The 144179-nt window shown below is 38.4% G+C and overlaps 3 protein-coding genes across 3 annotated transcripts; 1 reads left to right on the top strand and 2 right to left on the bottom strand.

The window, feature by feature from the left end:
• Positions 1 to 13988: 13988 nt before the first annotated feature.
• NPTX2 (neuronal pentraxin 2) lies at positions 13989 to 25145 on the bottom strand. The gene is made up of 5 exons (XM_049791645.1): positions 24593 to 25145; positions 22870 to 23086; positions 19128 to 19372; positions 17522 to 17701; positions 13989 to 15618 (listed from the first exon to the last, which is right to left on the bottom strand). The coding sequence occupies exons 1-5, from the start codon at positions 25043 to 25045 to the stop codon at positions 15391 to 15393; spliced, it is 1323 nt and encodes a 440-aa protein (XP_049647602.1). The 5' UTR covers positions 25046 to 25145; the 3' UTR covers positions 13989 to 15390.
• Positions 25146 to 83317: 58172 nt separating this feature from the next.
• BAIAP2L1 (BAR/IMD domain containing adaptor protein 2 like 1) lies at positions 83318 to 126478 on the top strand. Its single transcript, XM_049791140.1, has 14 exons — positions 83318 to 83623; positions 93082 to 93157; positions 96865 to 96951; positions 114899 to 114960; positions 115057 to 115128; positions 115455 to 115592; positions 116971 to 117123; positions 117566 to 117733; positions 118501 to 118651; positions 119853 to 120060; positions 120367 to 120444; positions 120786 to 120951; positions 124989 to 125029; positions 125612 to 126478. The coding sequence occupies exons 1-14, from the start codon at positions 83573 to 83575 to the stop codon at positions 125685 to 125687; spliced, it is 1527 nt and encodes a 508-aa protein (XP_049647097.1). The 5' UTR covers positions 83318 to 83572; the 3' UTR covers positions 125688 to 126478.
• Positions 126479 to 127656: 1178 nt separating this feature from the next.
• BRI3 (brain protein I3) lies at positions 127657 to 142908 on the bottom strand. Its single transcript, XM_049791141.1, has 3 exons — positions 142567 to 142908; positions 140689 to 140803; positions 127657 to 128045 (listed from the first exon to the last, which is right to left on the bottom strand). The coding sequence occupies exons 1-3, from the start codon at positions 142730 to 142732 to the stop codon at positions 127913 to 127915; spliced, it is 414 nt and encodes a 137-aa protein (XP_049647098.1). The 5' UTR covers positions 142733 to 142908; the 3' UTR covers positions 127657 to 127912.
• Between the last annotated feature and the right edge of the window lie 1271 nt (positions 142909 to 144179).

The following is a 144179-nucleotide window of genomic DNA, read 5'->3' as shown; positions in this document are numbered from 1 at the left end:
TCCTTCCATATGAGGATGCATTAAGCCCTTCTCACCCTGCAGCACTCACTGGATAACATCTACATGTGTCCAATAGCTCACTGGCTCTGACCACGCTCCCAGTTCTCACAATTGGAGTCTGTGCTACAGCTCCATCATTTCCAAACAGGGTAGGCAGCACTGAGCCATGGTGAGATACATTTTCAGCCAGCTGCACTTGAATATTAGCCCAGGTGTCAATGCGAAACATTATTTCTACTAAAAAAATCTTTATTAGCAAACACAAGCATACTAAATATTTAAGGCACGGTTACATGATCTATTGCTTAATGTAAAGTGCAAGGAGAAAGCAGTACACTAATCTGTTGAATATATGACTTGGTTCAGCTTAAAGGATCATTGAGTAACAATCAAGATACAGCAGTGCTGGCACTGGTTATTCCACAGCACAGCAGAGATCATATTTAACAATAATGAAACAACAAGGAAGCCCATCATTTTTGTGGCTTCAATTTTATTGTCTTCAATAGCTATTTACAGGGTAGTGGTGGTGAGAACAGGGTTCAAATATACTTGAAAGAAGTTGTGCAAAGCGTGGTTTAGGAAAGATTAAATCTCATTGTAATCTCCCCAGCCTAGCCAGGTGCAACTCCACTGAAGCCTTTATAGCTGTGTAGCATAAAACTAGCACAGAGATCAGCAGTAAGGACCACATTTAGAAATTATGATGGAAAGAGGAGGTAAGAAAAACATCATCCATCTCTTCTGAAGAGTCTGTTTGTAAAATCGGGTAATTTTTACACTGTAAACCAAGTGGTTATCAACTCAAAATGCTATATTTAAAATTCAGTGTTATTTTAGACATATTTTGTTTTTGAAGTTGGTGGGGATGGAATAAGAAAGGAGAAATTCTTGAATCTGTACCTCCCCCAGACATTTGAGTGCCCAAAATATACACTACTTTCTGTTATTTGATTCCATGGCAGCAACTGTTCCTTTTCCACAGCTACTGTGTTCACGGGCAGCAAAATCCCTTGATTCCCTCCAAGCATCCAGCCCCCACCCTTGTACCACTGATCCCCAGAAAATAAACCTACTTCATTGTGCCCATATTGATTTTGTAGAGCTAGAACATCTTCGGGAAACAGAGTCTACAACTCAAATAAAGATGATCTGATTAACTCTGCAATTGTACTTATTGCTACTAGACCCCTTTTTTCTTCTTAACAGGATTATTGATTTAGAGTTTATAGCAACTTAAATGTAACAACAAGACATGCTGTGCACAGAGATAAAGCAAAGAAAGACACACTTTTAACAAGGAGGACAAAATAGTACTTCTCTGAGCATATAAATGAAGATAGCACCGCTGTTAAAATAATCGGTTTGTCAACTATCTTCTTGTAAAACCCAGGGATGTATATACTTGGTGGTGGTCCAAGGGATAGACAGTAGCTTTCACCTGATACAGCAGCTCCTCCCGCCCTGAAGATACTTCTCTCTTCCCCAAGCTGGGTGGCTAGTCCTGGTTAGATGCAGCGATGGAGAGATGGCTGGCAGAAAGGAAGGATGCAAGAACTGCCTGTGGGCTAAGGGTGAGGGCCTTAGTTTCAACAGCAGAGTCCCCGCTGATTTACACCAGCACAGGGAACACAGGCCACTCACCTTCCCTATGCCATAAATGAGATTTGTAGAAAATCTGAGACTTAAATAAATGCATATGTAAGAAAAACATACACATATTTAGCAGTCAACATTATTACTATTGACCCCTGAATTTTTATTTTTTAAATAAATACACATAATAGCACTTTAATACAACTGCCTCTGGAGTAAGGGACAACAACCAGATAGTACACATTGTGGAGGTACGAAATGCAGCAGAAAACCACAAGCCGTCCTCCTCAGTGGAGATAATCTGCAGAATAGTTACTCTACATAGAGCTTGCATTGTTTTGCAGAGCAAAAGTCCAGGCTGGTCCTTCAAAAAAAAACCCAACAAAACAAAACCCAAACCTACACTGGACTTGATTCACTTTCTTCTCCCCTTCATCCTGCAGCAATGGGGGGGAGGGGGGGGATGGGGGACAATGACACCAAAAAAAAAAACCCTAACCACCACACCACAAACTTGGAAATTATGCATTTACCCTAACAAAATACCAGTCTCCAGTGCAATTCTACAGTTAAGGACATGCTGAAGTGTTTCCCTGAATTAGGCTAGGGCTTTTTACTAGAGATGCAAAGTAATCCTTCCATTTCAACTCCCATGAAAGATACAGTTAACATACACATCACGAGAGTTTAAAAAAATTGATAGAAAAGTTCAGAGACATATCAAAAAGGAATTCAATGCTAAAACCTGAGCTTGCGGCAGAAGTCTCAACAGAATGTTAATGTCAAGAGCTACCTATTGGTAGGGAAACAGTATACAGTCTATTGAACAGCAAGAGATCCAACCCCTAAATAAAAAGCGGGGGGGGGGGGGGGGGGGAGGGGGGAGAAAGTAAAAGTGAACAGGTATTGACCAGCTCTAGGGGAAGTGCTGGGAGGAAAGAACACACGCAGAAAATTAGCCAGCTGAAGACTACTGGGATTTCAATTTTAAGATATTTATTGTACCACTTTGTAGTTTCAATTAAAGTCCATGTTAAATGAATTAAGAGTGAGAGAAGTGACAGATCTCCAAAAGTATATGTCTACAGGGAAGTATCAGCAAATGACTGTATGTTCCACATGGATTCATACCAGGCCTGGCATACTCAGCACAGTCATTTATGATATTGAAATAAATATATATTCTACTAGCAGTGAACTTACAGACTACACAAAGGACAACACAGTAGTAAATAAGGATGGAAAGAGGCCAATAGAGTGGCCTGGATAGCTTAATAGATTGGGCTCTTTCCAACAAAATAGGTTTCAATAGAGCCAAGACACACACAAAGCTATATGTCTAGGAACAACAAGCATTCAGCATGAGAAACTGCATCCTAGAAAGCAGACCAAATAAAGGATTTGGACAACATAAAGAACAAGCAATTTGTTAGGCATTCCCAGGGGAAAAGCTTATCTAATTTCATGCCTGAATATATGAATCCAAGAACACCGTCTGGGAGCAGAGATGATATTTGACTTCTCTAGAGGGCATTGGCAATAACCAGTTCCTGCTTCAGATGTGATGTTGAAGAAAGACTCGTGATAGCAGAGAAAAAAAGCCACAAAAGTGCTAAGGGCTGCAAGAAATACCCAGAATTGTTCTTAGTTGTTTATGCAACGGGCAGAAGATGGCCACTTGCAAGGAAGGAAGGTGCTAAGAGGTAAGCATGACAAGGACCAGCAAGTGAAACCTGAAGGCAGACAAAATCAAATTAGGAAAAAAGGCATACTGTCTTAACCCTGAGAGAATTGACTGGAACACACTGCAAAGGGAAACGTGGATTCAGTGCCTGCTGACATCTTCAGGCCACTTTCCAGGGAATCTGTTTTATAGAGTGGATTACAGGCTCAGTAGAGAAATGACTGGGACCTGTGGGGGTCTACAGAGCTTGTTACTTGCAACATGTTTAAAACTCAAAATTGCAATTTATCTTTCTTTGGTAACTGTTGGGAATAAGGAGTTCTTAGATTCCTGTGCTACAGTTTTCAGGAGTACACAGTGTGCAATAAGGAACGTCGCCCTTCAAACCCCTTCCTCTGCCCGTAATGGCTCAAATCCAGTCCACCTCATGTTAGGCACCTTCTATATGGCCAAAGTTAAGGACATACTCAGAATTGCCAGTCTCAGGAAAAGAAAGTCTCTTCCAAATAACAGCTCAAATCTTAAAGGCATCTTCAGCACATCTCTCTCTTCTACCCGTTAAGGAGCGTTTCTATGATGACTACTTTATTAGATCCCTTAAGAAGAACTGCTTCTAATGCTGCAGGGGACTAAAAGGATGCTTCACCGTGTCCCAGGCCACTGGGCCACACTTGGACCAGGCTGGTGACCTCAGTTAAGATTTTTGTAGCTGCAACTTTCTTCTAAACCTTTTTTAAGTGAAGTCAAATCCTTCCATTTCATTTTTAACCTTTGTGTAATGACATTTTTTCCTCCATAATGCACCCCTCTGCATTATTAATTGCAACACAAGACAGTGCTTGCTATTAAAAATTTCACAATAAATATTGTTGCCAAGTGCTGATGAGCAGATGTTAAGCAGCATTTAAAGACTACAGGACCAAGGTAGGTCAAGTTATTTTAGTTCTCCCTGGGATCTAGAAAGCTCTTTTAAGCTGATTTTATGACAAACCCGATTGCCTGCTTTCATTACTAGAAATTCACCATATCTAATCCCCTTGTTTCATGTATCAGAGCATGCTGAGTGACACATGAGTGTTACTCTTCATTCAGTTTAATCAACCAGCTGCAGTTGCATTCAATCACCTTTACTGGAGAATGAGCCTTCACTCACTATGGCTTCATCTAGAGAATAAATCGGTATGCACAAGGAGACCAGGACTGCCAACAATTGTACTGCAATGTTGATTCAGACCTATAATAATAGTCTGTTTGCATCAGTGATCCATGATCCACGTAAACAGTTTGTGTAAGTCCAAAAATAATGGGCAATAATGCAAACTAATTCAGCTTGAAGCTGAACGGAGCAGTACACTATCTGAACGCCAGTTTTTTTTGGTGGAGCATTTGATTAAAGCTAGTAAGAGCGCACTTTAGCTTTATGAACCTGTTTGTCCTGTCAGTTGTCAGAGGGCAGAGAGGGGTCACCCTCCAAAGGACGACTGAGCAAAGCAGCCAGCAAACTCACTGGATACAGCTCTCCGGAGGATGCCCAAAACACACATCCTTCCTGTTTGGAAGTTAACTTTTGTGACCTGTGCCAAAAATCTCGGTTTCAGGGTGGATTGCATGTCCATGTCTTGAGCACGTCCTGCTCAAGGACTCTTCCTGACTCCCTCCTTACTACTGTTAGTCTGTGTGCAGCGTCCTCCTAGTTCAAGTTCTTACCACCTGCTGTGGTTAAAGAGTATAATGACACAGCTAGCTTAAATAGGGAGGGAAGGAAAAAGCAGAAACAGGTACCACTATCATGATTTTTGTACCAGTAGGAAGTATGGGGGTAACAAAGTCTTTCAGGAGGCACAAAACCTTTGGACAGACAAATCCAAAGGAGCTGTTACACTGAGATTTGCAAACCTCACCCACTTGCTCTAATGGAAGCAATCAATAGTCACAATGAAGTTTCCTTTCTCCCATCCTCTACGTGTTTTAGAGGAAGACAGACATCAAACCCAAACTGTGTGCATTAAAGTACAACCTCTGCAACAATTATGACGGCAAAATATAGAGCAAACTAGAGCTTAACGGCTTTATTCAAGTATTTTTTATCTTTTAAGAGGCTGTTTCAGAAACACAGCTGAACTCAGAGGCATGGGTTTTGATTTCTTTCCCTCACCCTTCCAAATCAGAAAATAATTTACATTCCACGAGTGCTAAATTGACCTTGCATTCTCCTCTGCTTGCCTGCTAATTAGAGTTTAACAAGTGGTCCTTCCAGCCCCACATAGCACATCCAGAACAGAAAATGATGCAAATGTGAACTGATAGGATCAGAGAGCTTTACCCCACCATCAATTTCTACATAAATCCAGATGGGACATCAACAGGAATTTTGCAGACAGGGGATGGCCCAAAGCCAAGATGAAAGCAGCACTAATAAATCTTACTGTGGTCATGTTGTTCTGTTACACTTCCATCCTTTTTGAGGTTTAAAATATTACAGCAATTCCCATCTGGGGCAAGACCCAGAATGTATTTTCATTCTCTTCTAATGCTTTCAGCTGACAAGACTGTCAACAGGCAAGTTTCAGTTAGTGAAACCAACTTAGCTTCAGTGAGCCAGGAACACTTACATCTTCAGAGATAAACTACACATTAGCAAATACAATATACCTTAGCATAGCTCTTAATTAAACCAACTTGCAGTTGTCACTTAGGCATTGATAATGCAACATAGGAAGCACTTTCTTCTTCTAGGAAGAAAGCAAGGCGCTCTAAAAATCTCACACCAGTCTTGATTTTCTGCTCCAGCTGGATTTTCAAAGTCCTATTTGGAATTCACCTTCCTTATTATACAATATCCATGTAGACTGTTCTTAGAAGTATAATTTAACAAAGATTTATGGGCTTTTGTTTCAAATTTGTATTTTTCAAAGCCAAAAAGCATACAGAAGTGTTTTAATATCATCTGAAATGCTGCTCAGAATACAGTCAAATAACAAAGAGCTCACATAACTAGATTTGTGCCATGCATTATTATAACAGCATTGCTAATCCAAGAAGATGCAGAGGTATCAAAGTGATGCTGAGGAAGCGCCATAGCAATGTTTCAGAGTCAAGTAGTGTCTGTCAGCTCTTCAAGACACACAATTTATATATAATTGCCACCAACAGCCTTTTATCCTTCAGAGGCAAAGTAGAAGGCAGTGCTGTAGAACGGTTTTCTGGGAGTTTTTCCCCCACATCAACAAGCCCTTATTGTAAACTTGAAAAAACTGGGATGCAATATGATGCATATTGCATAGATGCCAGTGAACAGGGGTGCTATATCCAAAGTCCACCAAAGCTGACGGATGGTTCCCAAAGCTTTAGCAGATTCCTGATCAGCCCATCATACAGTCAGTTCCCTGACTTTCTGAACTGTAGCATACACCTTCTGTTAGTTCCAGCTGGTTTTTAATACTGAAGAATCATTTATCAATACCACTAAAAAAATAAAAATAGCTGAATAGTCTTTATTGCTAACATAGCCCCAGAAGCGCACAAGAACCATTTGCAAGTCTGACATGGGTTTCTACAGCAACCCATTTTCACCTTGGCATTTAATTCAGACTGCTCTAGAACACTCCTGTCTGCATCTGGAAAAAGAAATGATTGTATTTCTGTTAATGAAAAGGGATTTGATACACACAGCCCCCACAGGACAATGGGATGAAAATGAGCATGTCTGAAACCAGCTGATACAGTCCAGCCTCCCAAAATACAAACTTGACTTTTAGGCAAAGTCTGAGGGGAAGACGGTTCTTCCCATATCTACAGTGATCACAACAAACAGACATTATTTCTGACTTCAACTGCTGAACTCGGAGACAACTTTCCCCTTACCACACATATTGAGATGGTCACAGTTTCCTGACACTTCTCCCCTGAAGTGGTTTATGCTGGCTTCACCCTCCTCCCTGTCCTCTTTCAAGTGCAAGAAGTCTGCTACAATGAACGGGGAAAAATAACTACATAAAGATAACTGCCACTTCTTAACTCAACGAATGCCATTAAAATTTGCATCCTTCAACTGAAAAACAAGCATATGAATGGCCTTTGAATTCAAGCATTGAATGGAAAACCAGGACCCAGTGCAAGAGATGTTAGTAAGATTCTGCTATTAGTTATTACAATGAAGGTAGATTATTTTTATTTTTAGTCTCTACCTTCAGCTGCAGAGAACTTGCCCCCAAGGGCTGGTGCAGGGTGGGGAGAGAACAAGGAGACAAAGAAACCCACACACAACCCACCCACCAAAGAGGTTGCCCCAAGATTTACTAAGCAAATGCCAAGCATCATCCAGTTTCCCACAGAAACAGACAAGGAAGAAAGCAAAGTTAATATTTTAATTAAAACAATAAATCAACCACCTTCTCTTGTTTTCTGAATCGGCTTGATATAAACTCTCATCTACAATATTTTTGCCGTATCAGAAAAGGGACCTGCTCATTTGGCAGTGATATTTATTGTGCTCAGCAAATGCTAGCCCATTCCCCCCCTTTAACATACCTAACCCATCTCTAAAGACTTGTTTTCTCACTGTGTGCTCAAAATTACTAAGTGGAAATAAAAATATAAAATAAGTACATAACAGACTCCAGTGATTCAGAGTAACCCACTCCAGCCTGTGTTTTCAAAAATAGCTTTAAAGTCACGCCAGATTTTTTTGTTTCATTTTTACCAGCATACTCAGACTTGTCTCAAACAGTTTCTTGTTCTTCTCCCATTCAAGTCTATGGAAATTTTGCCTTCAGTGTGATCAGAAGAGGAAATTCAGTCATATTCATTTCTCCAGGGCAAAGTAACCAGAAAGGCATTAAAGGGCATAGCCTAGTGTGGGCAACACTACTCGTCTGCAAAGTCACTTTACAGTGATCCTTTTTCAAACTCTGCCCATGGTGCAGTACAGAACAGATCTCACTAAATTTCTGGGACCTAAACAACACCACGTGCCAATTCAGCTCACAGATTCAATCAGGATCAGAAGATCAAAATCATGGCTACAGCCCTCAACAGGTCATCCTTGCAGCAGCCTGTATCTTTATCAGGCCGAAAATCCCAGCCTCAGTCTCCGGAAGCGAGCAGCTAACACCTTACCCCTGAACCATCGGGTGGCAACCTGAGGTCTAAGAATCATGTATCAGCCCTTCCACTTCCCAAGGGCCGTAAAGTGTCATGCTGTGGTGGAGATCTGCAGTCAGCCCCACTCACATCAACGCAGCTACGCTTGATTTGCACTGACACAGCTGAGGAAGCCTGTACTCTTCAATAGGTTGCTCTGTTTTGTACATCCTACTTCCACTTGTGCGCACAAAGCCCTGCCAGCCTTCAGGCAATTCCCAGAACAAATAGACTGGTTTCTATTTTCAGCAGCAGCCACTGTCATTGCTTGGACTTATGTCAAGGCAATATTTTTCTTATGTTTTTTCCAAATCCCAAGCGTAGGGAAAAAAAGAAAGACATTATCCTCTATGTAATTTGTTTGAGCTGATGTGCCAGGTCTTCAATTAACAAGCGACAGCTCCATTCTGTCCCAAATACTTCGTTTAAAGCCCTTCCAAGCTGACCTGTGCAGTCAGCGGTGCCTGAGTAACCATAGCAGCACATTTGAACAATGCCAAATACTTGTGAACAGACACACAAAAATTCAAGAAGTGGAACGCACAAAGCGTGGATCTCAGTAAAAAGCAGAACAGCCACTAGAAAAAGCACTAGAGCTGCTGACGAACATGAGAGCGGAGCTAGATCCGCTGTTTACCGAGACCAAAATGAGAGTCATGATGGGTGAGAGTGCTAGTACAGCCTCAGAATTAAGATGACAGCACAGATATATACAAGTGAAACTGGTGACCAAACCAGCTTTGGAAGCCCCCTTAACTGTCTGGATATCTGTGGCCACCACAGTTACCCAACTAGCAAGTTCTGATCACTCCCTTGCAAAAGCCTTGTAGGTGCTAATTTTGCACTTGACAAGAGCCCCCAACAGGCCAGAAGTCCAAAGCACATGCTGACAGTTGTTTTCCAGTGACATTAAATTATACTTGATGCAGAGAGGTATTTACCTACTGCAATTATACCTAGAGCTGGAAGTATCTCCAAGACCTTAGAAGCCTTGAAAAAGCTAATTAATGAACTGCTATAAATAATTTCATCTCTTAGGAGGATACGTACTCTCTACACAGTAAGTAACAGCTTTCGTTAATGGAAAAAAGGATGATTTGCCCATGCGTATCTGTATTTTATTACAGGTGTTTATCAACCATTTACAATTTGCCATAAAGAAAGCAGAAAAGTTAAAAAGAGAAACCCTACCCTAAAACACAGCACATTCCTGTGAGCTACACCATCCCTGGAAAGTAAATCTAGGCCTGTCCTGTTTTGTCAGACACAAATATCTCCCACAGGGAAATCTCACATGAAATTAAGAGACAGCGCAGATAATTTCTCCCAGACCCTTTTGCAGTTGCGGAGATAGACGAAGGCTGCACAGGACCATCTCTTCCCAGCTCTGCACCAGAGAGGAAGCAACTGCCTGCTCTGAAATGGGAGGAAAAACAATTGCTTCCTGTTGCATTAAAAATAGACAAGTTTAGGACCACAGCACGATGGCATGGCAGGGTTCCCCTGCGAATCAGAAAGTATGATAGAAAACCAGGAAAGTTATAAATCACCTGCTTAGCTAGTGTTGTTACCCAGAAGGTTTTAGCATACTCTTTTTAACACATGAGATTGCCCTTTAAAATAGGTTTCCTTTTGTTTGGTGAGGTCAGGAAAGCAATCTTCTGTTGTGGAGATAAGCCTAGGTGACCAACTCTGTTGCAGTAGCATAAGAATTTTAAGCTACTCGCAAGCTGGTTTAAGTGTTTTGAAAGAGACAAAGTAAAAGAGCATTACCTTTCTGAATACTTATTCTTAATAAGCACTTCAGAACCTCTGGTGGGAACAGCTTAGTGATCTAAAAACCAGGGCAAACCTCTTGCAAACATCTTTTAGTACAGAAGAAAAGCACACACCATACCACAGATGCTCAAGACCACCCTTTGCAAGGTAAGCTCTGCTCCCTGTGATTCAGTACAAGCTGACCGGCAGCGAGAGAAAAAGTTGATACCGCGAAGACGACTACTCGGAATCTTTACATGGCAGGAGCACCTGGGAACAGCACCGCTAGGAGCTAAACTGCTTGGACAAACATGTGCTGGGAGCCACCTCAGGTGAAACGCCAAAGCATCTTTAATAAATAAAACAATTTCTCTTGGTGGCATCAAGCCATCAGGGAGCTTCTGTATTTGAAGCTTTGCCAAAACATCAGCCCATCTCTCCTGTGGAGAAAGAAATGGACTCCTTGTGCAAATTTATACTTTTCCAAGTGCAGCCTTTTAGAAATGGCTATAGCCAGGGGTGCAATTAATTAAATTCTTTCCAGAAGATTTTTAGCTCTGTAAAACTCATATATTATTTAAGCCTCACAGCTAAACCATGAACATTATCAAGGTCCAGCTTTTATTTTGTGGGAGGGGAAAAAAAAAAAAAAAGACATTTTGGTAAAATATCTCTGGAAAAATCCCGCAACACCTCCAAAACCCCCATATTCCATGGCTACCAATACAAACCTTTCATTTCTGCAGTGAGTTCGATGGTACCTGACTCTCTTCATCAGCAGATCTCTGTTTCAGCGGGGTCCTTGCTGTGCCTAGCCTCAGATTTCTACAGTGGCATCAAGGGATCATCTGTAATAAAAGCCTCAGCCAGGCCACTTTTCTCCTGTATCTGCACATCTAGCAAGAATCGGGTCCCCCCCAAGGATGATGCAATAGAAGGTGGCTGATCTTCCCTCCCAACCTGGATAACTGAAGTCAGCTGGATGAAGAATCCTTATACATTAGCAAACAAGAAATAAGTCTACTTTGTAGTTATATAAACATTTTTTTAGAACAAAATATCTTGATTGAGAAAGTGCCAGCTTTAAACACCTAATACAAAGCATTAGCTTTGCTACTGACCTGCATTTCACCTTTAGGAAAGGCCTGAGAGAAACAGCTCTCTGGAGCAAAATAGAATCAGCTTCTCCCTGGCAGTCATGTATTCGAACACTGGGGAAGTGTGTGTAAAAATTAGGGTAGAACTTTACTGGCAAGAATTTCTGCAGTCTTCCTTGCATTTCTGAGACCTAAACTAACAGTTTAATGAGCAAGCATCACCCAGCAGAAAGTCGTCTGCACGAGGGAGTCAGTCTCCCATTCACAATGGGATCCCAGAGGCACAGAGCTGGTCCTCCTCCCCTCAGCAACATTCAGTTCTAGTTAGACAGCAAGTATGTAGCTAAAGCCTTCAAGCAAATACCAAACATATGATATGATCTACATTTTCTAACGGCCAGTCAGTCAAAAAGACTTGTCTCTGAAGAAATATAACCTGGATTTAAACATACCAAACGCTAGAGCCTTTGTTGCTCAACAGCCATTAAATGCATCAAGTATATACAAACAGAACAGTGCAATACAGAAACTGACTGAACAGCATTCACACCCAAGAAGTCATCTGGAGACCTAGCCAGGTCACAGCTCGCAAGACATTGACTTGTTAGGATCAATGATACCGCTTTTAGGAGTCCTAGCTCTGTCTGTTTTTAAACAGAAACAGATTTTCCAGAAATCTGCATTACTGCACATTCCAAGTGCTGTAGCTGTCAGTCAGCTTTCCCTAAGTTATTACTTCTGTGTATTCAGAGCAGTTTGGGAACTGAAGGTTGTCTTGTCACTTCCACGCTCCATAAACAGTATAGATGCTGGAATATGGTAATATTTACTCCTGTTTTGCCATCTGCTTATATATGCACATAAACCATGTGACTCCCAGAATGTGGAGCAGCAGAATAACAGCTGTAGCTTTTCATCGCAAGATAAAGGTACAAAAATCAATACACATATTTTCTTTTTGATGAAAAGGGTACTATTGCACAAAAAAAAATGTATATAGTAAGGAAATAATAATAAAACCCTTTTCAATGGAATATATACTCCTTAGCTTTGGCTTTTACTAAAGAGTTGGTGTCTAAAAAAAATAAACCCAAAACCCTCCCCCCAAAACCCTATCATCTTGGCTACATAATCAGTAAAAAACAAGCCAACCCAAACCCAGAGGACTAAGTCTTTAGAAGAAAAGATCCATCCCAGCTCTAGGTCAGGTTGCAACAGGATGAATGTCCCCAAACACCCTCTCACCTGTACACCCTAACATACCTTAGCAGAAAAACAACTTTGAGCATCAATTTCCACACTGAATAGAAGTTCTGTTATGTTCCTCCTTCACACAGCCTGAGCAGAACCCAAGAAAGCAAACAGCCAGCCACTCAGCAGCACCAGCCTAACAACAGCCCCCAGACCAGGCGTTCTCACTATGCACAAAAAAATTACACCCCCCACTCACAAACACCTCCCCATGAAGATGGGGCTTCCTACTCAGGTGTTTATTATTAAAGCCAGTGCTAAAGACAGACCTAAGATTAGCAGTGTGCTTAAATAACTCTAAATAAAGACCAACATGGCCAATTGAAGCGTAAAGACCATCTACTTCCCTAAACCAACAAATTAATCCGAACACTGAATTAGTGTTTAAAATGATAGACCACATCCATGCACAGGCTCCTAGCCATACAGGAAAGTGCCTGAGACAATTGTACCTTTTAAGAAGAGTGAAATATGCAAAAGCTATTTCCTGAAAGGGCAGACCTCAGCACAAAGAACTCTAGACTTCAGTTCCTTCAGTCCATTTTGAAAAAAAGCTGATAAAGAAAGGTGGATTGACTGGAGGGGCTGATGCCTCTGCTGGTCTTCAGCCCACGTGAGACGAGAATTTTGTACTGGCCCTGATCTTAGGACGCAGATTCTTTGGATATTGAGGGGTTTTTTGTTTTTTTCTTAGGGCAGGGAAAGTACTGTTGTAAGTCTGGGGGCAGGGGTGGTGGTGGCTGTTTTAAGGCCCATCAGGATTAGAACATTTGAAATCAAGTTGTGTAAGGTTTCATAGAAACCTCAAACGCTCCATGGCCAGAGAAGGATGTCAGAGCTGGATAAACATTTCTGCCCCAGCTGGTTGTTCTCTTACAGAGAACACTATCAACTTGTTAGTTTACCAAGCAGAGCTTTGGTTTACTACCAGACCCCATGGACACTGCACTTTACAACTTGCACCAGTATAGTGCCTCGGCTGTTGCATTTCAACAAGTCAGCTCATCGTTGAACAGTTCTTTTCACAGTGGTTTGTCTACAACCAGTACTTTCACCCAGAAGGGGTCATACTTTCAGCTTCTCACAACTGTAAAAATAAATATGAATATATATTCTGGGTTCCATCCCACTCCAATGAAACTGCTGTATCCCAGGCCACGCCACAGACTAGCATCTATGAGTGGTAGGAGGCAGGTCTGAGCCTAAGCTTCAGACACTCCACCGCATCCAAACGTGGAGACGCTCTCCCCAGTGGTGGTTTCATGCACATACACATCCACCTAAGCAATTTTTAGTTGAAGACTGTGATTTCAGACACTTAGGGAATAAAGATAACTCTTACAGGACTGTACTTCTATCAGTCTTGAGAGACAGTGGCTGAACTCATAGCAGCTATGAAGAAGAACATTTAGTGTCTTGTGTGACTATAAAGGAATTAAAAGACTCATTTTACAGTGCATTTTAATTAAAAGTTCATTATAAGAATTTTCTTTTAAGAACAGCATACTACATATTAATGGAAATATGTAACTTTATCCTACAAATGGGACTGTCACCATATTATTCTTACAATTCAAACATATGAAAAATAAAATATGATATTTAGCTTTATAAATTTCCCCTCCCCCCCTTTAAATCCTTTTTCTTTTAAATAACAAAAGAATTAACTCTTTCCCGGTACAGTGCATTTGCTATCTGCGAGCCACAAACCAAGTAGTCACATCAATGCCAAGGAAACAGCAACATTGTTTGGAAAATATTGAGAGAAAATGATAAAAAAAATATATTAGTCAGCTCAGTGCTTACAGAAGAGACAGTCAACAAGAATTGAAAAAACAGCACATTTTCATATTACATAGGACCATTATAATAACATAGAAAACAGTGCAGAAGACTTAATGCTGGAAAAATATAGAGCGATTCTCAGCAAGCAGAAACTGAACTTTGGCACTTGCTCATAAAAAGGCCTTTCAAAAGCAAAACAAAACAGAAATTCACTTAATCACAGCTTGTATATTTAAAAAAATAAAGACATTGACTAAAGCAAGAGAAACAATAGAGAAAAGTTTACAAGCCAGGTCACTATGAATTCAGTACATTCAGCCTACAGAAAATACAAATACAATCTTTCATCCATCCATCTACGCTGGGATCCTGGCTAGCAAGACAGGCTTTGGGACAGAACCTTTACCTGAAGCATCTCTATTTCAACAGAGCTATGCTGATTACACAGCCCATTTCTTCAAATTGAACTAGAATAGCATGTCTCAAATACATTGCCTCCTTATCGTAAAATAAGGATTTCTAATCTGCAAATTAAAAAGCAAGACCCTTGCACTCAGACAGTGGCTGTTCTGCTCTACCCATAGTTGCACCATAACCACTGTAGTGTAAGGATTAAGTGATTTCTTTAAAAAGGGCTAAAAAAGAATGGCTTCAATTCAAAGGGGAGACGATAGACTGGAAGCAAGGATTCACATGTAGCCTGTTAGTCTTAGCGCTTTGTCAGCACTGCACATTGTTAAAAGGAGGACTGTAGTTAACATGTGCATGGCTGTTCCCCTTCCCTGCCAGGACTGATGAACTAAACTCAGGCCCAACCAAAACACTGCTGCAGGCCAAAGCAAATTTTTGGATCAGGCCATAAGAAAGCAAGGGCTGCTCTAGCCAAGAAGTGCTTCTTTCATTGTCAGGCTCAATGCCCCACACTAGCAGCTATCTTTGCACTGAGGCAGTTTACTCAATTTTTTTTATTCTTTTGAGGAGTTAAGATTGGAGAAGGGTAGAGAGAAAAATAAGTGCTTTAGATTCCACAGAACATTGTCCTACTAAAGGGGGCACTTGAATGGGAAACAATTGCAGCTATAAATCTAGCAGGCGCTCTTCACATGTCTCCACAGGCCATTTAGTAGCACCTCCAAACACATCAACGTTGTTGTCAACCCAGGGTATGATGTTGCCAGGCATGTTGGTAGAGCAGTTAGCAATATTCATGATGTCTTCAGCTTTTAAGACCCTGTCCCATATATTGAACTGGCTCATCTCCCCAACGAAGGCTTGAGTTGCATCAAATCTTCCTCCTACTGTGTCCTTTAGGCACACAAGAGTTAGGATTAGATGAGAAGGTTATTTCAGCATTTTCTTCTTCAAACTTGAAGACCCTCCCCCCCAGCCACACTGCTAGAAGGAGGTGCAGAGGTCACAGAGACTAACAACTTCAAGTTTCTAGAAGGGCTACTTTGAACAAGTTATTCTATGGAACAGTTAAAAGCTCCAATCTGAAATGCACCAAAACAATACAAACCAAACAGTAGTGACACTATACCATCACACAAAGGCTATACATAACTAACCCTGCCCCCAAGCAGTAGAGCAGGAAGGCAGCTTTAAATATTGAGGCTAATTTAGGAGCCATTTTGCAAGCTTGGCACAGGACAATTTCAGCAAGAACTGCGTAGATGTGTAAGATTACTCCAAAAGCTTTACGGCTATAGATTAAACTGAAACTGCAGCCCTTGACAGTTGTCTGCAGGGCCTGTAAGATGTGATCTTTGGATCTAAATACACAGGCTTCTTCTGGTTGTACCAAATGACTAATTCAAACCGGTGCATAAGACTAAAAGTGTTTGCTTGCTCCATCCGCTACTCAAGGACAGAAATCACACATTTTGTGTGATCACACTAACACGAAACTGATAGCATAGGATAGAACCAAGCATAGTACAGGCAAATGACATGAGAGTTACATAAAAGCTGCCAGCCACTTAATAGTGAGCTGGAGCATCTGCTATGCAGAGTGTATTAGGATTCTGAATTTACCATTCTGTCACTTATGTCATGGGTAAGTATCTACTAAAATCAGTATCAGGACAAAACTAATTTTTCATTGCCCTGTTGTGAGCCTGGGAGTCCCAGAGAAAGGCTATTTCCTGCTACTCATTACAGTATTCTTTTTAGTATATGTATAATCATGCAAAGAACAGGTAGAAAAAACCGTGAAGATAAGAGCCACACAATTCATAGGCAATAGCTTAATGAGATGTTAATCAGAAATGCAAGATTCAAAATCCTTTGGGGTTTTTTTTCCAGTATTCAAAAAGGACTTATCCTTAACCTCATGAATGCTTTCTGTTGGCAGTACTAATAATCAAACTTTATTAGCATTTGCATTAGGAAAGTTATTTATCTACATCTTTAATGAGAAACCAAATGTCTGATTTAGAGTTTGTCCCTTTGACTTCAGACTTGTCTTTAAAGTAGACATCAAATTCTGAATGAGTGACAGACTCTGCTACTCTAAAAATGTGTTACATACTGAAAAGCTGCAGAATTCAGTCTGGACAGAGTTCTCCATAGCAGGCCAAATTATAGAAGAACCTGATATACACACAAGCACTCCAGTGCCCATAGTTGTTGGTCCCCTCACCCCAATACACACACTTTTCTTGGTCTGTTCCAGGGCTTGAGGACTAACATTCTTACTATTCTGGGGATAAAGAGGAAAGGAAGGGGGAAACCCAGTAAACTGCTAAGGGGGACAGTCAATTTGGCTTCAATTAAAAAAAAATTTAAACAAATCAAAGCAATTATACTTGGTCGACTTTCAGCAAGCTCCTTTTTGACTGCTCCTAAAACAGTGCTAGCCGATTCTGTCCTTTTCTGTAACTTCAGTGGCCACATTGCTAGTTACCAGCAATCTAGCTCAAAGGATTTAATTTAAGGCATTATTCAGATCACTGATGAAGTTGCACACTGTAGCATTAAGAGTGGGAATAGGAATAGCTGCAACATGACTATTCTGAATATTTAGTAAATGAAACGAAACATACCAATGTATGATTGCATTAAGCATTTGTTGCTTTGTTTTAATCTTTCTGTCTATACAAAAGGACCAAGTGTTTAACAAAGAAATTTTCCCACAGCTGCTGTTCGTTTGGGGAGCTTTAATTTAACTTTTTTTTTTAAACCCTGGAACATGCTGTCATTCACTCACCTGTTCCTGACCCAGGATCAGGACACCTCCAGGTTTAATTGGGTGCCAAGGAGCAAGATTCTCCCCAGTGCCAAGTTTCTCTCCATCCTGAAAAGCCTCCCACATTCCATCTCTGGTTGTCCATGTTATACAGATATGATGCCATTTTCCATCACTAATGAAGAGAGGGAGCTGGGCAACCTACAAAAACCAAAGAACAATGCATGTTGCAAACAAAGTCTACCAGTTCAAGCACAACATTTAAAAAGATACAGTATTTACTCTGTCCTCAGAAGCAAAAATTTCAGAGGCCAAAGTTAGGCCACATCTTTCTACGTTGTCCCAGCTCTCCTGTAGTCAGGAATACAGCCATGCTTTTTATTCTAGATGCGAGCCTTTGTTTCACCTAGAATCAAGTGAAACAAGTACCAGAGTCTAAGCTGCTATCAGTCCACTGATCCTGCATACTGTGCCATTTGTTGCTTAAATCTCAGTGCTTAGTCCTACCTTTCCATCCAGTGCTCATGTTGAGTTTCTTTTAAAATCTCAGGTTTGCCTGCACCATTTGCAGTAACAACTCTGACAAACGGATCTGCCTGCTTCCAGTAAAACTTGTGGAAACTGTTATGCAGGGCTCCAGATAAGAAGGAATTATGATCCTTTAGGAATTTGATCTGAAAACTTGCAACTCAACATAAGACAAGTGCAGTGGGCTATGGAGTAGCTGTGATGTAGGAGAAAAAGCCTCACAGAACATTAATAGTACTGACATAATATCAAAGATAAAAAGTTACTGCTAAAGATAAGCAGACTCAAGTTTCCTTCTCTTCCACAGGCAATTAAAAATAATCAGCTTTTCACTTTTACTGATTTGGGAGGATGCTAGGACTGTTAAAGTCCTTAACTAGCCACATGACTGAGCCACCTGTGTCATGTTGTAGATCTGTAAACACCTGATCCCTCAGAGAGCAGGGAGTTACTAGGAAACCTAACTGAAGGTGGAGAGAAAGGAAGTATTTATAATCTGTTTTAATGCCAGGTTTTAGTGGGTCTTGCTTTCCTCAAGCCTCATTCTGAAGCTTGCCAGAAACCATCAGTGGTATGTAGTAGCGTGAGACAAGTGTTCCTTTTTGTATCTGAAGTCTGAAAAAATTGTATTTAAACTGATGTTCTGTCACTAAGCGTAACAAAATCAGCCACAATTACATGCCTTTTGCTCTCTGTCTTCTGCAAAATTAATTTTAACATATCTGAACTTCTAGGATTAGAGAGACAGAAATATTGCAGCTGGCTTCGATCTCACAGGTTTTACAGTAGCGTGGCTTCAAATACTGCTTCTGTTTCATAAAAAACCCAAGAAGCCAAGATCTGCTTGTAAATTCAGAGGACATGCATAAGTGTGTACAGATCTAAATGTCATGCTGCTTTGTCTCAACACTTTGTTTTGAGTACTGTTATCAACTTGCAACAAACAGATGGACAACAACAGACAAGTAGATGCTACCATCTCAAAGGCCCAGAGCTGGCTTCTCTCAAGAGAGAATGAAAGAGTTACTAGAGAGGTACCAAGGGTTCAGGCCTTATTCTGATTATTGTAGACAATAAAGAAGAGTTAGTCAATTCTCACCTTATCATTAATTAGCAGTTCAATTGGATTATTCCCCCATTCTATGAGGACAATTTCATTAGCCTGCCCAGGAACAGCATATGAGAATGGAGTGCCAATTCCAGGAGAAGCACTTGATCTCAACCACAAGCATACAGTAAAAGCATACAGCTCTGGCAGAGTCTTCTTGATCTTCCCATATAAGTAGTTTGTGCGAAGAGGAAGGGAGACTTTGAATTCATCAGGTGACTTAAATGCACTGTTACCTAGAATTACATTGGGGAAGAAAAACCTTTAACACTAAACAAAACAATGTATTTGTAATTCAGGTTAAGAAACGAAATAATTGATATTGAGAGTCTTTGGAATTTTAAACACTTTAGAGAGGTAAATGCACAAAAAAATTTAAGTAGTATTACTGAATGTTGATTTTGCAGCACAGGAAAATAGGGTTTATACACATCATGCTAATTACTTAGTTTATTTTTCCTGCTCATTTAGAGCAAAAGAATAGATGGCAGAGAACTAAGGAGAGACTGTTAAATACTTTCTTCCTTCGTTGTTTAGTTCATGGCTGGAGGCCTGCCTATTTCAAACAATTCAAACTGTTTTAAAAGATATTTACTGTTACTGAACCTGGATTCTCTGGTATGCTCATTATTAAAGCATCATAGCACTTCAAAAACAGTATTTCTTTTCCTACTACTGCTACACAGGGAGCTAACAGCAGCATCCCCATTTTACAGATAGCAGGCTGAGAAACAGGTTGATACTCTCATTTTGGATGGCCAATTTGAAATAGGAAAAAGCTGATATATTCCAGAAAGCAGAGTTAAATTCAGTAGAACATATTTCTGTCCCATAGATGAATCAGGAGGTGATCTGAACAAAAACATAAAGCTGAAGTTCAAAGTGACCCAAAGAAAAATGCAATATAAAGTTATGAACTATGAAGACATTAGACGTTTGTTTTAATATAAAAGCAGAAAATAGTTTTTTCTAAAAGATGTGATAAAAACCAGCGAGATATTCCAGTTTTTTGTGAAACTGAGAACCCTTAAGACCAAAACGTTCTGAAGTTGCAATACTGTGTATTATATAGTTTGTGTATATTTCTGATTTAGTTGCTTACAAGTAATTTTCTAAAATTAAATATTAAGAAGAGAGAAATCCCACATTGTGCCACAGAATAAAATCCCACAGTTCTGTAGTAGAGTGTCACCCTCAACCTTTTAGCAACCTGTTCTGAGTCCCACTCATTTCCTTTACTCACATTCCTGAAACAAATTCAATCCCCTTGCCAAACTTCACACTTCAATCCAAATGAAGAGCTGTTATCACAAAAGGTTGCCACAATTCTCATATGGAATTTTTAAACCATTGGCATTCTCTCAGTTCCCATTCTCAGAAGCAACTGAAGTGTTTTGACTGCATTTTTCACAGAACGAGGGGGTGGAAGAAGAAAAAGCTTGTCTGATGCTTGCATCTGTCTTGAGGAACTTCCAGACCAAAAAATGAAATATTCTAAATTCTAAGCAAAAAAACCCTAGGGTCTTAGGGCTAATGTGGAGCAACCTCCACTAGGCTGGTACAACCAATCTCACATATAAAAAACCCCAAATATACTCCATTAAGAGCATTAGTCACTCTGTGAAAGAGCTTAAGAAAGCAATAATGGTTTGGAAAAGAACAAACAATATTCATCTTTTTTATATTTTTCAGTTTGTTCTCATGACTTGAAAATATCCACAACTCCAAATGATAACAAGATCCTCCTGTTCTGGGCAATGGGCACATGCACGAGATAACACAATCCTTTTCCTAAAGAATCTGAATTATTTTGGGACAAGATGGGCAAGAAATATTGTTATTCCCTTTTCAGATGAAGAAAATATATTTAGACATAGCAAGTGACCTGTTCATGTCTCCAGCAAAGCTAGGAATCACATTTAAGCCCACACACTTAAATGTTGCAGGATTATTCCTCCACCCAGTCCTGCTTTTTAATGCATCATCTATCTACTGCTGTCAGTGGAGACAACCGTTGAAGGAATTACCAGAAGACTTTGGGAATCACAGCAGTTGTACAAACTTCAAACTCTTCTGCCCCACTGGTAACTAAAGACAGCTGTCACAACTACAGATTAAAAAAATCCAAAGTTCATAATGTTACCTTATAAAGTTAGGGGGTTTCCTCCATTTATTTAGCCTCAGGACAATGGGGAGCTTATGACACTCTAGTTAGTTGCTAGGAAGAGATGCTAAACAATGTGGCATTTAAAATAAAAGCACAATACAAATACTATTTTCAAAAGAGGTCAGTTCACTTCAAATATTATCTGCATTTTATCTACAAAATCATTAAATTTTTAGATTATTACCCTCACTTTGATTTGACAGAGGAAACAAAGGCACAGAACAGCTAAACTCCACTGTAATAGACAGCAAATTACACAACTAAAAGAAAGCCTGTGTCTTGGTTCCTGGCCCAAATTCTTCACTTCCCTGGAGACTTAAGACAGCCCTTTCTCCCCGCACAAAAAAAATAAAGGTGGGAACAGGCTGTTTTTAACCTAACTAAATTACACATTCTTGTTCTCCTACCACTCCCCTTCTCTTTCTGATGACTTGCTGATATGAGTCACATCTTTCAGAGACAAGGACTAGCAATACTTGCCACATAAGACATTAACAGGCCACTAATTCTCCAGAACTTTAGTTACAGTTTAGGCTTTATCTTGCTCTCAGAAAACACTAAGTGACAGAGCCAATAGAGGATCTCTTCTGCCTCCTTCCCCTTTCCCCTCCTTCACACTTTTTAAATGAAAAAAATAGATACAATATTACACAAATGGATCCATTAGGTTGCATTTTAAAATTCATGCAATATGTACGTTTGCACCATTTTGAAAGCATGTCCATTAAGCTGCTTTTAAGCAGAGAGCCTATTCACCTTGGAAAATCATTTAAGGATTGGGCAGTGATATTTACTGGTACTCTAGTCCTATACAGTCCACTCTGTAGGTGTATATAGTGAATACAGAAAGATAGTTCTGCTCTTTGGCTCATTTCCATGGGCATTTGTAATTCAAATAAACAGACTCTACTCAAGCATAGAGATCTCAGTAATAATTAATCTAAGTATCTGAATAAATGACTAGGATTAAGAGAGTGTCCCCCAGTGGCACCATGTGTAATCTACTGTAAACTCTAAAGGCTGTATGCTTGGGATAGGACACAATTCAAGTATCTGCAGTTATCCAAAGTCATAACCAGCAACAAAAGGAAAGCCCACCAGCAATACTTCCAAAGCAGCAGGAAATGGTTCTGGTATAAAATGCCATTCATTACATCAAAGGCAGTTGTGCTAATTACATTTAGCCCATATGATTTTCAGTCCAAATAAAGGCAGGCAGTTTTACTTAGACATTATCTAGCTATTTACCTGACACCAGTATCATACTTCTTCCTATTTCCACTTACCTCCTTATAGATCTTTTCATCCCACAAATACTCAGAGTTTCATCTTAACCACCCACATATGCCAAATTAAGAGACAGAAATCCAAAGCCATACAGAGACCTGTCAAGAAGGAAGCCTGTGACAAAAGGAAAAAGGGAATCCAAGTATTTGCACTGTCACCTACTACTTAGTCCAGTGCCTTAACTCTCCCTCAAGGCCCACATTTAGACTACTGCACTAGAAGGAGGGAGTAAACAAAATTAATCAGCATGGGGAAGCGTTTAGATTCTGTGCAGATTACCTTTTTCTAATTCAGACACTCTTTCTAGCAATGCGTTCAAGGCGGTCTCTGTCTTCTGCCGATGGGCTGACGTCTCATTATGAAGCAAAGACTTTTCATCCTCAAGCTCAGCCACTTTGCTCAGGAGTTGGCGTTCCAGGTCTCCAAGCCGCCGCTGAAGCATCTCTCGGAGGTCATTAGGCAGTGCTGCATATGACACATTGGCTCGGAGTTGGTGCTTTAGGGGAAATGAAAAGAAAAAGAAAATTGTCATTTCTAAAACAGAAACTGTGAAATGCAGATATGCTCCTGATTCAAAAGGAAGAAAGCAAGATCACCGAGTTCTCCACCAAGTACAAAGGAAGCATTGCTTTTTAGCACTTGTCATGTTTAGTGCTTTTATCAGCACTGTAGCTAAACAGGTCCTGAAACAAAAGGGCACTTCTGTTAGAGGCTTCCAACATTTCATATGAAGGAGTCTTCATACATTTTAAGTTCAGTAAAATCAATGTAGGGAGCCAGGTCTGATGCACTTCCATTAGTATGGGTACACGTGGCACACTAGCCAATTTTTGCTTTACTTACTGCAAGCGACACTGCCAACGTAAGTAAACAGAAAAACTATTTCTTTTTAAATAAAAAATTAAGCTACTTTGAAAGCAAATTTACCAAATGAAAGTTTCCTCAGTTTTGATTTGCAGAGTAAGGAAGTCAGATCCTCTTTCTATCAACTGTAAGTCTTAGTCAGTGAAAGTATTTTTATTTAAATTGAAAAAAAAGAAGAAAAAAAAAAGAAAGCCCCACACTCTTTCAGATAACACTGATATCTTTAAGGATACTACAAAACCAACACTTCCACCTACCATTTTATTCTAGTGGAGTTTCTCTTCTACAACCCTAAAAAAAATGCCTCAGAAAGACAGCAACAGTAATAAAAGGATGTTACGCTACCAGATCATTCAAACTGTAATTGAAAACCAGCCCAGAGCGTTTAGACCTCTCAGAATATTAGGAAGCTACTCGCCATCCTCACATCACCACTGACTGTTTGGAGGACAGCAGGAGGACACGCATGTAGCTCTCAGGGTGTGGAAAGCAAAACAACGTCCAGCACGATTCCTGTGGGAATACTCTCTATAAAATATTTCCATGAGTGCCACTCAACCACAGGCACTGTCCAAAGCCTCATGGAAATCACTTATCGGTGGGCTTAGACCAAATTCCCTTTCTATTCACAGGCATACAGAATCAGGTTCTTTTTATTCTGTATCAGCTCTAAATACATGATCTTATCTTCACAATCTGCCCAACACAAGCTCCTCATTACCACTGGTCTGTTCAGCACCATATGCCAAGGTCTTACTGCCCAAGACGTCAGCTTTATACCTCAAACCCTACAAAGTCACATTCCCAGAAAGAGAGATTTAGACATATTAATACAGAAACTAAGCTGGTGACAAGCAGGAAAACCATAATCTCCCCCCACGCAGCGGGAGAACACATTCACAGGGGAGCCCTTCAGGTCTTTCACCATTAAAGCGAGGAGATAAGTAATCAAGAAAACCAGACAAGCCAACGAAGCAACTCGCTCCCGGGGCTTGGCCGGTTCGGATTTACCTCCGTCAAGATTAAGCGCACTAGCTGTGTTCACCCAGCGGTCCAAAGCCACTGTTACACGTTAAGTCGTTCCAAGTTTCTAAGCGGGCGGGCAGGGAGGCTGGCCCACCCCGCGCCCCGGCCCTACCTCCAGGCTCTCCAGCCGGTCCTTCAGAGTCTGCATGGTGCGGCTCAGCTGGTCGATGACCTGCGCCGGGTCCCGCGGCAGGTCGCCCATCGTGTCCTTGCCCTTGCCCAGCTCCTTCTTCCACGATCCCGTGGCGGACTTGCCGTCGGCGCTCTCGCAGCGGCTCAGCTTACCGGTGAGCTCCCGGATGGCCTCCCGCTGGCTCCCGATGGTCTCCTTCTGCTGCAGGACGGTCTCCCGCAGCTGCAGCACCGTGGCTTTCAGCTCCTCCTCGGGGGGCAGCGCGCCGCCCTGCATGGGCACCGGGGGCAGCGGGCAACCCGCGCCGGCGGCGTCCAGCGGCAGCGAGGTGCACACGAAGCGGCTCCCCGGCGGGCTCTCCTGGTCCCCCGCCGCCGACCCCCGGCCGCCCGCGGCTAGGGCGAGCAGGAGCCCGGCGACCACAGCCAACATCCCGGCTGGCGGGGGGGGGGGTGGGGGGGGCGACGGCTCGAAGGGGACACCGCGGGGCGGGGGGTCCGAGCCGGCCGCCGCGGCTGACGGGAGGCCGGTCCCGCCGTCGCCACCCCGTCCCGTCAGACTCCTCACACCGCTCCCGCCTTCGCTGCCGGCCCGCGGCTTATATAGGCAGGGCGGGAGCGTGGCGGGAGGGGGGGGGGAGGAAGGGGGGGCGCCGGGCTCGCGCCGCGCGCGCTGGTTGGCCGCAACCGGCGCTGACGCCGCGCGGTCCCGGGGGCCGAGGCGGCGCGGGGGGAACCGGCCGGCCCGACCGGGGCTGGGGGGGGGGGGGGGGGGGGGGGCGGTGATCCGGGCTGGAGGGCAGCCCGGTGGGTCTCCAGGCCGGCCTGCGGCTCGGAAGCGGCGTCGGAGCGGGCGGCTGAGGGCTTAGGTCCGCTCGGGTCCTGGAAACCGGCGAGGATGCGAGCGGCGCAGCCTCCCTCCCCCCCCCCCCCCCCCGCCCCGGCAGCCTGTGCCTCCGGCCCAGCGTCCCCACGGGGAAGAAGCTTCACCCTGTGGCCGGTGCGAACCTCTCCCGCTCCGACCTGGAGACCCGCTGTCCCTCGTCCTCCCACCGCACGCCCCAGTGAAGGGCCTGGCTCCGTCCCGATGATCTCCTCTGCCGAATTCGCTCCAGCCGGTCCGTGTCTGTCTTGTTTTGGGGGGGTGGGGGGTGTCAAAACTGGAATACCCCGTATCTGGACGTGATCCGACCCGTGCCAAGCAAAGGGGATCATCGCTTCCCCTCGACCGACGGGCTACGCTCCTGCTAACGCAGCCTGGGATACCGCTGGCCCGGGCCAACTAGCTATTTGAGCTAAAAGATAATGTCACAAAACCAAGATACAGTTCCAGTTATAGATCAGTATTCAAACTGGTGATGGAGGGGGAAGGGACAGGGACATTTTGAGAAGGAGCTTCAGAAATTAGTTTTCTGGAGTACCACAAGACTCTCGTTGGACCCCAAGACCATTCTGGTTTTAGCTATATTGATCATGGTATCCAGTATTTTTAACGCTGATCACAATTACTTTATAATCCGTGAAGGCTTGTGCATTTTTCCAAGTGCCATGAAAACATCAACCGAACAGTTCTTGCAAACTTCTTACGCATATGCAATGAAAACTGTTACCTCTACTGGAAAAAATAGAGAAACAATTTCCTTATGCATCAGCAGAGGCTGCTCTTAGGACTCTAAAACCTTTGAGTAGAATTTTAGATTTTTAGAAAGGTTATCTATGGAAATTAAAGACATTTCACCATAGGGGGAGTAGGTCTTACTATAAAATACATAACTTTTTTAATAATAAATAAAAATAAGGAATAAAGAATATGTAATTGAAAAGACTTTTTTAGCTCTTTTTCAGTCAACGTGAACTGCTTTGTTACAGAATGAGTTAGCAAGTTTCAAGGATTGTGTATTACAGCGATAGTTAATTCTGATTGTTTCGTGAAGTCCAGTTTGTTTGTTCAACTCCTCCAGCAATGTCCTGTTTGAAAGTCATGTTAGTCAAAGCCAACTGCAGACGCTGTTAAGCCACGCCAAGTGAGAGATGCAGCTCATATTGCTTATTCAAGGGGAGAGAACACAGAGGACGGACAGAGTTCAATAAGCGACCAGAAGCTCCGATTTCTGTCTGAGCTCCTTTTGTCTGGAGAGCAGGTCTCAAGAGACTGTACTGCTTCCTGGTTGAATGAAAAAGACGTACCCACTCCAGTACAGAGGCTCTGACTAATTCCTGGTTAGACATTTAACTCCCATTGAAATCAACAAGATATCATTGCTTAATCATTTTGCTGATTAAAATTCTGGATGCTGCAGCGAGGAGGACCATGCACATACACTAGGAACAACTCGTCTGTCAACACAGTGTCTTTCCAGTCCACGCAAGTCCAAGAAATGTCAAAGCCTACATGCAATAACATACCAAAATTTTTGCTCTACATGTAATATGATTCAGTCACATTATAGCTCATTTCTCCTGAATGCCATGTGAAGCAGTATGAAAAAACTTAATAAAATACTTGTAAAATGCTGGGTTTGCCTGTCCTTAAGGCCTGTCACCCTGCGGTAGGGCAACAGTAGTCTTATTGCTATTATACAGCTTGATTTCATCCTCTATAATATGAATTGTGATGGTACCCTATGAAAATTACTTAAACTTCAAAATCCTGATCCCGATTTTAAAACCCACTTTACAATTCAGAGCTATTCCCAAACAGATTTTGACTCAACGCATGACAGTGAGAAAGGCATTGCTTCTTTTTAAATTCAAGCAATGTATAGTTTGAAGGTTTTGCTTAATTATATATGGATTTTTGTCATAATCTCTTATTCAGGCAAGCTGAGAAGTAATACAAGCAGCAGCAAGTAATAAACATCTGACTTCCAAAGTTCTGTAAGGTAGATGGTGGCAAATTGCTCATGACAACAAAAGTATTGTCCTTTATTGGTATACTGTTTATTTTTGACAGGGGAGGTCAGTAAAGCAGGAAAAAATCCCAACAAAGACACTTAGAAATGTCAGTTACCACACAACGGGGGCATAAACGTGGAGGAAGGTCAGATGGACATGGAGAAAGGCAGGTATTATCCATCATCCTTAACATCCTTAGTATTCTTCTATGGTACTTCAGTGCTTTCAAAAAGGAAAAAAAACCCCAAACAACACAAATTACCCCACTTTACCCCACTTCCAGATTCTGAGACCTAAATTTAATGCATGCAATAATTTCTTGAAACACTGATTGTGACTGTAGCCAGTGTTTTTTCTTGTGGAAGGCCATATCAGTCTTCTTTCTGAATGACTAGCATGCAGCAGTACATTATCATAAATATAAATCATTAAAAAATTGAGAAAATCTATAATTGTTACACCAATATATTACATGTTAAGGCATAAGCAAACTGAATACTTGATAATTTGAGATGTTTAAAAAAGGAGGGTTTTTTTCCCTTATGACCAGTTCATAGGCACATTGACTATATTCCACTGTAGCATAAAAGTTGATTGGGGTAGAGCGGGAAGCACAGCAAGGACAAATAACTTACTATTACATTTGAGAGGTTTTTAAAACTTTCTGGCTCTGTGGCTGTCAGGCAGCCTAGTATCTCTGCAGCCCACAGAACGCATTTTTAATTTTTAATTTAACTTCGACAGTTTCTACTGCCTTCAAAAGGGCTTTATTCTCTTTGGAAACAGCATTTGCATGCTAGCTGCTATCTGTCTTTATCTTTGATGCGCAACTGTAATTTCTAATACTGGAACTTCAATATGTATGTAAAATGCATTTGGATTCTCAATAATATAAAGTTTTTGTGGTTAAGATGAAGGTCTGGGATTCAGGAGATCTGACATAAAACTTTGCTAACACACTTCTGTCTGGCCCCTATCACTAACACAATCTTGCAAAAAATTCTAGATAAATTAGGAGACTGTGCCTAATTTTTAAAGTGTAGCTTAATCACATGAAAGGCAGTGTGCAAGTGACTTTAGATGAAAGACCAGCTTCTTATTCTTTTTGATACTTTGGGTTTGTTCCACTCATTATTGTCCAGACGTTCAGTGAAATATTGGCCTAATTATTTGAAAGGCTCAGCTTAGCCTAGACCTACAGATCCAGGTTTAGATCCTTTTTAGAAGTGATTTAGAAATTTGGGTCTTACTGTAATGGAAGTTAAGCATTTAACTGCCTAGTGAAATTTTCAAAAGTGCTAACTGTCCAACTTTGGCAGTAAGTACATAAATTTTACAGCCTGGCCCTAGGGACATCTGAAAAAATTATCTTTCATTTCTCTACCCCTCATTTCTCAGTTTATAAAATGAACATACTATTCCCTTTCCTCTCTAGCCTTCCTCAGATTATAAACTCTCACCAGGCAGAAATTGCCTATTCCTGTATTGCGCATCACAATGGGACATAGTCTCACCTGATGCTTATTATTTGTATCAGAGTAGTGTTTATATTAGCTAGGTTATACTAGTTTATGTAACCCATTTGCTTCTAAGAAAATGCTACTTGGTCTGCCATTTACAACTCCCAGAAGTTAAAAAAAAAAAAATATTAATTTGAGTAATGCATCACTTTATCAAAAAAGACCAATTTCACTTGTATCATAACAAGTCTAGCAGAACTATAGAGCTTTTCACCAGCAGTGAAGCCTGAAATAATGAACTTCGTTCAGTATCCTTCTTAACATATTTGCTGAAGTAATCAGATACGAACACACTCTTTACTTAATCTTTAATACCAAGTCTACTTCTGACAGCATAAGAGTCTCCTGGCTACTGATTAAAGATGTGCCACAAAACTGAACTCCAAAATTTTTAAGCATGTTTCAAGAAACTTGGTATCTGGCAAGTGTTAGTATCAGGAAACTTAGGGGGGAAGAGAGCCAATTAACCAGTTACAGGAAAAGAAATATCAAACTTGGGTTTGCCTACAGAAGTTAAAAGTCACAGCATCCAGGGATATTGCAGCATGAGGATTTTGTTCAGCGTACTTTAGATGTTCTTATTATTCTTATCTATAGCTTTTATGGATAAAGTACAGATAGAATATTAGAAGAAACTAATCATTAAGAGATTCAATCATTTGAAATTATTGAAATCTTTCAATAATTTCTTTCCATATCCTAGGCTGTTCTATGATAATCATAAATGAAAAATATATTCCCTTTTAAGTCAACAGGATTTTTGCCATTGATCTCAATATAAATTCAGAATTTCTCTAGATCATCTATATGATACATTACTTTTCTGACAATTGCTAATTAGGATGATCTTCCTTCTAGGAGATGGAAAACAGAAATTACTGTAGAGGTACTCACTGTAAAAACTTAATGTTGTCAGAGAGATTCACTGCAGGAACTTTCAAAGAACATCAGATACTTGAAAGAGAATTTACTGCCTCCAGCATTCCCATATGCTGCTGGTGACTAAAGGACAGGAATAGGAGACTTTTCCAGGAATACACACAAGCTGCCTATCACCCTGATACTAATCATCAACCACTAAAACAGCCACTGCGGGACCTATTATGTTCTGGTACTCTACAGATATTTAGCCCAAAATGCCAGGCTTAGAAATACCTTCCAGAAGTGAAATAGGTTTGTTGCATGGAAGAAACCCTGAGACCTTCATCTTCCTTACTCAATTCTTATTAATGCATATCTCCCTCAAGTTTGAAGAATTTTGCCCAATTCCAAGTGCAATACAAACCCCAGAATTTGGCTAGAGATATGCAAAATACATGTCAATATATTTTAAAGTCTGCATATATATAAAATATACTGCAATGCATAAAATGATTTTACATGTTCAGAACTGGGTATTTATTGCTCAAGTTTCTTTTCAAAACTCTTAGTCCACTTAGATTTGGTGTTTTTGCAAAATAAGATGCTACTGTGTAAAGACCTAATATTGCACTTCTTTCTGTAGCAAGTGAGATGCATTTCCTCTCTACTACTCCATTAGCACCACTTCCCACATGGACTATAGCTTTCAGTGCAGTAGCTGTGATACACAGTTATTAAACTCCATTTAAGATGTCTCAGTGCTTTGCACAAGAGCAGGATGAATTACCGCCTGTTACACCTCCAAATACTGCAGTATGGATAATTACTACAGTCCACATTTGGGCCTGCTTTGGTGGGTTTCTAGAGTCAATAAGCTTACATGAGTCCCATGAAATCATTTTAGTCTTACAAACTTTAAAGTCCAGTAGCAGGTGAATAGTTTTCCTGTTGCTGGCTGGGAGATTGTGTCCTTTGACCAGATGGTTCACTGTTATTATGGTATTGGAAAGTTCTGTTTTCTTTCTACGATACCATTACATAAACCACAAATACATGTTTATATCAGTCATTTATATTACCGCATGTGTGTACTAGATGCACACATGCATTCGCATACATATGTTAAATTAAATATATTTTTGCAGTCACCAAGCCAGAAATAATACACACTTAGATTTAGAGCTAGAATTCACAGAATAGAATGTAATGTACCCACCTTGTGACAAAGAAAGAAAGAAAAGAATACATGAGAGATTAGAAATCCAGGACAAAAGGCAGAACAACTTTCAGTGCCTTTCCATTAGAGAACATTACTATAGAAGAAGCTCAGACTTTCATGTCGGTGAGTTATTTTTTCAATTCTGTCAGAAGTGGAGTGATAACCTTGAGTTCTCCCTACAGGGATTTCCCTCCTCCTCTCACTATTTTTGTGTCTCATTCTGTGGCTGACAATTAGAAATGCTATTATGTCTTGACCCATACGACATGTGAAATGCCAAAGTACCTGCTGTTCTGAGATGATGTTAAGTCACCTCAATAGGTTTCATCTCAAGTTCTAATGAGTGTGACAAAGTAATGATCCATGGAGAGGCTCCATAGAGTTCTGGTAGGCCAAGAAAAGAAAAAAAGTCATTGTCCGTGGAGATAGGTTTTTTGCAAGAAACTAGAATGCGAACAGATGGAAGAAGATTGACACAAGAAAATTACAAAATAAAGGGTTATGTAATTTTCGCTAAGGATTCTGCACCAAGTATGTTTCAGACAAAACACCTGGGGCCAGGCTGTAGGTTTGATAGTGGATCTGAAGATTCGTTTATTTACACCAGCAGTTAGATTGTGAAGTATTTTGGCTTTACTGTAATCAACAGCAGCTCCACTATTGACCTGTGTAGGGTATTTCATCCCGTGGCGCTGGTAAGGTTATTTGCACTGAGAGGTACTTGTGCGTGAGAAGAGTTAACCAGCCCAAATCTTTTCAGAGTATAGTTGCCAAAAAATGCATTTACTTGTCATTGTACTAACTCTATTTGGCCAGGCTTCAATCATATTTTCAGAGGGGCAGATCTAAATAAACTTGTTTGATTTTAAAGCTCATAACAGATTTACCTTACCCTTCCTGCCACTTGCCCAGTTCCATTTTGGTTTAACCTGTAATCTTTTCATCATTTAACATTACAAGATTTTTGGGGAAGTGACTGTCCATTTTCTATATGTTTTATAGTACCCAGCTAACTCCCCACTAACATAAAATACAAATACTCAGAATTGTAATGGTATTATTCATTTGTGAAACAGATGCCACTTCAATGTTTTCGTTCTATAATGCATGTCAAAAATTTGCAGTTGCAAATTACAGAGATTTCATTTTCAAATAGAAAGGAAAATATTTTGCCCATAAATCCTTAATCTTCAGCCTGTGAAAAATATCCCGGACTATGAAAAAGCATGTTCTACATCCTTGCTGTGCCTCAGCCAGTCTGAACAAAGGTCTAATGAGTTTGTGAATAGTGTGAAAAAATCACTGATTTTCTGACTAGCTGACTGTAGGGCAGGAAGAAATCCTATTCGGCTAGGTTTGATTGAAACTTGAGTTAACTGTCAGTGCCCACACAAACCGGAAAAATAGGATTAAAGGCCAAAGAGATATTAACAGTAGACATGTTGTACATCTGCTTTGACAGATGATTTTCACACTTCACAGGTTTAACTAAAGATCACTTTCGCAGCAGTTCTTATGAAGCTAAACCCCTTCTAAATGAAATTATTAAAAAACAACTGAGGATTAAACATCAAACTCTAAGCTCTCATAAAACTATCCAAAATGTTGATAGTAATGATAAACAAAGATAAAGTAGAGCACTTACATACAAAATTTCAAAATAATTAGATGTCTATACATCAAAATCCAATCAACCTGCCTTTATAATGCTAAGAGCTTTAATCATCTGTTTATTTCACTGACTGTGAATCTTTAAGCATACATCAAACTAATTTTTATCTGTGATTATGTAAGTACAATATGATTTCATAGCCTGTTAAAATTGTAAGGATGAGACTGAAAGAATCACTTCAGCTTCTTTCTGCTTGTAAAATGACTGCAACCAGATACCTTCCAAAAATTATGAAGTTATCCAGCACATGCAAGCTTATGTATGATGCTGGTTTAGTCTGGATCAATGGCAATAATTCAATGCAGAGCCATTGAGCTACCACAGTCAAGTAAGTCAAGGGATTTCTTTTCTGTTGTTTGATCTGATAAAGGGCTTAGTGTCAGAGCTGCTCAAGGAAATGCTACAAAACCAAAACTGTAACTTCAAATCCTGATTCTGGGTTGTGTGCCAAAGACCACACTCAGTCAGAGCAGTGGCCAAAGAGTACTTAGCTGTTTGAGGTGGGAAGTCAAAGGTACCAGGCACGGTAGTGTGCCACAAGTTACAGATGTGCCTAGCTTGATGTGCCATCACCATGCTGTGAAGAGATGAGTTAAATTCTTAAAAGCAGGAGGAGATTTTGGAATCTCTTGCCTACTATATGAAGAAATGGGAAATATTTCTTTTTCTGCAAGAATATTTTCAACCTTTTTGTAAGTGCCACAAATATTAGGCTGCGATAATATTTACTAATTTGCATCCACATTTAATTTTTAGTGTCATCCTGTCATACTTACATAAAATATTGTTTATGAATGAAAGCCCCTAAAGGGAATATTCTAAACATAAAGGGAAAGTAAAGGGAATGTTCTTAAAATCTTGTCTGACTTACTTGCCACTGCATTACAACTCAAGAGTTGTACTTTATAACATACTGCATTGGGCTCAATCACCAAGCTTGTTCCTCCATTTTCCAAGCTAAAAGATAGAGTTAATGCAGCAATGATGAAACTAATTCCTGGCAAAAGTAAACATCTTCTTTTCTGATGATTAAGGAACCCTTGCTAGAGGTTGTAATATTTCTGCTTAGTCAGAAAGATAGTTCAAGTGTGGAATTAGTTATTGGTAACTGGTTTTTTTACTTTTTTCTCCTAGATAGATTTGATACAAGTTCTTAATGTTTAGCACATACAAAGATAAAGTAAAACAGAATAACAAGTGTAAGCGCTGCTCCAGAGCAAGGCAGAGGGAGGGAGCTCTTGTGAATGAGGTTCATTACAAAATCAGATTTGCTTCACAGTTTCCCTCCAATTGCTGTAAAGGTGAGATTTGTATATCATTGGTGAATGGAGCACTGGGACTCTTGAATAAATGGCTTGATCTTTATCACAAGTGTAACTTCGATAAAAAAAGGATTGCTGAGCAGCAACCAGAGTGCTCCAGATTATGACAAATAGATTATTCCAGTAAGAACCACTTAAAAAGCAACTGCCATCAAGACTTTTTATCTACAGCACAGTTCGTTGTGGCTGCTAAGAAGGTTGGGCAATATTTATGAGGTATTTAGTAACATAGAGGAAATATCACAGCTCAAAATTCAGAGTCTTAACAGGTATATACTCTCACTTTAACATTATTCTCCTGTGCCATTGTTTTCATTATTGCAGATGTTTATTTTTAATTTGATCAAAAATCATGAGTACTGCCAAATGGGATAATAATGTCCAGAGCAACCATGTAAAAATGGGAGGTGTGTTTATCTCTGAACTGTACTCATTCAAACTCAGTGAATACTCACATGAGTACGAGCCCCTGAGTTAGCATGCCGTAAGTCACCACCCCACAGGATAGGGCTGCCTAGTCTAAGGTCAGCTCACCAGTTCTTGTACCTAAGCTGAAATCATAGCTTAGATCATTTAATAAGATACATTGTTTTATAATATGGTTTATTTACCTAGTGCTCTTCATTCAGAAGCAGTCCAGTCTTCTAAAAATAACTCAGTATATTTTATATATTTCTTAACAGATGTTGAATGAACCTAAACACACATCATAAGAAAAGCAGGGTAGCTTCAAGCTCAGCTGGGCAAGAGAAAGAGTCCCTAATTTGTCTGAAGCTAGCCTGGAGTATCTGGAAGCATTTGTTGAGTGAGGTTTAAAAATTCAAGTACTATTTAAAAATCACACATGAGAAAATTATTTTGGAATAATCTGTTTCACAGGATACAAGCTGATGTATCGTAGGTGCATTACTGAACTGTCAGAAAGTACTGAGCGTACTGCAGTGGCAGCCTCTAATTAATCCATTGAGTACCATTAATCCAACTGCCGATGTGTGTGTATTGCTTGCATAACAAATACTTTGGAAACAGCACCTTGCATTTGAGCATAATGATGTGTCCTGGTTTTGGCCAGGACAGAATTAATTTTCTTCCTAGTAGCTGGTTGGTTGTGTTTTGGATTTAGTATGAGAATAATGTTGATAACACACTGATACTTTCAGTTGCTGCTAAGTAGTGTTTATACCAAGTCAAGGATTTTTCACCTTCTCATGCCCAGCCAGTGAGGAGGCTGGAGGGGCACAAGAATTTGGGAGGGGACACAGCCAGGACAGCTGACCCAAACTGGCCAAAGGGGTATCCCATACCATGTGACATCATGCCCAGTATATAAACTGGGGGGAAGGCTGGCCAGGAGCCACTGCTCAGGAACTAACTGGACATCGATCGGTGAGTGGTGAGCAACTGCATTGTGCATCACTTGTTTTGTATATTCGCATTCTTTTATTATTGTCATATTGTTATCATTATTATTATTTTCTTCTCTTCCGTCCTATTAAACAGTCTTTATCTCAGCCCACAAGTTTTACTTTTTTCCAATACTCTTCCCCATCCCACTGGGTGGGGGGAGTGAGCAAGCACCTGTGTGGCACTTAGTTGCCAGCTGGGGTTAAACCACAACATGATGTGACTGCATGTGATACCTGGTATAATTTTAATAGGGCGTGTTTGTATTTGAAAGCCAATAAATATCATATTAAGGGGGCATATATTTTGCACATTAGCTTTCTGGAGAACAATTTTCCATATTTAATTGAAACCCCTTTACACTTCTGTTAATTTGTTGACTCTTCTATGCACAAGTCTTATCTGGAATTCATGCTCTACTTGTGATTTCTTTCTTCCTGACCATTCACTGGTGTCATGCAGTATCATTTATCTGTCAACTCTCCTCATCCCCACTAACTTATTCATGGGTCATTTTTAGAATTTTCTTCCAAATTTTTAGCATCATAAATTTTACTCATCTGACTTAGTTCTTCAAAGATATGTTTTCTTTTTCTTGTTGACAGGATGAAATTTATAAAATCAAATCTTCCCTGTGGATGCTGTATCTTACAGAGACTACTGTTGTGCTTACAAAGGTTATGCTGTGATTTTTTTGGTGAACATTCCCACTCATAAATCCTGTTGTCTAGAATATTTCTAGAAAGCAAATGCAAGAGGCACCAACATGGCTAAAATAAATTCAGCTCAACATTCAAACAGTCACAAAACACATTTGTTTACAGTCTACTTAGCTGCATGTGAGACTTCTGAAGCATGTTAAATTTCTTTATAGCAAAGTCTCTACACTTCATTGTTTAAATCACTTTTAAGTTTTCATTATTTCCCTCATTAAACCTGTATTTCAATAATCTAACCAGTCCAAGTATGTCCCTGGTTAAAGCTGTATCAATAACACCTCTGTGTGCTATGTTTGAATAATCTGTAAGCATATCATGACATTATTTTATGTGGCATTTGAAATGTATTACGCACATAGATGAAAGTGGCAAAGGTTTTAGCCTCATCAATGAAGCCTCAAAGGAGCAGTTATGGTATAACTACATGGTCTCAACCAGATGTAATTCTTTGGGCTAAAAGACAAAAAAAACCACAATGTATTCTGAGTATTAACTCTCAAGTCTATTGCTGTAGGGTTCGAGTGCATCCAGGAAATCATTTCCTGAACCAGCAGTAAAGAGCCACAAATAAGATCTATCAAGGAGTCCTTGTTTTGATGCAAAAATACATTTTATCCTTCAATTTCAATTAAAATTATTCCCTCAAGAACCCCAGTTTAAGAAGGAGATTCAGGGTACTTGTTGCTTAAAAAAAAATCAGTTTTACAAGTGAAGAAAATGAAATGTTTGAAAAGTAAGCTTGAACAAAAAGGAATGTATGTAATTTATGGGAGACCAGATCCTTTTATCATTTACACTTTTGTCAAGATGAGAAATTCTACTTTGTCACCAGCTTTATATCAGTTCTGAAAAAACCCAAAGTGAAATTAAATATAACATGCTAAATTTCAGTATGAAAATATAACCCTCTTTGCCTAGAACACTGTTGTGATTCCACATCATTTGCAGGATTTTGCAGTTGGATGAATTCAACTACATAATAACTCTTGACATAAGAAAGCATTTTGACTTACTGCTTTGGTCTTCGCTAAGTATAGCTTCATTGACTTAATTTTCAGTAATCAGTTCACTAACTTTCCTCTGTAAAATGAATGGATGGATTTATTTGGGTTGGTTTGGTCTGCAGAGCTAAATAATCAGTTTCTTATACCCCCCTGGATAAAATCAAAGTCCTCTCTACTCAACGAGAAGGTGATTAGGGCTTTGAGCATACAGATAAGCTTATTAAAGCAGACATGGAATCTGTTCCCAGTAACAGTTGTAGAATTTGCTCATGCACTTGTAACACTTGATAGGTGTTCATCTAATCTGCTGCTAGGGACTGAAGCCAAATACAGATCAGACATTTTCCTATTATTTAAAACTTTAAGTACATATTAGTAATGTAATTACTATCTACTTAATGACACTGGGACAGCCTATTAGTCTATGCAAAAGGTGTCTGTATAGAAGAAAATCTAGCAGTTTTCCATTAAAAATATTTAAAGAAATTAAATTGTTCAATTGCCAAACATGGCTGATCTCCAAAGGTCAGTAAGAATCCTGGTTCTGCCTCTGGCTCTGCACTACCAATGTGTTCTTGCAGCTCTGTCCTAGATCCTAGGAAGGCTGCTCAGTAGTTATCCTTCTGCAGACTTGCTTTGATAGCTTTCAAAAACATTTACATTTTTATGTATTTAATAAAAATAATTTTCAAAATATCTGAGTGGAGACAGACAAAAGAAAATGTGCATGAAAACTCCCCTTGATGGCACCTTTCTTTCAAAGACTGAAGAACGTGTACAATTTTAATTCCATGTGGAGCTACAGAAAGCGAGTGACTGAGACTCATCAGACTGTATTTTAAAAGTACCCAGAGTGTGAAGAAAAACCAAAAAGGGAAAGGACAAAAAATCTGGGAATGAACTATCTAGCATACAAGCACATCTCAGAAAGCAGTCAAGTAACATCTACTTTTGAATGGTCAAATGCTAGGAATTCACAGAGTCATCAAGTAATTCAGTTACCTGGAGAAGTAGTCTTAATGTAGAGATGTACATGCTATCCTGGAGGAGAACTGGGAGGTGACTCGGCTACGCTTCTCTACTATTAGTTTTTCATTCTCTAACTGCAGGAAAGATGATTAAAAACTATGATGTCCAGATTACTGTCCTTACCAAAAAAGAACATCCATGTAGTAGCAGCAAAAGAGAGTAGTATATTCTCCAATCCCCACCAATTTTCTAGCTGCTTGGGCTGTGCATGCTAGCCTGTTACACATGCCCTGTACAGTCACTGTATGACTAAACAGTATCTGTCTTAACACCCCCATTTTTAAGCTAAATTCCCACAACTATAAGCACTCAGTCACTTGTATATTGTACTGATATAAAACAAGATTTATGGGTCTTACTTTCCATTTCCAAATATGCCTCTGAGATATCCTCATAGCATTTAAAAGGTGTTTTTTCACTGTATACATATTAGCATATTATGAAAGAAATAATTAGCATATCAAATGCTGGAGATCAATTAGCTGCCAATGCACCAGTCTAGACACAAGCGAGCGCCTGACACTTGTAATAAAATCAAACCTAAGCTGGCCAAATGCTGCTTCTAACTCAGTATGGCTTCTCAGAACAGAAGCAGTAAATGTTCATTCATTACCCTCTGCACCAACAGTGCTGAAGCTGATTATCATCTGCTTCCATTTACTGCTATTGTTGAGCCACATCCCAAATGAGTTCACAGATTCAGTGACTATTCTTTTATTGTCTATGACTACTGACTGTGTGTTTTTACTCCACAATTGCCACTTGGTTCCAGTAACTCCTGCACTTACTCTTGAGCTCTCTTCAGATATGGCTCAGGAGCTGTCTACTTCTCCAGACCTTTCCACACTGGGAAACAGAAAGCTGCTGTAGAGAGCAAGGGATGCACTCCTGGTGCACAATACAGTTCAGCCACAAAAGTTCTGCTGTGTCAAGACTCTTTGAGGTTTTGAAGGAGTCTGAAGAGGATTTAACTGATGATGATGAAACAGGGCCAGAACACTGCACTGCACAAAGTAAAGATCAAATACATTGGCCCTCAAAAGAAGCATAAGAAATCGTGAAAGCTGCAATGCCTTGGTGAGCTGAGAATGAATAGCCTGAGGCAATACATGTCCAGAGAACAGCAAATACAGCAAAGCAGCAGCTAAGCACCTCATTCTGCAGTCTTAAGTATGACCAATTCCTCATGAGATTTTCCTATATCTAAAAAAGAGAGAAGGCAGCCTTTTCTTTCAAAGGAAATTTAATCAAATCAGAGATCAAATCTCTGCTCTGAATTCACCGTACAGTTGTATATCAAATGCCTTCTGACATCTTCATTCATCACTGAAGCTTTGCCTTCTTTGAAAAACTTGCACTTTTGCCTTAATCACACTTCCAGTGATACAGATAGCTCAAATACCCATTTACTTCCATGGGACAATAATCTTTAATGTACCATTATCAAATTTCTATCTACAGATACTATTTAATACAGAGTCATACTTCAGGAAATGAAGGCAACTGACTGGAATTTCATCCATGTATTAAAGCAGAGACAATTCAGGAAAGAAACTGCAAACAGTGGTTTAACAATAGATTTATTCACATTAAAAAGGGAAAACCATGCAAAAGCTGAAGCTTGGTATGACTTGGTTACTTTATGACTCCCACAAAATAGTCTCTAACACACAGCATTTTTCTCTCACCTCTTTTCACTTCTTCCAAAGAATAAACAGCAGTTCAGCACAGAAACTTATCATTGGTTTTATATGCTTTGTTTTGAACTATATCTCAACAGGATGCTGACAGACAATAAACACTAGTTTCTGGTCCTCAACTGGAACTTCCTTCTGAAAAGCTTAGTCATACAAGTTGACTACTTTGGGAAAATAATTCTGTTTTCACCCTTTATTAAAATGTGTAACAACCATGTTTTTGTTTTTATATGCTGCAGACCCACCATACCATCTTATCCGAATGCCCTGTATATATATTCAGAGTTATGTACTGATACCACTACTAGGAAATATGCAGATGAGTTACTTCCGCTGTTGACCAACTCCCAGATCTATGCAAAGAAAGTATACTATAACAGTTGCCCAGAAAAACTAAGGTTAACTCAATCTTTGGTCCTAAGATTTCACTTTGTTGGTTTCTGATAGGCATTACCTTTTTCAGTATTAGAAAAGTCAGTGTTTGTCTCTTAAGTGAAAGCTGGAACATTTTAAGGATTCATACTGTGATTTTCAAAGGAATTTATGAAGGATAGCTAATTTATACTTTTGTCTTGTGCCTAAGATATACTAACATGAATGTTATACATTAAGGAAACCAAACTGGAGGGGATAAAGGACTCCTAAAGGAATGGAAGTCAGTGCCACAACACATCTTCAATTATTTGTATGGTTAGAAATGTTGGGGGGTGGAGGGTGGAGCGAAGGGATGCATTTTGATTTCACTTACTGTTGTCATTAGCGTGGATTTAATGTAATAATTATAACTCAGGTAAGATAAATTCACAAACATTATCCTAGTAAGAAAACACATAAATATATTCAGAATTGAGACATTTTGAACAAAATCAGCTATTACTTGTCAAGAACTGAGAAACTCCTAAACATCTGCACTGAGCTCATGCAAAATACTACAAATTGCTAAGAATTCCCTGAATATTCATTTCATTTGTTCGGTTTAATTTGCAGCATATGATATTTTATGCTAGTAATTATATAAAATCAACAGTTATGAACACAGATAAAGACCTTCAGAGAGTCTAGCAAAAAGCGTTAGTACTATGTAACAATGTAATCCATTTAAAGCAAAAAAACCCAAACAAACAAACAAAAAAAAACCCCAACCTGGCATAATTTCAAAAACGTAAATCGCTCTGTACAGCTGGAAGAAGCATTTATTATTTATACTCTGGAGGCTTTTCATTCACATCTACCAACATGTTTACCATTTGGAATGAAGATGAACTAGCAAGGCAACAGCCAAATATGATTTCTTTTTCTCCAATAAACTTCAAATCTAGTAATATTCAGGCTAGCCATTCACAATCTTCCTCTCTAGTGACTGACAGAGATGTGAGAGGCTTATTAAGATACGTTTGGATCAAAGTGGTACATGCAATGTCACACTATAATTTCTGGATTTGGATTTAGATATATATCTGAGGTTAAATGCTAGAAATACTTTTAAGCTTGCCAAGGCAGGTTGGTGTCATGAATAATGTATTGCATTCTACAAGAGAGAAGCCACCATAAAGCTTTTACTTCTATCCATTTAACTGCTGGTCCAACATACAGAGCATGGATTTTTCCCACAGAAACCTATCTGGGGTTTTTGGCTGTGGAAACATGGCAAGTGACTGTTGAGAGCACCATTCTGTCTAAGTCAACAGTATAAAAAGTTATCAAACTTGCAGAAAACCACACAGTTGTTTTAAAATCTGCCCGCATAATTGGTATTGTTATACTTTTCTCAGACACAGCAATAAAATACAGGCACTGCAACTATTGATGTACTCAGATACACAGAAAATAACATTTCAACAAATTGTTGGGAACCATTCAACTACCTCTCAGTGGAGATTATGGCTGCTGAAAGGCACTTGTCATCGAAACTAGTTAGTCTTCACCTTATTTCACACTGTAAAACACACATTCTCCTGTGACCCTTAAGACAGTACTGGAACACCCCAACTTCTACAAAATAAGTTTATACTATATGGAACAATTTCTGCATATACATCTCAAACTACAACCAGAACAGCCTTGCCACAGTTGCCTCCCAACCACTGATGAGCCTCTGCTTCCCAGGCACTTTACTTTTGACCTTAAAGCTCCCTGAACACTTAGTTTCTCCTCTGTGCATAGCTCGAATTACCCACTCTGAGCAGTTCTAAAATCTAGTTTGCTGACGGGTCTAATCTCAAGGTATGTTCAAGACATCCTATGGCCAGGATAATACAGAGTTGGTAAATTTTTCTTCTAAGGTACAGGTGCTTATGTTGATATGTGTATTTTAATAATAGCCTGGAGATCAGAAAACTCTTCCAAGTAGTGGGAGACTTAGATTCAATTTCCTCATTAGCCTGAAAGGCTGCAAACCACACCTCCCACCATCCCAGGAAAAGCTTCCAGGCTATGACTGTCCTGCAGAGCAGGCAGTCCCCTCTTTCCTGTACAGCAATTGCTCTGCTGCACAGAAAGGATGCAGGATTCACAGATGAAAGTGAAAAAGCAAACGTAATGCTTTATTCATATAAATCATTGAATACAAATCTAAAACTATTTTACCATTGGCTTTTCTTGTGCACAGGCAAACTATGTGCCACTTATTATCAGCTGGAGGAACAAGCAACTATCTCACAACTAATAACATTGCCAGAGCCAATACTCAGTCCCAGCTTCAGCTAACCCTATATAGTCAATATCGTTCCTGTCAATATCATTCCTGTCAATAGATACTAATGAAGAGATCCTACTAATGGTGTTGAAGCTTCTAACTTGAGAGCAATCTACCTCCACAAAACCAAAATGCATATACAAAACATGCTGAGTGTGTATGAGAAAGTATGTTTACCGATTACTACTGAATAAATTAAAAAAAAAATAATTGCCCTGTCATGTTCAAGTTTAGATGTACTTCAGAAAAAAAATTTTCAACCTTCAGGCAGGGGAAACCCCCCCAACTTAATAAGGTATGGTTTCCCCGAATCTGATAAACACAATCCCAAATCATCTCTTAAAGAAGTCAGAGCCTGTACTTTACAGATATCTATGCTCCTGGCAAAATACCAAATTATACTTAGCTGGAAAGCAAAATCTACACTGGGCATGAGGGACTAACTTAAAATGTAACTGAAATACTTTCTTAGGGGAAAACAAAAAAAGGAAAGATGCATTATAAAGAAAGAACACTCTGTGTTTGGCTTCATTAGTGCTCAGAAACAATTACCCCTCCATCGCATGAACAGTGGATGAATAAGACTGCCTCCAAACATAATATGCTATCAGTCTGTAGCTCACATTGTCCATCTAAAAGGGCTCAAGTTGCAGGAAAAGGGAGCTCTTTCCAGTCATTACTCCCTCACTGATGCAGACAAGGAGGAAACAGCCCAGGAGAAGAGAGCTGGTAGACCACGATCCCATCAGCAGCACACCATTACCAGCAGACAAGCTACAATGATGGAGTAACCTGTATCAACGAATAACCCCATGCAGATTGGTTTGCTCTGCAGAAAACGGTGAGCTAGCAAAGAACTGCAACTGAGAAACAGGCTTGCATCTTCAGCCTGCTTCTGGCATAGAAAATCTGTGTGTAGCACCATGCCTCAGAGCTGACCAGGCCAGCTGGCGTTTGGAATGGTCTCTCTTGGTGTACTGATCATACTCCCCTCCATGCACACAGCCTTCCTTCCTCACACACTATGTATATACAAACACAGATTTTCATTCACTAGAACAGAAAAGCTACTCTAAACAGATGTGATGCACTTCAGATAAAAACAGTTCAGTCCAGTTAATTGGAAAAAGAGGCTCATCGTCATTCTGTTCACAGTTCACACCATCCCAAGGTTCACAATGGGGCTTTATGTACTTAATCCAAGCTAATAGTAAACTGTCACTAACAAGGTGGTCCTGTGCTGCCCTTGCCCCATGCACAATCACGCCCAGATGCTGTACAGTCATCTCCTGTAAGGGATGCAAGAGCAATGCACAGATAAAGACGGAAAATGGGGGAGAATGGTTTGGGAGCAGCTTGCAGTTACATCACGTTAAATCTAACACTGAGCTGTGCTCCTAAAACCCTGATGAACCCTTGGATATATATTTTACAGATTTTTTTAGCATTTGCTTTATTAATACATACTAATAAAAAAACCAAAGCATTTTAAAATGAGAATTGTAATAGATGTGACTTCCTTCCAAATTGCTTATAAGTACTGGCCTTAAAACCAGAAGGATCAACTCAGTAAGAATCACACAGAGTATGACTTACAATCTCACAAACTACACAGGACCATCCTTGAAAAGTTCATAGATGTGTAGAAGACCACAGAAGAAAAAAAATCACAGGTGTAAGAACTGGCTGTATCAATGAAGTATTGCACATCGAATTCAAGTCATTTTAAATAGCACAGCACCTTTCACCAGACCAGAAATGAACAAACGGTGTTATGCTCATGATCTTGAGGCAGTTCTTAGGTGAGTTATTAGGGGAAAGCACATGGACATGGACCTACGTATGTGTGTATGTGTGAAGACAGGCTTGTTTGAATTTGGTTCCCTAGTCTCTAGGCCAGCAAGTGTAAAGACAAAGCATTGAATATTCTGGACATCCTCGAGTATAAAAGAAAGGTGTATATTCACATTAGGATGGATGTAAGCATTTTCACAGATACTGAGTGATTAATACACATCAATATACAGCTGGGTCCCAAGGGTGGAGGTAAGGAGACAGCATCTGGTTGGCTAACTGTGGGGCTGTTAGGAGTTAACTTCTAACCTGGGGAAAAAGTTATGAGCCAAAGTTTTCTAAAATACAGACAATGGAGGGAAGTACCCCGGTTAGAAGACTAAAGACAAGTTAAAGTAAAAATGTGTAAAATTGGAAATAACTATATAAAAACAGGACAACAACAAGTCCGAACACGGACAGCACCTTCTTTCAATGTTAAAAAAGAGATTAGAGCTTAATGAAGCTGAAATAGTAAACAACAAATAAGAATCAATTGTAAATCCTCTATCTGATTTAAGTAATACTACTGCACGTTCTTTATACTGCATTATGCAAACTTCTTTCCATTGATCTGACAAATCAGATTAAATGTTTCTAAGCTCTCCCCAAGCTGAAACTGAGGTCATGCACGAGGCAATTCTCTACAACTCAAATGACTAATGCATTACAGTAAGTCAAAGCAATGCAGTGTGGGTATGAACAAGGATATGTATTCACTAATGTTGGATCAAAATACTAATGGTAGGATGGATGTTGATTACAGGTTTCCAACAATCCAATTTTATCATACCTTTGTGAAAAACACTGTGCCTCAAACCTTAGTAAAACTTTCTATGGTACAAAACCAAAAGCTGTCCCAAGGAGGACTTTGCGGAGGAAGATTTCTTCAATATTAGATGTCTCCTGTGCAGGAAGTGAACATGGAGTAGAGAGCTGGGGAAAGTATTCCTAAAACCTGCAATCCGTATATGGGACTTCTGACACTAGTACAAGTTACAACAGTCTTCTTGTCAGGGGACAAAAGGTTCAGCTTCAGGATCACAGGCTGTGACTGTAATTTAAATCTTCCTTCTGTACCCTCTCCGAAGTGCTGAGCAGAGTTCATGGGTCAATCCACTGAGGGTCCCACTGCAGCTATGCTTAAGTCTGGCATGACAATAGATACCAAGGTTTTAGCAGCTCTATGTATAATATTTCTCACCAGTGAAGAAAGGTAGTTGATTTTCCAGCTCAAGAATTTTTTACTCATGTATAGGAAAGAGTACAGTATGTAAGGAACCTTTTTTTTTTTTTTTTTTTTTTTTAAAAAAGGACATGGGAAATCCAGGGAAGCTGCATATTCTAGGGAAGCCAGCAACGACTGACATATGTAGGCAGGCGTGTTTCAAACTTTGGCTTCAACCACTATTGACAATCCAGAAGCACAGGTATATAATGCCAGGTTTCTTCCCCTTCTTCTCCAGATTTTGTTTTCATTGCCTAAAAAAAGGCACCCTGACAATTAAGATTATAGCAACATGAACCTCCAACATTACTATTAAAAATCTATTAATGCATTAATATTCAAATTTATTCAAAAGGGAAAGAAACAGCTCACATTGCCCTGAGACCCCAGTTGAATAGGTATGCTTTAGTGCATTTCAAAAAAGTCACAAGATTGTTATGGCACCTCCAAAGAAGCAAAAAGTTCCAAGTATTAGAGCACTATTGGTGAACCCCCACCAATAATCCCTTCCTAGTCAAACTTAATAATGCCAAATCCAATTCAATTCTCTCTACTGTTACAGAGTGCCATCAGGAGACAGACAGCATCTTAGACGTGTCTCAAGATGTATTTTTTTCCCTGTTTATTCAATTTCAGAAAAAAGATATCCTTCCCTTAGAATAAATCTATCTTGGAAAAATCCATAGGACTAAAAGAATTTCATTGTTTTGCCAATATTTCAAAAGAGTAAATGGTGTGACTTATACTGCTATGAGTCATCTACCTCAATATTGATTTCAAGGAAAATCATGCAATATCTGATTCAAGATTATTACTTACTCTTAAAGGATTAACTATATTCTATAATACTCAACAGGTTTTGAGGGAAGATAAGTCTTGTCAGATCAAATACTCCCACTAACAAATGACAGAAACTGTTAACAATGTATTTCTGAACATGTTTTAAGCTTTGAACTCGGTACCACACAACTTTCTGATTCTGAGAGACAGGAATACTCAGAAGTTATATGGCAGTATCAAATTGGAAAATACTTTCTTGATACTGCATTTCTTAATAAGTAATTATCAATTATTTAGCATAAAAAGCTACCTAGAGGACTGATTCTCAGCCTGTGACAAAATGTACTTTTACTACAAATAGAGAATTAAAGCTGATAATGTTTGCAGAAGGAATAAGGATGAATAGAATGGAAAAGAGTGAACAATAACACGACAATACAGTTTTCTTGGTAAACCAGACTCAAAGGGTTCTTCTAAACAGCCAAACACAAGGCTTGTAATGTCAAAATTAAACACTGTAATCCCTAACTCTTAAAAGGACCTAAAGAATTGTCAACAGTAAGTATCTGAACATGAGCTATCAATTTGCAAGTTGAACCAATAGCTGAAATCTATGATCTGTGGTTTTGTAGAGAAGCATATTAGATGGTCATTATTCTAAATGTTACTACTTGTAAAATCTGTAAGTAACAAGTGCTATGAAAATCATTTGGGCTGAATTTCCCCCATGTAATCTTATAATATATTACATCAATCATAATGCTGCTGCTGCCATTATTGACTGATTTGTAAATTGGAGTTCATTCTTTAATGTTTTTGCAATTCTAACTTTGATACCTGGAGCATATAAAGAAAAAAATCTATAGTAGACAGCTATGGGCTTGTCAAATTTCTCACATCTGATTTAAAACAAAGCTGCAATGGGTTTGATCAATGATGTACTATGCTCATCCTGGACACAATTATTAACAACATCACTAGCATTTATATAAATAAACTTTCACAATTTCCCAAGTAAAATTACAAACCTGTAATAACAGAAAGTTATAGGAGCCAAGTCAATGTCAGCTTACTTCACTGTATTTTATGGCTACACAGGGCTCATATATCACTTCTTAGTAAACACTCTTGTTGGCCTTGATGCAGTGTGGCTTCTCACAGTACAAAAATAAAAACCTTTTTAATTATCAGAATGAGAGGCAAAAGTAAGGAAAAACAATGCTATTCATTAAACCTTCCCTAACTAATTTTTCACACTTTTTTTTTTTTACCCAGTAAAGTGCAACATAAAAGCTCAGTACAACTATTACTTTTATTCAATTTTAAGATTACCAAAGAAGAAAACGTAGCAGAATTTGTATCACGTTGAAGAAAGGATGTACACTTATTTTCTGACACATTTATGGCATAAATAGAAAGAAACACAGATTAAAAGACAAAGCTCTGCAATTTGCAATTGTAAAACAGAGATGGACTGAAGAATTAGGGGGAAAAAGCACTTTCAAACCCTGAAGATTATGGTTTGGAAGCATCTTTCTGGTAGTATTTCATTTTATAGTAGATATTTGGAACAATGATACAAAGCAAGTCTGTTCTTTTTCCTTGACACAGGATACAATGTACAGCAGTAATGTTTAAAAAGCAGATCAGAGTATTCTCATCTTCCATTTTAACAAAAGGCTAAAGGGATTTGTTTGCCTCCAATGGCATCTCTACTTTTTCTGTTAACTGACCTCTGCCAGAAATTATATATAATATCAGCTCACTTATGAGGGGTAAACATTTGTCTTCGCAATAATGCAGCATAGATAATATGCCAGGTATTTTCAAAGCATTTTCCCAGGCACATCACTTCTACCCAATTCCACCTCACCCTTTTTTCCGATTCTATATGTTTCTAAGGATCTGTCCTGGGTTTGGCTGGGATGGAGCTAATTTTCTTCCTAGTAGCTGGTATAGTGTTATGTTTTGGATTTAGTATGAGAATAACGTCAAAAACACACTGATGTTTTCAGTTGTTGCTAAGTAGTGTTTAGACTAAGTCAAGGATTTTTCAGCTTCTCATGCCCAGCCAGTGGGGAGGCTGGAGGGGCACAGGAAGTTGGGAGGGGACACAGGCAGGGCACCTGACCCAAACTGGCCAAAGGGATATTGCACACCATGTGACATCATGCCCAGTATATAAACTGGGGGGAGCTGGCCTGGGGGGGTGGATCGCTGCTTGGGAACTAACTAGGCATCGGTCAGCAAGTGGTGAGCAATTGCACTGTGCGTCACTTATTTTGCATATTCCAATTCTTGTATTATTATTATCATTATTATTTTCTTCCTTTCTGTCCTATTAAACAGTTCTTATCTCAACCCATGAGTTTTACTTCCCCCCCTCCAATTCTCTCCCCATCCCACTGGGTGGGGGGAGTGAGTGAGCGGCTGTGTGGTGCTTAGTTGCTGGCTGGGGTTAAACCACGACAGGATCAAAGGCAGACCATCACTGTCTTCTGCATAGTACAAAAAAGTGTTCACTTAGGAGCACTGCTGAAGGTTATGAAGGAGTGTCTTTGTTAAGTGGAAAAACAGACCGTTCAGTTCCTTTCTTTCCTCTGTAACAGGATTATAATGGTTAATTTTGTTAAGAACCGATTTCTAAAATAGCATTATTGCTGTCACATGATGAACAAACACAGTGCAAGGTAGAGTAGATGGGAGAGGACACTGTCAGTAAGGCTCAGTATATACTCTGTAGAGCTTGGAAACATGAGTAATAATTGAGTAATGCTTTCTTGGACAGAGCAAAATGTACTTCCCAACAGCTGGAATTGCTGAAGTTTTGCAGTGTGTTTCACACACCCACTTCTGCTGAAGGTTATTTAAGAAATACTTCTACTAAGTTCTAAAAATAAATAGCTTAAATTCTGAGCCTGCAGCAAAAGATCTTAAGAAAAGAGTACCACAGCACACTTCACACTGATATCAATAACAAATGTTTAAATCCCATCATATTCCAGAGAATACTGAAGCATTTCTTTCAATTGAGTAGTTTAAATGAACATATAAAAGGCATGTAAAAACCATATAGGAGGATATCCTTAAATGGTTTCCTGACAAAGGAAATTATCTTCAACTTGGAAATAAAAACTAAATTCCAGAATAGGTATAATTACGGATTGAATGGGAAAGTTTAACCTCAAAGAGACCATTTTGAATCTGTTAAAAAGAAAATGGATCCAATCCAACTGCAAAGCATTAAAAAAAATTAGACAATAAGCAATCCAAGTTTAAAGAGACGAAATGATCACAATAACTATTTGTCTGAGGGTATTCTCATGCAACAAGAAGCAATATTTCAAAGTAGATAAATAAGAACAGGATGAGGTTTTATTAGAACAAGTATGTTGAACACCAACTCCTAGCAACAAAATTATAGAACAGCATCCTCTAACACATTTTTGCCAGGATAAGTTGGGATCTTCAAGCAGCTTTGTACTGCTACCCTTACTTTCACTTACTAAACTAAAACACAGAAAATGAGTTGAAATGCCAAACCAGTCATGAGAGCCAGGAGTAGTGACCTCTGTTTTAGTTTAGTAGCCAAAGCCCTAATTACACTGCCTTCCAACATTTCTTACAAAGCAGTAACAAAGGGCTTTAAGAAGCTTCTGATGTTCAGTCTCTCTGAACAGAGTTCATTAACACAATAGCTTTTATTTTTAGAAGTATGAACATCTGGTAATAGCTTTAATAATACAAAGTATCTCACAAAATAACTTATTTTTATTACATGTTGGTAACCAGTGCTAACACTGATACTAGAAAACATTCCTTCTTTACATACTACTCTTTCTTCTTTTATTTCCAATTCATTATCACAATGTACCATATTTCTAGAAAGCAATTCCTAAACTAAAAACAGTATCATAAAATATACCTAATAACAAGTCCCTGGCAATTGAATAAAAATTGAGTTTTAAGAGTCTACACTAAAATTATTATGGAACAATTTTATTCCTAAAAATAATAAGCCTAAGAATTTTTTTAAAATTCCCAAATCCTGTAATTAGATTGTGTTCAGTTGATTATTTTGATAAGGAAAATGTAACCCATAAAAATATTAATCTCAAGAACAAAAAAAAAAAAAAAAAAAAAAAGAAAAAACCATATGGCATTAATCTCATGAAAAGATTCTAAATTATACATTTTATTATCCTACAGAGATTTATACTCCCATTATCTCTTACACCCACATAAGATAAAGCAAGTGTAAATCTGTCTTTCTCTATGCAGGGAATTTCTTAATGCTGTATTAGAGAGATGATTATTCTATCCTCACATTTCATAATGCTGTTTTCTTAACAACCAGAAGCACTCTCATTTAATATTAAGACAGATGTTTTGACTGAGAGCAACTATGGATATGTGTTGAAACTAAAAATGAAAAACCCATATGAATAAATATTGAAATGTACATTAATCCTTATTCTAAGGGTGACCTTCCACCACCAAGACAGACACTTGGCCAAGATTTCCTCTAAATATTTGCAGCAGCAAAAGGGATTACATTTCTATGCAACTTTTATAAATTACATTTACTCAAATTGCAAAACATCCACTTCTTTCTTCTGTTAATTGTAGACAGGGTAGGGCCATCACATCTGTGCCAATTTACACTCATATAAACAACAGAAGTACAGGCTGATTGCATCTAAATTTAGGCACAATTTTTAACAATGCAAATGGTGTGAGAAGAAATTTTTGTAAATATGTCAAATTTGTGTTTGATGTATTTTTCTATATCATCCCACAATATGGCGTTTATCATAAATTCAGCTGTGGTGGGCTTCTGACTGAAAAGTTAGCTGCCATCCACTTGCATGTGGTAACTACTTGCTCAAACTATTAAAAAATTTCAGCTGTCATGATGTTCCCTGAAGAACAAGGTGCTGTCTTGGGCAGACACAGTCAAGACTTTGGGGTCACTATAGATTAAATTCATACTGTGACTTATAGAGATTTAATGGGTAAACCAGTTTAACCATTAGAAAATAACATGAAGAACTCCTAAAAAATTCTTTATTGGTATTGGAAATAGTTGTAGGAATATTATAATAAAACAGCAATATTCATGACTTGAAACATCCTAGGTTTCTTTCAATAGCACTAAAAGGACATTCTTTGTTCTGTAACACTTGTTAAATTCGCAAATTGCATAGTAATTGAAACATAATTAAAGGCGATATACTGCAACATGGTTATACATGCCATTTTATAAATGTATGTTACAGGTTTTTATATGAACTAACATTTTCATGCAAGAGAGCAGAGTTTAATCAATTGCAAACCGTGTACTTGAAGCAGCAATAACACACCTTAGAGAATACTCTCATCTTGATGCTTGAGAAGGTTTGCATACAAAACAGTACTCCTCAAAATGAAAATATAAAACTCTGGCTTCTCAAGTAAAAATTATAATTCACAGACTGAATTTTTTATTGAAGCCAAGATGCACCCCATATAGTTAGGAGAAGAGGGGGAACATTCTCTCCTCTATCCACTAATCCCACAGCCATCTCAGACCCAATGCAATAAAGGACAGCTTTGGGGATGCTCTACATTATGCCAGCCCCCCCAGGTCATTCTAGCAGTTTGCAGTCACCTGTGCCCAACAATACTCTAGCCAAATGCTTTTCAGTACCTCTCCAATCAAGTAATCCCCTGTTCTAGTTCTATGTCTCCCCAGGATAGTCTTCCACAGGGAAATCCCCAACCATCTGGTTAGCTCAGCTTTCAACTAGCTTTGATCCAACAAAGTGGCTCAAAGCAGTAAGGAAAAAAAAAAAAAAGATAGATATGCCTCTCAGTATTTTGCATATATTGAACCAGACTCTGATCCTATTTTGATTAATGTAAATCCAGAACTTCACCAAGGACAGGGATACGGGTCAGGGAACGTTATTTTGCTGTTCTGTCCAATATTAAGCACAGCTGGTTTTTAAGTAAACAAAGAAAATACCACCAACTGGGCAAAAAATATTCAGCTCCTATAAATTAGCGTAGCCTCACTGAAGTCAACTGAGTTATGAAAATTTACATCAACTACAGATTTTCTCCAGTATGTAATGAATCGTGTTCTGTTTGATCCCCTGGGTCTCCGCTCAGGCTCTATATGAATATAACTGAATTTTTTTTCCAAAATTAGTATCAACGCATTTTCTCCTGAGTCACATATTCTTAGCTTCTATACACTGCACATTGCCAAGATGACTTTAAAAAGTAATTAAATGTTTTTTTCAATATAAAATATCAATGATACAATTTTCTTGCACAACTTAGAAAACTCACCTCATTTTATTGCCATTTATTGTACCAGAATGCTAAAAAGGCAATTTGCTGTAGAAAACAGATCTCAGGATAATATACAGTACTGAATAATATGAAAAAGGAAACTTTGAGACAGAACAAACAGCACCTCTGAAAAGGCCATACGAAATGATGTGGTATGACTGATTTTAGCCAGGAATTATAAGGAACAAGATACAATAAACTTATGATGAAAAATTTAAGAGTCTGAACACATGTAACTAACTGTGATCTTGGAACCAAAGTTGTTCTTGCATTAATTGTATGGATTGAAATTTATGTACAAATATTTGGATATCAGAAGAGAAAATAGACTAAGATCTCCTCTGTTAATAAGCAGCACACACTACAACACGGAGTCCTGAAGTTGGAAGCCTGTTTTTCAAAGAAAATAAAGGTCATATCTGGATGTCAAAAAACATCACATCATTATGTTTTCATAGAAAAATTTAGCATTAATATTTTCAAAGCATACACAATACATAATCTGCAAATTTCAGGAAAAAATATACATTTTAACCAGTCCAGACACTTCTGTGTATATTATTGCATTGTCTCATGAAAAAAAAAAACCAACTTTAAGCAAAGAAAGGCACCTGTTCAATTTCCGATAATGTACACATAGTCTGTCTTGAAAAATATTATTTTGTAAAGTATGCACAAGTTAGAAAGCATCAGAATTAGATCTGTTTGTGTTTATTCATTTTAGCAAATCCTTGTGTATATGGTGAAACACTGGGTTGTTACCTTGCTTTTCACATGATCTCTTCTTATAGTGCACAAAACAGCCATTCCTCATTGTTAGGCTGGCTGCAGTAATATGAAGGATATCCTTTTAATATAGAAAATGTTTAATTCTTAAAGGCTTATTTCTGCTGCACTGAAGCCATTAACAAAATGTCAGTCAAATCCAGTGGGATCATGATTAGTCATACTAAATCCTGCTTGAAACTCTACAGATCTTTGTGGCTTACTAACACTGCTTACAACAGCCGAGTGGTCAGCGCAGAGGGACAACCTTACCTTATTCCTAGTAAAGTCATCTGCAAGCCCATTAATCCATACTACTCCTCCTGAGTCACAGAGTGACATAGCTAAATAGTCTCAGTAGACCTGGAGACTGAGAGACTAGCTAAAAGAAAAGAAGTTACCAGCTCTACTAGATAGGTGAAAATTATTAGTTAAAAGATTTTCAACTAACTCTAACAAGCAATGTTTCCATCAGAACGTTTAACATATAAATGCAGTTTTTGTTAATGTCATCTTAAGAACAGCATTGTCTTGAGGAAACAGACCTTGTGAGGTTAAGATCTATAATGGCAGTTCTAGGAATTCACCAAGGAGCAGGATACCATTCACAGAAATGTATAGTCAAAAATTGTAAGAAAAATAATTCCATTTTTCCTTTCCCCCCCCCTTTTTAATAAGGTCTTCCCTCTAATTTTGCTTTTGGTACAATTTCTATTTATATAAACAGATTATGAGATATATTGCAGCAGGAGGCATCTCTCTCTTTAACAACAGAATATTAGGAATTTTAATGTAGAAAATTTGGGCTAAACTACCTTCATTTGTATTGGTAAAAACATACAATAAGTCAATTAATTTAAAAAAAAACACCACTGGAATTACAGTGATATCAACTAATAAAAAAAATTAGGCTCGATGTGGTTAACAGTATAATGTTGCTAGAAGCAAACAATAAAACTAGAAATTTATAGCAGACGTTTTCTCAGAATATTTACCACATTCTGCTTGGAAACTACAGTGGAGATGTATGTTTTCTTCAGGGAGCTAGGAACAGTTGGAATCAAAGAAGGCAGTACAACACCTGAATAGAGAACTGGCCCAGACCTCTGAATTCATTGGTTTTCCTTCCAGCATATCATTAGCTTTCCAGGTGACCTTGGATAAATTGCTTCTTTTCTCTCTGTCTCAATCTTCTCATCTGCAAATAGGTACAACAATCCTTTGTAAAGCCCTTTTTTAAATCCACAGACAGAAAGCACTGTAAGAATTATCCTTTCCCACCACTAATAACGAGTGTTCACAATGGAATAGAGTTTGCAAGATCTTCTAAGCAATGTTTTCACGTACTTAATTTATGCATAAGCTTCTTAATGCATTTTTGACCTATAATCATGTGTGTTATTTTAAAAGATACATGACCACAATTTATGATATTTAATGATTAAGGAACACTAATACGGTTCTGTGACACCATATGCAACATACCTCAGTGCGCCCTGGTACACCTGAGTCTCCATACTGAATTGCAAAATAAGCAACAAAACCCCATTAAATAGCTAAAAAAGAATGGCAGTTATCAAATAAAATACCAACATAAATATTTAGAATATATACCACAACCACAAGGGCATTTTATTTTACCTCATCCACCATGCAATGATCAAATATACATAATTTTAACTAGTAAGCAATAATTTTTGCTGAAATTACCAGAATATACTCATCGATTTGAAAATCCACATTAAAATGGTGACTTGCAGAAAAAAAACCCACAACAACACATAAAGTACAAAATGAAGAACCTGATTTATAAATATGGATATTTAAACAGAATATACAAATATTGGAGATTGAGAGCGGTGTACTGCCAAGCTTTTCATGCAGCTCTAAGTAGGCTAGATTCAGAGAGGGGAATGATCAATAGGAACTGGCTGTGGGATGGCTGTATAGCAGTTCTGCTCATCCATGTGTAACCTGCAGCCAGGAAACCAAGCTGGGGTTCCCCTGAAGTTTCCATACTAGCAGAGCTGAGCATGTGTGGGTCATCCTATGTAATACCCACTGCCACCTCCACAGTGCAGAGACAAACAAATTAAACTTTCCTTTTCCAAACCTCCCTCATTGTTCAGTCCAGCCTATGATGTTCTACTTTCAGTGTTTCTGATGATAAAAATCAAATTTTGGTCGTTTATGCCTAAAGATTAATTTGTTTAGCCACATCCTTTGAAAATTAAGTCCACAATGCCATTTACAAGGCATTTTTTCTTAATATTGGTATTTCTCCCCTCTCTTAACTATTTTGAGAAAAAAATGGATGCAGGAAGGAATACTCTCTAAAATACCCAAAGTTGTAAAATGATTCCATAAGATGTCTTACACTGCACAGAAAACAAACTGAAACATCAGACATTACCCCCAAAAACCCCAACACATGAAGAAGATAGAAAAGTAATTTTAAGCTGCTCAAGTTTTTTAAGCACCCAGTAGGCTGTTGCCACAGAATTGTTTATAGCACTTATATAACTGCTGAGATGCTTAAAATCTGAAAATAAAAAGATTTCCCCTTCTATCAGCAGAGGCAGGTAAAAATATTCCACTCCTTAATGATTTGGCAGTTGTTGCAAAGTAATTATCAACCTATGAGATTAGGAGATAGAATGAAAAAGCAGATTACTGTCCAATACTCAATTTTCAGTGGTTTGTTTCAAAAAATATAACGTAATGGTAGTTTCTATTTTAAAACTAAAAACGTACTCTCATCACACCTGAAGTGAACAAGGCCTTACCAATATACCCATTCTGAACTTCGGGTTAGTCCTCATTCTGCTTTGAGCCACTCTAGTTACTTCATTTGTTCTACACTTCTGCAGAACTAGAGTCTCCATCATTAATTTCAGTTCCATGATTACAATTTCGAATACTGCATACAGTATCTTCATGGAAAGACAGACCTAAAAAAACTTCGAGCTTGCTGCAATTGCTTAAGACCCAGGAAATCAGGTTTGTAACTCATAATCAGAACCAAAAAGAATACTAGTTTCTGTAGAAATACGTTAAGAGAGAAGGTCAGAAACATCCTATTAGGATTTGGAAGAGATTAGAGGATCGTTTGCTTAGGTGAACTGATGTTATTGACCATCTTATATCAGGACTATTTATGCTGTGTTCTTTTTTTTGCTTGAAAGTCCAAATATAGATGCTGCTGTTGATTTGTAAAGTCTAGGCAGAAAGTTGCAGACTGTTTTTGGCACAGAATCACCAAACTTGGAACACTCTCTGACCCAAATTTCTTAATTTTATCTTCCCCACATGAAGCCCATCTCATAATTTTGCATGAAATGGATTTGGACTGGAGGCCAACGTCATGATAGCTGATGGCAGTTAAGTCATATTATTGCACATGTTAAAAATAGGGTTGAAGGATATCTGTTCTCACAACTAACAGTTGTCATTCTGACATAACACTTTTTATGATGTGAAAGTGCTCACAGAATTGGGCAACATTTCTTTTTTAATATGTACAAAATCAAGAGATACTTTAATTTCTTCTTTAAAAGGATGAAAAGTTTAAAGTATTTCTAAAAAGCGCTAAAAAGTAATTTTATTCTCTTTTAAAATTGCTTTCAAAGAGAGTGTTAACTGCCGATTTATTTTATTCCTCCTACATTCGTCTGTTTGTCTTCATCATTACACTTTAAGGCAAAGCTGTTCCACTGTTTTAACTTGTGGGTTGTCATTTTTTTTTAGACTGACTAGCGTTGTCACATCTAGTTTCTCTGTAAATCACTCCATAAGGCTCTGCACCTTTCATGAGTTTTACTTCTTCTGCTGTTATCTGTAAAGTCTGTATCAGAACAATGATTCTGCTCGTCTCATTTAAACTGTTGTATTGTATGTCAGTGATATAGTTCCAAAACACTTTTTAAGCTTTGCATTCTAGATAAATATGCTCCCATGTGTTCATTCACAGCAGCAGCTGCTTCAAGAATTACTGTTGTGTTGGGCATCTAGAAGTATTCAGCCTTAGACAGAAGTGCCAGTGATACATACGTATTTCCTACCTACTTGATGTGAAATTTGCAGTCACTTCTACCGCCCTTCTACCACCATCAGCAGGTAAACTGAGCAGTTTTAAAACATCCATTTCCACACACCCTCCTACCTACTGCTGTATGGGATTGCTTCCATGAGGAAGCATTATTAGCCTTCCATTAGGCAAAAGAAAACAATGCAGAATTCAGGAGAGCCACTTTGCCTGGAAATAGAAGCAATTAAGTTGAATGGCAAAGCTCACAGCAGCCATTCATTTATGAGAATATCTTTTCAGTGATACACTGTCTGAATCAAGTTAAAGAAAAAAATATGACTTCAGTAAGTTTTACAAGTACACTGGTATTACTGTGAAGAGTACCCTACTTAAAATGCAGGTTTTATTGTTTTATTTAATTTGATTCAGTTCTGCTTTTGAAATAAGACAATGTTGTCTACATGGACTTTTATCACAAATAAGTCAATGATTTTACTGCCTCCAAGCATTAAAAAAGCTGTTTTCTAAGTGGGATGGAAGACATTGTCAAGCAGTAATAATTTGGATTCACTTCCTTGCTCTAACACCAAAACTGTGCTATATTCAAGTCGTATGACTTCTTTTTCCCTTAGTTTTCATGCTGTGAAAGAAACAAGACGTTTCTGCACTTACCACATAGTACTACTGTAAGGCTTTACTAATTCAGACCTTGTTTTTTCATTCGTTACAGTGTGTACCGCTTCTACAACTAGTCCCATTAATTCTAGTGAAAATTCTCAGGTGGACTTCTGTTGCTCTTTGTGCAGGATATAGAAAAATTTTTATTGAGAAACAGCAGTGGCTTTACCCCCTTCAATGCTTTTTCTAATTAAAAATATATTAGCAACTTGAAAGCACCAGAAATAAAAATATGTTCTCCACAAGTTGCATTTTTTGCCATGCCCTTCTTAAAGGGGGAAAAAACACCTTACAACTAAGCTAGTTGAAGCCCTGGCAGCAGCAGAAACAGAAATATTCCTTTCTGTACTATACTTACAAACATATACAAGTTCCCTTTTCTTTTTGCTTTAGCCTGAGGCTTCCAGTATGTAGAAACCTGCTGCCTAAAATGAAACTTATATATTTAATAAGAATTCAAGGCTGTCTGAAGAGAATTGGCTCTTTTATTAACTACATAAGTCTGAAACTCAGTTAGACACTGTTCAGAGTTCTGTAAATCTAAGTCTATATTTCACTATGGACACGTTCAGTGACTTAACAGCAATATAAACAGGGTAATTCCCAAATGAACATGGCATCTTTTTCTCAGTGCAGCCATATCCATCCCAGTTACTGGATGCTTCTCTTTACTATACTTTATTTCTTACAATACTCTAGCGGAGCTTTTTGGGTGGGGTTTTTTAATGGGAAAAGAAACTTGCAAAGAATAAGCAGCATGTGAACAGCAAAGTTACTGCTCATGTTTTTATACAACATCCAAAATTACAATTACTATATAGACAATGTTGGTACAACACATTGTTTTGGTTATGAATAGAGCCACTTTTCTCTGCTACCTAAAAAAAAAACCACACTGAAAGAGACTGCGAAGGGAAAGAAATTCCTTCCCTGGCTACACTGTAGTGCCATAATGGCTGCATAGCAGGATATCATACACATGCCGTACCATTACAGCGGCCTTATCTTCATTTAAAAAATACAAATACAAAAGAGAAACTTCTTAAGCCTAATGCTTCAGACAACCTACCATTGGCAAAAACTTTTGGGATACAAACATTGAACAATTCTTAAATCTAAAAAACTCCTCACAAGATTCTCCTCAGAAACTCAGAGAAAAACACACGTTTTTTCTAGACACATTGAACTGCCAATATTTTCCTACAGAAAAGCTCTGAATCTGTCTGAATCTGCAAAAGATGTGATGCCTTGACCCACAGCCAGACACTGGGTATGTGGAGGACCAACAGCGTGGAAGCACTGCATTGGAAAGATGAATGTGCAACCACCGGCATAAGCATTCTGCCAGGCTCTGGCTACTTCTGCAGCCTGCACAGAGAACATCTTCTCACTGGCTAGCCTTACAAATTCATTGACGATTTCAAACTGCAATGCTGATGGAAAGAGGCAGCACCTCCCAGTTCCAAGTACACGTCTCCCTCCCTGCGCCTCTCATCTCCCTTCAAGCTGACACAAACATCTGCAGCAGTAAAACACAGCCACACGACAGATTATGACTAATGAGCTGAGTCTGCTCCCTGATCCAATTTACCACCTGAACACTGTACTCTACCACCAGCGAGGGAGAGGCGAGAAGGTGGGATTGCACAGCCAGAACAGAAGTTAACACAGGGCTGCAGGCTTCAGTAGTAATGCTGGTTTAATTTGCACAGAGCTAGAACTAGACACTAGAGATAGCAAGGAGAGGAACTGAGTGCAAGACTGATTTGACCCTCATGATTTGAACAGGGACAAAAATTATTTCCATAGAGTCTAAAGATAAAGAGGATGCAACATAAGCTCCATGCAGCAAATAAAAAGGGCATAAACAGGGACCACACAACATGGAAAATATCTGTGGGCCACAAGATTCACTAAGTTGAAGGACAAAGACTGCAGAAACTAAAAGAACATACGTTTCCTACTGAATATGTGCCAGTAACTGCAAACTGCAGACCACCCTAAAGAGCGATATCAAAGGATTTCAATTAAAGATAGAAAGGATTTATTGTTTCCATCATTTTATAACTGTTAATGAAGACAATGTATAAGGACTGAAATTGTGAAACATTTTAATGCTTCTGAAAACAGACAGAGAGGAAACCTTTTTCTCCCAGATAGTATTAAAACATGTAACACTAAGCAGTCTATACTAATTCTCTGTGTTGCAAAGCAAGCTGGTCATGTATTATTTGAGAGTGAATGACAGATTTAGCTGTACTGGTGAAACAAAGTACAAAAGCAAAGAATTCCATCAAAATTATGTGAAAAGGCAACCAATGTCATTTAAGAAGTCACCAAAACCTTACTTTAAAAACGATTCCCAATTTTTTCAAATATCTAGAGACAGCCAAAAATAGAGACTGAACTTATTCATTATAAGGCTCTGGTACTATAGCCAAAATTAACTGAGTGACTAAGCATACTTCTCTTGCCAGCAATGAAAAAACAAATGGGACATCCTTTATCCATGATGATTTGAGAATAGTTATTATTAACACAGAACTCAACTGATCAATGTCCTCTCTCTAAAATGCAGAATTTTTCATATTAACAGGTGGTAAGCATTTGACAAGGTGAGCAGTCTCACTGGAGCCCAAGTATAAATGGATGCTGAAAGGGAATTCTTTCACACTGAACACAAACTGCAAGGACAACACAAAGACTGCTGAAGTGTTGCAGAGAGTAGAATTCCTCTCTGAGACTTTTACACAGTGGGCAGGGATTGATAAACAGTGGAGAACACGTCAATAATGTCAGAATTATCAACAAACACAATAAGCAAACTATTACTTCTTCAGTAGGCAGCATATCAACATATATACAAGGCTGAATGATTCAAGGGTCACATTATCAAAGGGGCTTTTATCCTTGCTTAAAGGATTGGGAGTTTTGGAATACATTGTGGCAGCAGAATTACATGAGCATATAGGGAATTTCCCAATATTTGTTCATAACTGTATGTTTTGGCCTTCCTTTTTAAACCCATCATCATCTAACTGGGACTGTTTCCCTCTTCAGTTTAATTAATTTCTTATGTGTAGATGAAATATATTCTGTTGCTTAGAATGTATAAAATCACATGTACTAAATAAAATATCAACAGATAAAATCCATTAGAAGTTTCTACAAAAATTGTGACATACTTTATATTACATTTATCTTTTCAGCTACATATACTGCCACAGCATACATACTCTTCAGACTTCAAAAAATGTAATGTCATGTCTACAGATTAGCCTGAACCTGATACTGATTCTGAAAAATCTTCTCCCTGGATTTAAATCCAAACTCTGCAGCTTCTTAAGTAAACTAGGCCAAAGGGTTTAGACTTTACGTAAGATTCCAAAAATTAAATTCAACACGAAGTCCCATCTTAGCATTGTTCCTCATCTCTCTTGTGAAATTCAGTTTTAAAAACTAAAATAAGAATAACCCCAAACAATTTTAAAATGTTTTGGTTTAGGACAATCCTGTGACTTTGGGAGGTCTGTCTTGCTTCAGAATGCCTGAGACTGGCAGTACTATACTTGGACCTTGCATTAGTGTTTTGATGATAAACAATACCAGCATAAGCACTATGCATTATCCAACAATATTGCATCAGATGGAAAAAATGAGCTGGCAGTTAAATTCTTTGCTTAATGCCAGAAAAGAGTTATAGCTCCTGTCCTAGATTTTGCAAACACAAGACTATAATTTTTCCTCAGCCAAAATTCTATAGATGTTTAGAAATTTCTTTCTGAATGTATGATTTTGCGTAAGTATTTTTTTTAAACACTCATTATTTCTTTCATTGTAGAAACATTAAAATCTGTTCCTCCCTTTTGGAGCTGTTGCTTTTGCAAGCTAGCATTTAAAAGTACTGTTGCTACTTCTATTAATAATCTCTACTCCCTTATGTTATCTATCGATGAATCAGGTCAGCAGCATAGCTTCTTCCTACTCTGCTTACAAATTGGAAAGCTCTTCTTTCCCTGGTGTTTTGGATTTGAAGGTTCTACCAAAAGAAAATACCTTTTGAAATTACTTAGTTTTTCATTGGCAGTATAATATACAGAGGTTTTTTGCAGAGAAATATCTTCAAAGACCTGAAGGCAACCGAAAATTGGTTTTTCTATTGTGTAAATCACTGTAGGTTTAATAACATTAATTCCTAATGTCATGATCTTTTAACTTCCTTTATCATGGCTTTTTTCCCCCTATAGTTTCCCCCTAGGTATCAGCTCTGCTTTATTTCTATAGACTGTGTTTGATATTAGTAGATTAAATATATTAAATATGAAAGACTGTAACAAAACATGGGCAATAATATAAAATTTCCATACTTCGCACTTTTTAGGCTTACCATGAACTATTTTGATATAAATAAGCAATAGGTAGGGAAAAACCTAGAAGAGCTATCTTACAAATGCAAACAAGAAATCAAAGGGAATACATAAGCAACTGTCTGATATTATTTTTTTTAAAAACAAGATCATATAATTTCATTATTTATGTTTGGCTGTGATTTTCCAATTCTACAACTTTTGCTCCTTTTTAAGGGCATTTTAAAAGGCTGGAAAGAGCCAAATAGCAAATAAACATGAACATAATACCTACGCATACATATATGTAATACCAAAATTTCTTTGTGAAATCTGAAGGGACATTATAGTCCAGTCAGATTTGTGTTTTGGTTCACTTAAAAACACTTTCCTCATTATATAAACACCTAATGTAGCAAGCAGCAACAGGCATCATAAATGACTAAGCATAAGGCTAACTACTATCTAAATCTCTTTATATTGTTTTTTAAGATAAGATCATTCCACAGACAAGATTTTAAATTGGATTTGCCTTTGCTCTCCAGAGGACCTACACTATATACTAGCAGAGAACTTAGAAAAGACTTAGGGTCAAATCTGCAACTATTTAGTTGTAAGCGCTCTTACTGCAGACACTTGATAGCAGCCACAATATATAGATTACACCAGAATTTTCATTATAACACACAGGTCTCTGAATCTTGCAGGTGATACCCTGTGCTTACCATCTGCAGCAGAGTTTCTGGTGGTTTCAGAAAGCAGCAGAGTTGAACAATGCTGAAAAATACTGATTTCCATCAGGTGGGCTGAAATTTCCCAGTCTTGGTTTCAGTTTAGAGCTGTTATTTTTGAGCATTCAGAGATATGAATTCAGAAATCTTATAATTATGGAAAGTGAAAAATGATGCTTACAGTATTACCATGTACTTGTAAGGCTATACCCTGCTCATACAGCTTGACATTTTGGAACTTGCACATCTTTACAGAAATAGCCTCCCCAAGCCTGGTTAAATCCAATACAAGTCAGAAATCTGTTCTCCAGCAATACTTAAAAAATATAAGCACCTAAATTCAATCAACACCCATGTGTTGAACACCAAAAATCAAGATAGGTTTAGAAGCATTTCAGTGCCTATTCCTAGCTAATTACGATTCAGAAATGATATGTAAAGATGCCGCCACTCTGCTGCATCTCTGCAAAAGCCAAATACAGCAGGATTCCCCTTCACGCTGAAACTCAGCTAGGAAGGGAAAGACGTTGCTGCGCTCCCAGATCCCTGGATTATTTGTGCTTCCTGACCAGTGAATTCCCTGCTCACGTAACTCCCAAATAAACAGATTGCAGAATCAAGTGTTTCTATTCATGCTTTCCTTCTGGGCCCACGTTGCATTGTAACCCTCTGGCTGCTCACCACACTGCCCACAGCCTGTGACTGCAACATCCCTCATCTGGATCTCAATTTTGCTGATTTGGGGAGCTGTGAAACAGCCTATTATTGTAACTAGTTAGCATAATTGAAAACCATAAATATAACTTTCAGAACAGACCTATTTTTCTGGTTCAACGATTATGACAATCTGTGCACTTAAAGCTTTTACGAGTGAGGTGATATATTTCCTGTTTAGCTTTGAAAGTGTACAGACTGAAAGGTCTAATGTCCCTCTGTCCACCCAAGAGTCAAGAACTGAGTCCGTGCCTGAAAGGAGAGACCTCCCCTAATTTCACAGGTCTGGTGTCAGAGCAATGAGCTTTGGAAAATCCATGACCTCCATATAGTTGGGATTTTTAATTTTTTTTCCTTTGGGGCAGAAAAAAAGACCAAAAATTTACATTAACATCTGAACCTTTTACATCTACAAGCCAGGTACCAGCTTGCCAAGCTGTCCATTGTGCATTGGACTTCTGTGTTTGTATGAAGCCACTCAAATCTGGCACAGCCTCATGCACCTGGAACGCTTTATAGATCACCATAATCAATGATCAATAATCAAGAAGTGCAAGAATACAGCCCATACACTTTTAAAATATCTATGCCTTTATAGCAGTTTTTACTATAATCTTTACTTACATAGTCAAAATATTGTTTCTCAAAAAATCCAATATAATATGCACTTCTCTTAAGGACTAATTTAGAACTGCGCATGCTGAAGTGATTTAGATTTTAATTCCCATGCACTCATCTAAATTGAATTTAATCTGACATCTTATTACCAAGTTCTATTACATTCTCCTGGAGCTCTTAGTAATCTTTTCTAATATTGCCTAATTTAAATAAATTTATGACATTACCATGTATTGACATCGAGCTTTTCACCATTACTCTAGGCAGATAACATAGTAATATATCAGTTGGGTGTACAAAGCCCCAAATAACCCCAATGTTTGACTTCCTTCTAGTCCTTGCCAGTCAGCGATCTTGCTGACTATGGTTCCTACCTCTTCATGCATTTTGCATGACTGGCAAAACTTTCCCCTTGCCTTAGTTGCTCCAATTTTCCTTAATAATTTTGTGTGAATTACTTTAACAAAAACCTTCAAATGTCTAAATATATTATAGCTCTCAGTTCTCTTTTATTCTATGTTTCATTAAATCCTTCAAGAATTCGTAGCAGTTGAAAAGGCATCATTTAACTTTATAGAAGCTCTGCGGATTTGTCCTTTGAATTACTTTATATAGTGTCACTCATAAATACATATATAATAGAGTTTTGTTACCTTTTATGATCTTCACAACTGCTTTTCTGGCTCAGAACAACAATTCTTCATATTCTTCATGACAAATTGTTATCTTTTAAAAGGATGACTACAAACCTGAGTACCTGTCAATCTCTGGCACAGACGCAACTGGTAATAGGAAGTTATGGTCTTGCTGTAAGTGTTACTCTGAAAAGTTCTGTAAGATTTCCACCAAAACTTCCACTAGAAATTTACCACAATATAGATTTGAAGCCTAATTTCTTCACTTTTTCCCTCCTTTCTCTTTTCTCAATTTCACTCCCAGCAGAGTAATTACTATCCTCCTGGGTCAAACCAAGTGAATGAAATGTCAGCTAGCATTTCTGTAATGTCTTGAAGAACATCTTTATTCTCTTTAACATGCTTCTTTCACACTTGCTATGACCTGATGACGAGTCTTTGTATCATGACTGAGCTCAGCCTCTAGTGACTTCTTGAAACAGACACAAAATTAAGTAAGCCTATTGGGCCAATTTTTGAAACAACTGAAACCTGTGTAGTTACTCTAAAATTGCCCTGTTAAAATAAGAACAAACTGCCTTCTACTGCCGGTTTTAACTAACATATCTTAAAGTTATCTTATAAGTGACAAATTTTCCTTAGCTAGAATGCAACTTATGTCAACATTATATAAAAAAGCCTCTAAAAGCATATCACTGCTACAGTTACTACTGTGGTTATTGGTCAACACTTTAATGAACAGAATAATGCTGCTACAGAGCATGTAGCTGCACTTGAAGCTGCACTTTACTAAAGTAAAGGAAAAAATCATGCTAGTACAGGATAGCAGGCCAAAACATGTGCAGCTTCTTCTAATCTATACATTACAAAAGAATTTTCTTTTGAATTACATAACTGAATGTTTTAACCATTACTAAACAGGAGAGATGATCCCACATAAATAGGATAAATTATAAAAGATCAAGACCTTACAAGTTCCTTTTCTTGTTCTTGACTTTGCAGTAAGCTTTGTACGAGTTGTTAAGTTGCTTAAAATAAGCTTTAAACTTCCTATTTTCAGAAAGGCCTTGAGAGGCCTAAAAAAGATGTTGATTGAAAACATCTGCATTTGTAGTTAAGAGATGCTACAGGAGTGTAAAGAACCACTTTACTGTTTCCATCGGTGATAATGGAGTGTTCCTGAACTAATGCAAATAAATAGATTGGGAACAAAGCTATCCTACAAATTCCAATAAGAGACGACAACAATTTCTCACCTAAAATACAGACTTTTATGAATTACAGTATACTCTCACCAGCAGTTACAACAGTTTTGGCCCAAAGAACAACTGTATTACCTGCCTCAAACGTCTCTGGTGACGTGGCAACACATTGTCATTACCTGAAACACAAAACTATCATCAAATAAACCCAACACAACTGTAATGGATCATGCTGGGTTTTTAAAACTTTTAAATGAAACTGCAAATAAATATGGGAAGGCAAAACCTATCTTCCTAGAAAACAGTGTGCCTGCAGTACAGATAAGATTCTTCCGTAACACAGGACAGATGCCTACACATGCTGGTCAGCACTGAAAAACACATTTACTTGGCTTTAAACACTATAAAAGCCTGTTAGAGGAATGATTCCTCAGAACAACAAATATGACAGATGCTATACTCATTATTCTGAGTAAGTAGAAAATAGAAACCGGTGCTGTTCTACAAAACAGGCTACAATAAAGGAGAAAGGATGCAATAAAGGACTCGGGAACATAAAAACTAAGCACAGCTAGCTTTTAGGGGTGACCTATGTCCTATATAAAAAAATAGAGGGACAGTTAGACCCCACAAAATAGCATGCAGAACAGCAATATGCTAAGCACAGAGAGGGCTAAAGTAAACACCTGAAGCAGTTGTCTAGAACAAAACATAGGGATCCGTAAGGATAGGTGCAATCTGTGTCTAAATAAGGGAGCTGCAAAACAACACAGCTGCAACCATATTTATAATAGGAAAATGACATTACATGCTATTAATGAAAAACAGGTATAGTTTATAGATACTTAGGTACTTCTCTCGTACTTTCCAAGAACCACCATCACCTAAATCCTGCTGGTTTTCTTTCAAAAAAATTAGAAAAAGGGTACGTACATTCTTCCAAAAAAAGTTGGAAACACTGCGCTCCTTCCACTTTCAGTTTTACAGCTCTTACCTACCATACAACAGAGCCAGGTTCAAGTCCTGCCTCAAGGTGGAGTAAAATCAAAGCTATAGTTGACATCTCTCAGGAGAAAAATTATTATGCTCAATTAGACTATCAACTGTTCCTGTATTTCATGTAAAATAGTTACTAGATAAGCATTAAGTAACTAGACAAAATATAGAAACAGCTCAAGTATTAAGGTCTAGATTTGAAGGCTCTCAACTCGCAGCTGACTTTATCACTACAATATTACGATCTAGTTTATCCCATCCTTATGTTCAGTAATAATGAATCTCAAATATTTTTCATGGATAGTGGCAGACTTCTGACCAAAAGAACTGCAACTTCAGGTGTCCGACAGTTGAGGCCTCAGAAAGTTTTAAGATCACAGTTTTAGACAGGAGAGCCTACACTACAGCTAAATTTACTCAGAATCTTTTTAGGCTCTGACATTATATTACTGAATAACTGAAGTGCATTAACTGACATTTTGCAACACATTCAAAATAAATGTCATATCTACATTTCATATCATTTGAAGACTAGAGCTCCTCAAAGTTAGTGGAAGTTGTGACATCTGGCACACTAAAATGGCTAGTAAATGGGGGCTGAAATTGCATTTATTTGCCTCCTCTGCTCTCCTTTCTTGAAAATATTCAAGGTCAATGGCAATGCTTGAGCTTATTGTAAAGCAGACAGATATCTGTAGAGAAATGTTCCCCTTGGAGTTCTTAAAAATCCATAATAAAGAAAATAACAATGAACTTTCTTTGAATATAAATTGAAAAATGTATTTCAGTTCTGTAAGTTAATCAGACTTAAATCTCCACGGGAAACTTGGAACACTGTTCTCAGTTTAAATGCTTCCCAACAATTTACAGCTTCATTTTGCAAACTTTTCCCCTAACCAAACTCCCCTGAATTTACACCGCCTAGAAGGCTATTCATACAACAGCTGCACAAAGCATACAAAGAAGAGGTTTAATATGTTGATGGGAAAAAGTGCAGGAAAAAGCAGCAGCAGTTCCTGTAGAAATAAAAGATAATATATTATTACAGTAAGTATATTAAGGCAGATTAAGTGACACCTAAGTTCCAGTCCCCAGTCACTTCTGAAAAGCAATGCAGAGCTCAGGTAAGGCTCTGAGCCGGAAACCACCTTGAGCAAACCAGTGGGAAAGAGTATGGCACTGAGATTCAGGTGAGATCAGACCATCTCAATACAGTATCTTCTAGAAATAAACCACACAGTAGATATTTACTATATTATTTTCCTGCACTCTAGAAGATGCTATCTCACCCTCAAATGCCACCTACGCGTTTTAATCTACATCATGCCAATACTTACGCATGTGTTTACACTTACACAAATATTTACACCTAACTTTATTATAGACTGAAAAATAAGAACAAGAGATGTAAGCGGGTTACAGTGACTGTGATCTTCTTAACTGGGTCTAGGCCTGGGCCCCTTCCTCCTGCTTTCCTGTCACAACACTGGGAACGTGTAAATCAAGGCCACTGATTGAGAGACTACAGCAGACAAGTTCCACATCCTGGACAAAACAGCATCCTGAAGAAAGGCTCCAGGTGACCATGACTAGGAGCTCTGTCTTACACGTATCGTTACCAAATCAGAAAAATCTGCCTCTGACTTCAGACTTGATTCCATGCAAAGTGGACTTCTCTACATGTACAGACAACCACAGAAGTTAAGCACTGTGAAAAAGTAAGTGGATTCAGAGATTAAGGACCTCCTAGTTAAACAAACAATGCATTGTCAGCTTTGGCAAACAACAGGAAATAATGTATATAAGTTATCACAATGTATTTTTGTTATTTTGCAGTATTTTTCAATGTTTTCAATTTATAGTCCAAAAATACTAGCACAACTCTTATCTTACACAAATAGCAATTCATATTTTACACAAAAATCCAAGCTGCATACTACTTTTAAACTGCAATTCCAGGTGCCAGGAGGTCTATCTATTTCATTTCTAGATAAAATCAAAGGTCCTCCTTTTTATTCAGATTAAAGATACCTTAGTAATGCATCACTACTTTCTACACTTTACATCAACATGAGCATATCAATTTTCTTCTTACATTTGCACGTGTCTCTATAACCAAAATGTTAATTAGCATTAGGTTTCTCTGACCTAAAGCCCATCATTTGCATTAAGGTGAGAAAAGTATTAGGGAGGGGGACAGACAGAATGACGCAAAAGCTACTTAAAAGATGAACAAAACTTATTAGTTTCTCACACTTTGTGCAGATCTGCTAAATTGGCTCGAGCTGTGAAACTGTCGTAGCATAGAATCTGTTCCAAATCTCTGTTACATGGAGACTAGGTAGAGAGGAAGTGTGAATCAACAATATACCATAGCTTAATCTATTTTTCATTTTCCTCTCTGAGCATGAAAATGTATGATGTTGGAGTAAATGCCAACACCGTTAGCTTCAATACATTTTACTTATAAAGGACAGAGGGCTTTATGATCACCATAGGAAGGCAATGCTGCCAATAGATCAGTAAGCTTTGATCTTTGTTCCTTCTCAGCAAGCAATACAAAGAAACAGAGCCAGTATATGTTGAATTTTCTTACCAAGACCCAAAGGAAAGTTAATTCCAAAAGATGAGTTTTGCATTTAGATACCGTTTCAGTTCATGGAATTAGCAAAAACTGGATCAAACTCTTAGTGCTGAATGAACGCAGTGAAGAAAGTGGACACTTGCACCATGAAATCTACAAATACCCCACTCTGCTGGAAAAAATTCTTTCTCCTCCTCTTCACATCCCTCTCTCATATGCAGTCAGCGTTCAATTTCCAGTACAATACAGTTGTTCTATAGATGTCTAAGTATAAAGGGAAAGGGATATAGCAGGAATCATGAAAATGAATGAATATTAGGATGTGGTCCTTGAAGTGGATTTTGCGTTGTGGTGGCTTATTTGAATAATCAGAATACACAAACACACACATATATGTTTTGCAATAAAAAGGAGAATTTCAGCTGTATTTTTACTACAGGTTTTGGGGGTTAAAATACCTGTTTCCATAGTGAAACAAGAAAAAAAGGCAAAAATTAAGAAAAAAAAATAATCAGGAACTGATAGTTCTGTTCCCAGCTGAAAAGAACTGTATCCAGCAAATACTTTTGATGTGGTTAACATAAAATGTTTCAAAATATTTATTTCAGATTTTTAGCCTCTTTTAAACAATATGGCAAAATCCAAACATAAAAAGATTTTGTTTCACTGTAATAAATGACATCTAAGCAATTTCAGGAATAAAAAAAAAGATAATTCTTTTCCCCAAAAAATTAAGCCATCTCTCATGTAAAAGTTTGATTTCAATTAATTAGCCTTTCTAACAACAAAACCAAAAAAAAATTCAGAAAAGTAATTAACTGCTCCAGCTACCAGTAGCTTACACACAGTTATTTGACAGCATGCTTGGCCAAGATACTGGAACTTCATACGCGTCCACTAGTTGCTCGGTGTTACAGGCAGCTCTTCTGGAATTGCATTTTCATGCTAGTTCCTTCAGTGAAAGACTGAATTCTATTACCTTCTTCATCACTGGCTGTATTTGGTTATTATTCTCACTTTCTTTGCAATAACTGTACTTAAATTGAACTAACTTGCCTTCCCAAGGAGCAACTTCTGCTAGAAATCAGTCAATAGATTAGGTTCCTGTCTCATTTAGAAACCCTGTGTGACAGCACAGTATTTATAACTGCAATCCAAAAGTCTGCATTTATATAAAGTAATAACACTATTGCACTGACCTCTGATGATTACTTTTAATTTGTATACAGGTTAGTCCTTTTTCACCTTTTGGTCTTGTTTAAGAATATAACAACACAGCAACCTTGACAAAATTGGAATAAACTGTTAATTAGTATTCCATTTAATGGAGATGAAAGCCAAAGCATTCTGACTAAGAGGACACTGCACAAGGCATTCTGACTAAGAGGATACTGCACTTACTACATTACATTAAGCTATATATAACTGCATCAAATGGAATATTTAAGCATTTTAACTTGAGCATTTTATGCGTTAGTAGTTCATTTAATTATTTTCTCGAGAGAACAAGTGGTACAATATCATGCTGATGCATGGGGAGTTATACAAATAAATCTTCAGGCATCAGGATAGGATCAGATACCCAAGAGCCTCACTTAAATCAATAAAAGCAGGAGGAAGTAGTAGGAAGGATGCTGCTTCTGGCTTATTTCACATCACTGTATGTACAGCAGGTACACAAATCATGCTGGAGACCTAGTTGCCTTAATAAAAATGTAACTCAAATTTTCACACTTTCATAAAAATAAAGACATACCTATTTATGTTACATTTTCGCTTAAAATGTATCTGCTACCCCTCTTGCTTCATGATAATCATGTTCTAATAAATTTGAGCTATTTAGGTCACATTATATTTCTACATGGTCACTACAATCTCAGAAAATAGGTGAGAATAAATCAGTAGAGAGAGTGAGAGGGCATAAACAAGAAACTTCACTAATGATTCCCTGCAGATAAATAAATTGATGTGTCACTATTCTCCAACACATAACCTAACTCAACTAAACCAGTCCCTCTCTAAAATATTTTCTGCACTGTGGCCTATTTTTATAGCTTTGAATTTGATATGGGAAATATTACATCAGTAATCAACGACTGCAAAGAGAAATTGAGATGGGAATGAGCCATAAAATGAGCAGGAAAGGCAAGGAGAAAGGGAACATAATGTTAGAGATCTGAAAAGGGGAAACAGGACTTCTGTTAGTTGGTGTGTTTGTGGTTTATTTTATATATTTTCATTTCATTACATTGGTAAATAGTACCTGTAGGTGGGGCAGGAGAAATTGAAAATTAAAGAAATAGAATAAGAGACTGACTCAAAATTGGCAAAGAAAAAGGAGCTCAGAATTTGAAGTGTACCTGGTCCCAGCTGCATCTGATACTACAGGCTGGCTGGCAGCCAGGGAGCTCCAGCTTCAGACCTCAAACTCCACAGCAGCTGTGGTAAAATCTAGATCACGCTATGAGTCAGATCAGCATTAACATCAAACAGAATCCAAGCTACAGTGTTGCCCTAATTCGTATGCTGCTACCCACTTTCTTGGTGGACTGTGCTGATAGCTGAGTCTAACTCAGAAGCAGAAACAAATTTCCAACTCTTGTTTTGCTCAGGAATTTCAACAGATTGGACACTGGAGAAAAGTTCACATTAAGCTGCTACGGTAGTTGTCTGTTATCGAGGGATTCCTCCTATGTAAGTGGAATTCCTATGGAATTCCTACCTAGCCATTTTGTCTGCCTTTTCAACTACTTTATGCTGCTGCTGAAGAAGAGATGTGATTTTGGCCCACATTGTCTAGAAACTAAGAGCTAACAAAATATTAGACATTTTTTACATTGACCCATCAACATTACCCAAACAGCACAAACTGTTGGCTGCACTTAGCAAGCCGAATATTTCTGAATATTTTGGGAAAAATATCCAGCTGCTACTGGTGAATCACCATAACAAAATGTTCATTTCTCTAAAAAGTTATGCATCGACGTAAGCAATGTGTGGTTTTAAATTCCCAATTACACAGGCCATTTGACTTGTTCATTTTGACATCATTCCTGACATGATGCTAGGTAGTTGCCACAGTTCTCCTGAAGTCTTGGAAAATTCCCCACAATGAAAGAAAATCAAAAGAAATTAACTATCTTTTTTTCCCCTCCTTGCTTGCAGTTATTTCAGTAATTAGTTTCACTGTTGCTACTAATGAAGGTGTTCAAGATGTCCTTGTCCATTTGCTACAATGCTGCCTATCTTTCACCTTTTTGTTTTCTCCGAGTACAGACTGAGATCCTTGACTGTCAAGGATGCTTTTAGTCTTTTTATAAGCATTATTACATTATGAACACATAGCCAACCACAATAAACCCAGATTTCAACCCACCCCTTAGCAGTCCTTGTAATGTCATTGTTGCACTGTTACAGCTCTTACCTTACCTTTATAATGTGCAATATCCTTTTTTGCCTGAAAAGCCATCAACAGGATATAGACAGACCTAAACTGGTCACACTCCCCAGAACGCAGCTCTCTCAGTAAAGTAATGCTGCTGCTGAAAGGCTATGGGCTTATATAATAAAGTTTGGGGAAGAGAGGTTGTAGATACTCTCCCTGTACATTTCCCCTGCCGTGCTGAAGAAATACTACTTGTATTGATATTTTCGTCAGCAGTATTAATTCTACACACCATCTCATCCCTTAGAAATTTCCAGAAAAATCAACAAAACAGGTTAAAACTTGAAGCGTTAACCACAAAGTTGAGAATTAAAATGGACTAGAGGTATAGGACATCTTAAAAGAAAGACTATCCCCAGTTCCTCACAGTGTGGATTTTGAAGGATTCAGAAATTGTAGGAGATAGATGAACCATCTGTTCTGTCAACTGGGGGCGGAAAGGGACTTAGTATACTGATCTGGAATAAGCTCCTAGTAAAATATTACATCTTCTCTGGGTATTCCAAAAAAGGGGACAATCATAATTGTCTTTTTTTAATTCATTACTATGTATGGTAATACTTTCATTTCATCCTTGTGTCTTGGTCTATAAATGCTATATACAGAACACCCAAAAGCAGAACCAGGTCACTCTGACGACTTTTCACACTTAAAAGCGTAAAACCAATGTCAGATCCCTGAACTTCTGGAAATTGCAGATCCAGACTGAAGTCTGAATTTTGCAGCATAGGCCCTTCTCTCTTTTGTAAAGAGGAGGTTTGAGTGGTTTTTCATTGTTGTTCTTTTGATTTACTTCTAGTTGCTAAGCAGTATTACAATAGTAACAATGTGGGCAGAGATAAAAAACTTTATATAAGGCCTTAGCTGCAAAGTATGTATATTCCTTGAACCTAGTGAAAAACAGCTTTACAAAGAAATTCCATCTCCATACACAGCACAACCAACTGATTGATGAAGAGCAGGCAATAAAAATGTGGCATGTACAACAGCTATCTCCTGTTATTTTAGGAGTCAAAGAAGGAGGAAATAGTACCAAACTACGTTTCACAAGTCCTATCAGCGTAAGAGTTTCTGAGGAACTGTTTTCTCTTTTAAAAGTTCACCTTACTCAAAGTTTGAAAAAAATCAAGAGAAAAAAAAATGAAAGCTGGGCTTCACTGAAATAAATCGAAAACTCCCATTGATTGTAGTTCAACCAAAATTTTGTCCTAAATTTAAGAGAGACATGAATCTCATAAACAAGATTGGTCAAACGAAGATCTACTACATGCCTTCTTTCCTAGTTGGACAAGCAGTATTGTACAGGCTTTCCATATGAAAAAGAGCTTCAAAATTTAACATCTCATCAACATAACATTTAGAAACCTGTGAGGTTAATGAGAATCTTGATATTCGATTCAGTGAATTCTAGGGTGGAGCAGCAGTAATAAGCAGCACAGAAGCAACTCCATTTATCTCCTGCACCCACATGCAAGGTTCTCTGGTTCCAGGACAGTTAGTCCTAGAAGAACCCCAGGAATCCCTGAAACTGAAACTATATTCCTTATGTGAAAAGGACAAAAGAAATACTAAAATGCTTCTTCCTCATCAGCCATACAACTGAGCAGCTGCAATGTCTATATTGTATCACAACACAAACAATTCTTACCTAATAAATTATCTACAAGTCTAATAATTCACTGGCTTAATATTATGGAATAATTATGCCTTAGAACCCTACTGAAAGTTGGTGGCCTACCGCGCCGTTATCAGAAGCTGAGTGCTTTCTTCTCACGTGTCAGGTGAGGATGACAAATAACCTCCTTAGTTCACTCCTAGATCCCAGTCCCCTGATAATCTATGTAACGCATGTTACTTACATGCAGGATCTCTTTTGCTGCTAACTTACCTTTAAAATGAAATTTGAGCTGCACCCTGAGAAAAACTCATTGCAAGGACCCACCTTAAAGGCCAAACATGTACAACCGCATTGGATTTAGCTGCCTCCACTCAGCACACTTCTGTAATGCTGTGGAGCTAAATCCGCCCTCAGACTCTCGCACTCCTCATGGCAAGCCTCAGGGCACGCACCGTGTACCTACAGTATCATTCCATGTACATGCTACTCCAGCAAGCTACAACACAGCCCTCAGATTAGTTCACTTTGAACTGAAAAACACAAAACAAAGTAATGGTTAAGGGTTTACAGCCCCGTGGATGGAGCGCAGCAGTGACCCAAACCAAGTGTTAGCCAGCACGGGTGCAGTCAAGTATGCCCTAGAGCAAATCCACCAAGAGCCAGGTGGATTTGAGCCATCCCACACCACTTTCCCTTGAGGCTAGGAATCGCTCCTTATGAAATAGCCCACGTTTTTAATTTTCAAATGTAAAAGCTGAGCAAAAATTATGAACATTAGGCCAAACTCCTTCAGCAAAGCCATAGGAACTGTACTGACTTCAAGGAAGACAGTTAATCAGGAGCTGGGAAGCCACCCGTAATCACTCTCATTTCCTTAAACATGCTATTTTCCCAATCATAACGTGACTGGAAGTGAGGTAGTTTCACCCTGGAGCCACGACCTTTCAGACAACCAGATTAAATCATCCTCGCCATCAAAATCTCCAAGACTGCCTTTGCCAGTCTAATCTAATCATCATCTTCCCATCTTTGCAGAACAGCCCACTGCCTCCAACCACATCCCTTCTCAGGCAGTTTGCAAGCCAGATGCAAGCCCTCAAGTGCAGACAGCAACTGTCAGCATCTGCTTTGGAGTCTGCTATGGAGATGCACTCAGTACACACCATCAGGCAGCACACACGCTTGTGATAGGCATGATTATAAATATCCATCACGGGCTGCACGGATTGCTCCCAAGATTTGCGTTGTTGAGCATCAACCATCACTGCTCATACATTTTCTAGAAAGCATTGCTAGTATTGCCACCAGCCAGTGGGTGTCTAGAAACAAGGAGTGGGCAGGCACAGCAGTGTTACTTCAGCAGCTTCCTAGAACAGCAACTGAACTTAAAAGGAGAAGACAGGCTCATGAAGAGTCCATATGAAGAAGCTTCAGTATGGTTCAATCCAAAAATACCCATGTACGGTTTTGGAATCATCATATTTTTATTACCAAAAAATAAAAATGGATTGCATTTTCGTATCAGTACAGCTTCTAAAAAATGTTCACAACTAAATGATAAGTTACAGAAAGAACATAACAGTATTTTCTTTGAATTGTTTATTATTAATACAATCTTCCCTGAACATTTTTCTAGCAATTCCCCATTACAGTAAGGCTGCATACTAGAGAGGCGTTAATGAGCTACAAATTTCCTCTCAATATGGAAATGCAGTTCTAGGATTGTTGCCATTTTTAAAGTACAATCAAATTACTAGTATTATGTACCTGTTCTATCTGTTTCTAGCTGTGAAAAGGAAGAGGTAAGGACAGCATCAAAATTTATGTTTGAGTTCTTTGAAAATACTCACAGAAGTGCTACTTTACACCTGGTCATGTTTAGTTCCCAGCCCAGCAATAGTATCACATTCCAGATGAGGTCTTTATGTTCTACCCCATAACAAACATTGATAAATCTTACTCTGGTTATGATATGCAATCTACTGATATTATTAAAATCAGCAATGTGCAGATGCTATGTTTAGCTGCAGTACTCTACACTCAGCCTGAGGCAAGACCAGTTTATCCATTTGGAACAGAGTACACCTGTTGTTAGATAATCCTCAGTTGACAAATTACAAATGGGAGAATAACAAATATGTAGTTATTTAAAGTACAGTGGTTTTGGCATGAGTCACCTTATAAAACCCTGGAACTGAAATGGATTAGAAGTTTATAACAAGAATTTCACCAGGATGTTGGTTTGCTGCTAGTGCTGACTTCCAAAATAAAGTTACAGATCCCAAGGCATATTTAGGTTTCAATAACATGAACATCCTAACAGCACTTACACTCTTGAGAAAAAATTCCAAGGCTGTGTATAAGCAATATAAAGGCTGTTCTATTTGCTTACCACTAATATCTATCTTGTTACATTATAAAGCACTTTGAGAAAGCCTTGAGCATAAAGATTATGCAAGTTTATTTTGTTCTATCATGCATAGCTTGCTTGCCATCTAGTGGACACAGCATATGAATTAAAGTAAGCACATGTACTTTAAACAAGAAGTGAGCAATCACAAAATGTGTGGGTATATCACTTCTGAATTAAATATTTCAATTAGCAGCAGAAAAAGATTAGCATTCCTAACAGTACTGCCTATTAGATTCCCTTGAATGCTAATTTTTGTCTAAATCCTAAGAAATCTCAAAAAAAATAAGCATTCTTCTATACCATACATTCTTTCCAGTCTCAAAAAATAAACCACAATGAAGAAATCAGATTATAATTCATCTTGTAATACTGCCAAAATAATTTGCAACATGAGACAACTGAGACACACAATACAAGCATCCAAAGCATTCATCTATCTCCAAGACAAAACCATCATCCCATTTTTAATCTGGAGAAAGAAGAGTTCACAATAAGCATTTTGCACTTCCTTGACACACACACACCCCCCACCCCACTCCATAAAGTACAGTGAATTAATTACATGTTTAAATTACGCATTTGATTAAGTGTCTTCCTTGATCAGAGAGCTCACTATCTTATTGAATTGACCTGTGGGTCTGAGTTACAGCTCATTTGCTTTGAAACCAGCTCAGGACAATGAACAGTAGGGAACAAAATGATTTTGTGCTTGCTTGCATCAGTTTAAAAATGGAGTAAATCCATCTAACTAACCAGAGCTGAATCAGACCAAAAGATTCAGTAAGCATTCTAAAGTTTTATATACTTCTTTCAAATGACACTTTGTGTGAGTTTTAGTGTGCTTTTGTATTGTCAGCTTGAAGGGGATTAAAATACTTGAAAAATTCCTTATAAGTGTCAACAGAAAACAAAAAATACATATCAATCAGAAAAACAAGCTGGTAGAGTCACTTTAATTTCCTGTTCAGAAAATTTTACTCCGACTCTGAATGTTGTTTGATATCACTAAATAACACACTGTATTTGTTTGGGGGTTTTTTCCCTTAATTGAGATAAATGTCTGCTAATGACCACAGGGGATGAAATAGCCCACAGCTGGCTATATCATGCATATGCGATTGCTGCTTAGCTGCAATTTATGTAATTAGTTACAGTCATATTAAGCTTTTTAAAACACATGTTAAAGATCCAATGATTAACTGACATTAATGGGTCATTACAGCATGTTTAAAATATTTTCAATGAATATTTGAATATGCCGCTGACATGCAAATAGACACTTATGGAAAACAATCATACATCAAAATATTACTTATTTTAAAGAAATACATATATTTACTTAAAGGAATATTTCTGAGTGTGTACTTTTTCAAAAGATACATCAATGATACCATTTTCTCATTACAATTTCAATTCTATAAAGCTACAATGCATGGGAAAATTTTTATTGTTGCTACTCATGTTCCAAAGCTTAAAATACTGTAAAGGAGAACTGGCATTCCCTAAGGAGTAAATGTAAGCACTTGTTTTGAGTTAGTCCCTCAACAGCAGTTTTGCTAGCAAATGTATGCAATTCTGCCTTTGGCCAACATGGAATCAACTGCCAGATTTGGGCTCAGAGCATGCACTTCACAGAAATACATGCAGGAAGATAGGTGCAGATTCATATGGCCTCAGCTCCAGGCCAGTCCCTGTGCCTGGCTGCTTCTGCCAGCTATGTACCTGTGAAAGGCCAGAAGCACCTTAGCCATCGCAAGGACTAGATCAGGAGACACTGAAGTCCCAAGTCGTTCTCTTTTAAACTGCCAGGGGGCCTGTTGGAGATTATTGCATAACTACAGGCCTACAAATATTTCTGTTTGACATCAGGGAAGCGTAATGTGAGGCAGATGACAGGTAGCAAGGAAGGAGTTTTGTTTCCTCAATAAGCAACCTGTTACAGTCCAATATCAAAGCTCTAGTTACAACATGTAGGATGTCTGTTAAGGACAGGCAACTCAGTTGGATGGGTAACATACCTCCGGGGATAACCCCACATAAAACGTAACAAATATTGTCTCCTATAACACTGTAGAGGATTTTCTCTACTTGCCGAGTTACAGGTTGTTTCAAATAGAACTGTTTCAGCTCTGTTCCTCAAATTTTGCTTCCTGAGGACTTTCAAGATTCAACTGGATGAAGCCCTGAACAACCTAATGTTGAAATTCACCCTACTCTGATGGGAGACTGGACCAGGTAAGCTACTAACCTGCCAGGTTCCCTCTAACCTGAATTATTCTTGAGATGCAGTACAAAGATAAATACCACAGGATGGGTTCACCACCGAAGTAAGAATACTTCCTTCTTCATCTTTTCTGGCCAGCAAAACAATATATGTTAAAAGTAAGCGTCAGAAAAAGTAATTAGATTAATTTTAGTTCCAAGCAGTTCAGAGAGCATATATGATTACTGATTACAGCTAGAACCATGCTCGGCACTCCTCCCCAGCGCAAAGTTAGCAAGTACTCTGGAGTCTCTAAGAAGCAATTCCAATATGCACAATCCTGAGTACTCAAACACTGCTGCACCCAAAATTCAGTGTTACTGATGAATACAATAAAACAGAAACTTGTAAATAAAAATAATATATCTCATATTAGTATGTTTATTATAAAGGCTTACAGTAGTATGTAGGCAACAGAGCATAAAAATGTATTCATTAAGGCTTCAGTTTTGCAAGCTGTTAAGTATTCTGTCCTGATCAGACAAACCACTTTGGTATGTTAACTAGAGGACTAGTGCACACACATTTAAATGTAAGAGCATCCTTAAGTAACTTGCAAAAATGAGATCTCATTCAACCACTCTAAATTCATGGGTTTTGCTCATATTGGGATTAATTCCAGCTAAGTCAGTAACGTAACACTAATCTTAACACAATGCAAGATCAAAAATCCCCTATTAAAGGAATGAAATATTAGCATTTGTATTACAAGCTCAAACAGACTTTTTTTCTGAGTGAATTTGAGAATTTATGATTTATAGGAAAGGCCTAGATACTTATAAATTAAGAATTGGATTTGCCTGTTAAGTTTCAACTTTTTCAGTCACACAGTAAAACACAACACTAAACTAGGACAGAGCAATACTACTAATTATAATGATTGGTACATAAAATATTTCTAACACTACAACAGGAGGAAAATACAGAAAATGCTTCCAAATGCTGTATATACTTCTAAGAGTCTAAAGATTTGGGAAAACAATACAAAAGTGTAGTGACAAAGGAAAATATGAATAAAGATATAAAAATTATTTTCCACACTATTGTTTTTATACTAGCATCGAATTTCAACAATAAAACAGTTGTTGCTTTTTTCCTCAATAAACACACAACCTAATCTCATAATGGTTCCGTATATTATTACTTCTAATGCTCATTTCAGAAATTTGAAGAAAGCATTGTCAATTCTTTTACTTTAAAAGAGAGGTCAGTCCTGCTATTTTCCATCTGTTAACATCTTTTCGTGTGTTAATTGTCTCAATTATTTATGGTAATTTTTATTTTAATCTGTACATAGATGAGTTAACAGAAGCAATCATTACCCCAAATAAAGCATTCTTCCTTGCTAGCTTCATTTCCCACTTAGGTATTCTTTAAAAACTGCTTCTTCTTGTTTTCTTTTTTTTTTCCTCCACTACTTCACAACTGTATTATTAATTTCAATCTTTATTTTCTGGTTTTTTAATAGTCTACAGCACTAAAAACTTGGAGAAGAGTACATAAAAACACTAAAAATTGTATGTACATGAGGACTGCAGAAACTAATAGCAAAGGTCAAGAAGAACACAAGAGAATATTAAGTTCAGCAGACCTTTAAAATATTTATATCTGCTTACAAAGTAAGAAGACGTTTAGAAATGTATATTTTGAAATGTTGAGCATCCCTACAATGTTAAGTATCATAATATTTTTAAACAATTCTGCCTACATTAATTATCCGTATCATTTCTTTCTGATATGCATATTTCATTAATACTTACATTGCCATTTGCTATGACTGAACTTAGCACGCCAAATGGAAACAAACACACTGAATCCCAGGTGACCTCCATAACGTTCAGAGGAAATAAGGCAAATGCTTTGCCCCTAATGGGAATAATACACTCCCTACTATACAATATACTCCCAGCTCCTTTAGCAGGAGTCAGGAAAGCAAAAGTCCGTTTTCTACCTCTTCATTTGGGTACCTGCGCCCTCAAATTTGAATGCCAGCCTGTCAGGGAGGAACATCCTTTTCACACATTGGCATATGGTGGTAACACAAAAGCAGTAGCACCCTGGCACAGTCTGTTTCCAGAGCTGTAAAAAAACTCTTCAGACAAAAGACTTGGGAATAAACAGTGTGATTCTTCATCCCATGCTTAGGCAAGCAGCCACATCACATTCAAGAGGATTGTTTGTATGAGCAAACACTGCTTAGTGTACAACATGAAGTGTAGACTTGGGCCCCAAATAATTCACTATTGGATAACATTATAAACTGGATTATTACAGAAAAGCAATTAATACCATGAATACCAGAAGATGCAAAGACTTTACCTGGGAGTATTAAGTTTTATAAAACTCCCTCTCTGCCCACTATTTTAGCTGTATTCCAGACAACACTCTAAGTGGCCACTTTTTTCCCAGAAGGTAAGTTGTAGCTCTAAAGGTATAAACACTTCCACCTGCTTGAATGAAAACATTTTTACAGCTCTCGAAACCCGATAACAACCTCCTCCCACACCAGAGTCCAACATCTAGGGTTCTGTTCCAAGTCCGGTTTTTGTTGCATGCTTGCCACGATTTTATTGCTGCAATAAAGTGGGGGAAACAGAGGGAGAGACAGCGACCAAGAGAAGGATGTCTAATGTGTAAGGATGTTGATTACGCCTCACGCACTCAACACCTAGCACTGCATCTGAGTTTTAAATACCCAAGATTATGAAATTCCCACAAAGTCCTTCAAGATAGTGCTGGTATTACTTTATCAGAAAGATACTGCAACTAGCATACTTTAAATTAATCTCACAATCTCTGGACAATTTATGGTCCACAAAAATTTATAGCTTACCCCAGCTTCCCTCACACACACCCCCCCTCCCCCCCATGAAGGCCTCATGAGTCATTTCACAGAGGAAAGACGACTGGGTGCACTGTTTTATTGGTGTGTATTTAAGAGAAATATAAAACTTTAAATGTGTAGCACACAGCTCAGGTGGTGCACTGGACGGAGATTCAGGAGAAAGACGTTTCTGTCCTTGCCTGAGAGGCCCTGAGGCAACCCCCACGGCTCTCCCTCGCGTGGGGCTGCTGGGGAAGGGAGAAAGGGGACCATCCCCAGCCTCACTAGCACCGCTAGGGCTACACTAACTCATTCTGACACGACTAATTAATTAATTCCTACAGAACCCTCACTTAATTGCTGGGAGGAAGAGTTTACCTCCGACTTCACCGGACACCCCCAGAAGAGCTGCCTCCTGAAAGGGCCCTCCGAAGGGCCCAGGCTGCGCTGCGGCACAGAGGTGCTCCGCGGGGCCACGACGACCGGAGCGCTGCGGCCGTGGACGAGAGGCTCGGCCCGGGCTCCTGTGAGCGGGAGGCGGGAAGGAGGAGGGGGGGAGGGGAGGCGCCGCGGACGAAGCAGCAGGCGGCGGCAACTCAGGTAGAGGCGGCGCGGGCCGCCCGCCCTCCCCGCTGAGGCGAAGCGAGGCGAGGCGAGGTGAGGCGATCCCCGCCGTTCCGCCCGCCGAGCCAGTCCTGCCGCGTCAGGCAGCCGCGGCCCCGCAGGCCCCGCCCCGGCGGCGCTGCCCGGCTGGTTCCACAAGTTTTTGACAGTTTCTTAGCGGCCGAGGTAGAAGCCGAGTCTGCTGTGGCGGCGCTGGGCTGGGGCCGAGGCGCTCTCCGGAGGACGAAGCTCTTCCCACCGGCCGCCTCCCCGCCGGCACCATGTCTCGGGACCCCGAGGAGGTGAACAAGCTGACGGAGAGCACTTACAAAGTGAGTACGGGCCGGGGAGGGGGCTGCCCGCCGCCGCCTCGCCTGAGGAGACGACGGCCACCTTTGCCCCCGCTGGCCGGCACCGGCGGCGGCTGAGGCCGTTGGCCGCCCACCCACAGGCGAGGGCCGGCGGGAGGGCTCAGGGCAGCCTCGCCTCCTCACGCAGAAAGGGAGCGAACTTTATTTTTGGGTTGTTGGTTGTTGGGTTTTTTCCCTCCCTTGTGAGTGATCTCGCCCGACCCGGTGTGTCAAAGACTGCTCGGTGCTCTCTCGTAAAGAACCCGAAGGGGCTCGGGGTGGAGGCGGCGGGGAGGCCCGGCTCCCCCCGCCGCGGTACGGCTGAGGCGGTGTGCGCCCCGGCCGCCTCCCGCCCGCGGCCCGAGCGCTGCGCCGGGGGGCGGCGGGGATTCGCCGCAGCCCCCCCCCCAGGGCGGGCACGACCGTGGCCCCGACCGCACGGGTTGGGCCGCTTTACAGCTGGGAGCGACAGCTCCGGGACAAGGCAGGCTTTAAGACTGGTTTCTCCCTCTCTAGCAGGCTCAGTTCTCCAGAGAGCCATAATTCCCTCAGTGTGTTGTAATGATAAGGTGGTTTGGAGATCGTGGTGGTTGTGGTCCTCCGCTTGAACCGTTTCTTCATACGGGTCGGAGCCTAAAAAAGGCTTAACGCTGAATTAAGTTGCTTGCCTGCGTCCCGAGCTGATAATCAGATTTATGATGGTACCCCCTAGCACTGCCTCAAAGCACCCACTGGTGAGGGTAGTCTAATTTGAGTCAGTAGACTTAAACTTTCCAAAATGCCCTGTTATTTGTGGAATTAAAAATATTTTGCATGTGGGCACTTGACACTTGTTTTGAACTCTTTCTCCCTATAAACTCAGCCCTTCCAAAACACATCAATTCTAATTGGGCAAAATTCCCTTAAGAAACATACTTGGTTGAGTAGCAATAGCAATACTGGATCTGTACCTCATTCTGTGTGTTGTGTTGTACTAGAAAAATGACTTACATTTGCAAATGCATTTAATCATGCAAATGAACTTACAGCTGCAATGCATTTGCAGCTTTGAGCCCAAAGGAGTGCTTTCTGGGGGATTGTTCTCGTTTACTATTTACTAAATCTTACCAGTTTACTATTGAATGTTTTCATATTTCTGAAGATGTTGTTGTTATCATTCAAAGGTCTCTAAAAACATTTACTGGAGTATTTTGCTGTTAGTTTTGTTGTTATCCAACACACTTAAGTCAACTTTACTCCTTCAAGTAGCCCAGTTGTATTGGTGTCATGTTGTATTTGCTGTTTGGTTACTTTGGACTTGGATATCAAATTCATGCAAAACTGCTGAAAAAAATGAAATTACTTGGCTATGAATTTTGTCCTCTAGAATTGGTGCAGGTCATCTTAAATGGTCTGGTGCTTTTTGATATCAGTTATGTTCATGGCAAGGCCATAAGCAAACATAAATTCTGCTCTCTCAGAAAAGCAGCCTGTAAATACAGACTCACAGAAGAGAACCCTGGGAAGTTGACTGTTCAGGGCTGTGCTGACAAAGGAATGTCCTGCCCTGTCTACTGACTTCCAGAATGTAGCTAAAACAGTTTTACAGAGGAGAGGGAAGAAAATTTCTTGTGTGTTTTAATGGATATAATATAAAGTAGGCTTTAAAGGAACGACAGACCTCTAAATAAACAAAACCTTCCTTGTTGTTCAGTACTTACTTCCTGGGAAAATTTAGCCTTTTGTTTTGTTTTTTAAATTAATTTTAAGGGATACTTAAGACTGAAACAACCAGCAAAAACACAGTAATACAAAGTTAATGTTGATAGTGTGATGAAATGTCTTCTATGTGGGTATTTTGAGAGGTCTGGTATGTTGCATCACATAGCTAGTACTCACAGGCCTGGAAACCCTCCGGCCCTGCCCTCATTAAAAATTGAAACTTTATCCAGATAAGGTATAAAGGCTGCTTCAGATGGAGAATGGATTCTGGGTCTACTTTAAAGCACTTATTTCCATATCAAAGTTAAAATCTTGAAAATAGTTCTTTACTTCTTAAGGGCAGAGAGGACTAGCCTGTGTATTCAGCATTTGCTGTGACTGTAATCACAGCTCCCTCATCTAAAACAAATGAACACCTCTTTGTGCTGTGCTTTAGTCTGCATGGTGAGCATGCTCTCCTTTGTTTAATAATGCTCATGTAACTTCTATTCTTGCTGTGTACCATCCTAGCAATACAGTGCTTAAAACACCATGCTGGTATTGATAAAATCAGCAGCAGTGTTTGTGTTTCTCCTACCAATAAGAAGAAAGGCTTGGTCTGGGGAAACTAATTCAGTGTAGTGTAGTGATGGCATCTGTGTGCTGCAGGACCAAACACAGGCTTTTGACTTCTCAAAAAAAAAATAATCAACTTTTGGGTGACCTCAAAAAATAATAGAAAATTAAATTGAATGCCTTGCTAGTCTGTTTTCGTGTTTTGTTTTGTGTTTTTTTTCTTTCTTACAGTGCTAATCCATTGGATTTATTAAATACGTAGTAACCTGTGTTATACAAAGCTTCAAAATATACTTACAGAAGTCATCAGGTGGCTAAGTAATGCCCTTGTATTTTTATCTTGTTCATCCTTTTTGTTGGCAACAACATTGGAAACAACATTTTTTAGCTAACCTGACTAAATAAACAACATAATCCACAAATACGTGTATGTGTGCACACAAAAATCAAGGCTGACATTTACTCTTTATGTAATACCTGAATAATCACTTTAATGCACGATAGGAATGGCACGTGCAAAATGAAGCCTAAGGGTGTGGAAGCCTATGACTAAAGAGGGCCACAGCCTCCCTTTTGCCAAGGAACTGCTGAGAGGTTCACTGGTATGACATTGCCCTGCCCTTGTAACTTACTGCAGTGGTGTGGCATGCTGTTGAGGGGACATTGTATGACCCCCTCACACACAGACTACGTCAATTGGTAACACCAGGAAAGTTGTTATGTGTTTGTGTGTCACTGCAGCTCATACAGTTTCATTTCATCTGCTGTATATGGGGGAAAACTATGTGGCATCCAGCTATGATACACACAATACGGGGGAAAGGGGACAAAACAGGAAAGTACTGAGTTACAGACATGTCATTCTGTCTGTGTGGTCCAAGGGCTGGGCAGGCAGCTCGCATATTGCTCCTGTGGTTTCCGGAGCTCTTGATAATAGCATGATAGCTGTAATTCATTGGTGTTGGTAATTGGATTTTAAAGATCTGTTTTTCTGTATTCAAGTAAATCTTACACAGAAATTCTGATTATCAAACAAAGTGTAATTTTTTTAAAAAAAAAAAAACAAACAAAAAACACACCCCCCCGCCCCCCCCCCCCCAAAACAACCACAAAACCCAACCACCAAAACAAACAAACAAAAAAACCCCAAAACAACCCCACCTTCATTTGTTCAATAAAGTGCTCTGTTTTCCTGAGGGGCATGCGTTCTCAACAGGGGCATGTAGAATTATTTTAGTAGGCTATATTGTTTTATCCTGGAAATATATCTGGTAAATTTAAAGCCCTAAATTCCATGTTTCTGTATTTTAAAAAGACTTGCTATTAGATTAAACTCCCAGGCTTATTTACCAAAATTAAAATTCACCTATGGTCCTAGCACATGCTTCAGTAAGGCAGTTGTTTTGTGTCACTGAAATATAAATCTAACTTGGGGGAAGAGGAGCCTTTGGGTGTTTGTGTATGTATAAAGTCCAGTTCTATCTTACTGCAGATTATCTCTTTTTGACCTTACTTAGTCTGTCCTGAGTCATGTTTTCATACCCTGAAAAAGTTTGTATTTGAAACATGCTGATGGATGATGTATAAATGTTTCTCTTAAATAAGAAATGTTCCATCAAGCTGACTAATAATTTGTCATAAGAATTAGTCTTTTTGAATAAACACTGGCATCCTGATCTATTTTTTTCATTCTGTTAAACCTGTTCTAAAACAATATTAAGCTAACTTCCAACTGAGATAGCTTAACATGAGGTGTGTTGAGGGCTTAATTGTGCCCTTCTGAAACCATATTGCAGATTTAAAAAGCTAAAGGAGGAGATGAAATGCAATCATGTCCAAAATGGTTCAAATACAGTAGAGCACAGTATGATTTACTTTATAGAAAGCTTTTCAAATCTTCTCAAGTGGGTTCTCAGACATAGTGTAGCAACACTAAAGACTTTTTCTAAAAACTTAATTTTACTGTTTTCCAAATTGAGGAATAACAATTTAAACTAAATTATTAGTAGCTATACAAGGGTTAGCTATGAATAGCTATAGTGATGGTTATACAAGTAACATTAGACATAAAGATCTGCTTTTCTGTGCTAGTTCTATAATTTCAGATTTCTACCCAAATACAGTGTTATCCGCTCTGGCAAAAGTGCCTGCAGGATGTAAACTTGAAACTACAGGGAGTCTATGCATTGTTTAGTTGTATTCATACCTGCTGAGCTATTGTTCTGTGAGGTGTGTCTTTAAGTAAAAAGCAAAGCTGAGCACTTACAGGAAGGCACAATGGCTGTCATTTGTTTTGAAGATTAACGTTGTTTATATGACTGTCAGGAACTGCGGAAGATATAATACCTATACACAACAAGTGGAAATACAAGGCTTGTTCCTTTTCAGTCAGCTCCTTGCTACCAGGCTGGTTAACTCACATTGGTTTCATGTGGTGAAAGGCACATAGCAACTCTTACACCAGATTATATGAGTATTTAATGACTCAAATGACAATAATAGGTTTCTCGTATGCTTTTTCTTGGAAGGTCACTTTTGCCAACTCTAAAATTCTCTGCATAAAAAGATGTTTCCAGTTGCCTGTTTTGAAAGTGTTTCCCTTTATTTCCATTCATCCTAAATAATAGAAAGCTGTAGTAGTATCTGATCATGTGCCTCCTCTTCTCTTCTGGTTAATTATTCTGCTCATGAGAGGTAGTGTGTCACTAGAATATAGGACACTGGATTGACAATTAGGAGGGCAGGTGTGTGTCGCTCACTGTACAGGCAAATGATGTGTTGTGAACCACTCTGTCTCTCCCAGTTTTTTTCTTACTTTGTGGTGTCCATTTGGACAGAAGTTTTATTCCCATGTCTTTGTACGTGGCATCCCATGGCACATAACAAGATTGTGATATTTTCTGAGACTTTTGACAATTTAAAATTAGTGGTTCTCTTGATCAGAAATTCTTCTTTGTTCATGTGTCTCTACCTTTTTAGAAGTTTTGAGATCTGGCTTTAATGTATGACTTGCAGTTTTGCACTGGTGTTCAGTCCTACTCATTTTCATGACCTTTTTCTTGGACTGCAAGTAAGAGAAGCTGTAAAACTGTAAGACATCATAAGAAAAAATAGCTATACGACTTGATTTCTGAGTGGCTCTTTCCCCCTATAACTTCTGAAGCTGAACAAAATATTACAATCACTTTAACTGATCTGAAATGTCTTGGCAACGTCAAATTTATACCTGATCCTGAAGAGGGAGTTGCCAGTGACAGTCTCTCTTTTTTAAAAAGTGTGCTAGATATTTCTTCCTGGACAGTACTTCAGAGACAGCAACAGTGGTTTAACTGTATAAAAAGAGCACTAGAAGCACGGCCAGGTTTTCATTTGCTTAAGAATCTAGTCTTCAGTAGAAAGAAAAAAATACGTATTATGCTTCTTTCTAATGTTGAAGAGAGGAAAATCATCTAAGAATTATTTCATTAGATCATTTTGGAGACCCAGTGTTGGGGGGAAGTTAAGTCTTTTAATTGAACACAAACCCTTAGGAAAGTGGATGAGCCTTGCACAGTGCTGTGAGGATCAGCTAACCATACCCTGGGTTAAACCAAGCAAATTCCAAAGGGGAATTTCCATTGCAAAGGTTTTTGCTGCTTCTTGGGCGTTCACGTCTAGAAACTGGTGCAGACACTTCTGCTAACAATCAACCACTGTGGCAGCGCAAAGGTTGAAAAACTTCCAGAGACTGCTTGGTCTAATGGGGAAAAGATCCATTAGTTGTATGCCTTCCAGCTACTGAAGGCACTGAGCTATAAATTGTTTCTTCATCTTTCCCAGCAGTTTTACATATATGTTGAGCAGATGTTGATGTACTGGAGCTCTTCCTTGGAGTTCTCTGTGTTTCAGTGGACCTGTTGTGTTTCCACAATGTGGTCTATATCTGCTATACATGAATACCTGATATATATCAAGTTGTCTAGTGAAAATAAAGAGCTATGGGGTCTGGCTTCAGAGAGGGGAGCTGTCGAGGGCTTTTTTTGTTGGGTTTTGTTCACTACCTCCTAAATGAAAACAACTAATGACAGAGGTGCAATCACTGTTTTCTGTTTGAAATCTGAATTAGAGGATGTCAAGAAAACTGGAATCTTAACCCCTGAATCCTTAAAAGAGTAATTTTAATAATCATTATTTCAAGACCAATAATTGTTATGTCACCATTAGAATTTGGGGGTAGGTGGCAGTAAGGATTTTACTCTTAAGTTTTTGTTGCGAGGAGCAGGGTAAACAGGGACAGGAACCGTCTTTCAAGAAAATGATTTTCAGTATATGGATGCAATTCAAGGTGACATTGGGATTCTTACCTCTCATGGATGCACACAGCTTCAACGTCATGTAGCCCTTTCTTCTCCCCTGTATCCTTGGAATACAGGACTCTATCCTAACACAATCCCCTAATTTACCTGTTTTTTTTTCTTGTGATTCACTGACTCCATATATGCCAAGAGACGTCATCTTTAGTACACTGCTGGGAAGAAACGGCAAGAAGTTGGAATAGGAAGAGATAATTTACCTGTTGGAACAAAAGCCTCACAGTCACACTGCCTCAGATATGGCGACAGCAACAGAGGCACAGCAGCAGTATTTACAGTAGTAAATTAAAGAGTTGGGGTGGGAGGAGGGATGTTCCCAGACACTAGAGCTTGAAAATCCATACTGTTAAGTTGTTAGAATAGCCCTTGGCATTGTTGGCCCGGCCTGAAACATGCTTTCCCAAATGATTTCTGGATGTGGTTTGTGAGTTAACACAAATCAAGGGCCTGGGGACAATAGGTAGTTCACTTGCAGTGATCATGTTTGGGTGGGTAAGAGTTTAATGGTATAGACCGGAAAACAATCCCAGTTGCATTTAATTTGTACAAATAAAGGCAGTAGGGGCTAGGTATTGTTGTTTTGTGTCTGCTTTTGATGTCATATATACTATACCAGTATCAGAACCTAGTAGTTTTATATCTTTTTTCAATATTTATATTTTTTTTACTCAACATGACTGTTACAGTATTATTGGTGAAATCTGGAGTTAATTTTTGTCTTCACTTTTTAAATTGACTGGAGTTCAGGTATAGCACTATATTTGAAAAATAATAATAAAATTCTGTCTGAATGACCTTGCCTGAAAATAAGACAAATGTGATAGTATTCCTGTTCTTTCTGGGTCCATGTATGTACTAAATATAAATATTTTCATTCTGTTAGTAGTATAACAGACAAAAGCTTGATACTATTTCACTTGTCTTGTGTCTTGTATTTCTTGTAAACAGAAAGTGCCTGTTTTGAATTCCTTGAACTTGAAAGTTCTGCTGTGTGAACAGTATCTAGAAAGATGTGAGTTGTGTCATAAAAATAATAAGAATAACAGAATGGTGTCTTTGGGTATCACATGACCTTCCTCTTATGACAATAAAATTTTAGAGAGTAATGTCACAGTTATAGCTCTGTTAGGAAGATTCTGGGAAAAGAAGGTCTAGAATCTGCAAAAACTTGTAAGGTTCTCCTCTATGGAAATATAGGGCTTGTGTTAATTTTATTTTAAAAGAAAAAGCAAATATTCATTACCAAATTGTTCTTGAGACTTAGCAGCTGGTGTTATATGAAATTGTATTTTGTATGGAAGAGAGAAAAGAAAGGATTAGAACATTGTGGTTACTTGACTATTAAATGACCAGGCACATATGGCAAATTCTAGAATACTTGTTCAGCGGCAGTTATTTACATGTGTACAAAGGGAGTTTTGTTAAACAAACATGCTGTATCTTTAATTCAAATAGCGATTCTACCTGAAGAAACCAAGAAGCCACCAAATAAGTGAAGCTCAGAGGGCTCTTTCAAACTTACTTAGCATTGTTCAAAAGTTAACTGTAACATCCAATATCTTGGAATACTGCTATTTATGCTACATGTATTTGAGACAGCTTAAAGGGTATGATTCTGAGGAGTGAATAACTACTGTGTTTATATCAGCATGTAATCTTTTTTCTTTTTTCAGTGCTCATAACAAGATAAAAGTAACTTTGGAATATTGATCTGGGGGGGAGGAGGGACAGTTACTGTCTTAGACCAGACAGAGGGAAACTGAAGCTTTGCTTTGTATAGGGACAACTTGAACTTTGTGGGTGATTTTCCTTTTTGGAGCAGGCAAAAGCTTCTTCTCCTCAATTCTTCATCCCCCAACTTTGGGCAAATTCAAATTTGGATTCAAAGTTCATGGCTTAACTTATTTTCTATTTTTTGCAAAGACTTGAAACTTTTCTGTTTAATGGCGTAGCTATTTTCTTGCACTGTGAAACTGCCAGTCACAATTTCTACCACTTCATCAGTTTATAGAATTTGCTAGGTATGAGAGTAGTCATGCTTGGAGCTGCTGGATTTCAGATTCTGGTTGTTTCGGCCAATAATTGTATTTAACGGCCAAAGCAGCTGCAGTAGATTTTTTTTTTTTAACTCTTTCTATTTAAATAAGGTCATAATTTTCATTTTCGTTCTGAAAGAACTACAACTTTGCACAATAAAAGGCAGCATTTTCAAACAAACAAAAAAAAGCCCAACAAAAAAAAAAAAAAAAATCATTTCCCTAAATGCTATCTGTAACTTAGAAAAGATTAATGAAGTGCTTAGTCTTCCCCTAATCAGATATCTGGTAAATTTATTTTCTTGTTTTCCTTTTCCCAGCATTTTTTTTTTTTAATTTTTTTTTTCAGCAAGGGGCAGGGCAGGGAAGAACTCAAATCTTGAACCATTGTCAGAAAGTTCTTGTTATTGTCTGACCTTATGAAACAAGTAGTGGATAAATGTTTTTCTCTTATTCTTATTTCACCATCACCTACCATAAAAGAAGGATCTGTGCAAGCTTTGATCACATACTTGACATCTTTTTGTATTATAAACAGCCAGATTCCTTTTTACCCTTATTGAAATAGTTTTCTTTTTTTTTTCCAGTTTGTTGATCTTAAGTGCTCGTTTTTTCTCCCTTCCATCCTTTTCTCTCCTCTTCCAAGTCTTCTATTTTTCACCCATCCACAGACTTTTCAGATGAATGCTGTACCTATGAAACATAAAACTAGATCTAAGTAACACTGAGATAAATACTTTCATCCACTGTTGAATTGCCTTTGCTTATAACACAAATTTTGTTTTCTGTTCACTAGAATGTTATGGAACAGTTCAATCCAGGACTGAGGAATTTAATAAATCTGGGGAAGAATTATGAAAAAGCTGTTAATGGTAAGTCTTCTAGATGCAAACTTTAGAAAGAATGTTTAATTTTAATATACATACTGGATATGAGGGTTGTGTATAAGCTTAATTTCCAAGTTGAACTTTGGGTGTGTCTAATTAGGAAAAAACCAAAAACCCCAAAAAGTGCAAACACCCAAACATATGTACCTTCTCCCCCACCCCTTTTTTTTTTTTTTTTTAAACTGTCCTGCAGAAGTTGCATCCCAAACACTTAGGCACAGAGCTACTGCAAAATAAATTGAAGATAAAGTCTAATAACCCATATTAGAATAATAATATAAATGGAAAAAAACCCAAAGTTTTGCAAATTAGATGTTATCTTTTTTTTTTTTCCCCTGGAAATATCTTCCAAAGATATTTCACATTCTTAGATCTGTTCCTGCTCACCTGTACACATCACTACCCAAGTAACCCTGTGGACAGAACAACTTGAATGAGTAAGATTTGCAGGAGTGGATTATTATTTTTGTTTCTTGTCCATACTAAACCTGATGATATCTTTTTAATGGAGTCAAAATTGGAATAAATAAATTTGAATCTAAGTCCCAGCCTCTCAAACTTTTTATAATGTGGTGGTTTACTTCCACTGTTGACTTCACAGGAACTATCTATCTAAGAATGGGTTTCCAAGACTGGGCTCTAGATTCCCAAAGCTTATATTGTCAGACCTGTTAGAGCTTGCTCTGTTTCACCTATGCAGACCTGTTGAGCTGCTTGATACCATATTAAAGCAATGTAAAATCTCTCTAATTTCACTTTGTTCAAGTCTGTGGCATGTCTTTCTCCTACCTGTAATCTAGTACTCTGAGCAATGTGATACTGCAGAAGTAGTGCATAGCCAAATAGACATTGAAATCTCTCTTCATGCAAATTCTAGACCAGGCTGGAGAAAAAGATAAAACCAAAGCCTGCTGGAGATGAACACAGGGAATTGTTGATTTATTTGCAGTAATGCCTAACCTGATGGATTAACGTTGTGGTTACCTAATACCTAACCTAAGGGATTATAGGTAGTACCAGAAGTAATAACAAGTGTTTTCATGTTTGGTTGAAAGATTTTTATACCAGTTTCTGAGAGTTCTGCTTTTCACATACTTTAATGTTGATACGTTACATTGTGCCTCTTCTCTTTTAATTCGATTTGTCATCAGTAATTCACAATATAACTGCATAGCAGCGCTGGAGAGGCTGATAGGCGTTATATTCAAGCAAGTTTGCCTTTTAAGACTGGCTGATAAAACATATCTAGTGTGAACGCTTATTTTCAAATGAATAAATGTTTACAACATTGCAACAACTGTTGAGAAACTACCTTAAAGTCATCTTTGGACTCTGATAAATTGTTAATCCTTTCTCCATAAATTCTGAGTGGTATAAATAGATGTGTAACAAGGAGTAAATACTCTGTTGCTAAACAAATACTTTGCAGCTTTCCAAACAAGTCAGAGTAGGCTGACAAAGAACATAAACTATCAGAAGTTCTATAATGTTTTATAATGTATTCTTATACATTTTGAGGATAAAAGGTCAAAACTCCTTTTCTGCAGAAGTAGTTTACTAGCCATAGTACTGATGAAGAGACTATACAAGTGGAGTTCTTGATTTTAGCTTGGTTAGCACAGAAGAAATTGCACATTTTCTTCCTTTTTTTTTTTTTTTTTTAGTGCCTGTATTAGGATAAAAGATTGACTTGGGGGTATCTTGAGAAAACATTAGATAGGAAGAGTTGGAATGGCATAAGATCTTTGTGTATGGGTGGCATACTGCTCCATCAGTAGCACCAGTATAATTCTTTTGTGCAGAAAGTTTGACTATAGAGCACCTATGAGATGCTGCTTAGAGAGAAATTACTCTTGTGTAATGCAACAGAGCCTCAAAAAGAATCTTTGTTTCATTTGGAAGAGTTTCAGGCTTCTCAGTGAATACATTGTTAGGTAACCAAAGCTGCCACCTTTGCTAGTAAAAACTGTAAAATACAGACCTAAAATACTATAATTGGCAATTGCCAGTTATATTCTTCTCAGAAAAAAGTATTCTAAAATCAACAGTGAGAGTCTGCTTAGCTTCCACTTTAGGTTAAAACTGTACTAATACAAAAAATTATGAAAACTTACTTCAGTAAGTATTTTTCACTGCCTTTCAATAAAAGCTTGCTAGTTTGTTTGGTTTGGGGTTTTTTTTGTGGTGTGCAGATCAGTTCTAGATACAGTGAGGATACAAGGCAACCACTGTAGATCTACTACATATGTCAAATGTTTCTCACTGCTGGCCTCCCTGCAGTTTGAATCTTGATGTTTCTGCATTTGTTCTAGCAAAACTGGCTTTGCAGTTTAAATCGGCTATAAACAGGAAATGATTAACTGAGAATAACTGATACCTCAGTGATATATATTAAGAGCTTATTGGTTCCTGTAAAACTGGATTTGAACTATAAACAATAAACGGGGGGGAACTCTCTGGGCGAGGGGAGCGGGGAGGGGGGGAGAAGATAAGCATCCAAGTGTTAACTAGGGTCTGTCTTTTTTGTTTGGGAATGTTAAACCTTCCGGTTTCTTCCTAAACTGTATATGTGCCTGTTGCCTGAGATTTTTATTGCTTAAAGTACTTGGAATACAGATTTCTCTGCCATCCTGAGTTCAGTGACGAAGATAAAAGTAGGCATTTTCCTGGAGTGTCAAAATAACTCTGTGCAGAAATTGTACATATCAATGCTAATTTTCCATGTGTGTCTAAGAAACCAGAGATCTTCCAACATTTAAGCTCACTAAGTTGTTGAACAATAATTTATAATAATCTCAGGAACATTGATGAGATGTTGAAAATTGAGAAAAGCATGCCAAATGGGTTATCTCCATAACCTGAACATCATCTTTCAGAGACTTGATTCTTGAAGTTTTAGCATTTAAGGCCTAAAATTTCCTTAAAGTGGAAAAGCTGGTGTTTGTATGTAGGATCCTCAGATTTCAATGTATTGTTTTGAAAAGAAATCATATTTGTAATTGCAGTATATGATGACCGAACAGTGTTATCCATAATGGTAATTTTTAGGAGTGGTTGTATCAGATGTATTGAGCCTTTCACATTTCACTTCTCTTTTAAATATATCCCACCTGGTGAACTGTATTTCATCATAGCTTTTTTTGAAGTGAGTTACTTTTTCAGCCAACTTAAACAGTAAATGATGATTTGCTTTTGAAGGGCTCCATGTCTCCTTGTTGCAATTGTAGGTCCATCATCTCATGGCTAGTAGACATTTCTCAGATCAGTGGTCTGGCTGGCCAATACGGGGCAGAGACCTTGGCGTTTCGAGTAACTTTGGGATTGCATTTTGCTTTTTTTCCAACAGTTTTGTCTGTACCAAGGAATTTTGTTATGCCCTGACCAGTGGCTTATGGCTAAACCTACCCACTGGACGCTCATTGCTCCTGGATACGCATGAAAGTTGGAACTGAATAACAGGCTGAAACTTCAGTAATATATTCTGCTGTTCTATCTTTGTTACCTGGTTTCACAAATCAGCAGGGACTTGTGTAACTTTCTCTGATAGCAGAATTTCCTTATTGCCATATACCCCTTCTTCCTTACTATGTGCCCTAGATTAGAGGATTTCATAGGAGCATAGATTAATGAAAATGGAAAATACTTTGATATTTTTTTTAACAACTTTTTTTCTCTTCCCCTCCCCCCCCCAGCTATGGTAGTGGCTGGAAGAGCATATTATGATAGCCTTGCAAAGATTGGGGATATATCAGCTGATTCTCCAGTTTCTAAAGAACTAGGTAAGTGAAATCTCACTTTTAAAAATTACTTCAAAATATAAACTTTATTTTTGTTTTCCTGCTGGCAGTTCACAGAACCAATGTGAAGTAGAGAAGGATCGGAAAAAGTGCATTTTACTCTTAAATAACGCATAAGTGGAAGGAATTAGATTCCTTTAAGGTCTATTATTTCTTAAGACACTTTTGTGAATATATTTCTGCCTATGCATCCAAAAGCATGTATTTTTTTTAAGATCACATAATTCTACGATAAATAAATATGGAAAAATGTGTAGCTTGATTTTTAGTACAGACATGAATGTTGAAATATTTCTGCAACAGAATATTGGTATGAGGAGTTCTAGCGTACGACAGCACTTCTAAACTAAAACAATATTCTAGATGAGTTCCACTGTGAAGAGTTTAGTTCTACTACAGTATTTTTGATCAAGTATATATCACTAAAAGTTCGCAGGTGCATTATTTTCCAGTTGAGTTTTTGAAAGAGAAATTGTAGAGTCAAAGATGTAGTACATTTTACATTAATGTAAAATCAATCCAAGTTCTGTACTTTTCTGAAAATAATTTGTGAATTTTTGAAAGATTGTCATCAGCACTTCATTTTGTACTCCTTTGGCTGGCATTGAAATGATACTGCTCAATCTACAAAAGTGAAGTTGGCATCAAAGTATTTGTAACATTTCTGACAAAAGATTCCAATATCACTACAAAACAAAGAAGCAGGAACTATACTGTAAAGAGGAAACCTTTGTTTAAAGCCTTTATTTGCTCTTTGACAAAAATAACTTGATAAAATGTCTTGTCTCTGAACTTTTGATTATGGGCAACGTAGGACTCTTTCAGTGATGTAACATGCATCTGCTCCTGTAACTCACTATAGTACATTAATTCAGCTGATTAAAAAGGATGGGTTTAGTAAATGTGTTTTTAATGATTCTACTGAAGCAGAATTGAGGGGAAATATTCTTCTTGAATCATGGCCACTGGTTTCTATGTGCCTGCATACATTTTTGATTTGTTCTGAAACCACTTTTGTGTGAGTGTTAACATTCTCTGTTGAAAGTTGGGAGCGGCAGAACAGCAAACAGTACAAAGCAAACAGTCCTAATGTAGTTGCTTTCTGTATTTGCTTTGCAGGTTGTTTACAGACAGCAGAGTTGCTGGTTTCAAACTATAGAACAAAAGTATGAGAAAGTTGAAAGTAATAACCATACAGAGTCTTATAAAAATATCAACAAATGCATAATTACAATTTTTGCAATCAAGCAGTTGGTCAAATGAATGGAAGTAATCTATTTATTGAACTTTGTATGACTGTGGGATATTGTCTGCTTGTTTGCAGATATTATCATTGGGTAGTCTTGAGCTGAATTCTGAAAAGAACTGATTTTTCCTATTACTGGGGACAATACAGAATTGTGATTGAAAATATAATTTTTTTTAACTACAAATTCTTCCCTGCAATTATAAACTTTTTTCTAGATATACTGTATTGAGAAAACATGGCTTTCTTCAGGGTCAGGCTTCTAACACTGCTTTCTGTTCATCTTCTACTTAAACCGTTACTGTAGAAAAATCTTTTCTTCTTAAGGAAAACAGCAACTCTGGATTTCTTCCAGCATACTCTGATAGATACTTAATTTAGAGATAAGGAAAGTCAATGAACACTGGAAAAGGCAGGATAATGTGGTTAGGAGTCTGAGAGAGATCATTTGCATTTTCTTGAAAAAGTCTTAATAGTTCTGAAGCTGGGCTACAATACTGAACTATTCAGCAAAGTAATATGATACACCCCAGATGCCTCTAAAAGTATCTTTGCTGAAAAAGGGAAAAAGATAAATACTGCACCTTTTAGTATTTTTAAAATACTAAGAAGGATGTTGACCAGTATCAGATGTGTAAAGACTAGATCAAATTTTGCTGTGGTTTTTTGCTTGTTTGTGGACCCTATTAACCTTAGTGGAGTTACCATAGGTGCAGCCCACTGTGGAATTGTCTCTTCTGTGAGTTCCTTTAGACTTGCCAAAAGACATGTTATTGACCACTAACAGCTCTATCATGCATAATACTGATGTAATCTTTGCCAAGAAAGAGGTCAGTAGTCACCAGTTAATTTTTGTGATATGCTTGTGAGCTGCTTTTCTGGAATGTATTCTCCTGAGCATCAAGTGAGCTGACACACTAGCTTGTTTTATAAGAGCAACAGTCTAAAGACTGGCAAAGAACCAGAGAGGAGCAAGTTCCAGAATTTTATGTGTGCGTGTTATCTGGAATATTTCTGTAACTTTTTACTTTTCTCTTGATTAATATTATATTATAAGGCCTCTTCCTGTATCCTGTATTAACTGAAATAAATAGCAACATTTCCACAGATGTCAGTAGTAGATCATTACATTTTTTTAATATTTAAGACGTTATTCTGACTCTTCACAATGAACTACATAAACCAACAATGGCCAAGTTCTAAATGGTTTTGGAATGCCTTAATATTAAGAGCACAACTTGAGGTACTACAGTGGTCTGGATTTCTAGTGTTCAGGTCTTTGGACAACAAGAAAATGTAAATGTGTTTATTTGAGTAATAAAAAATTAAAACATCCAAAGTAAATATTTAAACTAATCTTGAAACTGATCTGTTTAGAAACAAGCAAGCCCCTCCCCTCCATGGCTTACCAATTTAACCACAGTCAGGACAGTTGGCTCATAATCCATCCATAGATGGCAAGACTTCATAGGAGTCAGAAATCCCCGGTGCTGTTTTTTTACCTCATTGTATCATCTACAGCAGAAATTAAGGTAAAGCATATCTGCCAATTAACTATGTTTGATTCATCTTAAACATACATGCCTCCTCCATTAGCTTTGTGTTTCACCCAGCAGCCTTTAGGTACTTCTTGGCTGTAAAAGAAGGTGTTAGAACAAGATTCTTCCCTTTTCCCCTTTCTCCAATAGTTACATATAAAGCTGTAACTTTTGCAGGCACAGTTCATATTGAAATCAGTTTTCTGAATAATGAACAGGGGAATGAGGCAGGAACCAAGGTTTCAGGTGCTTCCTGTAGCAACTTCACCATTAGTAGTGGCAGATGAAAAATAATGTATTACTCTAAATTCAGTCATGTTGCATTAAACTTCTTGCACATAACTATGAAAGGACTACAAGGCTCAGATGGCTAAAATGCAATATTCTTTAGAATTCATGGAGAATCTTTACTTGAATATTGCACTGAGTCATTTTACAGTTCAAACCCAAACCTGCTGGGTGACGTAGAGCATATTTACTGCCAAGTCTGATGTAAAGATTTGTATCAAAAATACAGTCAATCCTTCCTTCTCATAAGGAAACACAGAACATGGTCTTCCTGTAATACAACAGTAAAATGGATACCAACCCCAAAGCAGGGTAGAAACAGAAATAAATGGAAAAGAAATGGGGAAAAAAAAAAATTAAGTAGAGGGTAAAATGCATAGAGGTTGGAGAAGTAGTGGGGGAAAAAAATCAAGTAAAAATGTCAGAAAATGCTTTCTTCTATCAAATGAGATTGGAGCAGAAGAGGGAAACAAGAGAATGAAATGGAAAATTGGATATTCCAGCTGATTCAGAGCTTTTGTACTACATATCTGTATCTTTCAAGTCTGGTTGAAGCTCTCTGTATTACTTTAATACAGAATAACTTCATATGAGTAAGTTGAGGAAGTAGAAGAATATACTGCATTCATAATACAATCCTTGTGAATAAGGGATAAGTTGATGTAGGTCAACATTCTTTCTAATGTTTTACTTCCCTAAATTTCTAAGCTTGTAGTCCCTCAGACTTGGCTACACGAGTATTTAAGAACATAACCTGAATTTATGTAGTTTGGGTTATTCTGCAATATGGAATTTGCATACCTTTCTTTTCTAGGCACCTTTTGGAAATCCCACTAGGTAGAAAAGATAGGAAACAAGAAACTGCACGTTTAAAAATGTTAAGATTTCAAACTATTCAAATTTCAGCATACCACATCACAATAAAATTTGGGGTTTCAATAATGCACTAAAAATAATTTAATGTAGATACTATACCACTGATACAGTGTTAAAATAGTAACTTTCATGATGTGTTGCTCATCTTTTTTTTTGTCTTGCCCAAAATATGAGTTTATGAGGCGCTTTTTTTTAATAATTTTTAATGCTTATAATTTTAAAACTCTCTCCTAGTAACACAGGCTGTCTTTGTAGCCTTCACTTGCTCAAGGAATCGGGAAGTTATTTCCTGCTCGCTCACTGAACACTACTTCTTATGTCTTCCCAACCATCCTCTTTAGCACCTGTCAGTTATTGTAGCTACAACTCATTTATTGTATTGTGGGTGTAAAGTCCCAATTTGTTGTGTGGCAACTGTATCTATAGCAGTCGCCCACAATTAAATTATGGGTCTGTACCTAGAGCTTATTGCTCAAGAACTAGTAAGTGTAAATTATTCATTGCTTGTCAAAGTATAAAAAGCCAAATTGTAAGAAAAATATTACATGGTGTGGTCTTGACCAATTGAACTAAGTTGCAGAAGTTCAGCATGTTAAAAGTAAAACAGAGGAGACAAAATCTCTTCCCTAATCTAACCAAGACTGATAATTTATTTAAAGATTACACCTATAGGCTTTTTTTCATAGTCTCATTCTGTTAAAACTGATCTGGAAACAGATATGCAAAAGCTTATGCTCATCTACAGCTCATCTAATATGGAAGAAATTGGGTTCTTCTCAGGAGAAATATTCTGATTAAAAACCACTATGGGTAATCTAGAGAAGCAAATATTGGACTAAAAGATTGCTCTGTTGTGGTGGTCACAAGATAGGGAGAATTGGGGAGGCAAAACCCAAAAACTCCTAATGGTGTGCGTAGTAATTGGAATTCTTGCCTGACAGAGGATGAGCCCTGAACAAAAGAGAGGACTGTGCTTTGGGTCTAAGACAGTATTTGAACGTATTCACAAAATGGAGGTTTGCTCATAAAGTGGTGTAATTTTAAAGATCTCCACAACTTTGTCATGGTTTGTAAAATACAAAATTTTAATTGTGAAATGATATAGTAATACACATGGTATTATAGTAATCACAGTAATACTATGATTACTACAATATGGATAACTGGGGGCAGCAGTTCTTTATGTGCACGTTTCTTTTTTTTTTTTTTTTTTTTTTTTTTTGGGGGGGGGAGCCCTTATACTTCTCTGCAGTTAGCCAAATGCCTATAGTTACTGGGGTAACTACATATTGGTTTGAGAGTCAAGGTTGATAAACCATTGGTCAGTTAAGAGAATAAGCTAATCATTAGTGAATAGGCCTGCAATTTATCCAATAGTTACCATTTCTTATGAATCTGGGTGAGTAAGCTAGTAAGTTAGAGCTCTTGAGTACCATCTAACAGAATCACAGACAGCCTTTGGTAACTGTTTTCTAGCTTTTTTTTTAAAGCAGGCTAACAATTTGATAATAATGTAAATTTAATACTGATTAGTAGTGTGACATTCAATCTATAGAAAGTTCTGATTATTTTTTTTCAGTGATAACCACTTCATTTTACATTTGCAACTAAGAGAAACCCTGTGGATTCTTCTCTCTTTCCTCATTTCTATTTGCAGAAATGAGAGATTTTTCTGTATCAGAAACTGTGAGCTTTGTGGCCAACTCATATAGAAAAATTTTTGGAACTGAATTGGAAAAAATCTTATTTTGCAAAAAAGAACATATCTCCCTGCTGAAAAAATTCTAATCAGACTGTAATGTAAGGCAATACTGTCTTTTTAAAATGCTGTCTTGCACATATTTGTCATTCAAAACCGTCTGTTTCCTTCCTGATTAATAAGCAAAATTGCCACTTGAACAGGTACTTTTCAAAGCTATAGCTCTCTTGCTACTTCTGTGATGCAGCACTTAAGTGTCACTCTCACTGTTGAGAAAGCCAAGCAGAAAAAGAGAAAATTCCATCGTTTAGGAAAAATGTAGCTAGTTGCACTTCAATTAAAAGGGGGTTGGGGGTGGGGGGTGGCAGAGTTGTTGGCTTATGTTAGCATATAAATTGACCCTTTCAGCTGGAATCTCTCCTATTTCACCTGTCTTAGATGACACGTAGCACCCTTCCCTTCATTGGCTAATTTAAACTAAAAAGCTCTGTCATCTTGTCCCATTTTACTTATTGCGTCAGTGTTGTCTCTTCTATAGTATAAATGTTCTGCTTTTGGAATAGATTATGATGGAGAGAAAGACAAATGAACTGTGCCAGCAAATACAGAACCCCTTTAGCACCTCATCTGGTGGAAACTTCTGGGAAACTATCTTAGAGGCTGCAGTTTAAGTAGTTAGTGTATCCGGCCAGCTTTTCCTATGGAGCATTAATAAAATACTCTTCTACTATATTTATAATGAAATTGCATTGGAAGAAGCCACTCCATTCTTTTCTTATAAAAGGAGAGTGCACAGAGAGCTATCTTGAAAAGGAAATACTAAGTAGTCATGTGTTTTTTCAGAAATGAGGTTTTGTATCTTCTAATTTTACAGTAATACCCTGGGCTTGTGCTATATAGACCTCCAGCAACCTGTAAGAAAGATGGAAGGAGATGAGCCAGCCTTTCTAGATACTTCTTTTCTAGAAAGAAAAACTTAAGTCTTAGATTCTTAAATATGAAAAACTTAACTCCACATCTAATAATTTGCCTGACCATCTATTGCAGAGTTATTGGAAGCTATATATATTCACTGATTTGTAAATCAATTTAACTACTCAGATATTCATAAGCATGTGCCCTGCCAATGGCCTGGCAAAAAGCTCCTGCAAGTCAATATTCATCAACAGTGGAGAATACTTGGCACTGTGCTATTAACAAACCAAAAAGAAAAGCAAGAGAAACCTGTTACCATGTTGATATCCAGAACCATAATTAACAAACAAATAAAAATCACAAAGCAATAAATAATCAGTGAAGAAGGCTGCTGCAAAACATGTCCCGGACAATGAGTGATTAGATGGCATCACACAATGAAGTTGAACAGTCATTAGCTTAAGATCTTTTGGTGGTTGTGGTTTTTAAGTTCCCTGCTTGATTCTACCAAGAAATGGAGTCAACAAGAGGTGGGTTTGCTATTAAACACAAAGAATGTAAATGCTTAAAAACGGACACTGCAGCTTGTTTTTATACGACTACCCCCAAAAAGTTTGTTCTCTATACAATTATGTTGTTGTAACTTCTGTTACAAAGGCTTCCAGATAAGGTGCAAATTTTCTGATTCTAGAAATGACTGAAGTGAGGAAGAGAATATGAAAATACACGAGCCTTTTGGGGAACAATTGCAGTAGCACCAGAGGAAGAAAAGACAGATATTCATATGACTTTAGTGATATTTTTCCAGTTATTTTTTGCAGATTAAATTCTAGATAATTGGTAATATTTCTCAGTCAGTATCAGTATTTTTTTTTCTTTTTCACAGCAACCAGTAAACTGAAGCTGAATATCCTGATTTTAGTGATAAGATATGGGTATAACACTCTTACAGTATATAGCCCTGAATTTCTCAGGGTGGTTAACTTAAAAATTCATAGGTGGCACTGGCAGTGCTGTTCCTTGTGATGCATCATTATAGTGTTACAGTTATGACACCAGTGCATGTGTCTTTGCACCTGCTGCTGTAAGCACACCTACTTGTGTACAATGACTCTGGAGTTTAGCACAGAACATCCATAATGATACATGTGACTACACACCCTTGAGGGAACAATCAGATATTCAAAACGCCTACAGTGAGTATGTACTTGATATCTTCATGCTATGCCTCAAAGGCCTGAGAAAATAGCAAAAATACTATGAAGGGCATCCTTAAAGATTTTCTGACTATATCGAAACAGTTAAATTTCACGAGTCTCATAGGTAGCAAAGAAATCTTTCATCTTGCAGTGGAAATCCTGGAAAGTATGCGCTGAACTTCGCCTGTGGTGTACATGCAATGTTTTCTAGATTGTGGGTAGTGCCTGTCTAGAAAAGAGTCATTTGGAAGTGAGAGAACTAGCATTCTGTGTGCACAGCAAGTGTGTGTTCCCCAGCAGTTCTTTCAACTTAACCAAACATAGTACAATCGCAAGGTGCTGGGGCTAGTGTAACAGGCAGGAGGCCGTTCTCTCTCAGTTGATGCTTAGCAATCGTAGTTTTTCTTCACCGCCACCCCCAGATTATGTCTGTTGGCAAAGAAATAAGCCTGAGAGCCTGTGTAGAGAAAATATACTTAGTTGTCTTCTCTGAAAGAAATTGATGGAAAACGGAAAGTAAATGACAACATTGCAAAGAAAATGACATTGTATATATAACTAGCTTGTAAATCCTTTAACCAAAGGTCTAACTATATTTTGTAAGTACAGTCAGCTCTTCCTGATGTATTATTTCTAAACAAAAAAAATACAGTATCAGTTGTAGATGTCATTAACGTTCCTAAGGTGGAACTTCTGAGAAAGACTCTTATCAAAACTTTCAGCTCAATTTGGGTGTGAAGGTTTTTTTTTGGGGGGGGAACACTGCTACGACTGTGAAACTCAATGGCCATTTCAAAGTCCTGTAGTAAAAATTGCAGTGATTCCTTGCATTTTACTGAATTTCATGTAACATTTTTAATGATAACTTTAAATATTTATCCTCTCTAGTATTGGAAACCCATAAGGAACTTCAGTTTTTGCTGTTTAGCATGATTTGTTTGTTCCAGTCCTGCTGAAAAACCAAGATTAGCGCTGTTGTATGATCGTCCCTAACTAATTGCCCAAAACCAGCAGGGCTTCACACAGGCAAGTTCAGGCCTGTGGTTGTATTGTAACTTACTTTCTTTGCACCTGTCTTGTGTAAGGATTACAAGTCACTTGTTTAACACCATTGCAGCTCAAGTATGACAAACTATTGTATATACGGCTTTCAAAGCTCTATGAAAGATCAGTCTCTGACATACATACCTTAATATATTGTGGTTTTATATAATTGGGTAAAAAAAATGCCTGCAGCAGTTTTTATATATATTGGTAATGGAGTAACAGGTGGAGAAACAAGTTTGCCACTTTTCATGCATTATTTATGTGGCATATGCTTTTCCTTGCCTTTTTTTTTTTTTTTTACATTAAAATTTAGTTACTATGCTTACCAATCATCTGAAACAAGATGAATATTTCATGTTAATTAACATCTGTTCAATGATATAGTAGGTTTACAAAAATTCTAATCTGAATTTTTTTGACTAGGAGATCAAAACTGCTTGGGAGAGAAAGGGGAATTAGACTAGCGACTAACTTCTCTAAAACTGTAATAATGTCACAGTTCTCTTTAAAATATAATGTAAGCTAATATTTTTGTTCTGTTTAAAATTGTAAAATAGGAGTATCACACCAAGAACAAACTCGGAATAACTGGGAATTGTAATGGTCTTGAGAATCTCTTAAGTATTCAGTCTTGTAAAGACTTATGTGGGAATAGCTAATTTATGAACAGTTCATTGTCGACTTCATAGCATGTAGTGCATTGTATGAATTTTGTAGTAGTTCTTAAAATCACTTGTATCAAGCTGAAAGAATTTGGCATTAATTTTAGTCGAAGTAAAGTATATTTTAAAAGCAAGTTGATCCTTGGGTTTAACTGAATATGGCTTTTTATATATATATATATATAAACAGTCATAGACTTTCTGAGATATAAAGAGCTCAGGAGTTCTTTGTATCTTTTAATACTTAAATATTCCAAAATTTAAAAAAACCCCAAACATAATTTTAATTCAAGTAATTTTAGTTCTGTCTTCTGTATTGGGAAAGTACTTCATTATGCAGTCTTACACTATTTTCTTTCACATGATCATCAACAAAAGTTTTAGGACAGGGAAAAGATTACTATGTAGTTTTGACCCTTAACTACAAAAGCAAATGGTATCATAAATGAGAGATGCTAGGCTACTACAGTAGAAGTGAACTGTGATCTAGCCCTTTGCTGTTTGTCTAATTATGAAATGGGAAAAGGATTTTTGAATAGCAAGATTCTTTAATTATATTCCTCACACTGAGAGCAATGTGTAATCTAATGACAGGGGAAGTGTTAAAGAGAGTATTGCCAAGTATGTGTTCTAGCAAATTTTATTCCAAATAACATACAGCTAAGCTGCTGAGAATTGCTGGTTAGGCTTTTGTTTTTCCCTTTAGAGACATAAATTTGGGGTAAAATCCCAGCCATCATCTTATAACTGGTCCTGAATGCATTTTTCCAGCCAGTTCCACAACATAAGTCTGTGACTAGAAGACAGATGTCCTTGAGAAGATGGTGGCCATGGTTGAGCTGTTGTAATTTATCCAATTGGCTGTATGCTCCTGGCTGGGTCTAAGAAGCTTGCTAGGAGAGAGGATGACCAAGAGAAAATAGGAGTGGCAGCCTGCTACTAGCCACCTTTTATTTTCTGGGTTTTTTCTGCTGATGCCATTTGGCCCTGGTGCAGAGGGAACAGGCTGTCAGTAAGATACAGATAGGCAGCATTTGTATGTGTATGTTATATATGTACGTATAAATATGTACATATCAAAATAAAGCAAATATTTTGGGAAGCATAGAACTTTGTGTACAGCATTTGCTGTAAAAGTAAAATGGCAAAAGGTCCTTTTCTTCCAACAAAGTATGTTGTACCTAGAAGGTAGTCTCCGCTGATTAAAACAGCTGTGGACTCCTGTTAAAGTATGTTGGTTATGACGTAGCTGGAAAGAAATTATTTGACTAGATAAAAACAGAGGCCATAGTGCTTTTTTGGGGGGGTGTTTGTTTTTTTTTTTTTCTCCCCCTACCACAGCTTGATTTTTAACTTCAAGCAGGTGAAGTTTCAACTGTGGTCAAACATACATAAAAACACTATGAATGGGCTAGAATATATTTTTTTCACTAGGGAGCCATATGAGGAACACAGGCAGTGAAGCCCTATGAGAAGGAGAAAGTAGAGCACTATGAGTTCATCACCACCTAACACCGTAGGTGCCCAACTCACAAAATTCGCAATAGTGTCTTGTACAGTCCTATTTATTGCTTACTGTTTGTGTCTGGACATGAAGGCAAAATACTTAGGCATCTTCCAGGGTCTTACGAACTTTGGAATACTGTTTATCTCTTCTGTATCAATGAGACTGTAAAATATCTAAAAAGATTTAAAATATTTGAAAGGAATGGAACTTGTGGAAAAAATAGTGATAAAACTGAGCTATGGAGAAATTGAAACTTCTTAACTCTGAGCATTAAATCAGTTTCACATAATTATTTGAAATACTGTGAGCTAACTTTAGATGAGAAATGATGCTTTGAAAGCAACTTAATATAAAATGCTTACATAGTTAAAGGGGAAGGTGAAAGCATCAGACTATTTGTATGTTAAAAGAATAATTGTTGCAGTTTATTTTGTGTAGGAGCCTAATGTAAACACCTTTGACAACACATGCTGTTAACAGGACTATATTTTTGTACCTTTATGTATCTTTAGCTGTATAGTACTTTAATTTTTACATGTCCAATAATATCATAATGTTCAGTTTTATTCCTCATGGTTCATAATATCTCTCTTGGATTTTATTTTACTGGACTAGTGCATGAATAGAGATTTCAGCCATTGTGTCATGGAAGGTTTTTTTTCATTTCCTTTAACCCATGTTTAATCTGTTTCAAATTAATTATTTGCTTGTTATATCACAGAAACATATCTGTTGTTCACAGCCTTAGTGAGAACTCTGCAAATTTTAAAATAAAAATTTATCTGAGAATGCTATTTAGAATGCAAAATTCGCTTCGCTTCTATTTTTGTTTTATTTACAAATTTTATTTATTTGCTGTTCTAGCAAAGCATAACTATGTATTTGGAGGTGCTGCTTTAGAGTACTACATCTAGCATGTATAGTAGACTTAAAATACTTTATTATGCTCTGAAATCTCTTCCCCTTTTCTCCATTGTAGGTTTATTCTTTTTTTTTGTTATCGTTGTCACCTTCTACAGTCACCTTCATAAAATGGCATTGAATGGTCATGTGTCAATGCCATTTTATAAAATGAACTACAGAGAGACTTACTCCTTGCTTCCTATTTCATGTTCATTCATGCAGTAAGGAAAGGCAGACTTGACCTAGTCCTATTGATTTATGTGCATATTAGTATTAATTCTACAAATTGTGGGTTCTTTTTAAAGCATTCTGGACAAATTGTATTAGAAGCAAAGTACAGTTAGAGCTTGGGAAGTTTTACATTACTTTGTCCTTCTTTATGATTTTATTCTTTCACATTAAATTCCATTAATGCTTTTTGCCTTCTTTAAAGCATCTGTTGCACAATTAAACCTTCTGCAATAAATCCTTCCTATGACAGAATGATAAATTTAATGCATTTGAAGCTTAACAGATGTTTTGTTCAATCATATTTATTTGTTATACTGCATTCCTTTGAAACTGTCTACTTTACTACCTTTCAGGGACTACTGGCTTCAAAGGACTTTGTTTCTAACTTTCCCTTGTCATAAATGTCTTTCTCCTCAGCAAAGGGTAACTTGGAAGAAAGAGAGCATCTTGACAGAAATGGCATCTAATAATACACTTGAACTATATTGTCTCCATGTATAGCCTTGACTCAGCCTTTCATTCTCTTGTTTAATGTAAATAATTATGTGGTTTCATCTCTGAGGCATGAAGTTACTAGATCTTCCCTGAATGCAAAATAGGACAACGGGAGATAAATGAGTGATATAATTAAGCACTTTGTCCGTTCCCAGACATCTAAGAAAGTTTCTCTATTAAGAGACTTGAATTTTTTTTCAAGAGCAGCCTCCTCTAAATAAAACAAAATTGAAGTGTATTTCAAGTAAGGTGATGCAATTAATACTTTTATTGATTCTAATATAGTTATTTAGTATTTTAAAAGTTTAAGTGGTTTTGCTGGTAGCTGTTAATATTTGTTTCTATGACAGAACTCTATTGATTGAGATTCATGTTTGTTTCTAACTTGAACTAATTCTTCTAGTCTTCTATTCCTAAGAACAGTCAACATAAGCTAAAAACATAAATAACCAATACAATCACCCAGGACAAACAGTGAGGTTGAAGTGTAACTGCTGCAGTTCTCTATTCTGGCCTTAGTTTGTATTCTGTTAGAAATTATTAGTCTGTATTCTGTTAGTTAGTATTTCTGTTAGAAATTGTTTTCCTTGTTTTTCTTCTACTGTGAAGACAGTCTTTTAAGGATGTCTTCTTGCTCATGGGATGCTGTGTATGGAAAAATAACTATTACACATTTGGGGTTAGTAATTTCTTTCTGTCTTTTAGGGGGTAACAAAACCAACAGCATTAATGCAATTCTAGTCTGTCTTATTTTCTCAGTAGAAAATATAGATACAACCAACAGCCTTGGGTAAGCCTAAAAACATTCCACAAATTCCTGAAGTTTCAGCTTAAAAGTTCTTTCTAACTGTGCATTGAACCTATTTGAAACTAAAATAAATTTACCATGGAACTTGGTATTACTGTTCATGGTCATATTTCAGATTATAGCTGTATTACGCAGCATGGCTTCAAGAACCATACGTGAGAAATGTTTGGTTTATTTTTAAGTTATTTAAGATGTTCCCCCAAAATACCTATCTGAAAGAGATTGTTTCTTCTCTTCCCTGTAGTGCACTTACATGGTAATAGCAAAATAACAGAACAAGTATCTATAAACATTTACAACTATGTTTTTGTTTTCTAAAACAAATGTGGGAATATTTACTATACCCTCTACTCTTTTAGTCACAAAGATTTCACGTTCAGGGTGTGGGGGAATGGAAGGCAGAAAAAAGTACTTTTGAAAGGCAAGTATTTTAATAGTTCTGTTTATCATCAAGACCGGTGGTTTTGGTTTATTAATTCATTGCATAATATGATGCCTAAAACTGGTTCAAGTGTACAGTATGTTTGCCACAAATTGGACTTAAGTAGTCTTTTACTGTGCACTCTAGTCATGTCATTATGTTTGATAGGTTTGGGGTTTGCCAATAAATGATGACAAGGTTAATATTCAGTTACTTGCTATTATGAGCTCTCATATATAAAACCTGATCATGAGCAGCTTTAATATATAGCAAAATATTTTTAGTTCATGTGAGAAGTACGTGTTTGTCTTCACCTTAAGTAGTTTTCTGTACCTTTTTACCAGATTAATAAGTACTGAACATTAGAGCCTGGCCTTAGGTTATGCTGTTACTAATCCAGAGTAACTCATTGCCTTTATTAGAGCTATTCTATAATTCACCATTGTAATTAAAATAAAAATATTATATTGAAGTTGTTCAATTTCCATTCCACTTGGACACTGTTACATGTAGGCTAGGGCTTGTGTTGCCTTTCCTGAATTAGTCTTCTACAAAAATTTGTCTCCTTGTATAAATCTTATTTGGGAGGGCCATCAAAATGTGGCTAACCCATTATCTTAAACTGGCAATAAAAAAACATGGTATATGTTGACTGTAAAAACATTCTCCATTTATTTGAAGTGCAGTATCTGACCTGTAATTTAAAGTATAATTTAAATCTTAATAGGTGAGAGTGTGCTTACTATGGGTTCTTCTCAAAATGTTGATTCAAAACATGAAAGAGGAAATTAAATGGGTGAGCCAGTACATACAGTGCCTGTGGATTACCAGTGGCAGTAAGGAGGTTCCAGCATAAAATGGCTTTTGCCTGATGCACAGCATACAGTTAGTCTTTGGTTGAGAGAAAAAGAAAACGTAATTAGAGATACAGTCACTGATATCTAAAAATACTATTTAAAAGTGTACTAGAACACTCTAAAATAAACTTGTAAAATAATCCAGCACAAACCATTTAGAAGGAAGTGTAGTTTTTAAAGTTCTCTTCATTTCAGGACATGTTTTGGCAGTATTCTTTGTAATAAAGATGAAAAAAACTGTTTCTAACCAAGCATTCAAAGCCGAAAGACTTGAAGGCTGCAGTCAGTTCAAGTGCTGTATGAGACAAAAATAACAACCTCCGAGCGTCAGGTTTTCCATTCTTGACGCACCAGGTGAATGGGTTGTTTTATTGAGCGTTTACACTGTGGTGGCAGGGCAGGCCAGAGGAAGGGAGTGTGAAAGAGCGATGCGAGAGCTGAGTCAATACCCGACGTTGTTGGATGTCTGTCAGTACTTGGAACGCTGAGGTTGGCTGCGTTAGCGTTGCCAAGTATTAGCTAAGTGTGCTGCTTTGGCAGCAGACTCTCAGAACTTGCTTTCTACAAAGAGGGAGAATAAGTTCACTTTAAAAAGAACAAAAATCTGTAAGGGCAATTATTTTGAGGGCCATTTCAACACTCACTGTGAATTTCTGTAACTTCTCAAATAGCTTTCTAGCCTGCATATTTAAAACTAAATGAACTTCGTAGTTTTATTTGTATTTCTTTGACTTCCCCCCCTCCCCATTTCTTTTAACACTGTTTTCCTCCTTAAGTTGCAGATAAGTATTTACAAACGTTTTCTAATTTTAAAAGTCCATTACAGTCTAAAATATATCTTTTCAGTTGAGTTCAATGAAACAGAAACACCATGGACTGAAGTGCATTCACTTCTACAGCTTTAAAATAACAAGGGGGCTTACTCATGTCCATTACTTAAAGTGTTCATGTAACTACATTGTATTTACTTTTCTATTGCATATGAGCAACTAATTACTATAGCACTTCTCATAGTATTTATATTTCCGTAGTCACCAGCAACTTTAAATACAAACAAAAAAAGCATAGCACTCTGTAGGCTGTACAGACGGACTCAAAAAACTTTATCCATCTATATAAAAATACAGATCCCTCTGTGTCTCCCATCTATCATCCTGGTATCATCCTGCAAATTCCTTTTTCTTGCTAATCAAGGGGCTGACTGTTCTCATTGTATTCTGATTCCTTCTTCCAAGTCTCCTGTAGTCTGTTGCGCAAAGAGATGTAGAGGTGGGGATTGGGGCATGAAGAGGGATTCCTGAAAAGTCAGGACACACGTTTTTCTTCCTGAACTGCCTCATGTTTCCCCATAAACAATATTGCAGACCCACATTTTTATATTATTTAGTTAAAGATCTGCTGTGTTGTATTGGTTCATGGGACAGGAGGTATGGTTCTCATTTCAAAGAAACTAAAATTTTGAGGTGTCATAACTTGTGAATGACAGATAAGAAGGGAGAAAGGTGATAATACATATGCAAGCACTACGGGAATGCATCTATGTTATATGGGAAGGTTACCAAATCACTACTATGCGCTATGGGGAGACGGGGTTTGATGTCTGGGGAGATGCTGAGAAAGGAGAAGGTAAGGTTCTCATGAAAAGTTCTGTCATTCATTTTATTTAGACAATTTTTTTAATTATCTGTACCCTTTGGGAGCCTTTGTGTGCACCTGAAGGATCTGACACATTATATGATGATAAGTCTTTGCTGACTAATTCAGGAGGGGTTCTCAAAGAATACGGATGGTAGAAAACAAGATTTGTAAAGCAGCACATTGAACAGTTAGTGCATCCTTTTTTTTTCCCTTTGAAAAAAGGAAACTGAGAATAACATAAGATAACAAATAGGAGGGGACATACAGAGCAGTCCCATGCAGTGACTCTGCCAGTGATACATAATCACAATTACAGAATTGTGTGTAGCTTTGTAAGGCCTGCCTGTACATTAGGACAGCACTACTGCAGGTTTAATACTGCAAGCACCTGTATGGCAAATACTTCAAGGTTGATTGAGGAATAGATAGATTACTGGAGGAGACATGCCAGTGAACCAGCCGTGGAACTGAACCTGCCGTTCTTGCCATGGAAATGGAATGACAGTAAAACACATCTCTAGTCGAGACTTTCAGTTGCGACACAGTTCAGGAATCAGATCATGGTCCTGGCACTTTCAGGTTTTTGTAAAGGCTCCTGGTTGAGACCTGGTAACTATCTACAAGTCTAATTTGGGTGAAATCAAACTGGGCACTTCAGGATACTTCCAACTACTCTTCCCAGCAGTATGTTGCAATCTCCCAGACAAGACTGGCACACAGTGTGTCAGTGCCAGCACAAAGAAGGGAGTGGGGATGATGTGGCCATCTGTATCCAGAGCAGAATGGTGTGGCTGTCTGCATGCAGGGCAGGACCGCAGCATGCACAGTTTACATTGCTTTGCGCATAGAACCACACCCGAAGGATTGAGGTATTTTTCCTCCATATCCTCCTAAAGCAAAATGAAACAGTTCAGCTTTTAACTGCTCGCGGTTAAAAGTAAACTGTGTAACTTTGTGCGGGAAGACAGCAGAGCATAATAAGCATATTTAGGATCTGTTGGGAGGATGCTGAGAAATCTGCTGCTGCTTGGATGTTAGTTAATGCCATACAGTCAGGCTGTAATCGGTGATAAAACAGCCTGGGAAATTAATCAGCATATGTATGGGATCTGTTTTAGCAGGTGTGCTGTGAATGAATGTGAAAGGTTACTTAGTTAATTCTCAAGATCCAGTTAGTTAATAAACATTAAAGTTTAATTTTCAGACTGAAAAATGGATAGCAGCTATTTGGATAGCAACAACTATCTCTAGTTCTTCTGTGCTATTCTTTAACTTGGCAAGAAAAGAGGCTGTTACTAAATCAGTATGAGCTATTCTGGAGAGAAGTATTTATTTTGTCTGGCACTCCATGTCCCTTTTGCATAATAATGCATGATTAATTATTCTTCTATCGCTTATAAGCTTCTTGGTTTGTCTGTGGCCAGATCCAGTTATTTATTTAAACTGCTGTGATGAGCAAGAAATTTCCTATACCTCTTAAATACATTCCAGTTAATAAATACATTAAATACATTTTATTACTGCTGTTAGTTAACCAACTTCAGAATTCTATGAAAGAAACAATGTTTATCAACGTACATGTTGTATGTTTATCAACAGGCCAAGTTCTGGTAGAAATTTCAAGAACGCACAAGAAACTTAATGACAGTCTAGAGGAGAGTGTAAGTTAAACTATTTTTAAAAAATTTATTTTCCTTTTGAAGTTATAAACTACTTTTGCCAATTTTTAATAACCCTTCATTCATTTTCTTTTAAAGTTCAAAAAATTTCATAAAGAAATTATATCTGAACTGGAGAAGAAAACTGACCTGGATGTAAAATATATGAATGTAAGTATATTCAATTCTAAAAGTCATATTTTCTTTATTGATAATCAAAGAATTTTTCAGAAATTGTACCCTAACAGTTAATTAATACATTAGAACTGAGCTTTAAATGCATGAACATGGAAAAAAATTTCATGCTTATTTTGAGTCAAAAAGGGAACCAATGCATGACTTAATAGCATTTTTAAACTAAAGTTGAGAAAGGCAATTGCCGAACTCATTTGATGTGTATTAGTGATATCTCATAGATTATGGTGATGCTTTTTTAGTCACTTACCCAGTTACATGGCTGAGCACATCATGAGATGTTTTAAATGCTTTGATTGCAGGCAACTTTAAAGAGGTACCAAACTGAACACAGAAGCAAATTAGATTCTTTAGAGAAGTCTCAGGCTGAGCTGAAAAAAATCAGAAGGAAAAGCCAAGGAGCACGAAATGTAATGAAATATGAGCATAAAGAAATGGAGGTCAGTGTATTGTCTCTTATTTGTTTCTTTCTTTGTATGAGAACTGGTCAACAGAAAATGTTAAACTATTACAGGTCACCTCTGAGTCTGTTTTAAAACTTGACTTCTGAAGCTTACCACATTTTTTGTATATGCAATGTTATTAGTCAATACACATAACTCCTCTGTAAGTTGTTTGGCAATAGTTAAACTCTACAATTTCAAACAACATGCGTTTTTGGTCCCTCAAAGTTGGTTTATATTAAAGACATTCCTAGAATATGTGTTCAGGTTGAAATTAAGCTCTGGACTGCTCTGCTGTACATATTCAGAGACTTCTACTTCAGTTTCTAGGTTTCATCCCTTGATGACTACTCAATTTTTATTTTTATTTTTAAAGTACCTCTGTAACTACACCTTTATGCAAAGGTTTACGCAGGGAGTCAGCTATACTATGCAAATTCAGTAGTGATTTGCTATAAATTAATTTCCCAAAGTAGGCAAATGCCAACTTCTGTTACCACTTACTACCTTTCCTACTGATCTTAAAACAGCATTGCCATCTTAAGGCGAAATAAGAAATGGCAAGGCAATGAAGAGAAACTATTTTAAATTAGTCATATTCAGGTTGTCATGGATCTCTCAGAAGATACTTGCCATTGATATTTTTATTTGCATAATACCTTTACTTCATGCTAGTTTATGTATTTTTTCTCTATATTTTTCTATTTTAATTTTCTTTTCAAAGAAAGCTTTGTGTATAACAAGGTACAATAAACACAAGTAATACTACCTCCTATTTCTTACTACCGATCTTTTAACCTGCATTCATAACAGTTCTCTTTTTTTTTAAGGTTTTGGACTGCAAATTCAAGGATTAGCATTTAATCACAGTTTAGCCATGAATCCTCATAACCTCAGATAAATACAGTTTAGTCTTTCTAGTAACTCACCTTCCCCTCTCTAAAATGAAGCAGAGATTCATCATAGCTTTGTGAGAGTAAATGTAACTGCTATGGAGCAGACGAAGGTAATTAGTCTAATTAGAACACCTGTGGCCTTAAAATTGCTCAATGCAGTTGCTGCTTTAATGTCATATTCTTATTTACTGCAGCATTTTATTTAGAGGCTGAAAGACTTTCTTGTTTTGCTTCACTTCCCCCACCCCCTAAATAGATTATTGATTGCCTGTAACGAGAATATACATTTACCTGATGAGATTAGGGAAGTTAAGTGTGTGCATGAAAAGAAGACGACTTGGAAGTAGAGCCATCCTATCCCACCTGCCTTTCCAAAAGCTTTTTCTAAGGCTTTTAGAGTTTGTTTCAGTAATTGGATATGGTACCAAATAAAACTCAAAGACTGTATGTGATTAATTTTTTTTCTTTTTTTTCCTTAGTATTTGGAAACCGTGAGCTCTCGACAGAGTGATATTCAGAGATTTATTGCAGAAGGCTGCAGAGAAGCTCTCCTAGAAGAAAAAAGAAGATTCTGTTTTCTGGTTGACAAGCACTGCAGCTTTACCCAGCACATACACTTCTATCACATTCAGGTCAGTGGTGAGTGTAAACAGAAATGAAACTCCTGAAATCTAATCATATAGATCAGATTGCCATAAATAGCTAAGATAGCACTTAGTAACACTGTAGTGCCAGACAAGTGTTGTGATGAGTTCATAGAAAATGTTTACAATGCAATATTCTCTTAAGTGTATTGTAGCAACAATAAAGGGTTACTGTGACTTTTTTAAAAATCAGATACTAAGAAAAACATGTATGGACTGATCAGGTGTTTCCAGTATCTGACCTTGAAAAAGGACATTCTCTTTCTACAACATGCTGTTTGTTTAAAACAGGTATTACTTAGAAAAATCTTTGAAAAGACTTCCATTTTGCTGGTGTTACCATTTTGGTATAATGAAAATTAACAAGTATGTCTGTGCAATTTTATGAAAAAGCATATCTTTGACAAGTACCTTTTAAACTTGGATGCAGTGTGCGGACTTCCTAAAATCCAAGCTGCCTGGTTGGCAGGAAATCTGTAGTGATGCCACCAAAGTGCCTGAAAAAGTCAGAATGATGATAGACGAAATAAGGACACCTGGTTCCACTCCAATATCAGGAACTCCACAGCCTTCACCAATGATAGAGAGAAATACCATGGTATGTTGTTGTTTGATGGATAAAGGTTCTCTCTTAAATGGGAGTAGATGGGCTTCACCAGCTTCTTCTGTACCCAAGCATTTGGGATCGAGTCTATAATGTACCTCAGTTGGAATATTCTGGGGTTGGCTATGAAAGCAAAATCATTAAGCTGAAGCTCTGCTACTGGAAAAATACACAGTATAGTAGGCAGAAGCACATATCCAAACAAGGATCAGTTGGGTGCCTACAACTTTTTCTACAGAGCCCAGCCTCAGGACTACTTTTGTTCTAACCACTCCATTTCCTATGTTCTTGTCTGTAAGTAATAGTAATTACATACTCAGGAGTTCAATATAAAATTAAACAAAATGTTATTTTCTATTTTCTTTCCTACTTCTCTCCATGATTCTTATTAGAGTACAGGTTAAATTCTAAATTCTACCTACTTGTATGTTGTGTCACCATTAATTGTTGAATTTCTAAATTATATTAGTAAATTTCTTAAAAAAAAATTAAAAAAAACCTGGATATTATCTAGGTGTAACTGTGCTATTTAGGGGGAAAAAAGAGCAATCATAGCATTCCCACTAACAAATGTTTATCAAGGGACAGAAGCCTTTTAGAAACTATTCTATCAGCAATTTCGTAGGAACATGAGGACTTTCTGACAGATCTAAATATGTATCATTTGGTAATAATTAAGCATTGCTTTCTAGAATTTAACATTGCAAATAAGTTGTCACTGTCTGCTCAGTATTGTGATAGTGTTGTTTTTGTGACTCTAGATTGGAAGTGATTTTTACTCTCATCATGAAAATGCATCAAAGGTGCCCCCTGCTCCTACAGGTAGGGCGTACACTAGTCCACTAGTTGATATGTTTAACAATCCTGCAGCGGTTCCGAAGACATCTTCTGAAAAACTAAGTAATTCAGCAGGTGAGTGTCACTGTGCTGCAAACTATATAAATGTAAATGACACACTATAGTGTTTGAAATTATCTTAGGACTTCTTGACTACTACAATGATGTGAATTCCAGGATGTATAGAGGAATAGAAAATGGTCTTTACAAAGCATTTAATGTAAGTTGCCTAACAGGAGAAGTATGCGTTATAAGAAGAGAATCGTTTGCAGTAAATGCAGGTCAAGACAGGTATTTTATTCTATTTTAATCACTTTCTGGGTGTCCCTGATTAACCCAGCTTAACTGCTCTTGTGACTTCCAATCTTATCAGAAGAATACATTCTATAATTTTGAATAAGATAAATCTGAGTGATTATTGCAGTGCACACAAGTAAACATAAACTACTATTACAGTCTTGCTTTGGTTTCCTTTAAGGGCATGTAGCTGTTAGGGAAGAATGCACATGGGACAAAATGAGCCGAGTCTTGCATTTCTTTCCTGAAATGTAAAATCCTTGTAAGATTTGTTTTCTAAGTTTCTAATAGATTCATATTTTTACTTTCTCTGCTGTAGGGAAGGAAGGGAAAGAACTAAGCCTAGATCACAACATAAGAAATGCAGAACTCTTCAATGTGATAATAGCAATTCCAGCACTTCTTCCTGAAAAAATGCACTTACAGTATATTGTACTGGTCAAATAACATACAATTTTGAAACCTTCTTTATGTTGTCTTCTGGTCTGGTGTCTGAAAAGTGCCAAGTATCTGCAACTCTCGTCGATTCAGCTGAAGTTGAGTGCTAGGCACGTTTGAAAATGAAATCTTGGACTTTATACAGTTAGATTATTTTAGAATGGAAAACTTTCAAAGGTCTTTTATGGCTGTGAACATTTAGCATTTTTCATGTCAAAAGAGGAAAGAAGTAGCAAGTTAAAACTTGCATAACTTTTTATGTCTGTTGGTTCAACTTTACTGTGATGGGGGCAGGGGGTGTCTATAAATGCACATGCTGTTAATAACTTCATGGTGATAAGAAACATTGGCAGATAATTGAGAGGTATCTAAGTGGAAACCAAAGCAGTACAAAGTCTCAGAACTTGATTTGCACTTGAGTATTCTTTTATCTACTCTTTTTTTTCCTGTCACATGACTGATTGTATTTAATTTTGTTAGTGTGTGTGTGGCTAATTTTGCCTTTTTTTTTTGCTTTGTTTTTTTTTTTTTTTTTTGACAGAGAATTCAGATGATGCCAGTTTATCGCGTTCAACTTCTGTTGCCACGGGGCTAAATATAATGAAAAGGCAAAAAGTAAAGACGATCTTCCCACATACTGCTGGAAGTAACAAAACATTGCTTAGCTTTGCACAGGGGGATATCATCACACTTCTTGTAGCTGAAGAAAAGGATGGTTGGCTTTACGGGGAACACGACACAACTAAAGTGTAAGATAATGAATATATTACCCAATTGGAACATATAGGAAAAAACGTGTCTCATCAGATTTTGTTAGCAGATATTAGTAAAGGGTTTTCCACCTTTTTTGCTGGCTGTCATTGACTGGGGACTTGGACTCTTTCTGTAAGGTAACTGCAGTTATTTTAGGGAGATTTTGTACATTAATTTGGTGTCATCAGAAATCAGGTCTAAAAATTAAATCTCAGTTCGACTCTACTGTTTTGCCACTGTTGTCTCTGGAAATATCTTTCCAATTTTATATAATATGAAATTGAAAACCTTTCCCATTACAGAAAAGGATGGTTTCCATCATCATATACTAGACCACTAGAAGAACCAGCAGAAGAAAAAGCATTTGTCCCAGTGCCAAGGTAACATTTTGGGGTGGGACTTGCAGAAATGCCCAAATCTTCTCTAACATTTATTAAAAATATTACTTTTTCTGCTCATGTTCTTTGTTGTTCAGTAACATATATGGTAAATACTTTCTAACACTCTGTAATATGATGCCTTGATTACATTAACATGTTTTAATGGTTGCACAAAGACCCAAGAACTAGCTTCACCCCAACTTTGAGTCCCACTGACTTCAGTGGGATTGTACGCCTTTATTAACTTTCAGCTCATGCACTTCTGTACTTTCCTGGATTAAAGATAAGCGAGAGAGGTGTATTATAGGAACTGAAAATATTTGTTGGGTTCTGTCTTGCAGCCCTGCACCGATCCGAAGTATTAGTTCTGTAAATCTTGTGGAAAAAGGTGATGTTGTCCTCCCACCGCCAGACTATCTGGGGTCTTTGCAAACAGATAAAAGAATGGAGTCTTCCAAAGGTACTACTGTTAAAATGCCAACTGACAGACCAGAAAATGCAGGTCCAGTAAGTAATCAATACCATGAATCCAAACACTCTTCCTTGCTTACTTTTCTTGACTTACTTAGCTGAGCTCTTAAATGAGGCCCCAGGATATTCTACTTTAGCTACGTGTGCTTCAGTGGCCCTTCGATGCAGCTGTCTTCAAGAGTATAATTTTTTTTGGCATTTCAATTCATCTGTAGTAATAGGAAGGGAGAAGAATTGTTCAGGGATATAACTAAGAGTACTAGGAGACTTACTCTGCATAGCAAACTTCTCAGGAATGGAATCTTTTAAACATGAAAAGAAATTCTCACAGGAAGTAGTACAAATCCATCATCTTGAGTGATTTTAGAGCTATAGGGGGACAGGGGATTTAAAGCAGCTTAAACTCTGTATTCAGGAATGCTTTACACAACCCCATGAAAGTTAGTGTTGTTTTTTTGGATGTCGCTGAGGGATATATGTACTAACTAGTGTCTATATTCAGCAAAACCACAGCTGAGTGGAAATACATTTTTATTAATAGATAATGCTATATAAAGCTAGTATGTCTATTAAGTCAGCATTCAAACTGATTCAAAATGAAGACTAATAATTGCTTAATTTCATTAGATTAGTCTTTTTCTTGCTGCTTATTTAAATATTTTGCTGATGTGTATTTAATAGCGATAAATGATTTTGAGACTTTCTTCAAAAAGCCTCTTGAAGCAGAGATCACATTTTGATGGGAAAAAAACTCTGTGATTTTATATATTATATAAAATTAGTTGTCACTGCTAAAATTGAGAGACTGTACCAGAGTAAAATGCAAAGTTCCATTAGCAGGAACCATTGCAAACGTCTTGGAAGTCAGGAATCCTATAGCTGACTGCCAGTAGCTAAAAAATTTACATTTTATTATTTATTGGTATGACTATAATATTTTGTATATCAATATAACATCTAAACAAATTTTGGGTTGTCATTCTGACAGATGTTTCTGCTTTCTAAGTAATCTGTTGAATCACACAGTAGAAACTGAAGTGACCTTTGTAAATTTGTACTTTATGGAAGTAAAATTAACTAAAGAAGCTTAAAAAGCAGAAACTGAAAGTTTGTTGGATCACATTTTGATTAATAGTGATTGAGTCCATTTAAGGTCAAAGGGTGACAGAAAATTTGTAATGGTACTCCTGTAAAATGGAAAGGCATCAGGAAACAATGGTTGTCTTTAAAGAAGCCTCCTTTCCTTCTGTTTCATTTAAATCTACTATTAGGATGTCAGGTGTATCTACAGCATTGTTTTACTTAGAGGTATTAGGCATTGGAGGGGGTTAACAGGTCTTTGCTTTTCAATATAACAAAGAGAATGAACTGTGTTTAAGTAAGTAAAAAGAGAACATTCATTTAATAATAACAAAAATGTAACTAACTTCCAATACATCACTCTAGAAAAAACTACCATTGGAAAGACAGAAGCATGACACAAATTACATAAATTGTCAGTAACATCGGAATTTTAAACTATTATCTGCATTTCAGAAGCATGGAGAAAGACAGAATTGTAACAAATGGGAGGAAAAGAAAGGTTAATTTTATTTCTTGAGTAAATAGTGTGTCTTCAAAGAAATCACTTTTGTAATCACATCACAGACTTGTATCTAGTTCTTAAAAAAAGGAAGAGGTCACCTCAACTTTACAAATAAAAAAATTGTGAAAAGTTGCTGGAGGTTCAGCTATACAGGCCTTTCAGAATTGTTCCCTCCAGCTGTACTTGGCTTTGTAAAGCCACTCTACAGCTATTTCAGGAGAGCAGCTATAGATACAAGAGTTGCACTTCTGCTAACTTCTGCCAAAATACCTCTTGCAGATGCAGAAATTGAAACGAAAGTATCTTTTCTCTGGCAAGGAGGGGAAAAAAGGCTAGTGCTTCCCATTCCAGGAAAATCTGTGTTCCTTAAAATGCATGAAGAACTAGAAGCAGACCTAAGAGCCTTTCATAAAGAAAAGGATGAAAGTTGCTCGACACAGACTGGTTAGATCTTACCCCATTTAGACTACAGTAGTAATGTTTGGGGATATTTTTTTCATCTAAATATTCCTATTAAAAGATTAGCTGATTGGGTTTTTTGTCAGAACAGTCTTAATATTAGCATATATATTTGAATATAGCATATTTGAATCCACATTCAAGTAAGTGGTTGTATTTATCACTAATGAGCCTTCGTGTGTAGGAAGTATATAATTTGTGCAGTGATGTTGTGTTTCTAGGACAATGTTTTTCTATGAGGAGTAAAGTTTTTCCAAAGCATGAAATGAGTATCAAGAAATAAGATCTAAATTTTAGTGTTCAGTCACTTCCAAATCAAATATCTGGGAACTTCTAAAATGATTATGAAGACAAGCATCTATATTTTGACACATTTGTGGTTTTCATTTTTGGATACAGAAGCAATGAGCCTTAACAATTATGTCAGATTTATACATTGGTTCGCTGCTTCCATGGCTAGCTGTTGAGACCTATGGGATCAACATGTCCTTCAAATGTAATTATGTTTGCAATAGTTAAAAGACATACCGGCCTGTGGAAATTGCCAAGTAAGCAGTACAGCGAGTTCTTTTGCCCTGTGACAAGCTCTATAGTAAGTCACATTTACTTAAAAATAACTGAACCCATTAAATTGTCTCAGTATCACTGTACTGGGCTGCTGTCTTTAGTATGGCTAACTAGGAGTGCTGGAACAGCTAGGAACTCCTGGTACAATAGATGGTGTGCCTGATAAGGAAAGACTTGCAGGCCTTTCTTTGTTCAGCAGTGAAATTTTAAGTATTGAAAACAAAATGGCCATACAGACTGAATGATTAGTACATGTCAAGCTGCTACATAAAAGGTGACTGCATATTCCTGCTTCTACATGCAAGAATGTACATTCAAATTTTCACTTGGAACTTTATCTGACACATATTAGAAGCACTGCAATTAGTTTGCAGTTTGAAATATGTAATTTTTAAGTATGATTATTACTAAAAGTTGGGGGGGAGGGGGGAGTAGAAATGAACTGTTTGCCAAAACTTCCATGTAGCACAACAGGCTTGTGAAGGGTTTTGCATCAGTTTTCCATTTTATCACACCTGAAACACTGCATCCTGTAGTAGCACTGTGCCAGAGCCACACTGCCACCTTTTGGGTTAGCTTAACATCACAGGAATGATGTACTGTGCAAACCGTAGCTATAAAACCAAGCCTTTTCAGATTGTACACTTAGGCATGACAGTTTCATTAAAAGGAAATATTAGCAATAGCTATGCAAAACTATTCCTCCTTTTTTATCACTCCCATATGAACAATACAAATTATATATGTACATGCCATTAGCTGTTTTCTTGCCTTTTTTATTCACCAGCACTACTCACAAAAGTCACAGGAGGTACCAGAACTTGTACTTTGTAAATCAATGATAGCTCAACACAGTAGGTTGTATAAAAAAATTCTACATGATACTGATCAGAAATCTGCCCTCATTTCAGGCTTTTAATATTAAAATATGTCATTATGTGGCTGCTGCCTTTTTTAACTTCATGACTTTACAGATGCACTGACTGTGTTCACTCTGTAAGATCTGCTCCAAGACTAGTTTTGGCATTTTGCTGTGACAACTAGCAATTTATAAATTATGCTTATAGAAACAATATGGTATGATATTTGTGCCGCAAGTAGTTCTGTCCTTTTTCTTTTGGTTGATGGCTTTTGCAGTGACATTTTGTTTGCTATTTTAACCTATAAAATGCTGAGCTAGACATCAGGTGATCACCGATCTTAAACCAGGGGGGTGGGTACCACACAAAAAAACCCAAACCAACAAATGCTAATGCAGTTTAACTTCCTAATTTTGATGTTCTGAGATAATTCTCCCCTCTATACCTCTCCACAGTTCAATTGAACTATACAATAATTACTTTAAATAGCTAAATATTTTAGCCTGCTTGAATGACAGGGTCTCTTTTCCTTAGCAGCCTAGTGAGACCACCTGTAGCATGTTTTTGTAAATCTAAGTAAATATCTTCTTTTTCTTTTACAGAAACCTGATATGAATGGCATTATAAAACCACCTTTTCTAAGGTATGGGGTTTTTCTTAAAGCTTTTACACTAATTTACTTGTGTTGATTTTTATATTGGCTTATTTATTGTATTGATTGATTGTGAGGGGAAATAAGGCTGTTTCTTCCAAATTACTCTGTGATGAATAAGGATATTTCTTCCTAATTACTCTGTGAACTTTCCTAGGCATTGTTAAAACATTATGGCTAAAATTGGTTGTACTTCTCTGAAGAGTGGCATCAGGTAAAATACATTGCATTAGGCCCTTCTCAGAAAAGTGTTTCTCCAATAGTTTGACAGGGAGCAGGACTTAAACTATGTCTTTGAAGGTTATAAACAAAAGTCTTTTGAAGACTGGGAGCTGTTAAAAAAAACATACAGATCTAACTGGGTATTGACTTCCCAAATTTTGGACTACTGCAAAGTGAGTCTTCATATATAAGCTTGTTTTAAAAATTCAAGTTAAACTAAGAGTTGCACAGAATCCTTTAGTCTAAATCCATAACTTAGTCTTCAGACAACTTGGATGAAGAAACTGCATGGCTTAAATTTGGGTTTGTATTGCAGCAAGCCTTCTAGTAACTTTGTGCATTTCTTTTCAGTGGAGAAAATCCTTTTGCAACTGTGAAACTCAGACCAACAGTAACAAATGACAGATCAGCACCAATTATTCGATGAATATACAGTCCACACACATGTACTTCTTCCTTATAAACACCATTTTCAGTAATGACAATTACTATCTAAAGTTGTTCTAAAAATTTATTTAAATGTAATTACTGTACAATAGAATCATACTGGAATGGATTTCTGATTTTTTTTTTAAACCTATACTTTCTAATGAGGCAATTGCTTTGGGCTAATGTTTGAGTACTTTGGCTTGATTTTACAATATGCCTTTTTTTGTAGTAGGAATTGTGAAAATACTGGAGATAGTTTGGATACTCTAGTAAACCAGTATAACTAATAGCTCACAAATCTGAATCTTTGGCATTCATTATTTGGAAACTGCAATGGTAAGTTCTAAAATATAAGCCTGCATATGCCACTTGCTAAATGATTATTTTTTTTCCAAACAGAACAATGTAACAACTGCCTTATTCCAGAATAGAGAATTACCTGTATAAAGTGATGATACATTATTTTGTTCAAGACAGACACCCTAGATTATAAATAAATATTTATCCTTTAAGAATAGACCATTTGTAATGCTTTGCTTAATGTTCAGGTACAAAGTTTCAAGTGTTAACATAAACCTAGTTTAAGTCTGATGTTGTAATGTCAACACATTCAATAACTACTTCTTTTAAATGTGTTGTCAAGCTTTAGTCTTGTAAAAAGTCATAATAAAAGTGCCATGAATTTTTTCCTCAAATTCTAATATAAAAAGCTGCCTTTGAAGTTATTCCATTACTGCAGCCTTCCACAACAGAAAAACAGATTAAGCTTGAACATTTTTGGTTAAGGAGCCTAGCAATGGCCTAAATGCTGGCATAGTATAGTATCCGGGTTAAGTGAAATATGCCTTTTAACTTCAGTCACAAGAAAGAGTTGTACAGTTGGTTACCTCAGGCCCAGATCTTCTAAATCCAAGGGAGCTAGCTTGTCTGAAAAGAGTTTTCCTACAGTAATAATAATCTCACAAATTAGCCTAGAATGTTAGAAACTGACTCTCCACGCTGCTTTAATCACCGTACAGTTTGGGCGATATTTCCCACCTGCTGTATGAAGTCTGTATTGTGACTACTGCCAGTGCTTAATCCTTACTCTAAATCATTCTACTTCACATATGTACATGCTTCCTACAGCATCCTATGGTTATTCATTTTGTTGTGCCTGCTTCTGTTACTATAAACAGTGAATTCGAGTTGTGAAATGCCTTTCAGTTACTTGATACCAAAAAACAGTATATGAGCATGTAATGGCTGCAGAGGTAGAGTCCACTCGTTCTATGTCTTTCTCTCACACTGCCTTTCAAGTTCAAGGCTGAGGACACTTCATTTGCTATGGAACCTCACAAAAATATCCGTTATCCCATTTTGAAACACCAACTTTTCAGAAGTGTAACTTATACCTCAGCCAGTTTTCTAAAGCATATTAGAGGAAAGTCAGCCTAGTCAGTATAAGCTTTCAATAATATAGTGTCAGAAGGAAATAATCTGAAATGCAAAAATCTTTACTCAGGACAGCCCATAACTTGGCAGTGCCACAGCCTCTCTTTCTAGAGAAAAGTGCCCTACTGCAACAGAAGTTACTGGTGTCTGCGAACTAATACCAATTCCACAATGTTAACAAGCTTCTGCTACAGCAGATAGGACACTGCCACTGCAGCCCTTGGAGGTCATATGTGTCCCCACAACTAAAACCTTCACTAATTAAAATAGAGCATTTACTGTTTATTGTTACTAGTGCCTTCAGAAGACAGAGACTGTCCACTAGCATAGTGGTAGCACACACAGCACTTGCAACCCTTTCCTCAAAAAATTCTGATGTGCTTAAACAAGTACAGCTGTAAACCAAGTCTTATGATAAAAAAAAAGGATTCTGGCAAATATTTATCTTTCTTTGTAGCTAGGATTACTAACTCCACTGTCAGACTACATGTAATCAGACACATTAGTCACATACTTAATAATCCAGCCACAAGTTGAGGATTGCAAAAGGAAAAGCAGTTTTATTTAGTTTTCAACAGGTGCCACTAAACATGGAAAACAAGTTGGGTTTTCATGTTTTGCAATGCACATGCTCATAAAAGATTAAGTTTAAATTACATGCAAGAGACTAAATTTCTTCACACTTTACAAAACAGGTCTGAAGCAAATAAAATGATTGTACATGACATTTACATTAGAAAGAGTATGCTAACAGTTGTAGCTTCCATAAGCACATCCATGTTCATCCCCTTAGCCAAAAGCTGCCCCACAATTAGGGCATCTTCTCTGCCTCAGTGCAAGACAGAACAGAATCCCAATTGGAAAGAATACAATGGCACACAAAACACCAAGACAGGTGAAGGTGTCCTCCAACACGCCAACCCTGTAAAAATGGAAAACAGACTTAGTCAAGGACACCCACCAACTTTGCCCCAAAGTTACCACTTTGTGATCTGGCAGTCACTAAAAAACACACTGCTAAAAAACACTTGTTTTATATAGCAAGATAAAGTAAAAAGAGGTTTTGGGTTTGGTTTGTTTTTTTTCCTTTAAAAGAAATTTATTTTCATAGCTTGCAGCAGCAGATTTTGAATTATACCACTTAAAGAAAAACAGGAAAGTTGTAGGTGATCAGACTGTAGTTAAGAAGTCTACAAGGTTTAATTCAAACTAGCTATTTAGTTCCAGACAGCAACCATTTCTCTGTCATTACAATCCAGGACTGGTACTTAGATCAAAACATAGCTACCACAACTCTGAGCACTTCTATCAACTCCAAATATTGGTTAATGCAAGAACACCAAAGAACATGCGCAGGTGTAGCACCTGCTATACCATGGGAACAAGTCACACACACTTTCAATTTGGAAAGCTTTAACATGAAAGCCTGTGCCTCTGCAGCCATCTCTGATCCCTAAAGAATCTGAAAGTCATGGCTCTTCTCCTGTATTCTTGCATCCGAGCTCAACTAAACTTGCCAAGTAACTACACAGGAATAAAGGATCACAAAGTAGGAAGTATCAAATGTTACTCCTTGCTAGCCCTTCTTGGGGTCAAGCTTTTTCATATAGGCAAGGATACAGTTTTCTAGAACTAAACTTCAGTGACACTAACGTTTACTCTCATAAAAATGAAAAGAAGCCTGCTTTTAAAATAATTTACTGACTTTTCTGGAATGATACAGTGCTAAAGACTTAACTGCACTAGTGTTGTTATACTGGTTATTGCACACCAAACAACTCCCATTTCTCAGCTTTTTAGGTCTTTTACAACAGGCAGCAGTCTCACTTGTGTCATATGGTTTGCCTACCTAGTTTCCACAATTGTCCTGGGGTGAACCCTCTCAGTTTGTTCAACCTCAACTCTCCCACAGTATATGTGCACTAGAGCTCTTTCAGAAAAAATAATCCTTGTTTTCTGAATGTTTTGATCTGATGATTTGGTGCTTTTTCTCAGCTTCTTCCTAAGAGAAAGGTTCGAATGGGCACAGAATTGTGTAATGCTGGTTAAGGGCTTTTGGTGAAACATCCAGCTCATGCTTTCACTAAGCAAGTTAAAACCATTGCAGACAGCAAGATGAAATAGGTTTGTTTCAATCTGTTACTTCAAATCAATACACAACTTGACAATGTCTGGTTCCTGCAGTTGCCAGCACATTCGCTGAGATGTGCTGGCCTATCTTTCTTCAGAGAGTGCAAGTCAATGTAATTAACATGCAAAGGGATAGGTGCGCTGGGCATTCAGGGCTCTGACGAATTTAGCAGGATAAGGAGGACTTAAAAAAAAAATTAACTGGAGATTTACAGTGAAAGAGTACTTCAAATGTCAGCACCTTGTTGTGGAAGGTGCCAGTTAAGTAAGTGTGTACAGGACTGTGCTAACTACTCACATTCAGACTTCCTAAGTCACCAGAACAGCTCAGAGGCATAGCACTACTGTCATAAGCTGTTTAACAAGTTTATTTCTGGTAGCTAGAAAAGTCCAAAGGCCAAACACACTTCACTATTAAAATAACCCTCAGGAGGTGTTCCTGGTTTCTACTTCCAAAAACTGATGTCCTTTTAGAACTGTAGAAGAACCTACTATTGATGTCATTTGGCTCCAGCTGAGTCATAACTGAATGACCACCCTACATGAGAAATTCTGTTTCAGCACAATTCTGTGACAGCAGAAATTTACCTGAATTTCAGTCCCTGACTTCTTTCTGAAGTGCTGTATCTAAAACATCCCCCAAAATTAAGATAGACAGTAAAGCCTGAATATTCAAGACTCCAGAAATTTGAGCAGCTATACTAAGTCATCAAAATTTGGAGTTTAGCAAAACACTTGAACAAGATGTGTCCTCTTAGATGCCCTGGTACAGTGAAAGTCAACAGAGCTAAGTGACCTTGAAATACATGCTACAAGCAAGGTCCCAAGGTCAACAAGCTGTTGTTTCTCTACAGAGCAGTCACAGACAACCTATTGTACATGTAAATAGAGTGAAGGAAGGAAGATGCAGACTCGAGACAGTCTCCTTACTGCAATTGGCTAAAACATTACAACTTGCTTAAACTTAAGAACCATACTCCTTCCCCTCAACCATCATAAGCCACCAAAGGCTTTTCAAAGTGTTGTTCATATTCTGCTGCTTATGCAACTTCATGTTCACCTGAAGCTTTCAACATCAGTCCCCTCCTTTTGATGAACTAACTTACTTTATTTCCGTTTAGAGTCCTTATGATAGAAGTCAACTTTACCGAATCCATAACACTATACCAGCTACTAGAAAGAAAATTAACTCTATCCCAGCTAAAACCAGGACAATTTGGTATAAAGGTATTGTCAGGGTACAGTTGATCACAGCAGTAGTTTTGTAATTTCATATCCTCAAATAACACTCCTTTAAGGCAACAACTGAAAAGATGTAGACTAATGCTCAAATCACCACATAGATTCTAGTCTAAGCACACAAGTGTCCCAAAACTCAGACTTTCGTAGCCTGTGCTGTTCATTGTGGCCGCTCCTACGAACTCAGCATAACATTACCCCTCTATTCCTTGTAAGTCAGGCATGCATACTACCAGAGCTCCATCTATCAGTGCAAGTGCTTTATTTTGCCACAACAATGTAAGATTACTCTTGAACATTAACATCTGTGTGTCCAGAGAGATAAGAACAATGAGAGATCAGCTCTGCAGAAATGTTCTGCTTTTACAGCAAACTCTCCAGGATTTCAGATCCTACCGCTTTTCCCAGAACTGGAACATGTTTTGTAGAGTTAGTTTCAGTGGTGTAGGTACCACCATTTTTTCCCACAGCTCCAAAGCACTTCAGGAAACCTTCCTCAAACATGGAAAAAGTTTCACACCTCTCTCCAGTACCTTTTAGCTCCAATTCCCATACCTCTATCATGAGATCACAAATCCAGATATCACATTGGCCTAAATAAATAATACTTTAAAAGTATCCATGGTACTGCCCAAATTCATAAAACCACCTTTCTCCAGGATGGAATTGCCATATTCAGCACATGTTGTAAAGGACACTGGTTCTGGCATGTCACCCCCAGATACTATTGTTAATACTAGAAGTACTAAAAAACCCCTAACATTTACTGGAGTACTTCGTACAGTGGTTGCAGTATCAGCAGTATCTGTTCTCCAACTGAAGCAAAAGTGATGTTTAAGGAATCAAGCATAAGGTAACAGTGGAACTTTCTTCTTTATAGATTTCTTTACATCTCCAAAAGGATATGACAGTCTCCACCGACGACACCTAAACAGACTGCCATACCAGAGTTGGTCCAGCTTACCTGCCAGGGTTTTGTGTTTGATTCAAATTACCAATTCTCACCACAATGAGTTGCAGACTTGCAGAACATATGGACTTAACACACAGAATCCCACTTTCATTTCTGGTATTTCTACAACAAGTTTTAATACTGACCGTGTACTACAAACACACTTAGCAGCAGCAAGAGCAAGTTTCTTGGAAACAGCACTACTGCCTTTGTGATACAGTTTACCAGAGTTCTCTTTTGTAGGTCAGGTTTGGCAATGCCTACATCTGTCCAGCTGATACCACAAGCATTTCTTGTGGGAATGATGAGCAGAGTTTTGTGTGCCATCAGTTAGCCTTTACACTTCTGCTGGCTTGATGACAAATATGTCCAGTGGATTTATGAGGGTCAGAGAGAAAGGTGTCACACACCCCACCTGGCATGCAATGCATTTCTACTTCTACACCAAAAGTGCTGACAAATTACACTATATGCCAGCAGACAAGAAGGAGCCAGGCCATTTCTGCTGCAAAGCAAAAACTCACCCTTGTCTTGGTGCATTAGTCACTGACTCACAGCACTTGCCCTGCATCACCTCAGCAAACAGCACTTGGAGAAACTACAGGTGGTAGATTTGCTCAGCTTGGTTAATACTTCTTTTTAGTCTGTGTCTAGTGTTCTGCTACAAAGAACTTTACACCAGGATTCCCATCAGCCCATGGGAGCGGTGCCTGCTTCCCTTCCCCTCTTACCACAGAGGATTCCCCAGCAAAGTGAAATATCACTGGGGAAAATGGTCAGAGGGGATAATACTGATGGGGAAAGAAATATGGAAGGAGTTATTGAAAAATTATAAATGGAACAGCAGTCACTGTCACTACTAGAAAAAAAGGCAAATATCATACAGTGGCATATGATGAAGTAAGCTTTTCCCATATACTCTGGATTATTCACTGTATACAGCTTTGTTCCTCATTTAAAAAAAAAAAGTGGGTTAATGAGAGAGAGTCAAAAGGAAGGAAAAATAGTAAAGCAAATGTAGCTCCCATTAATTTACCCTTCCTACCCACCTTCCAAGTCCTAATCCCAAACCAGTTGTTACACCATTAGCCTGTGCCCCAAAAGTCAAAATCTGCTTGCTAGGTCAAGTTCAGAGCATGCTAACCCAAGCAGAGATGCTTTTATTAGACTGACTTTTAAAGCAGAGTTGAAGAGCCTCATATTAACCCTTGCTTCCAGAGATTTCCAACTAGCTGTCCTACCTAAGCATATTATTGTGTATGAGGCGGGGTTAGGTAGAATGGCTTAAGGTTAACAGGAAAGTTTTAGCGTAATTTCTTTGCTGTACAACCTCTTTGCCTAGGGCATATCTGGACACTACAACTGTAAAATTACACTGCAAGTGACCCTCAAAATTAGACTGCAGTTAAAGAATGGAATCAGTAAACAAGGCTCTCATACCCTTGACTTCATTCACCAGGGAAAAGATGTGCTATGAGAAGTGCCATCTCCTGGGAAGAATCTGCTAATAGGACTGAAACGCAAAGTGATTCAAAACTGTTCAGAGCGCCAGACTGGTTACAGATACAGGGATAGAAAAGACACTAAGGTTCAACCAAAACTGGCAAACCTGGATGCAAAAGTTGAATATGGCAATTTGTATTTGTGAAAATCCATGAAATGCTGAGCACCCTCAGACCAAATAAAAATTGGCAGTAGAAGCTCAGGAGGTGAGGCCTCTACTTTTCCCCCTTCACAGGTTAACCTAGTAATGTACTATATGCACTGAGAGGCTCAGACACAATCTCAATGCTTCTAAGTAATTAAAGATTTAGGCAGGTTTTGGTACTACAGATCTATCCAAGAAAGGCAAAGTCCCTTTTCCAGGCATTTCAATGACACCAAAAATAACATTACTCTGGAAAAGACATATTAAGTGCAGTACACAGCACTTTAAGGCTATCGTATTTCCTGCCTTGTTTTGCTATTACACTAATGCCATCTTTTTCATTCACACACACTGAGCATTCCCCTCCTGCAGCCATTCAACTCTTGCTTTGTTAGTGTTTTTAAATCTTCTTCTTGTCTCTTAGTAATTCCATATTCAGTTCCTGCCCTGAGGTCTACCTTTGTGACAAGTAAGCCAGTGTGTTCAGTTAAGAGTATAAGCAGCCTAATTTTGATCTGACCTTAAAGAATAAACTCACTAATTAAACATTATAGAGGGATCAATCAGGGTACTTCTGGTCAGCCCCGAGTAGCTGCAAACCCAAGCATGGATGGCTGCTGTCTAACCCATTAGAATCAATTAACCCTCTTAATCAGCTTGCAAGGCCCAAGTCTATTGCTCAGCAGATGTCCCTGACACTTTAAATAGAATTTATTTTAAACTCCCTTCCCCCTAAACAGAGTTATTCAAGAAGTGTTTTGTGGTAATGCAAAATGCCAATTAAAAAAAAAAAATGCCATCCATATTCAACACCAGACCCAGGGAAAAGGACCAGCAAGGGACAAAGCAAGCCACAGGAAGCACTGCTGGGTCAGCGACAGAGGAAGACCAGGCACAGTACAGCCAAGCAGCAGACCAAGTCAGCTGCAAGTGACACTCATTTGGAAAGCTTACCAGAACTGTATCTGCATGACCTCCACCATAACATACCTGTTATTTCAGAGCCAGTTCCTATCTCGTCTATAGCAGTGTGATTACTACTACAGCATTAGCTACACAAACACTTTTTGGCTTCTGTCGATTTGTGTCACCACCTAATTTTAGATGAACACTTATCCAATCACTGCTTAGCCAGTTACTAAATCTAGAAGGAGGGAAAAAAATACTTTTTATAACGGAGAATATTCATAATTTTTGGTTTTTCTTGTGTATATCTTACCTGAGCTGCAGAGTAATTAGAGACTCCATATTCAAACTGTTAGATTAATTAATGTAAACAAACATAAATTTTGTTCTACAGCATAAACCACATAAAAGCTGATTGTAACTGCACCACTCCCAATCTAAAAATAAAGTGGAAAGGTTTATTTATACAGCAAGCAGCATCTTGGATTTAAGCTATAACTGCAGCTGCCAACTCCGTAACTAAGGTCAATTATTCCCACTGACAAGTATTTAAAACCAAATTACTTTTCAGACAATCCCCTTCTTGAAAATCAGTCTTAAAACATTAATATCTTAAGTCAAATGCTCAAGATCAGAGGGCCAATAGTGAGATCTGCGAACACGGCATCAGTACAATTTGACACGTGCATTTTTAGACTTAACACTGCATCACAGTATTTAAATGCATGCTTATCAGCATTTTTCATCCCTTACAAATAAATTCAAAAGGTCACACCAGCTAATCAGAGACAGTTTGGCTGTACAAAGAGCACTGCAACACCTGAAAAGAAACTGCACTTCACTTAAGGGTGTCTCCAGCTGCCTTCTACAGATACTCCCTCACTGATCAAGCAAGTGGAATTTTCAAATCAGTATGCCATCTCTCCTGGCACTGAGGCTGGTTAAGTCTTTAACTTTAGATTTCAATGGAAACATGAGACCAGTGACAAGCACAGACTTTGGAAGCTGCACACCAAATCTTTAATTTTGAACATAAAACCAAACATAGCTAGCTTTTCTTTATGTCTGTCCTAGCTAATGCAATAGCGGCAGCCAGGTTAAGCATATTTATCTCTCACCTGCAAGCAGCAGAAGAAAAAGAATTGACAATTATATATGCAACTGAGTAAGCACGGGACCCTTACAGTTTTAATTTCCATGAAGAGAGATGCCAGCTCCTCTAGCCTCAGCTTCAAGGCATATTGAATGGATGTTGATCTGTATTCACAGAAAGGAGCCCAAATCTATACATAGCCACTGGCTTGCCCTCCTCAACACAAGGCGTACATATATGTAAATGCAATTATCTTTAAAAGTCACCTTCAAGTAAGAGACACCACAGTATTTGCAGATTTATCTGAGCTTCCTTATGCTTTAGGCCCCACTTCCTATACAGAGGGCTGGCAGCAGAGCCACAGAAATTCTGGCAATGGGGAACAGCCTGTATCTAGTTGTCTTTCCTGAAATGCCTATAAATCACCAGCCTTCTCTAATGTAGTAGCACCACTGCTTTAATTCCAGTTCTGAGACCACACTAATTGAGACAATCTTCATGGCTTCACACCAACAGCCTAGCCTCACAAGCGAGGCTAAGCATGCCAGTTAAAATTCTCTGTAGTTGGCGGACATCTATCCATGACAAACTAGACTGACACCTGGTGTGGTTTTTCCTCGCTTATCTGCATACACAGCCAGATCAGTATCACCTCTGGTTACCAACAAACAAGACCATTTTCCTCCTCTCACCCGTAGCAACTCATTGCTACAAAGAAATCCTAATTACCAGAATACAGACCCCATGACAAGTGGTGACACTAATAATAAAAAAAAAAAGCTATCAACTCAGGCCCAGTGGCAGACGGGGCATTAGGGACCAAATTATCATTTTTATATGGTCCCATTAGGGAATACATTCCTGCTTTACCTCATTAATTGCATAGAGTCTCAATTATTAGAAAAACGTGTTTTGATTATTGTCCACAAATCGGTTCAGACCAGTAGAACTAAAATCCTCAGAAACAGCAAGAGGTATGCTGTTCTCACTTGGGACCCTGTTAACAGGCTTACCACCTCCTCTCTTCTGGGCTTAGGTAACAGACTTCCTGCTAAGCAGCTGCGTGCCTCTGCTGTTAGGCTGAGGGGGGAAAAAAAAAAGTTACCGCTATCCTGTCAGTAATTCCAAATGGCAGACTCGTGGCATCTGCTCAAGTCTGCTGTATCAAGGCTGCCTTCTTTGCAATTATGTGCATAAGTTATTGCTGAATTTCATGCCCTAACTGCTCCAGCCACCAAATTACCACACAGCAGGGATGAATGCCCCAGTCTGCCTGAACAGCATACGTTTACAGAAAGCTGCATACTGTAGTGTAAGTAAGCTACACCGATGCCCAACACAGGCTGATCAACTTTGTGACAAAAACCAATGTCGGGAGCTGCTGCACTATTATAGCTATTCTATCTATTCCTCTTGATAGCACTCTTGGAAAGGTATTTCAAAGTTGGCTCCACTCGCAAGACTCAAAAGGCTCTCCAACACGTCAGCCTGCTGTTAGAAACTGAAAATCTGCAGGTTTTCCCCAGAATATCAGACATGCTCTCTAAATAGCTAGGTCTTTTTTTTTTTTTTTGTAATTCCTTACATATTTAACCAGTACATATTATTATATTAAGAATATTTACATGAATTTTAAATATAGTTGTTGTTAATAACTACAGAAAACCTCTATCCTGAACAGCCTTCTATCAAACCACACAGTATTTGTGATTGAAATAACCAAAGTAAAGCCAGAAGACTGAAATTTTGAAGGATTTGATCACCTAGATGCAATTTTCCCAGTCTATTCTCTCAGGAGACATGCACTTAATTGAAGAAAACAAAATTTCAAATAAAACCTGAGAACTTACTACTTTGTCAAGTAAAACAAAACAAACAAAAAACAAAACAAAACACAAAACCCACCACCACCACCCAAAAAAAAAACCCAAACCAAAAAAAAAACCCAAAAAACTGTGCCAGGGAGAAGGCTGTAAGGGATCTGAGAATAAACAAACTTGCCTCATCTTCCAGTCCTGGAAGAAGCTTGAGTGTTATTATAATTTGGGATCCACTATAATACTTCTCAAGCAGATGTTTTGTAACTGTCAGAAGAGAAAGCTGCCACAATGCAGCGGCATTATGTCCTTTCCCTCACCCTTTCTTCCAAGCAACTGAATACTTGTTAAACAGGAAAATAAAAACCCAACAAGGCTCATCACAGGCTCTGTACCAGATTTTGAAAGAACCATCTTTTGCAAACATCAGATCAAGAGATGGTTTCACAACTTTTAAAGGGATCTTTCTTCTGTTAAGTAATAGGAAAGCAAACATTCTTCTGGAGTTTGTTTTACCCAACATCACAAGATGGAGAAAAAGAAAATGAAAGTGACCAAATGAGAAGCAGCCAGACTGCATTCTTCAAGCTAAAAAGACAATTACATGGCTGGATCTCGAAAGTTAGTGGCTGTAATGACTCAATCTGTACTTGGGAACATAAAATAGTTTAAAAGCAGGACTTGGCCGATCCTTAGATGTCAACTACAAGCAATAAAGCTGACAAGACTCTGCAACTCAGTTTAATTGTCTGTACAGCAGTGTTGGGAGAACTCACACTAAGACAGACAACAGGACTACAACCACCCAAGATATTTTACTAATGCAAGGAAGGATGGAACATACATTAATACTGAAGTCTGTAATTAGAAAGCAACACTGACCAATGATGAATGAGGATAATCTGACTAATGAATAACTCTAAGCAAGAGGTACAGCTTGCAAGACATGAGAGTCATCCCTCAGATGCAGCAATGCTTCAGAGACAGAAGAAAAAAGCAATTACATAGTGACCACAGGCGTACTACCTACTTGTAGAGCGGCTACTTCTGGAGTACTTTTTATGACTTCATATCATAAATCAAGCCTAAAGATCGATTGTACTGTAGCTAGCTTTTTAATCCCAAGATCATTCGTGACTGCAATAAAATAGACTCCTACCCAAATAACAGACCAATACTGCGTATTTCTCCTCAACGCCATATAGTTTAAGTTGGAAATGGTTTTGATTTCTATTAAAAACATTCATACACACCATAGTGCAAAAGACTGGTTTGTATTTCTAATGATGGAAATCCTCTCGATGGACTTCAGCCTACTCTATCAGTTACATTATTCCACAGCCACAAGGCTGTGCCAGAGGCTTTTTCCTCATGGTCTAAAGCAGACTGGCTTCTCTAACGATAATGCACAGCATCAAATCAGAACAGTAACAGGATGACTGACTTGGCAGTTTAATAACAAAGGGGGTTTTGCGCCATTAATAGCTTTTTATGTTTATCAATGCCCTTTCAACAACTTTTCTGCTCAGTGGTGCATTCAGAGTGTAGCTGCATGTTACATTCTTCGTATGGCAGGTTTCTAGGCCAAGGAAGTAAATTAGAACTATGTTTAAGGTCTTGAGAAGTCAAAGAGGATTATGAGCTCTTTCTCTAGGAGAAGCAGCCAGTGTAACCTTCCAGAACATGAACTCTGACCTTTCAGGTTCCCATGAGTATTTCTAATATTACACTTTGCACCCAGCCTCTGTGTCCTTTCTCTTGAAGTACCAGACTATCTATTACTTAACTAGTCAAAAGACTAGCAATCTGAGATTTTGCTCTCCTATCCTGACACTTTGACACTTACTCTAAAGACAATTAGGAGAAAACAGAGAGATACCGCAAAGACGACTATGGCACACCATTACCACTGATTAACAGTATTTCAGAAGTGCTGAGAAGAGTCCTACAGTTTAAGCAGTGCAGTATTATGCCTCATAGTAATCAACATGTCATAGTTCTCCTCACAACTTTTTCTTTTTCTTCACAGCCTAAAACAAAACCTGAGGATCCAAGAGTAAACAAGGTTTTTGTGGAGGGTATTTTGCTTTAGGAAAGAGTCTACAATGTACAGAGCACTAGGTACCTCCAGCAGAGCAAGTCTGATGACTTAAGAAAACTATTCAAGTGAGGTCAGTTAAAAACACCTTACAAAAGATAACTCACTTTCCCAAATTTGGCTAAAGTTGCAAATGATAATTTCAAAGGTGTCTCCTAGAACATCCCAGAATAACTTCCAGAAAAAAAGAAAGAGAAAAAAAAAAAAACAAAAAAAACCCCACCCCCCAAAAAAACCCTAAGAATAGGAGCAAGAGTCTACCAATCTTAAGTAATTGCAAAGACCACTTCTATAGCAAAATGGTTTTGAGATTTACTGGGTTTAGGGCCAGAAGGCCTGTATAAACACATTGCCTGCCTTTTACCAAGCAACACATAACATTTTTCCTGTCTTCTGGTTGAGCTAAAGCATAAGCATTTTAATGTAATTACTCAGGTGGCAGGATCTACCACATCCTCTGAAAAGCTCAGTGGTTACTTTCCCTCACTGTTTAAAACATGCAACTTCTAGATCAATAGCTCTAGCTGGTACAGGTTTTTCAGCCTTAACTAGTGGCGTTTCAGCAGGCACCTGTTTTTACATAGCAATGCAAGGTATTTGAATCCACCTTTGAAGGCAGGTACTGACTCTCAAACACCAATTCTAACAAAAACAAAAGACATCTGGGGGACAGCCTCTGACACTATGACTATCAAATTCATCACACTGAAACCTGGTATCATTTCAGTTATTCTAGCAAGTCTGTTGCCTACACATTCACAAGGGGAATGATTTTGCATTTGAGTCAGAGTTGGCCAGGCACACCAGTGTTTGAACTGCACCAGCAGCAATCTGGCTGCCCTCACCCATTAGTTAATATCCTGGGATGAGAAGGACCAAGAAGTGCAAAGGGACTACGGCTGACTTACAGCACGGATGTGGAAACAGACTGCCTCCTTCCCTTTTTTTATGACTGCTGATCTCCAAGGGGGAAGTTGTTCTTTTGTTGCAACTCCAGCTAACAGCTGACCACTTTTTCTGGTTTTCACCACTTCATCAGATTAATACTGAATCAAATCTATTAATATCCCTGTTCTTCTGCAGGAAAATTACTTTTAAAGTAAGAGATCTTTTAAAGCCATAGGATACTGAGGTTTCCAGCCAATACTGACAATCACCCTGCCTGGTTTTGCACAGTCTGAATGTTGGGAATGGGGACACAAACCACAGCAGCAGAAGCCCTTTCCACAGGACTGCCAGATAACCAGAAGTGACTGTGGTCAAAGATTACAGAAAGTTTCACAATAAAATCATGCTACTCACTATCACCAGTCATAAACACATCAGAAAGGACTTCCCGTCATCCTCTCCCCCAAGAACTGACCCCTTTACATCTGTTGCTGAAGTGCCTTTTCATTAAAAATACCACTTACAGATCTTCCTCCATTATAAAGAACAGATTCATGTTTATATACAAAGTCTATTGTATTAATTATAGTGGTTGTCACGAGCCCATTAGGACAAGCGCATCCTACATAAATTAAAGTACTCCACTGCTAAATTTTAGTGCTTTTTCAATCCATTCAATTCTAATAGACACACGCAAAGAAAAACTACGGAAAAACAAGGAACTATATGGATGCTTGTAATTTAAAAATAAACCCCAAGACTTAGTTTGTTTCTCAACTAGAGAGCTATTTTACCTGCAAGCAGGACAGCCACCAACTACTACTACAGAAGTGGTGGTAGCAGGCTGTTGAATAATGGTGTACGTGCTCGAATAGTTTGGCTGTGATGTCGGTGGAGGAACAGCATACCCTAAAATAAGAAAAAAACCTCAATCACCTACATGTATGGCACAAAGAACAATGATGATAATTTAAAAGTATGGAAACAGAACATGGAAAAAAACAAACAGAAATGTAGTCTTGACTGAGCACTTTAAGAAGCTCTATCAAAATCAGAGTTGGAACACGCTACTCGGCACATCTAATAGCAAAGCCACTTCATAAACCCAAGTATCTAGCACAATTTAACCATCTAAAAAGGACACTGACCTAATAATTAACTTTGAGAATTTGTTTCAATGCTGTTTGAGCAACAGGGAAAAACAGTTTAAACAAACAATGACCACAGCTTTCACTGCTGGATGTTACGTATCAGGTATGTCCCACTCCAGCAGACAAACTAGTTGCAACAGAATAAATCTTCTGGTTTCCAGCCCAGCTTAACTTCCACATATTAAGTTTATAACTGGAGAGAGAGGTAGGAGTGATAAGATGCAAGTGGAAATGAAGCAGGTTGCATAGCACAGGGGGAAAAAAAAAAAGAAAAAAAAACAAACCCAGAACAAAAAAACAAACCACAAACTTCCAGAAAACCCATGTTGGTAGCTAGTGAATGTGTCGTTTTAACAGTTGTAGTTAGAAAACACAAGTCTTTAACTACTGCATTAACATTTAAAAAAAAAAAAAAAAAAAAAGAAAGCTTTTTAAAGGGATGGTTAGATGTATACAGTGTGATTGTACAGTCAAGGTACACTTTGCCCAGGTATAACCTAATTTGAGCTTCTCTCCCAGGGCACAGTTCTCAGATTTTCTTGAATCAAGTTATGCAACTGTAAAATGCACCAACCTCACTACTTAAACTGAAAATAATCAGTAATATTTGTACTGTAGGCAAATAAGCTCCAAGTTATTAGCAGAAAAACAAGCTACGGCCTCAAGATTCAACCCAGTGCTTGATGACTGGGGTCTGTGTCTGCTGTGCATATTTTTTGTAATTTTTAAGCTTTCCCTTAACTCTACAGTCTTTCCCGAGAGGCTACTTCTTTCTTTGACGGAGGTTAGTATTAATTCAGTTAACAACAGTACTGTATCTACTCACCTGCTTAAGTCTCTCCGAGACTACTGAAGTGTATCAGAAAAAAACAAACATTAACCAGAGTACAGTGAAGCGCATGCAAAGAACAGTGCAAGTTTGGGGTCTGTTTTACTGCTAGCGCAGCTGTGCCTCTTCGCCATTGTTTTGGGGCAGAAACGCCGCACATCTGAGGGATGTCTGCGAACTCAGTCGGTATTTTGGGGAGGGCAAAACACGACGTTACACCTCAGAGGCACCCAGGGAAGGAGGGGAAAGGGAGGCGGCGCTTGGAACACCTGGATCCCCTGCGCACCCTCCTCCCTGCGCTGGTTTTCGGCGTGAAACCCGAGACGATCCAACCGCCTCGCTCCTGACGGGGAAGCCCCACGCGAGGGAGGCTCAAGAGTTTCCCCCGCTCTCCCCGGGCAGCCCCTCCGCGACGCAGGCCACGGCCCTTCTCCAGAGCCCGCGGCCGGCCTGCGGCCCCCGGGGCACCGCCAGCGCCGCCCCCGCTCCCGTCCCCGGGGGGGAGAAGGAGGAGGATGAGGAGGGGGGAAGCGGTTGGGGGAGCCTCTCCAGAGCCGCCCCCCGTCCCAGGGCTGGGGAGCGCGGAGCTCCCTCAGGCGCTCTCCTCCACACGCCGGGGAGCCCTCGCCTTCCCCCCACCCCGCTCCCGCCCCGAGCTGGCGGCCAGCCCTCCCCCGCCGCCTCAGACCCACCTGCGGCAGCCGCGGCGCCCGGGTAGGGGTAGGGCGGGGGCGGCTGGAAGCCGGGCTGCGGGGCGGGGATGGCGCCGTAGTTGCTCTGCCCGTAGTCGTAGCCCGCGCCCTGGGCGGCGGGGCTGTAGGCGGGGGGCCGCTCCTGCAGCAGGGGCTTGTTGTCCATGCTGGGAGGGGGGGGGGGGGGCGGCGGCGGCGCTGCCTGCCCGCGGAGCGGAGCCGAGCCGAGCCGATCGGCGCGGCGAGGGCCGTGAGGGCGAAGAGGAAGCGGCGCCCTCGCCTCAGCGCCCAACTTGGCGGGCGCCGCCCCTCCGCCCCGCCCGGGGGCGCCGGAGCTCAGCGGCGGCGCGAGCGCCCAGGCGGCGGCGCCCCGCGCATTCGGGGCCGGGCGCGAGGGACCGGCGGTTGAGGGAGCGGGTGAGCGGCCCCTGGCGCGCGGGCGGCCCCTCCCCGAGGCGCCCCCCCCCACACACACACACACTCCCACTCCCACTCCCCCCCCCCCCCCGCTCCCTCCCTCCCCGCACCTCGCGGGCGGCCCCGCCTGCTGCGCTTCGCGGCCGGTCACAAGACTGCGCCCCACGTGACGCCGCTCCCCAGCGGCGCGGGGTGACTCGCCGAGAAGCGCAGGGAAGCCTCGGCCTTAAAGGGGCCGCGCCGCCGCCTGCCCGCGCACCCCCGCCGCACGGAGCGGCCGGCGGCGGCACCCCGGCTACCGCCTCGCCTTCCCCCTTCTTCTCCCCCCCCCCCCCCCCCGCCGTGGTGGCTGCAGCAGGGCCGTGGACCCGCCGCCCGCGCTGGGAGGGCGCCGTGCTCCTCGTACTGCCCGGGTATGGAGGCGGGAGCAGCCGGCAGCGGGACAGGCGGCAGCCCGCTGCCTCGAGTCCCCGCCGGGCCTGCAGGTTGTTCGTTACTCGAGCCGACGGTGGATTTTTAACGTGCCCTCCTTAGCATGGCTTTCCTTCAAGGGCGCCTCTCCCCCGCTGGAAACCGGCGGCCCGAGCAGGACGAGGACGGACTCGTTACTGGCTTGGTCCGGCGGTAGCTGGAGGGTCTGCTCGACCCGGGAAGACCCCCAGAGCGTTGACAGAAAGAGGGGTGCGGAAGGTCATCGGTTCTGCGCCTGCAACAACGCCGAGAGCCGCTTCGAATCATGTAGTAGCCAAACGACTGCAGCTGAGCTCCGGGAAGACAGAAAGCGTCAGTGTGTGTCCACGTGTACATATGTGTGTGTATATATATATAGTGTATGCGTGTGCCTTTGCATTTACACTGAACCCCCAGCCTGAGGAAAAAGCAAAAATCGGCATGAAATAGTGCTGCGTTCCACAGTGACTTCTGCAAACTCTTACATCCCCACTGGGAAGAGCCACACTTGAGTCTTAACGGAAAAAGAGCGCTCTGGGGGTGGTGGCACAGAATGGGAATGTTGTAAAAGGAGGGAAAGTTTTTGAAAAGAGATTGAGGAAAAAGCAGAAGAAAACTCACATGGATTGAGGAAACACAAAAGTTAAACGGGCACTAAGGGAAGGAAGAGGAAAGCAAGGGGGAATGCTGCTGTAAACTAAAGGAAGGAGTTCAGCAGCGCTTTCACCAGGCTCAGCTGCTTCTGA

Source organism: Accipiter gentilis, chromosome 33 (assembly GCF_929443795.1).
Source record: "Accipiter gentilis chromosome 33, bAccGen1.1, whole genome shotgun sequence".
NCBI classification, from domain to species: domain Eukaryota; kingdom Metazoa; phylum Chordata; class Aves; order Accipitriformes; family Accipitridae; genus Astur; species Astur gentilis.
Note: the sequence above shows the minus strand (reverse complement) of the source record. Positions and strands in the feature narration are given on the sequence as shown.

Excerpts from the sequence above, each read along its gene's own strand:
- BAIAP2L1 (XM_049791140.1), top strand. The coding sequence starts at position 83,573 with ATGTCTCGGGACCCCGAGGAGGTGAACAAGCTGACGGAGAGCACTTAC. Across the intron at positions 118,652-119,852 it reads AAAACTAAGTAATTCAGCAG|AGAATTCAGATGATGCCAGT; the intron begins GTGAGTGTCACT and ends TTTTTTTGACAG. Across the intron at positions 120,952-124,988 it reads GACCAGAAAATGCAGGTCCA|AAACCTGATATGAATGGCAT; the intron begins GTAAGTAATCAA and ends TTTCTTTTACAG.
- NPTX2 (XM_049791645.1), bottom strand. The coding sequence starts at position 25,045 with ATGTTGGCTGTGGTCGCCGGGCTCCTGCTCGCCCTAGCCGCGGGCGGC. Across the intron at positions 23,087-24,592 it reads ACCGGCTGGAGAGCCTGGAG|CACCAACTCCGAGCCAATGT; the intron begins GTAGGGCCGGGG and ends TTTCCCCTAAAG. Across the intron at positions 19,373-22,869 it reads AGTGTCTGAATTAGAAAAAG|GTAACAGTGCATTTAAGTCA; the intron begins GTAATCTGCACA and ends ATGTAATTCTAG.
- BRI3 (XM_049791141.1), bottom strand. The coding sequence starts at position 142,732 with ATGGACAACAAGCCCCTGCTGCAGGAGCGGCCCCCCGCCTACAGCCCC. Across the intron at positions 140,804-142,566 it reads GGGCGCCGCGGCTGCCGCAG|GGTATGCTGTTCCTCCACCG; the intron begins GTGGGTCTGAGG and ends TTCTTATTTTAG. Across the intron at positions 128,046-140,688 it reads GGTGGCTGTCCTGCTTGCAG|GGTTGGCGTGTTGGAGGACA; the intron begins GTAAAATAGCTC and ends CCATTTTTACAG.